The 121,652-nt window shown below is 36.8% G+C and overlaps 12 protein-coding genes and 1 pseudogene across 13 annotated transcripts; 7 read left to right on the top strand and 6 right to left on the bottom strand.

Annotated features, from left to right (window-relative positions):
- The first annotated feature begins 12,727 nt into the window (after nucleotides 1-12,727).
- On the top strand, nucleotides 12,728-14,839 carry LOC132902967 (uncharacterized; annotated as a pseudogene).
- On the bottom strand, nucleotides 13,081-15,114 carry LOC106138691 (uncharacterized). Its single transcript, XM_013339924.2, has 2 exons — nucleotides 14,822-15,114; nucleotides 13,081-13,976 (listed from the first exon to the last, which is right to left on the bottom strand). Exons 1-2 carry the CDS (start codon nucleotides 15,112-15,114, stop codon nucleotides 13,094-13,096), a joined length of 1,176 nt encoding a protein of 391 aa, XP_013195378.1. The 3' UTR covers nucleotides 13,081-13,093.
- A 168-nt stretch (nucleotides 15,115-15,282) lies between these two features.
- LOC132902968 (uncharacterized) lies at nucleotides 15,283-19,690 on the top strand. The gene is made up of 2 exons (XM_060950069.1): nucleotides 15,283-15,635; nucleotides 19,360-19,690. The coding sequence occupies exons 1-2, from the start codon at nucleotides 15,458-15,460 to the stop codon at nucleotides 19,620-19,622; spliced, it is 441 nt and encodes a 146-aa protein (XP_060806052.1). The 5' UTR covers nucleotides 15,283-15,457; the 3' UTR covers nucleotides 19,623-19,690.
- Nucleotides 16,944-22,617, bottom strand: LOC106140749 (uncharacterized). Its single transcript, XM_013342381.2, has 2 exons — nucleotides 20,060-22,617; nucleotides 16,944-19,130 (listed from the first exon to the last, which is right to left on the bottom strand). The coding sequence occupies exons 1-2, from the start codon at nucleotides 20,350-20,352 to the stop codon at nucleotides 18,380-18,382; spliced, it is 1,044 nt and encodes a 347-aa protein (XP_013197835.2). The 5' UTR covers nucleotides 20,353-22,617; the 3' UTR covers nucleotides 16,944-18,379.
- A 9,773-nt stretch (nucleotides 22,618-32,390) lies between these two features.
- LOC106138443 (uncharacterized) lies at nucleotides 32,391-34,418 on the top strand. The gene is made up of 3 exons (XM_060950112.1): nucleotides 32,391-32,456; nucleotides 33,750-33,958; nucleotides 34,061-34,418. The coding sequence occupies exons 1-3, from the start codon at nucleotides 32,391-32,393 to the stop codon at nucleotides 34,416-34,418; spliced, it is 633 nt and encodes a 210-aa protein (XP_060806095.1).
- Nucleotides 34,419-34,482: 64 nt separating this feature from the next.
- LOC132902937 (transcription factor Adf-1-like) lies at nucleotides 34,483-37,139 on the top strand. Its single transcript, XM_060949945.1, has 2 exons — nucleotides 34,483-34,972; nucleotides 36,273-37,139. The coding sequence occupies exons 1-2, from the start codon at nucleotides 34,625-34,627 to the stop codon at nucleotides 36,816-36,818; spliced, it is 894 nt and encodes a 297-aa protein (XP_060805928.1). The 5' UTR covers nucleotides 34,483-34,624; the 3' UTR covers nucleotides 36,819-37,139.
- Nucleotides 35,277-37,447, bottom strand: LOC132902936 (uncharacterized). The gene is made up of 2 exons (XM_060949944.1): nucleotides 36,920-37,447; nucleotides 35,277-36,120 (listed from the first exon to the last, which is right to left on the bottom strand). The coding sequence occupies exons 1-2, from the start codon at nucleotides 37,445-37,447 to the stop codon at nucleotides 35,302-35,304; spliced, it is 1,347 nt and encodes a 448-aa protein (XP_060805927.1). The 3' UTR covers nucleotides 35,277-35,301.
- An 830-nt stretch (nucleotides 37,448-38,277) lies between these two features.
- Nucleotides 38,278-41,170, top strand: LOC132902961 (uncharacterized). The gene is made up of 2 exons (XM_060950045.1): nucleotides 38,278-38,563; nucleotides 38,878-41,170. The coding sequence occupies exons 1-2, from the start codon at nucleotides 38,545-38,547 to the stop codon at nucleotides 40,923-40,925; spliced, it is 2,067 nt and encodes a 688-aa protein (XP_060806028.1). The 5' UTR covers nucleotides 38,278-38,544; the 3' UTR covers nucleotides 40,926-41,170.
- Nucleotides 41,171-52,255: 11,085 nt separating this feature from the next.
- Nucleotides 52,256-61,288, bottom strand: LOC106138452 (pseudouridylate synthase 1 homolog). Of its 2 annotated transcripts, none has more exons than XM_060950036.1 (7): nucleotides 61,180-61,288; nucleotides 60,670-60,925; nucleotides 59,957-60,123; nucleotides 57,728-58,001; nucleotides 56,473-56,572; nucleotides 54,891-55,046; nucleotides 52,256-53,769 (listed from the first exon to the last, which is right to left on the bottom strand). In XM_060950036.1, exons 2-7 carry the CDS (start codon nucleotides 60,897-60,899, stop codon nucleotides 53,431-53,433), a joined length of 1,266 nt encoding a protein of 421 aa, XP_060806019.1. In that variant the 5' UTR covers nucleotides 60,900-60,925; nucleotides 61,180-61,288; the 3' UTR covers nucleotides 52,256-53,430. The 2 variants fall into 2 exon arrangements, with proteins under 2 accessions (XP_060806019.1, XP_013195058.2); XM_013339604.2 differs by having other exon boundaries at nucleotides 61,105-61,282.
- Nucleotides 61,289-62,691: 1,403 nt separating this feature from the next.
- LOC106138451 (protein tipE) lies at nucleotides 62,692-64,755 on the top strand. The gene is made up of 2 exons (XM_013339603.2): nucleotides 62,692-63,260; nucleotides 64,544-64,755. The coding sequence occupies exons 1-2, from the start codon at nucleotides 62,776-62,778 to the stop codon at nucleotides 64,737-64,739; spliced, it is 681 nt and encodes a 226-aa protein (XP_013195057.1). The 5' UTR covers nucleotides 62,692-62,775; the 3' UTR covers nucleotides 64,740-64,755.
- Nucleotides 64,756-68,337: 3,582 nt separating this feature from the next.
- LOC106138450 (cyclin-J) lies at nucleotides 68,338-80,960 on the bottom strand. Its single transcript, XM_013339602.2, has 7 exons — nucleotides 80,564-80,960; nucleotides 79,631-79,738; nucleotides 75,210-75,381; nucleotides 73,978-74,104; nucleotides 72,737-72,891; nucleotides 71,519-71,675; nucleotides 68,338-70,914 (listed from the first exon to the last, which is right to left on the bottom strand). The coding sequence occupies exons 1-7, from the start codon at nucleotides 80,669-80,671 to the stop codon at nucleotides 70,587-70,589; spliced, it is 1,155 nt and encodes a 384-aa protein (XP_013195056.2). The 5' UTR covers nucleotides 80,672-80,960; the 3' UTR covers nucleotides 68,338-70,586.
- Nucleotides 80,961-83,101: 2,141 nt separating this feature from the next.
- LOC106138453 (actin-interacting protein 1) lies at nucleotides 83,102-107,820 on the top strand. Its single transcript, XM_013339605.2, has 13 exons — nucleotides 83,102-83,269; nucleotides 83,403-83,615; nucleotides 96,155-96,302; nucleotides 96,772-96,952; nucleotides 97,290-97,409; nucleotides 98,356-98,520; nucleotides 99,367-99,574; nucleotides 101,251-101,379; nucleotides 102,409-102,515; nucleotides 102,873-102,975; nucleotides 103,414-103,586; nucleotides 104,713-104,863; nucleotides 105,544-107,820. The coding sequence occupies exons 1-13, from the start codon at nucleotides 83,254-83,256 to the stop codon at nucleotides 105,651-105,653; spliced, it is 1,824 nt and encodes a 607-aa protein (XP_013195059.2). The 5' UTR covers nucleotides 83,102-83,253; the 3' UTR covers nucleotides 105,654-107,820.
- A 1,650-nt stretch (nucleotides 107,821-109,470) lies between these two features.
- Nucleotides 109,471-116,709, bottom strand: LOC106138448 (broad-complex core protein isoforms 1/2/3/4/5). Its single transcript, XM_013339599.2, has 5 exons — nucleotides 116,662-116,709; nucleotides 114,500-114,640; nucleotides 112,641-112,817; nucleotides 111,910-112,165; nucleotides 109,471-111,138 (listed from the first exon to the last, which is right to left on the bottom strand). Exons 1-5 carry the CDS (start codon nucleotides 116,707-116,709, stop codon nucleotides 110,918-110,920), a joined length of 843 nt encoding a protein of 280 aa, XP_013195053.2. The 3' UTR covers nucleotides 109,471-110,917.
- Between the last annotated feature and the right edge of the window lie 4,943 nt (nucleotides 116,710-121,652).

The following is a 121,652-nucleotide window of genomic DNA, read 5'->3' as shown; positions in this document are numbered from 1 at the left end:
TTTGTGTTCATCGGTTTTATTCATATTCGTATTCTTATGTCATCATAATCAGTTCGGCCGGTTGGAGCGTGATTTACACAAACAGACAAATAATACAAACTTTTACTTTTGTATTAGGTAGGTCCACAGAGTTTTGAATACTTACTTTAAGTTTTATGTATTCTTTTATTTATATAAATACTTACTATTAAATTAAGAGAAAGACATACAAATTATAAATTAAACTAAATGATTTATTAAGTACATTTTACTTGCTTTACATTTACGCTAACATGGCTTGATATGGTTTTTACGACCTAAATGATTATTTAAATAACTTTTACACCCAAGCACTGATTGCAAAAAAAAATATGTTTAAATGTTTGCTGGTGTAAAACATTTAAACATAATTTTATTTTTAAAATCAGTTTTCAAACCCGGGGTTTCGCTTCCGCTATCTTTAAGTATTTTAAAAAAATATTTGGTTTTTCATTTTCAGGACCCAGGATATGAATATTAAGAGCACAAATAATTTGGAAGATACTAAAATAGATCAAAATCTTGAGTCAGAAATAGAATATATAAACAAGCTAGATAAAAAGAGGAAAGTAAGCCCTAAGTCTAACACAAGTAATGGAGGCAGCCAAAGCAATAGCACAAAAAGTGTATCAAACTTATCATTCAGTCCAATTCATACAAATGATAGCTTTACCACTTCAAAGAAAAAAATAAATATTTTGTCAGTTTATTCAAAATCTACGGATTGCGACACATTTACTTTTGTAAAATCGCATTCTGATTCCCCACTGATTACACCACAATTAAGTCTATGTACACGTGACGTTGATCCGTGTTCATCTTCAGGTCTTCCTCAGCATCCTTACCCTCCTATTGAAAGTACTATTGACCTGAGGATACCGTCAAGTCATCATACAATACCCACCGATTTCCCTATCGCACCCATCAAATCTCTGATGCCGACCCTCTTAATGGACCGTCATTGTGAAGACCCTACTACAGCAGACACTGACAAGCATACGTCTGATTTGTTATTCGCATCTAATACTTCACAGCCGAGTCCATCAAGTGAAGTTTCGTTACCAATATGGCCCACAGGAGATGATCAACCGACGATGCCCACTGAGCTAACTATTGTACCTCTGACAAAGTCGCCGGTCAAACCATCTGTAGACGGTCTGCAGTCTGAAGATCCTACTCCTGCCGATACTGACTTGTTGGTGTCTCCTACCGATTTGTTGGTCGTGCCAGTTACTGCTCTGCAACCAAGCTTATCAAGTGACGTCATAGTTCCGGTAGGTAACGCAAATCGACAACTGGCCGTACCTGTTAAACTACCACTTGTACACTTGAGTACGCTGCCTCCCAATTCACCTGTAGACGGTCTACAGTGTGAAGATGCTACTACTGCCGATACTGACCTGTCAACGTCTCCTACCAATTTGTTGAACGTACCAGTTACTGCTCCGCAAACAAGCACATCAAGTGACGTCATATTACACCTGAGTAGGCTGCCGCCCAATTCACCTGTAAGCGGTATACAGTGTGAAGATCCTATTTCTGCCGATACAGACCAGTTGATATCTCCTACCAATTTGTTAATTGAACCTGTGAATACTTTGCAACCAAGACTATCAAAAGACGCCGTTTTGCCTGGATGTTCCTTTGATGATAACCTAAAGCAAAAGCTTAAGAAAAGACGCAAAGTTTCCATAAAGTCGTATATGGACTTTCTACCTAGTGATGAAGAAAATCCATTTTCCGCTGGCAGTTCAGATAATTGGAGCCTAAATGAAAGCGAAAGTTCAAGTGACAATGATGGTAAGAAGAAAAAAAAACGATTTAAGAAAAAGAAACCCGTAGAAAACATCGTTAACGATTTTGCAGAAAGAAATGTTAAACCAGTTAATAAATATAAAAAGAATAAAAAGCTCAAAGATGCAGGATTATTGTATGAAAATAGAAAGGGAGAAATAAAAGAAAACAAGAGTTTAAAAGAAAATCCTTGTCATCCAGAAAAATGTAAAAGAAAATGCTTTGAAATTAATGAAGAAAAACGAAAATCAGTTTTTGAATTTTACTGGTCTCTCGATCCTCAGCGCAGAAAAGATTGGATTGTTCGGTGTGCACGTCCGACACCAATTAATAGAAAAAGGACTGACTCTGCTAATAGTAGAAGACAAATTACGTATGAATATTATATAAATGAAGGAGAAGGTAGTAGAAAAGTTTGTCAAAAATTTATATTAAATACATTGGACATAACACAAAAGTTTTTACTATATACACTCGCAAACTCGAAAGAAGGTATGGCGCAACTTGAAAAAAGAACAAGAAATTATTCAAAGTATTCAGAATCGGCTAAAAATTATGTGAAAGAATTTATTGATAAACTACCAGTTAGACCGTCACATTATGCTCGAAAAGATAGTAATCGTGTTTATTTATCAAAGGAAATAAAAAACGTTTCAAACCTTTATCAAATTTACTTAAAAGATTGCACTAAGGAAAAAAAAGAAAACGTTAGTGAAGGATTATTTAGGAACATATTTTCTGAGAATTACCCACACGTAGGCTTCCATATCCCTAAAAAAGACAAATGTGTTGTTTGTTTAAATGCAGAAAACCAGAAGGATTTACAAGATGAGGAAGATAAGAAAAAATTTGACGATCATGTCCTGGAAAAGAAAGCAAGTTACAGAAGATTTACAGCTCATCAAAAACTTCATGTCATTAGAAATGAAACAGTAACCGCTAGTTTCGACTTGCAAAAAGTTTTGAATACCCCTCACGGGGAAAGCATGCTATTATACTATTCCCGAAAATATGCTGTGTTTAATTTTACAGTTTATGAGAGTAGAACTCAAGATGGATATTGCTTTACATGGGGAGAATGTGACGGTAAAAAAGGCAGTGATGAAATCGCTACTTGTTTGTATAAGTATTTAAAAATTGCAGATGAAAAAGGCGTCCAAAATTTACTTTTTTATTGTGACTCATCTGGGGGTCAAAACAAAAACAAAACGGTTTTAGCAGCATTAAATTATTATTTAATGCATTCTAATAACTTAGAAGTAATTCAGGTAAATTTTTTACTTCCGGGACATACTTACATGCCAGCCGACTCGATGCATGCAGTTATAGAAAGAGAAGTGAAAAAACTTATAGTTTGGAGTCCATCTCAATGGCCTACATACTTCGAGTCAGCGCGAAAACGGCCGAAACCGTATATAGTCAATGTGATGGACCACACGGATTTCTTGGACTGGGGTGAAATTGCGTCAAACACTTTTACAAAAGAAACATTGAAAGATATAAAATGGAGGAATATCAGAATAGCAACTTTCAGAAAGTCAAATTTAAACCAAATGGAGCTTAAATATTCGATGAAAGAAGATGCTGTAACACATACGATAAACTTGTTTGAAGACATTAAGCGTAAAGGAAAGGGTAGAGGCAAAGCGAAGAATAAACCGAAAGAAAAGACAGACGAAGAAAAATATAAACAAGTAAGAGACTTGAAACCAAAAGCACTCTACACGAATAGACTACCCATTACAGCCGCAAAATATAAAGATCTTGTGCGACTGTGTGATCAAGGTACAATTAACAAACGATTTCATGCTGAATATAAGCAGCTGCCCTATCAGTCTCGAGATATTGTAGAAACTCTTCCTGAGACTGACGAGGAAGATGAGATTTCTAGTTAAATTAGTTATTAAAATGATGCCACTAATTACTTTAATCACCAGGGAGAAGATTGTGTTTTATTTTTCAGTTACCAAAGTAACTTCTGATAATATCGATTCTTTACGTTGTTTTGTTTTGTACTAAGTTTGTTTCTTTATCGTTCTAGTAAGATTTTTTTTTCTACTGATTTATTTTTTGACTCTTGATAAAAAAAAGTAAGGTCACAATTTAATTTGGTCTAAAACAATAAATAAATTAATTAATATAAATTATTTGTGTTTTATTTCATATTTTACATTAATATTAATTTAAAAATACCGCAAAATCTAAATGAAATTCATGATTTTTACGTAATGTTATTTTGAAATTTTAATGTTTACATCAACAGTTGATTTAATACGAGGTTTTTAACTCCAATTAATAGCTAACATTTTTAAAAATTGGTAAATACTTCTAATTTGTAGTAAACGCAGCAATAGATCTTGTTATATCGGAAGTCGTAAACACCGACTTTTAAAATTTTCTGGGGTGTATATCCAGTTTAACTTTTAAGATACAGGCTTGACATAGATATAAATAAAACGTTGCGAAAGATCATGAAAATTCATGTATTTCGTGTATACATCATTATTTTATAGGTTTTAAAATAAAGAAGATATTACGGAAAATATTTTTTTTCATTTGTTTTTAGCTTATTTCCAAAAGTGCCATTTTGGTTTTTACGACAATTGTTGTCGAAAGCATCGATATAGTGTTTTCAATTTTCTTCTCATCAATAAAGTAAATATATCGTTACCTTTGATTTATATTTTATTTATGACCTAATAATTTCTCGCTTGCGGCCCGGGATCCCATGACCGAAACGTTTTTTGGCCCTAGTAAAAAAAAGGTTGAGTATGGCTGCTCTAAGGGAAACAAAAGGTGCGCCTTTATATCATTGCGCACGTCCCGAACGACATTAAATTTATTCCAAAAACAAAGAACGAGATTAAGTCTATAAACTGGTTTCCTTATCTAATTTACCCTATAAAATGGGTATTCACCCGAATGGGTTCTCAATTGCTATGCCATTTTTGACGGAGACTAGAAGATGGGTTGCAGAAAAGTGTCAAAAATGTGTAAGCGGTAAAACCAAACGTGCAGCGTCAACATCAATGAGTCATCAAAGGTCACATAAAACAGCATTTTTTCTCGAAATGAGAAATATCCTTGAACACGATCATTCAATGAAATACAAAAATGTCGAAAATAAACAGGAGCCCTCATGGAGGAGTTAAATAAAAATAACTCTCTAAGGGAAACAAAAGGTGCGCCTTTATATCATTGCGCACGTCCCGAACGACATTAAATTTATTCCAAAAACAAAGAACGAGATTAAGTCTATAAACTGGTTTCCCTTATCTAATTTACCCTATAAACTGGGTATTCACCCGAATGGGTTCTCAATTGCTATGCCATTTTTGACGGAGACTAGAAGATGGGTTGCAGAAAAGTGTCAAAAATGTGTAAGCGGTAAAACCAAACGTGCAGCGTCAACATCAATGAGTCATCAAAGGTCACATAAAACAGCATTTTTTCTCGAAATGAGAAATATCCTTGAACACGATCATTCAATGAAATACAAAAATGACGAAAATAAACAGGAGCCCTCATGGAGGAGTTAAATAAAAATAACTCTCTAAGGGAAACAAAAGGTGCGCCTTTATATCATTGCGCACGTCCCGAACGACATTAAATTTATTCCAAAAACAAAGAACGAGATTAAGTCTATAAACTGGTTTCCCTTATCTAATTTACCCTATAAAATGGGTATTCACCCGAACGGGTTCTGAAACGCTATGCCTAGACTATGACTAGAAGATGGGTTGCCGAAAAGTGTCAAAAATGTGTAAGCGGTAAAACCAAACGTGCAGCGTCAACATCAATGAGTCATCAAAGGTCACATAAAATAGCATTTTTTCTCGAAATGAGAAATATCCTTGAACACAATCATTCAATGAAATACAAAAATGTCGAAAATAAACAGGAGCCCTCATGGAGGAGTTAAATAAAAATAATTCTCTACGAGGGGCTCTCTACGAATTGGGGATCTCTACGATTTGGGGCATATGCAAAGACAGAATTTGAATGAGATAGAAAACTGGAAGTGTTCTCACTCCCTGTTTATGGTCAGCGGCAGGAACAGTAGAAGATGTACAAATGGAGATCAAGAAGATCTCCCTTAACGTGCCTTTTTAAGGGTACGATCAGATGACAAGCGTTCAAGTTGAACGCGTTGTAAACGCGCGTTGAACGGTTCAACGCGCGTTTACAACTACATAACAACTATTCATGGCTGTACACATGTTAAAATACCGTTCCTTCACGAAATATGGAAAATGTAAGGTTTCTTTATGTTTCAATGACAAACGCAACTGTATTCTGGAATTTCATAAAGTTTAATTGTTAATGCATACGATCAATGATAACACTGGTCTACATCAAAATTGCCTTTTACATTGTTAGAATTATTTATTTTAACTTTGTTTTATTTTAAAATACTAGAGCTGTAACAGGGCCAATATGGCTCTGTTTTGTCTGAAATTAAACAATTCATTCATTATAGCTTAAATTTGACAAAGGAGGCAGAAACAGTTTATTGACTGATAGAGAAGACCTTAAGACATATTCGTTTGGAGAAGAAATTATTTATGTGCAATTAAAAATGCCCGAGAAGCTGGTAAAAAAATATATTATTTGGACGAAACCTGGCTGAATGAAGGTCACACAACTTCTAAAACTTGGAAGGATACAACCGTGACCAGCGCATGTGATGCTTTTATAAAAGGCTTATCTACTGGCTTAAAGAATCCCTCAGGTAAGTTTCATTGTAATTCATTCTTAAAAATTAATGATCTATTTGTGTATGAGTTAATGATCTATTTGCGTATGTTTGTCAATGAAAGTGTCGCCGCAGGTGGCTGGCCGTCGACTGTCATAAACAAGATAAAAACCATTGTATTTTTATTATCAGCAATGTGTTATTATTTTAACTTTGCCTACGCATGTTTTTAAATTTTTTATTCCTTTGTTACAGGCAAGGGGAAGCGATTAATTATTACCCACATCGGCAGCGAAGAAGGTTTCGTAGAAGGAGCATTGCATGTGTTCGAGTCAAAGAAGCAAGGCGACTATCAACAAGAAATGAATTCAGAAAATTTTGAAAATTGGTTCATTGAAACAATTGAAAAACTCCCCGAAAATGCGGTGATTGTCATGGATAACGCCTCATATCATTCAAGGAAGGTTGAAAGACTTCCAACTGCAAATAGTAAAAAACAAGAAATAATTGAGTGGTTAAAAGAAAAGAGAATACAATTTGAAGAAAATTTGCTAAATCGAGAACTACTCTTAATCATCAAGGAGCATAGAAAACGATATGAGGCGTGTGTAATTGATGAAATCGCAAAAAGAAAAAATAAAACGGCGATCCGCCTTCCGCCATATCACTGCGAACTTAACCCGATTGAGTTAATATGGGCTCAAATAAAAGGAGACGTTGCTTCAAATAACGTAACTTTAAAAATGAATGACGTAAAAAAATATTTCATGCTGCAGTTAAGAAAATTACTCCCGAGAAATGGAAAAAATGTGTCAGGTACGTGGAAGACGTTATAGAGCCCAAAATGAATCAAATAGATCATAACTTCGAAGGGTTAAATGAAAATTTAATTATAAACGTAGGAAATGACATTGATATGTCGGAGAGTGAAAGTGAATAAAATGTAACTAATTTTATTTTATAAGAAATATAGATAATCATCAATTATATTTTTATATTATATTAATTATTTCATTTCAGAGAATCCCTACACATCAGTTATTTTTAGTATATATACAAACCCTTATTCGAGGTCTCGTCATTTTAAGAAAGTAATTTGAAGGATTTCGAAAATTTCGCAACATACTAATAAATACTGTGTACATATTTCTCGTTTCTCACCAAAACGTTCGCAATATGAACGAGCCCTATTGTTTTTTACAGGACGCAAGCGCTTCTGGGCGGAGCTAGATAGTTTTCTGTCCTTGTCTATTTGTATACAAATGCCAGACAGAAAAAGCGCTTTGCTTGGTTCATTCTATGAATAGAGTACAGTAATGCTATACATACTATTGCAGAAATGGCAAACAGACGCACGCTAAACCAAATAGCAGCATTAGTGGAGTTCCTGGAGAGAAATCCAGGAATTGCTCGAGGCCTGCGAACGCAGCAGGCCAAACAAGAAACTCGAAAAAAGTGGCAGGAGTTCGCTGAGGCCACTAACGCCTTGGGTGGGGCTATCAGAGATGGGCAGGCTTGGGCTAAGGTAAGCTAGCATTAAAACAGATTGATTATATTAGTAACATGCATATATATTATATCATAATGATTTCCTTTTCATGCAGTTCAGTATTGGACTGAAAAAAATCGTCACTAAAAAAGGTCTGCCAAGGGCTCAATCCAGTAGGCGCACCGGAGGTGGCATGGATGTGGTGGCAGAGCTGTGCTTGCTGGAACAGCGACCAGTGGCAGTCATGGGTGGGGACTCATTTGCCACGGGCACAAGGGGAATAGCAGTAGACCCCTTTTCCCAAAGTAATGTAAGTAAAATAATATAAAAAGTTAAATAATAATTTGTTTATTCGGAAACCAAGAATTGACGTCAGTAATTTGCTTAATACTAAGTTTACTACCACTCCAAAGCGCAAGTGAAAAAGAGGCGGCGCAACAAACTTCACCGCTGCATTTTCTACAACGACGTCAATTAACTTACAAACATAGAACATGTGGACGAGCATACATTTATTGTACGCAACAACTTAAAAATAATATTTCAATTTCCGAACAGTACATGTCGCGCCATCTTTAAGCAAGTGACATAATACTTATTAGCGCACAAATACAGTAAAAGCACAGCAGACAGTAACGCCTTCTAGTCAATAGTGTCAAAACTACGACGTATCTTCAATTACATATTGACATGACATTGACGTATCGTCAATATTACTAAGTGATTTCGCTACTCCCTTCGAGATGTCTCCCTCAGGATTCAGCAACAATAAATACAGTTCGAAAATGCGAGATGGCTATATTTTTTTTTATTTTTTTTACTATGAGAACATAGTTTGCCTGAGGGGCATTTACTATTACAGCGGGACGCTTTTACGCGAGGGCTTGACGCTCCTCCTAACAGCCTTTTCGGCAAAAGCGCGCAAGGGGCTCCCAGTTGGGACGAACCTCGGCCTTGGACTTTGCCTTTGAGCAATGCGAGCAATGCAAACTCGCGAGCGGATGCAACGCTCAACCTTATGAGTTCTAATCTTGACTAGCCCTTGCTCATTTGGCAGCGAAGACCTATTGCCAAATCTCTTGCACTCAGCCGAGGCCGGCACATCGCACCGGGACTCGGTCTCCTATTGAACGGAAGCAAAACCACCATGCGTCGTAAAATCTACGACGCCTTACCAACGGTATCAGTGGGGGGTCAGCGGTGTCGGATAGTGCGGAGGAAGAACAAAACCATCGCACTGTTCGCCACTGACGACAACTCCACAGCCTTCCAGAAGGTATGCAGCGTGCTGAAGGACATAGGGAACTGGAGAACGGGAGACACTCACACTCCTAAAGTGCTAAGCGTGGACGTCATGGCAGTGTCTCACCACACGGGCGAAACCCGGGACCACCTGGGTGCCCTTACAGCCTCGCAACACCATGAGGTAGTGGCATACGAAAACAGAGGTCAAGATCTCGGTTTTCTTTTGAGACGCGGACAGGGCGAAAGCGAGGCCGCTGCGAATCGCGGGGGATTTCCGAGTCAATCTCGGGACTCCAGCGGATCGGAGAGGCTGCAACAAGCGCTCGAGGAGGAGAGTCGCCAGTCGAAGCGGATAGTCACCGACCAGGACGAAGATAGGAAGAAGTCCACGGTCACCTCGCTCCTAAACCGAATGGCCCAGGCGATCGCAGGCCCAGTGGGAGAGAAAAAGCATCTGTATTCGATCGGTTTGTCGAAACAGGAAGTGGCAAAGACACGTTGCATGATACTGTTGGAATTATTTATCAAAATATAGATTTCGATAATACACATTCATCACAATTATCAAATATACTCTCTGCAAATGATGGAGAAGCCTCAAGTACGAAGAAAAGAAGGCGAAGAACATTTGAGAGTATTGTTCCAGATGATGTTGCTTACCCGAAAAAACCAAAGATGACATGAGAATCTGCAGATAGCGGTCCATGAAGTTCAAAATTTGCAACCTGTTAACTTTAAATTATACAATACAATAGATGCCATTCTGATGATCAGCCATGCATTACAGATACCAAATGTTCCAATGTGGGTTGGCTTTAATAGCTTAATAAGTGACAAGGCTCATCCAAAACAAAAAATTAGTTACTTAACTCTAATTCATTCATCACCTACAAATAAATCAGTTGTACTGGAAACCATGAAACAAAGCCAAAAAAATTGTCAAGATTTACAACAAGCTTCAATTCAAGTTACGATCATGCGATTGCGAAAGTAGCTTTACAAATCCAAGCAACGGAAAAGCCAACATTCGATAATCTATTTATACATCTAGGGCCTTTCCATAGTATGATGGCTTATTTCAAAGTTTTGGGCAAATTTATTATAGATTGTGGACTACCTAATGTAAAGCGGTCTACACACCAAAGCCGCTGACCCGGCGGCACGGATCGCCGGCCCAACTCGCCGGCCTTATTTTGTACAATCATGCCGCCGGCTTGCGCCCGCGCGGGCAAGCCGGCGGGGCAGCATGCCGATGCCGACGGCATCCCTCTCCACTCACTCAGTCAGTTGCCCGCCGGCTTTCATAGAGTAGTGACGTATCACTTATTCATTCTCTGTTGTTGTGAAGTGTCGGCACTTTTATTTTTATCAACTAACCAATATGGAGTGGGACGATGCAACAGTTATAAAACTAATAGACCTCTATCATTTAAAAGAAATATTATGGAACCCAAAAAACCGTGACTACAAAAGCCGGCCAAAGCGTTACGACGCATTTAATGAAATTGCCAGTGAATTTGCTACTGATGTTCCGGAAATCGAGAGAAAGATAAAAAATTTAACTAGTCATTATTACCGAGAGAAAAAAAAAGAAGATAATTCAAATAAGTCTGGTGCGGGTACTGATGATATTTATCATAGTAAATGGTTTGCCTACAAATCACTAAATTTTCTGCGGAACAAAAATGTGCCTACTGGAACCACCGATACTGTAAGTAAAGATATATATTTTTTTTTATTTATAATCAGGCAACTAGGGCCCCATAGACATATAATTATAATATTAGTTTATTTATTAGTGTATCTTTGTATTTACATTTTAACCCTTTCCCGGGCATTGGCAAAATAGTTGCCACTCAGGTAAAAAAAATGTGTTTGAAAAAAAAGTAATTGAAATGTTGAAGACTTATTCAGTGCCTTTAATAAAATCCATAATAAAAAAATACACAATAAATGTTGATTTTGACTAGAGATACTTATTTATTTTTTATTAAATTAAAGTAAAACGGGCAGTCTTTTTCGTCTTTTTTCGCAGGACACACCGTCGACGAGCCACGATTCACAATCGAGACGAGAATCACAATCAAATCAAAATGATTTACCACAGATGTCACCAGGAGATTCACAATCAAATCATAATGATTTACCACAGATGTCGCCAGAAAATACAACTTGGCAACGAAATAAACGTCCTAAAATCAACCCTAATAAAGAGTTGATATCCGAAGCATTGAATATTATGAAGAATGTCTCCCAACGACCAAATGTGACAAAAGATGAGGATGGTTTATTTGGAGATTATATTGCGGGTCAGTTAAGACAAATGGATCGACAAATGAAAGCTATTGTGAGACATCGGATCAACAATATAATATTTGAAGCCGAAACTGGATATAGATCCGATACATTTACGGATTTTGCAAGACCAAGTAGTGTTTCTAGTTCACACAGTCATCCAGGATACTATACAGCATCTTCACTTCAACAGGCGGTTGTAAGCCCTTCTACAAATAACTTAACTTCTTCTGAATACTCTGCCCAAACAAACTCAGATCCACAAACAATTCAACCTTCGTCACTAGAAACATTTGCTGAAGAATACCTAGCTCTAAATCCTTCTGATAGTGTTATAAAGTAATCTTCAAAATATGTTATAAATATTTAATTTTCTTTTTGGTATAATAAAGGTAGCTATAGGTAGCCCCATTAAAGTTAAATTTAAAATTAGTGTTGACTATTCCCTTCACACGAGTAGAGCTTGACATATGTGCGTAAGGAATAGCAAGGTTTTAATTTTAGTTTAGTGACACTTCTACCAATAGTTAATATCATGTTATTGGTTTACAAAAACACATTTCTTATTTTGTTTAAAATTTTATTATACGAATCACAATAAAAGTGTATCTCACTGTGTAATTTACGATTTTAGATTTAATGGATAATACATGGAACTACTTTAATGATTAAAAGTAATATTGATTATATGAGTTGAGTTATTGGTTATATTGCCATTCTAATCCTTCGACACTAGAAAGAAAATAATGAGTCAACTCCACTCTTGTATCCTCAGCGGTCACTGTAGTATCCGAGGTTTGATTGTCTTCTCCTGACATATTATCTAAGCAACTGTCGTTTTCAAGATGTCTACGCCATTCACCGGGAAAGATTTCTCCTTGATTATTTTCAGTATCGTATTCATTTTGCTGAGTTGCAGCGGTTCGTTTGATATAATTAAATAAATGTATACACGCCAAAGTTACAGTAGTAGCTTTTTCTGGGATTAGCTGAATAGGTCTATGAAAAATCTTAAATTTGTGTGTTAACTGCCCAAACACGTTTTCAACTACTCTTCGCCCTCGATATACGCGATAGTTAAAAACCCTCTTAGATGATCCCATTGTGTGATTACCATCATAAGCCTTTATAATATGGGGTTGCAGAGGAAACGCGTCATCACCCAAAAAAAAATACGGTACTGGTAGGACCAGGCCACAACTGTGCGTTGCGGCGTCGCATCGCAAAAATCAACGACGCCGCACAACGCATCGTGGAAAATCCGATGCGCTGCGCAACGTACAAATCTGCGATGCGACAACGCGTTGCCGTTTAGTCGGTGTCCATACTTTGAACGACCTGCACGTGTTTTTTAAGCGATATGGCGGAGTACGATGTCGACCACCTGATATCTTTAATTTACGAACGTCCCGTCCTTTGGGACAAAACTATATCACAATTCAAAGACAAAAATTTAAAAACAGAAGCATGGAGGGAAGTGTGTACAAGTTTATATTCAAATTTTGAGGAGTTAAATACTGTTGAAAAATCAAAAATCGGTAAGTACTTATAAACATTTATATTTTCGTTAACTGCCAACTTAGAGCTCCAATGTTACTATTAAAATAATTACAAAATTCGTTTCTGATTATGTTAGCTTCCGTTCTACTTTCATGTGTTGTTTCGTGTAAAATTTGCAAAGAATCGTCAATAATCATTTCTTCAAACGTTTGTGCGCCATCTCGATTCAATACAAAGTTGTGTAATACACAGCATGCTTTTATAATGTCTATTGTGAAATCGTAAGAAACATTAATGGGTCGGTGAAATATGCGCCATTTATTTGCGAGAATGCCAAAAGCGCTCTCAACATATCGTCTGGCTCGGCTCAAACGATAATTAAAAACTCGTTTTTCTATCGATAAAAACTTCCCAGAATATGGGCGCATTATATTATTTGTCAGTGGTAATCCTTCATCCGCCACGAAGACAAAAGGAATTTCTTTTTGAAAGCCAGGTAACGGTTTTGGCGGAGGTATAGATAATTGACCTTTTTTTAATAAGTCGTATAGTTTTGAATTTTGAAAAACAGTGGAGTCACATTCCTTACCATATGCACCTATATCGACATATATAAATTTGTAATTCGTATCAACAAGTGCTAATAGAACAATGGAATTATAATTTTTATAATTGAAAAATAGGGATCCACTGTGATCCGGGCTCAATATACGAATGTGTTTTCCATCTAGCGCTCCTATACAATTAGGAAAGTTGGTCTTTTTTTCATACTCTTGAGCAATTTGTTCCATCAGCTCTGTTGTAATTTTTGGTAATTCCAACCTTTTAAGAATGTTCCATAAAATACGACAAACAAATTTTACTATTTCTGTTATTGTAGATTTTCCACGATAATATGTGAAATGCATATCTTTAAAAGTATTTCCCGTCGCCAGGTACCTGAAAAAAAAAAACAAAATAAATCATTATTCTTCATATTTTTTTAGGTAACGATGTCATAAAAAAATGGAGAGGAATCAAGGATAATTTTACAAAATACGAAAAAAAATTAAACGAGCAATGTAAATCCGGAGCTGGGGCCAAAAAAATTTAACAATATCATCTATACGACCAGCTCCTATTTCTGAAAAAGAATTTTCAAAATAAAACAACATCAAGTCTTGACGATGAAGAAATAAGACCAAGCACCTCAACCCAACAAAGCCAGCAACCTGTCATGCCACGTTACCAGCCTGCATCGCGTAAAAGAAAAATTGACGAAGACGAATTTGAGAAGAATATTATAGCTGCTTTAAAAACACCTGAAAGTAGACATTTATCTTTTTTTAAAGGAATTTTGCCATCATTGGAAAAATTGAATGATAATCAAACAATAATTTTCCAAAGTCGTGTCCTACAGATATTAACTGATTTACACCAACCATCATACTATCCCAGCCACTATCAAACTTCACAAACATCCGTCCAAGCAAACTATCAAACATCTCAAACAACTGTTCAGACTGGCTATCAAACAGCTCAAATGTCTATGCAGAGTGGCTACCAAACATCCATTCAACGCAGTGCCTTCCAAAGCGGATGCGAAACATCACCGGCGCCTATGCAATCGTCTCCACAAACGCCAAGGAATGATGATGTAAATGAGCCAGAACAAATTAATTTCGATGAGGAACTAACAAATTTGACGAATGACACACAATCGGATTACGAGTTTTGAATAACACTAAATTGTGAAAATGATTAAACAGTATGATTATAGTATAAATAGTTTATTTTTTTCTTACCTTATAGTTAATCCCAGCATCTCCAGAGGTTCGATGGGTTTTCTAAATATGTATTTCTTTTGTAAATGAGGCTTTATCAAACTAAGAAGCTCTTCAAAACTTCCTACACTCATCCTAAAGTAATCGAAAAATTTAACCTCGTCCACTTTTAGCGCCTCATATTTCCTTTTGAAGTGGTTTCCATCTTTATTCATAATTGTCAGTAATGGGTGCACCCAGTACTTTCTTTTCTGTTTCTTTTTCTTAATACGCCTTAACGCAAGCAGAAGTAGAACACGCGCAGTGCGATCCATGTCTCACTAGAAACTGAAACGTTGGTTAGCGTCTTTACGTACGATGTCGTATCCGATGAAATTTTTGCGTTGCGACATCGCATCGCATAGCTGTGCGATGTTGTTTTTACGATGCGACGCCGCAACGCACTGTTGTGGCCTGGCCCGTAGATTCCTTCCGGGGGCTTGTACACAAAACTGCGATGCGACGTCGCATCGCAAAAATCTGCGAGCTCCCTCTACGCATCGCAAGAACTTGCGAATTGATTCGCATCGCGCATTCCTGCGATGTTGCGTCACATTTTTTGACGCCATTTTATAGTTCGCTCAGGGACAGCGTGTGGGCAAGACGTGTACTTTAAAAATGACAGAATACGACGTTGATTTTTTAATATCACTGATTGAGGAGCGCCCTGTTCTTTGGGACACTAGTAATGAAGATTATAAAAACAAATTCATCAAACAAGATGCTTGGAAGGACGTGTGTAAAAGTTTATATCCAAATTTCGAGGAAAAAGAAAACAATGAAAAAACTAAACTTGGTAAGTACACAAATACATTTATTAAGTATAACTTTTTTACTTTTTACTACCTACAAATCAAACATTCTATTCATATAAGCACAAAAAATATTCTTTAAATTGTTTACGTGTTTAGGCGTCGACAGCGAGTTACTTTAATGTTTTACGATGTGATCCTTTTGTACCTGTTGTATTGATTTATTACCAAGAACGCGAGCAACAACGCAAGTCGTATTGTATATTCTTAAATTTTTTGTAGTTGCCAGCTTAATGCTCCAACTTCACTAGTAAAGTAATCCGAAAATTCGTTTCTAATTATATTTGCACTTACCACCTGACTACCTACATTCAACCCTTGTTGAAGTGGTTGTAGTTCGGAATCATCTATGATCATTTCATTAGTGGTGTCTAATTTATCACGGTTAATTACAAAGTTATGTAGTATGCAACAAGCCTTAACAATATCTATTGCAAAATCATATGAAACGTTAATGGGCCGGTTAACACTCTCATCGCAACGTGGTACGCCGGCCACCCACAAAACTTCGAGTGCAGCCGGCCATTGTAGTATTTTGATTTTGTTCGGGCAAGCCATGTGGGCGGCCGGCGCCCCACAACTTTCTCGCCAAATCACAGCCGAATTGTCTAAGAACTATTATTTTTATTACTTATTATGCACGCCATCAGTGTAATTAGGTCAGTTGGCCGCGCGCCGCCCACGTAGCCTGCAGGAAGAGAATTTCGCGCGCTTTTTTACCCCGCGCGCCGCGTTTTCAAAATGTCGGACTCGGAAAGTGATCCAGACTATCAACCATCGTATTCTTCGCAATCTGCATCATCTAGCGATGAAAGTTCGTCACATAGTGAAGAAGATGGGCGTCCAATTCAGCCGAGGGCTCCGACGCCGACGTCAAATTGGTATCAATCTGATGGATCTCGACAGAAGCAGTTCCCACTGGACATTCAACCAGGTATCAATGTTCCGAACGATTGTGATTCAGAATTGAGTATATACCGACTGTTTCTTACTGAAGACGTGATGGACCTCATGGTGAATATGACTAATTGTTATGCTAATAAAACTTTAACACTTAATCGTGTCACACGCAATATGAGGCTATCAAAATGGACAGACTGTACTCCAGAAGAAATGCTGAAATTCCTCGGCCTTCTGATTTACATGGGACTAAAGAAATTACCTAGAATTAGTGACTATTGGAGTAAAAACATTCTTTACGAAAGCAAAGTATGTCGCCAGGTGATGAGCAGAAATAGATTCGAGTTGTTGCTCAGGTGTTGGCACTTCGAAGACACCATTTTCCTTGGACCTAGTCATGCTGATCGCCTCATAAGGATAAGGCGGTTTCTGGAGCTGCTTACAAAAAATTTTCATAATGTGAAAACACCGGGTGAATATGTTACCATAGACGAAAGCATGGTAGCTTTTAGAGGACGTATATCATTTATGCAATACATTCCTGGCAAACGCCACAAATACGGAATAAAACTTTTTAAGCTGTGTGACGATGATGGTTATGCGCTCGACATCATTGTGTACGAAGGAAAAACGGCAAATAGACAGGACAGTGTAGCCACAGACGTAGTGATGAAGCTATGCCAACCTTATTTGGGAGTTGGCAGAAGTGTGGTCACAGATAACTTTTACACCAGCGTTGATCTAGCAAAAAAGCTTTTGGATAACAATACTCATCTGATTGGCACTCTTCGCAAGAATAGGAAAGGGTTGCCGAAGAAAGTTATTCAGGAAAAGTTGAAGAAGGGTGAAATGATTGCAATGGAAAATAGTGACGGAATTCTCGTTCTCAAATGGAAAGACAAACGTGAAGTTTTTGCTTTGTCGACGAAGCACTCCATTGGCTTTGTTAGTTGCAAAAGCAAGAGGAATCCCAACAAGACAGTGTTGAAACCTTCCACAATTGCTGACTATAATAAACACAAGTGTTCCATCGATTTATCTGATCAATTGGCGAGTTACTCTAGTCCAGCTAGAAGAAATATTCGTTGGTTTCAGAAACTTGCTGTTGATCTACTGTTTTCTACTGCTGTCACAAATGCTTACATCACCTATAAAAAACACAAGAATCTGCACAGCAAGACTTATACCATTACAAAATTTAGGGAGAACCTCTGTCTACAGATGCTGGGAATAAAGGACTCTAATCCAGCAGAGAGCTCACTTCGGCAGCCAGAACATAAGTTCAGCAAGTCACTGCTCACAGACCACAGAAGCAGATTAGTTCGTCGTCGGTGCATTCATTGCTATGAAAAGCATAGATCCGCTGGTTTCTCAGCACTAGAAGCTAGGAATAAAACAAAAAAAGTAAACACTGTCTGTCTTAAGTGTCCGTCCCAGCCAAGCGTTTGCGCTGAATGCTATGGAGAAATTCATACGCAAATTACGAAAAGAATGTAATTTTTAGAATAAGTAACTTTTTTCATAATTTCATAACAATTTCATTACAAATTTCCATTGATATGTGCTAAAATATATAAATATGTTTTTTGATTTGCACTTAATCTTGTTTCATTTCAAGTTTTTTAGTTTTCGTAAATAAAGCTCAAATTTCGCGGTTTTTTTTTTACTCATAAGTAATTAATCGATTTTCTTGAAAAAAACACTTTGGAGATCCTTATCACGCAAGCCAAAGGCAAAAAAAATATATGAAATCGTAGGGTCGCAGCGGACCACACGGCCTGTTGGTAAAGTTTATACCGTGTCCCGCCGGCGTACCACGTGGCGTGCCTCAAAAGATGCTTAAGATAGACCATGGCTTGGAGTATAAGACAGGACGTGGGGCGCGAGCAGCCCACGTGGCCAGGTAAAGTGGAAAAATTGTTTGTTTGGTGGCGATGAGAGTGTTAAATATTCGCCACTTATTGGCCAGTATCCCGAAAGTACACTCGACATATCTTCTTGCCCTACTCAAACGGTAGTTGAATACTCTTTGTTTAACAGACAAATGCTTGCCAGAATAAGGACGCATGACATTATTCGAAATAGAAAAAGCTTCGTCTCCGACAAAAACAAATGGAACCGGTTCTTGAAAGCCCGGTAACGGCCTTGATGTTGGTGTAGGCAAATCACCTCTCATCAGTAAGTCGTACAGTTTCGTGTTATGGAAAATAGTGGAATCACTTTCCTTTCCATATGCTGCTATGTCCACATAGATGAATCTGTATTTCGAGTCCACAATAGCCAACAAAACTATTGAATTGTAGCCCTTGTAATTAAAAAAAAGTGATCCACTTTTTGGGGGACTACGAATACGAATATGTTTCCCATCAACGGCTCCAATACAGTTAGGGAAGTTGGCTTTCTTGTCAAAGTCCGCAGCTATTTCTTCAAACAGCTGTTGTGTTATTTTTGGTATGTTTGCATTTAAACAAAATTTCCATATTGCATTACAAACTACTCGTATTATCTTAGCAACTGTACTTATTCCTCGATAATAATCTAAATGTATATTTCTGATTTCATTTCCGGTCGCTAGGAATCTGTAACATAAATAGAAAATAAAAGGATTAATTTACATAACAAACTGGAAAAATAAAGAACACCAACCTAAAACGACATAAACATACATAAATTATTTTAATTTAATTAATTGGTAAACAACGCTTCTCGCGTTAAGTTCGCCTATTGTTCTGTACAATTGGTATTTGATGAATAATAAAGATTAATAAATGAATGAATAAATTAAATATTGTCTATTTCTTTTTGCAGGTAATTCAGTAATACAAAGATGGAGGGGGATTAAGGATACCTTTAATAAATATGAAAAGAAACTCAAAGATGCAAGTAGGTCAGGGTCTGGATCCAAAAATATAAAAGAATACCATCTGTACAAACAATTACAATTTCTTAAGAAAAATTTGCAAAATGAGACCTCTACTAGTATAAATGAGTCAGAAAATGAGCAAGATAATCAAGAAGGTACATCTAAAACACGTTACCAAAGGCAGCCACCAAAAAGAAAAGATGGTTAATAATAATTTTGAAGATGATATTGTAAAGATTTTAAAGGAACCTGAGAATAGACACATATCTTTTTTTAAAGGTATTCTACCATCACTTGAAAGATTAGATGACAATAAAACACTAATCTTTCAGAGCAGAGTTCTTCAAATTTTAACAGAGTTGCATCAACCTCATGGCTACTACTATCCGAATAGCAACTACCAGAGTGGCTATCAAACTCAACATTTTGCGACATCTCAACAAACGCCACTGATACGTCCACAGTCATCTAACATACCAGATCAAATTAATTCACCCAGTAATGATTATTCTAACTCAAGCATATTAAGCACACTTTCAACTGAAGAAGACTTTGATTTTTCGTAAATTTTATGGATTGTAATATTTTAAAAACTCTTTTCTCAATAAAAACTTATGTAAACAATTATTGTTTTTCTTTACTTACCGGATAGTGAGGCCAATCATTTCCAGAGGCATAACAGGAATTCTCCCCTTGTACGATTGTTTCTGAAGATATGGTGATAATAAACTTAAAAGCTCTTCGAATGAAGATATGCTCATTCTAAAATACTCCAAAAATTTTTTTTCGTCGGTTTTCAAAGCTTTATATTTTAGAAGAAAATAGTTTCCATCGGGATTCATAATAGTAATAAATGGATGAACCCAAAATCTTCTTTGTTTCTTTTTCTTGTATCTCCTAAGCAATAATAAAAGTGCGCATTTTTTTTTACGATCCATGTCACGACCTAGTTTTCAATTCAAAATACGTTTAGTACGGTTAACGGTCGTCGAAGGAATGGTCACCCTGGGAGACGCCTTGCCGCACGAAATCGCATCGCAGCAATTCGTGTCGTAATTTTCTGCGTTGCGAATTCGCATCGCGTCGCATCGCAGTTTTGTGTACAAGCCGTTAAGCTCGCGGTCGTGAATAGTTCGTCACGTGACGCGCAAAATGGCGGCGACCGCGTGGACGAATGAGCAAGAACTTTCGAATTTATCGAGCAATACAAAAACAAACCATTACTATGGGATATTCTTCACAATAACTATCGTAATAAAATAAAACGATACTCTTCTCGAAATAGCAAACTCATTTGAAATCAGGAAGGAGGCAGTAGAAAAAAAGATAAAAAATTTACAAACAACATTTTCCAAAGAAAATAAAAAAGTAAAAGATTTTAAGAGTTTAAGAAGCGGTGCTGGACGAGATGAAATATACATTTCTAAATGGTATGCATTTCAAGCTATGATGTTCATACAAGAAAGGAATCGCCCACGATCTACCATGACCACAGAGCATCGGCCTCATTCGAGCATGTCAATTAATGTAAGTACTTACATACATTTATCTTTTTTAGGGCCAATATGGCTCTGTTTTGTCTGAAATTAAACAATTCATTCATTATAGCTTAAATTTGACAAAGGAGGCAGAAACAGTTTATTGACTGATAGAGAAGACCTTAAGACATATTCGTTTGGAGAAGAAATTATTTATGTGCAATTAAAAATGCCCGAGAAGCTGGTAAAAAAATATATTATTTGGACGAAACCTGGCTGAATGAAGGTCACACAACTTCTAAAACTTGGAAGGATACAACCGTGACCAGCGCATGTGATGCTTTTATAAAAGGCTTATCTACTGGCTTAAAGAATCCCTCAGGTAAGTTTCATTGTAATTCATTCTTAAAAATTAATGATCTATTTGTGTATGAGTTAATGATCTATTTGCGTATGTTTGTCAATGAAAGTGTCGCCGCAGGTGGCTGGCCGTCGACTGTCATAAACAAGATAAAAACCATTGTATTTTTATTATCAGCAATGTGTTATTATTTTAACTTTGCAAACGCATGTTTTTAAATTTTTTTATTCTTTGTTACAGGCAAGGGGAAGCGATTAATTATTACCCACATCGGCAGCGAAGAAGGTTTCGTAGAAGGAGCATTGCACGTGTTCGAGTCAAAGAAGCAAGGCGACTATCAACAAGAAATAAATTCAGAAAATTTTGAAAATTGGTTCATGGAAACAATTGAAAAACTCCCCGAAAATGCGGTGATTGTCATGGATAACGCCTCATATCATTCAAGGAAGGTTGAAAGACTTCCAACTGCAAATAGTAAAAAACAAGAAATAATTGAGTGGTTAAAAGAGAATACAATTTGAAGAAAATTGGCTAAATCGAGAACTACTCTTAATCATCAAGGAGCATAGAAAACGATATGAGGCGTGTGTAATAGATGAAATCGCAAAAAGAAAACACAAAACGGCGATCCGCCTTCCGCCATATCACTGCAAACTTAACCCGATTGAATTAATATGGGCTCAAATAAAAGGAGACGTTGCTTCAAATAACGTAACTTTTAAAATGAATGACGTAAAAAAATATTTCATGCTGCAGTTAAGAAAATTACTCCCGAGAAATGGAAAAAATGTGTCAAGTACGTGGAAGACGTTATAGAGCCCAAAATGAATCAAATAGATCATAACTTCGAAGGGTTAAGTGAAAATTTAATTATAAACGTAGGAAATGACATTGATATGTCGGAGAGTGAAAGTGAATAAAATGTAACTAATTTTATTTTAAAAGAAATATAGATAATCATCAATTATATTTTTATATTATATTATTTCATTTCAGAGAATCCCTACACATCAGTTATTTTTAGTATATATACAAACCCTTATTCGAGGTCTCGTCATTTTAAGAAAGCAATTTGAAGGATTTCGAAAATTTCGCAATATACAAAAAAATACTGTGTACATATTTCTCGTTTCTCACCAAAACGTTCGCAATATGAACGAGCCCTATTGTTTTTTACAGGGCGCAAGCGCTTCTGGGCGAAGCTAGATAGTTTTCTGTCCGTGTCTGTTTGTATACAAATGCCAGACAGAAAAAGCGCTTTGCTTGGTTCATTCGATGAATAGAGTACAGTAATGCTGTATCATACTATTGCAGAAATGGCAAACAGACGCACGCAAAACCAAATGGCAGCGTTAGTGGAGTTCCTGGAGAGAAATCCAGGAATTGCTCGAGGCCTGCGAACGCAGCAGGCCAAACAAGAAACTAGAAAAAAGTGGCAGGAGTTCGCTGAGGCCACTAACGCCTTGGGCAGGCTTGGGCTAAGGTAAGCTAGCATTAAAACAGATTGATTATATTAGTAACATGCATATATATTATATCATAATGATTTCCTTTTCATGCAGTTCAGTATTGGACTGAAAAAAAATCGTCACTAAAAAAGGTCTGCCAACAAAGGGCTCAATCCAGTAGGCGCACCGGAGGTGGCATGGATGTGGTGGCAGAGCTGTGCTTGCTGGAACAGCGACCAGTGGCAGTCATGGGTGGGGACTCATTTGCCACGGGCACAAAGGGAATAGCAGTAGACCCCTTTTCCCAAAGTAATGTAAGTAAAATAATATAAAAAGTTAAATAAAAATTTGTTTATTCGGAAACCAAGAATTGACGTCAGTAATTTGCTTAATACTAAGTTTACTACCACTCCAAAGCGCAAGTGAAAAAGAGGCGGCGCAACAAACTTCACCGCTGCATTTTCTACAATGACGTCAATTAACTTACAAACATAGAACATGTGGACGAGCATACATTTATTGTACGCGACAACTTAAAAATAATATTTCAATTTCCGAACAGTACATGTCGCGCCATCTTTAAGCAAGTGACATAATACTTATTAGCGCACAAATACAGTAAAAGCACAGCAGACAGTAACGCCTTCTAGTCAATAGTGTCAAAACTACGACGTATCTTCAATTACATATTGACATGACATTGACGTATCGTCAATATTACTAAGTGATTTCGCTACTCCCTTCGAGATGTCTCCCTCAGGATTCAGCAACAATAAATACAGTTCGAAAATGCGAGATGGCTCTATTTTTTTTTTTTTTTTTTACTATGAGAACATAGTTTGCCTGAGGGGCATTTACTATTACAGCGGGACGTTTTTAGGCGAGGGCTTGACGCTCCTCCTAACAGCCTTTTCGGCAAAAGCGCGCAAGGGGCTCCCAGTTGGGACGAACCTCGGCCTTGGACTTTGCCTTTGAGCAATACGAGCAATGCAAACTCGCGAGCGGATGCAACGCTCAACCTTATGAGTTCTAATCTTGACTAGCCCTTACTCATTTGGCAGCGAAGACCTATTGCCAAATCTCTTGCACTCAGCCGAGGCCGGCACATCTCACCGGGACTCGGTCTCCTATTGAACGGAAGCAAAACCACCATGCGTCGTAAAATCTACGACGCCTTACCAACGGTATCAGTGGGGGGTCAGCGGTGTCGGATAGTGCGGAGGAAGAACAAAACCATCGCACTGTTCGCCACTGACGACAACTCCACAGCCTTCCAGAAGGTATGCAGCGTGCTGAAGGACATAGGGAACTGGAGAACGGGAGACACTCACACTCCTAAAGTGCTAAGCGTGGACGTCATGGCAGTGTCTCACCACACGGGCGAAACCCGGGACCACCTGGGTGCCCTTACAGCCTCGCAACACCATGAGGTAGTGGCATACGAAAACAGAGGTCAAGATCTCGGTTTTCTTTTGAGACGCGGACAGGGCGAAAGCGAGGCCGCTGCGAATCGCGGGGGATTTCCGTGTCAATCTCGGGACTCCAGCGGATCGGAGAGGCTGCAACAAGCGCTCGAGGAGTCGACGTCCCGCCAAGAGGTTACGCAGACCACCCAGCGAACCAGAGCGGACATGGGACTTGTGACCCTGGCTGAAGCCGGCGAACGATCAGCTGGCCCATATGGAGAACGCTCTACGAGAGTTCATAGCGATAACGGTTGCCACGCGCAAAGTCAATGAAGATATCTGCAGTGCTATATTGCGGACTTACAAGCGTGGCAACATAAAATTGCTCGAAGTGAAGCTAGAGGAAGCGGAGGCTGCAGTTTACGACCTCGACGCACAACGTGTGATACACGGGAAGGCGTGGGGGGAGTACATGGCGGCATACTGCGCAACCGAGGGCTTCATAGAACTCGAAAAGAGCCAGCCGGAAGAGGAGGGCCACATTCGGGCCATAAATCCTCCAAAAGACCCGAAAGTTGTGGTCGCCAAGTGCACCAGAGTAATGCTGGAAGACAGAATCCTCGAAATGGCTAAAACCATCTTCGGGGACCTGACAGAAGGCAACAGGCTGGAATGCTTGGCGGTACCAACATTCACATGGGTGAACGGAGTGCCCGGATGTGGAAATGGTGGTCGTCCACCACATTAGTGTCAACATTGAGAGCGACCTCATGGGAAGCAGTCAAAGATCTCAGGGACAAACTGACACCGAAGATCGGGAAAGAACCAGCTAAACAGCGAGTTCGAACCATGGCTTCACTATTAGTGAACGGAATGAAGAAGGGTGAAACGTGCAACCGCCTCGTGGTAGACGAAGCCCTAATGAATCATTTCGGATCTATAGTAATGGCCATCAAGATCGCAGGAGCCAGCGAGACCATGCTGATCGGAGACCAAAACCAGCTTCCCTATATCGACCGACACAACCTGTTTCTTCTGAAATACTGCAGACCCCACAAAATCACGTCCGTCACGAAAGAATTGTTGTGTACGTACAGAAACCCGCAAGACGTGGCATAAGCCCTAGGAGAAATCTATAGCGGCATCTACTCGGCCAAAAATCTCACGCGCTCCCTGAAGCTGAAGGAGTATGGAGGGGCTGTTATCCCGAAGTTGAATGATACATTGTATCTTACACACCCAGGCTGAGAAGGAACTCCTAATTGGCCAGGAATACGGAACAAACTCGGGCTCTTGCACCCTTACTATACATGAAGCACAAGGTCGAACGTTCGAGACAGTGGTGATTGTACGTACAACAACAAAAAAATCCAATCTGCTTATGAGCGTCGCGCACGCGGTGGTTGCGGTCTCCAGACACACGAAGACCTGTGTGTACTACGTGGATAACACAAAGAACGACGCAGTAGCTCGTTTTATCCAACGTGCAGAGAGAGCAACCGACGCTTCCATCAGGGACTACAACCTCAAAATGGCGATCTGGAACGGTGACGACGTAACGAGGGACAGTATACTCGCTTTCGAAGCGGGGCTGGAGGAAGCCTAAAACATCCCCCTCAAAAAACAGACAGCAGCCACCGGCGGGGCCGGCGGCAATGATATGACAAGACAAAAAATGATGACAAAAAAAAAAAAAAAAAAAAAATTACAAAAAACAAAAAAAAAAGAAAAAAAAAAAAAACCTTATGTAAGAATACTCTTTAGTTTTTAGCTTTAAAATATTGTCGACGAAACTGTCACTATCACCGGACAGCAGATGTAAAACCAATAACATTAAACTGACAAAAAAACAATTAAACAAAAAAAAGTACAGGCCACGCGCCGTAGTCTTATTATTTATTATAAAAAAAAAAAAATCTTGACTAGCTTGCCTTAGGGGCCTAACGTGTCGGCGTGAAGCGCCCTGGTACATTGCGGTACCTGGAAAAAGAGCTACTGTTCCTACTTCTTCGCGCCCTGTTCCGGTGGGCGCGGTGGGGACGGTATCGATAACCTTGCCTCCTGGCGGGCGCAGGGTTATCGGGGGGGCGGTTGGCAACCGTGATGGGGTCGTCCGGATCGTGGAGGACATTCCTCGGGCGTCGGCGGCGCAACGGGGCATCTGGTCTTGGTGTGTAGTTTGCGGCCTGGACCACCAGAGGGTTGGGGTGGGTGGCAGCTTTTTCAAAATAGCGCTCCGACACGCCTTTGAGAAAGTCTGCTATTGTGGGGAGCTCCAAGTCCCTGTGCAGGTCGCGTGTTCGAAGACCCAGGGGCGAACCCGTGGCTCTCCGCGCGAACCTGTTTTGGATACGTTGGAGTTTCTCGATGTGGGAGGGAGCTGCGTGTGCGAATACGACGCTAGCGTAGGTCAGGACGGGGAAGAGATGGCTCTAGAATGCGAATACTAGAAAAAGAGGGACTATTCTGGAACAGGTTGATTCCGTATATATAGACGAAATGTTGGCTCCGCGAGTTTAGTTCTGGCTTAACTTCGAGATCAAACAGTACGAGGAAATAATGGTGCGAGCGAAATATAGTAAATATGTAATGAATAATAGACAGTGCCTAAAATATAGTTTACAGTGATATAATAGATTCAGTATTAGTTCACTTTTAACATCGAATAGTACGGAAATATAATAGTGCAGTGCGGGCAAATTATAGTGAACAGTCCTAAGAGTGTAATAGTTCGTTTATAGTGTACAGTAACAGTGTTGGAGATTATCTTTATAGTAAACGAGTTCTATTCGAACTATTTTCATAGCGTGCGAGTTTTATTCGAAAAGTACAGAATAAGTGTCATTTTAAGTTAAGGGAATAGTTAAACAGTTTAATATTATACATACTGACATAGACTAGAGTAATGTTAGACAACAGTCTATGGAGGGACTATATATGGAGGGGCTATACTGTAACAACAGTATAGCCCCTCCATCTTGCCATCCACGTCTGATGCAGTTTTACCCATGGTAGACCTGCCATCAACATTTGTTGCAGGTTTACCTATGGTAGAGCTGCCTTCCACCTCTGCCGCTGTTGTACCCGAAGCTCTGGAACAAGAAATTTAAAATCCAGATTTTCCCATGGAAGCAGAGCATCAGGTGGAACATGGTGAGCAGCCAGGCGAAACAAGTACTGCGCTTCCTTCAGGTAGGCATTATATTTTTATTTATTTTAAAACTAGATGTTGCTCCGCGGCTTCACCCGCGACCTTATGGATGATGTTGTTTGTTTTAAAATGAGACCTCCAAATGTGTAAAGTTGGTGTTAACGCCATCTATGTCGGAATTGCCGCAACTCGTAGTAGAGTAAGATCCCAGAGCCCCCAGACCTACGTCATTTTAGCAAAGCTGAAATTTTGAGGATTTTAGTATAATGTGTTATTAAGAGGTACGCGTACCCGCGTACCTTGAAAGCGGGGCCGTTTCTCAGGTAGCACGAAGTACAGGTACATAAAAAATTAAGTTACCTACGTTAGAGTAGCAAAGATCGTTTTCAAATATGTTTTTGAGTATATTATATAGAATTAAAATTGACTATTGCCAGACACTTTTCGTGGGCCATTACTGCTACCAGACGTCTTGAATATTATTTAAAAATTTAGTAAACTACGTTATAGTAGCAAGGCTAAATTTTATATGTCATTTTAGGTATAATTTTAAGACCCTTTGAATACGGACAGACCAAACCGAAGGGCCATTCGTCCCCCCAGACGCCATTAAACTTTCCCTGTAAGTGCGAGAGTGATGGCATTATTCATACGCATGAATGTGAATAAGAACACTATATTGTTCCAACAGACTATACACTTATGCTCTTATTTAAGAAGCTTTTCCCGTTCGTTCCACTTCTCTCACATGCTGTGCTAATACTAATTTTTTCCCTTTTTGCTCAGTTTGAGGTTGGAAATGTATTTTATGCCTAATAGATTCAAATCCCGTACGTATTATAATATCCATTTTTTTCAATTTCGTTGAAAAACTTGTCGAAAATCAATATCACAAAAATATCTCTTCATCTAGTTAACATGATTTGACAGATTACAAGTCCTGAATAGTTGTGGCCACTAGGGGCGCTGTCATCGCGCACACAACGAATATACGACAGTGCAGCTGCTGTGATATCGTTGACAACGTGAGCTACCAATATAACGTGAAAATCGAAATATTATTTAAGTGTGAATATTTGAAGTGTTTGTGAAGGTGTAATGGCTTCGACGTATCGACGTCGAAGTATCGACGACGAATCATTCGAAATATTAAAAAATGAAGACATTTTACAAAAAGCTGCATTGTTATTAAGACAATCAGTGAGGCAAATTCCTATTAAATAATTACCAGAAAATATAACTGTACAAAATTTAAAGGAAGGAAAAGCATCTGTACCACAAACTCTATCAGATTTCTATTTTACTCTCATCTCAGGCAATAACAACAAGCGAAAAAGAAGCCAAAAATCCATTCGTCAAGTGCAATCTTTTTGTGAAGATGTAATGTAGGTAATCTATAGTATACACAACGGCAAAATAAAAACATCGAAGCATATTGTTCTGGGGTTAACATTAAAAAGTGAAACAAGTAGTCGAAAAGTTATAGACATCATCCATCGATACGGACATTGCATCAGCTATTCAGGAATCGAAGAACTAGAACGACACGAAGAACAGAAGCAACATACGCATCAATAAAAAAATCAAGTTTATGCCCTGAGATAATAAATAAAAATCCACATCTTTGTACCGGTGTCGCCTATGATAATTTCGACAATTGTCGAAACAGGAAGTGGCAAAGACACGTTGCATGATACTGTTGGAATTATTTATCAAAATATAGATTTCGATAATACACATTCATCACAATTATCAAATGTACTCTCTGCAAATGATGGAGAAGCCTCAAGTACGAAGAAAAGAAGGCGAAGAACATTTGAGAGTATTGTTCCAGATGATGTTTCTTAAAAAAACCGAAAAAACCAAAGATGACATGAGAATCTGCAGATAGCGGTCCATGAAGTTCAAAATTTGCAACCTGTTAACTTTAAATTATACAATACAATAGATGCCATTCTGATGATCAGCCATGCATTACAGATACCAAATGTTCCAATGTGGGTTGGCTTTAATAGCTTAATAAGTGACAATGCTCATCCAAAACAAAAAATTAGTTCCTTAACTCTAATTAATTCATCACCTACAAATAAATCAGTTGTACTGGAAACCATGAAACAAAGCCAAAAAAATTGTCAAGATTTACAACAAGCTTCAATTCAAGTTACTTACGATCATGCGATTGCGAAAGTAGCTTTACAAATCCAAGCAACGGAAAAGCCAACATTCGATAATCTATTTATACGTCTAGGGCCTTTCCATATTATGATGGCTTATTTCAAAGTTTTGGGCAAATTTATTATAGATTGTGGACTACCTAATGTTATGGTGCAAAGTAATTTACTAGGGATGGGGTCATTAAATTTTCTTCTTTGGGATTTCTTGAAGGAAAACACTTCAACAGATGTAAAAACCTTCATCCTCTGATGGAAATGGGATTGGAAATTTTACATTTTAAATCATTTTTAGAGATGAAAAATATTTCAATAACTGACGAAGTGGTACAGGAAGTTACTCGTCTGGGAAGTTGCCCCATATCATCATTTACAATAGACAACGAAGAACTGGATGAGCTATTGAATGATTACAATATTTACCAAGCACAAACCCTTAACGGCGAGTTTGGCAAAACAGCACAGTTTTATTTAATCTACATCAATCTTGTCCATTATTATTTAATGCTGTCAAGAAGCATCCGCGTAGGAGATTTTATTCTTTAAATGTAATCAGCAAAACTATGCTCGATGGGGAGTTAAGTACCATTCCAATTTACTGAATGTTGCAACAACTCATCCTGATATATTTGAGGAATTCAAAAAAGGTTGCTTTGGCGTCAAAAGGACAGATAAATCATTCTCAAGACAGCCCATTGACTTGGTGTTGGAACAAACAATAAATGCAGATGCTGCCAGGAGACTGACAGGTATTTTTACAATTACATTATTTCCTTAATAACTTATTGTAATATACTGATTTAATTGTTTTAACTTTAAATAAGTTTATAAATATTAGTAATGTTCGCGCAAATGTATAGATTTTAGTAACATTGACAACTTTATATTACCTAATTTCAGGTATAACATAATTCACTAATTCTATCTCAGCACGTCAGCGATGGGCTCGAAGCCATGACTTAAGATAAACAATAATTAGTTACGTATATGAAGATTTGGGCTTACAAAGAGAACAGGATGTTACAGCTGACTTAAATAGACATAATATCACAAATAGTCGTACCCAATTAAAAAAAATCATGCAAACCTTTCAACAATTTATTAATCCATTCGATGTAAATGTACCAAAAAATCTATTAATCAACATATCATCTGGTAAAGCAGCATCAGATGAGGTTGAAGAATTTCTTCTTAATATTGAGAAAAATGGAGATACTTTACGTAAAACGTTCATTGCAGAATATGAAGTAGATATCAGTAGATTTGAGAAGAGTATTAAAAGGTCACCATTGAAAAACTTTTCTCAAGATTATTAAAAAAGGAACGAACAAAAATTGGTGGGAAGGTGCAAGAAGTGCGTCTTCAAAGAGACTTATTTGGGCGTATGCTTGGTATATCAATTGATATTGCAAAGATATTATCTTATCCAATCACTCACGTGCCTTTATCTATGTGTCACTTTTATGGTGCAATTTGCAAAACGCCAAAATCTACTTTGGGGAAAGCTCTGGAGAAAGGTATTGAGCATTCTGCACCACCATACATTGATATTTTTATAATTGATGGTTTTTTTTATTCTCCACGCAATGAAGGATGTTCCGAAATCATTTGGAAATATTTCAAAAAAAATGTTAACACAATTCAATGCTGCAAGAATCGACGTTATTTTTGATCAATATTTCCACCCATAAAGGATTATGAAAGATCGATACGAGAAGAATCTACCCAACTCAATTTCACCATTACTGGACCAGATCAAGTTCGACCTGCTGACTTTGGAAAAGAGCTCAAAAATTCACACTTTAAAGAGGCACTCATAAATTTCTTCATTTCACATTGGGCTACAGATGAGATGGCACCTTTTATTGGCAATAAATTAATTAAAGTAAATTTCATAGAATGCCGTTCTTTTAATGTTATTAACAATAAAGTTGTATCCACCAATCCACCATGTTGTGTTGTATTTGTATTAAAATAAGACCTCCAAATGAGTAAAGTTGGACTATATTCTTTATTCTTTTCAGAAATTCGCCGCGCGCCTCGACTCACTCAACGAAATCGCCAGCACTCGATCACTCGATCCACTCCATCCATATCATGGAGTGGGCCGGTTGAAGTCCACCCGCCACCACCATCCTGCTAGCTAGACGGTAAGCAGTAGGACGCCGCCCAAATTGCGCTGGAGTCAAGAGACCTCATGGTCTTCATCTGACTCGAACGAGTACGTAGAAATGAAATCCACCTTAAATAGAGGGGGTGCCAGCAAAGTCACCAAATACCCAAAAATAATGAGTGATGTATTAGAAACAGTAGAAACGGATGAATTGGATCCTGAAAATAATCTATAACCTATTACCGATTGGTTGGTTGGCTGATCTTACTTAAGCATACAATTATTTTAATATTCCAATTATAAGAACAATGGCGGCGTTCAATTCATATTGTGTTGATTCAAATTAAAGAAATTGTTGTCGTAGCTCAAATTTCTATAAACAATTTAAGGGCCTTCAGCTGGAAATTGAAATTGGATCAAAGATAGGACAATTTAAATTTAAGTGTACGAAAATTTTGTGGATGCGATGGAGAAATCGGTGCGAGACACCCCCATGGCCACTGCGCCACCGACGATGGCGGTCACTCGATCCACTCCATCCATATCGTGGAGCGGGTCGGTTGAAGTCTACCCGCCACCACCGTCCTGCTAGACGGTAAGCAGCAAGACGCCGCCCAAACTGCGTCGGAAGCGAGAAGCCTCATGGTCTTCATCTGACTCGAACGAATACGTAGAAATGAAACCCACCTTAAATAGAGGGGGTGCCAGCAGGGTCACCAAATACCCCAAAAATAAGCCCGGTAGGATTTTACCGGCTCCACCGGTGTGGTTGCGAATTCGGTTAAGGAGAAAATTATAGTTCATCATTATCATCGTCATCAAAATCATTGGATGCCACTTCTGCGGCGATGAAAGAGTCCATATCGTCAGGCGGATCGATGCAGGCTCTTCCACCTTCATCGACCTGTTCTACAGTAAGTAGCAGAACGCCGTCCACGCCGCCAGCAAGGAAGATTTATGACTTTCCTATCATTCTGGCTATTCTATTGAGCATGAATAGAATGTCTGAATGAAGGTCTTGCACAACAAAATTACAACTTTTGTCTGATGAATGACTTTTATCACGTGATGTGTACTGATTTGATGTCACTGATTCTAAAAATACCCTCATTTTTTTTGTAACAGCTCTTGTTTACTTGTTATAGCTTTCACTTAAAATGTGCTGTTTTATAGTGTTAATTTGCTGATAATTATTTTTTTTTAAGTTTTCTCAGTGTAATTTGATATGGCATCGTCAAAACGAAGTTGTGTGAATAATCCGAATCATTTTTGTTTCATTTGCGGAGAATATATATTTAAATAATACCGTTTAAACGCGACAGCGTTCGTAAAAAAAAGCTTACATGAACTACTTTGGTCACCCACTGGATATGAAAAATAAGCCTTGGGTTCCACAAAAGGTATGTAAAATATGTGTTGATTTAAAAATGGTGAACTTTCTCTTAGGCCAACAAGGTGGATACACAAAGAATCCCTGTTTTCTTTGCTCGTGGGATAGTAGAGCTAAAAATCAACATTGGATCAAAAAAGATTGGCCCGCTCGAGAAGGTCTAATTCCAGGACAACAGAATGTGATAAACCCGCCTTTAGTATCAAGGGATCGTATAATTTTGCCCCAGTTACATATAAAACTTGGCCTTATAAAACAATTTGTCAAAGGTCTTGACAAAAATGGAAATTGTTTTCTTTTTCTTTCAAAAAAGTTTCCAAAACTGAGTGCCGAAAAGATAAAAGCAGGCATTTTTGACGGGCCACAGATAAGATCGTTACTAAAGGACTCAAATTTTAGAGACAATATGACAGAGACAATAGACAATATTTTTTTTGTTAATGATATAATTTAGTGTAACTCTTAGTTATAAGTTTTAATGTTTAGTTTTTTATTTTGTTTTTTTAGTATGGTCCTCGCAGAAAACCAGCGTCATGGCTCTGCCATGACACGTGCTGAGCGAGGGCCATTTTTGGTGCATGCATGTAATTTAACAATTCACTAATTCTAATTTATATTTTGTTAATGTACCAAATAAACGATTTTTCTTTCTTTCTTTCAGAGATTGAGAAAAAGGCATGGGATGAGTTTGTTTGGCTTGTTAAAATTTTTTTGGGGAATAAAAAAAGTTCTGACTATCCTCAACACGTCGAACAACTAATGAGTCACTTTCAAGAAATTGGATGTAACATGAGCATTTGGCTTTGGCATTTGAAAGGCTTTGCTGGAGCTTATAGAAGCTAGCAAAATAATAACTTGCAAAACCACCAATGCCACCAATAATAAATTAAAAAATGAGGAGTGGAATCGTATAGCAGTGCGATTCAATGCCTCAGTGACAGTTTGTCGTCGTACAACGCAGCAACTGCGTTTAAAGTGGGAGAATTTAAAGAAGAACGCACGTAAACGCAGCACAAATGAAATAAAATAAGAATGAATAGCATTAAGGTAATTGTATATTTTGTAACCAAAGTTATCCAGGCACCTTTGCATTGCCTGTACCTGTCAAGCTACATTCCACCTTTACACTCTTTCATATTTTCCTGGAGGACCTGGTGACTATATTCCTCCAGATGAGATATTGGACCGGGTCACCAGTTTGCTAGGAAGCACAGCCACTGGGTTTGAAGTGCCCTTTGGTGGTGATAGAGATATGGATTGTGGCGATGATGGTGGTTGTAATGAAGGTGATAGTAGTCGTGAGGGTGGTGTTGGTGGTGAAGCCCAAATAATAGATATATATTTTGACCCAAAGCCGGGTACATCCACTGATATCAATAATGAAACCCCGGTGCTCAATCGCAAGGTCTATGCGGTGGAGGAAGACATTCCAATTTCCAAACCAAGAAAGGTTTTATTCAGCACACTAAAGCCCCGGATACACTAGGGAACATTTTGTCCCGCAACATGACGCGCAACACAAAATATACGTGACGCTGCAACGTTGCATAGTGTCCCACAACATGACCCACAACATTGTACGTGACGCGGGGCATGTTGCTTGCTCCCGCCTCGTGAGCGAGCGCATGTGTCCCGCGTCAGTGTTGCGGCATTTGTCACCGAGTATAGTCGCGTACGCAACGTGCCTTTAAAATGTCTGTTGTGTGGGGAAATGATACCGTGCTTTTGCTTATTGAGCTTTACGAAAGTCGTGACTTGTTATGGGATACTTCACACCGTGACTATCGAAATAAAATAAAGAAAAATGATGCATGGGAGGATATTGCCAAGGCGCTTAAATTGCCTAGAAAAGAAATAGAAGCCAAAGTACATACCCTGCGTTCGCAATTTGTCCGAGAAAGGAAGAAAGTGAAATCGTCAAAAACTACTGGCAGTGGACGAGAGGACGTGAAGTCCAGTGCATGGTTTGCGTATGATGCAATGAAATTTTTGCTAAAGGGAGCCACAACGTCTGGAAGCTTGGACACTTTGGACACAAACGTAAGTTATGCTTTTTTATTTCTAATTTATTTATATTTACTAGCGGCCCGCCCCGGCTTCGCACGGGTAGCTAAATTTATACATACTTAATTTATTAATTTAAACTTTCTTCTATTTCTATTTCCTTTTTTCTGCCCATATGATGCTGTATTTTTTTATCTTATCACTTATTTTATTATTATTTCACCTTATCACTACTAATATAATATGTATTATTTACATTAACTAAGATTTGTACACACCTCACCCACAAGACTTCACTTCTAAAAGGATTGACGTTGTTCAATAACATTAAAAGAAAAAATATAGTACAATACTAGTTTATTCATTTAAAAATTATTCTGCCAGGGAACACGTCCTTCTTCACTCATGAAATATTCAGCAAATTTGTTTCTTATTTCCATAGCAGATTCAGGGTAGCGTCGTCCCATAGCATTTAAATTCGACATATTAACAGAGCCAGCTTCTCTGCGCCAAGATCCTTCTAAAATATCGTGATCCACATTTTCAGAATCAAAAGTTCCATGTGGGTTGTACAGTGATCTCGATTGACTATTTCGCCTTAAAAAATTATGGAGGTATATGCACGCCATTACAACAAGTTCAGCATTACAGGGTAGGATGGTTATGGGAGTTCGGAATATACGAAATACAACACCTAAGATACCGAACACATTTTCGACAATTCTTCTAGCTCTTGACAGTCGATAGTTGAAAATGCGTCTTGTTGTACCCACGTCATGATTACCGGGATATGGCTTCATCATGTTTTCTGTCAGTGCAAAGGCGCTGTCTCCTACAAGTACGTAAGGCATATTCGGCCCATCTTGTCGTATTGGGTCTGGAGTCGGCCAGTTGAGTTGGTTATCAGCCAAAGCTTTATAAAAAGCAGTCTCTTGGAATACTCCACTGTCAGAAGATTTTCCTTTAGCACCACAATTTGCATAGATAAAATTGTAATTTGCATCGACAATACCCAATAGGACAATACTAAATTGTTCTTTATAGTTAAAATAGTCACTTCCAGAATTCGAAGGAGCTTGGATCAAAACGTGTTTACCGTCTATAGATCCAACGCAATGCGGAAAATTCCATATATTTTCAAAGCTTCTAGCCTTGGCTTTCCATTCATTTGCAGTAGCTGGGACCTGTAAAGAAATTATTAAACATTAAATACTATTTTTACGTACTAATAATTAAGGATTCATGTCTAACAGATGTTTGAAATAATACAATACGTGTTTTATAGTCTATCCTTATTATAATAATTGATTTAATATTTATATCATTAATTTTTCAGAGTCCACAAAGCCAAAACACGATTTCGTCTCCGGATGAAGATGTCGTTCTACAGTCTCAATCTACCGTTCCAGAATTTCAATCTCCTCATCAACTAGAATCGCAATCTACCATTGATCAAGCAGAGCAACCTACAACCCCTGCACCAACACCTTCATCGTCGCGACCAACTCGCAAGAGGAGCCACCCCAATGAAGATAGATTAGAGGAGGCTTATGAAGTTCTGCATGCTGCTAAAAACAGAATGATGTCCCGAGATGAATTCGATGTTTATGGACAGTACGTAGGAACTGAGTTACGTGCATTAAATGACGAACACAGTGTAATTATGGCTAAATATTATATTAATAATATTTTATTAGATGCACGCTTAGGAAAATACCGTACAATTTATAATAATCAAAGCCAGCCAGTTGTTCAACAGGGCTATAGCACTGCATCCAGTGATATTAGCCCCGAGCCTTCTGAAGAGCATATTATACAAGATATACTTGAAACTATGGATTCCTCGAACACTAATAGCATTGATGGCACTAATACTAATTAATTTACGTTGGTCGCTATATCCATCTCGTACTCTTTAAAATTTATTTTACTGAAGATTAAAATACAATTATAAATAAAATATATGCGTTTTCTTTAACTTACCTTTACACATATCTTCAATTTATTTATCAGTTCTTTACAAACTTCTGGTACTATTTTACGTATCAGTTGTTTTGACACTCGAAAAGTGTACGACAAAGAAGCATAAGAATCTCCAGTCGACAAGTACCTCAATGTAATGGCAAGTCTGATATGAGGACTAATAGCGTTTCGTAATATTGTATCCTGTTTGGCTATGGAAGATGCGATCATTTGCAACAAAGTTTCAAAATCAGATGATGACATGCGAGTAAAATTCACAAACGATCCGTCAGACATTCGGAGATCACTTAGAATATTTACTCTTCTTTCTCGTTGTAATAAGAAATTCCGCATCCACCACCTTCTCTTTCTCTTACGTTTCAACACACTCGATATAATTACTATGTACGCAGCACTAATAGCCACAACCTCCTCGGGCGACATTTCTATAAACACTGAGAAGTGTGGTCGACAAAATGTTCCGCGACATGTATCTCGGCACATTCCACGTAGTTGTTGAGCAACATGTTCCGCAACATGTTGCTCCATTTGTCCCCTAGTGTATCCGTGGCTTAAGAATGGGTATGGTTTTTTTTTTTATTTTAATTAAATAAAGAAGCTGTGTTAATTGGTATCAAGTAACTTAGTTTAAGATTCAACAGTTGTAAATATCCCATTAACATCATAAATGTAAAAGTTTGTATTTTTGAATATTTGTAGATCAATCTTGTTCAACTGCTTGCTTGATCAACTGCTAAACAGATTTTGATAAAATTTAAAATACAGATTGCGTACCTGTATCCTTAATTCGGTGGGAAGTAATTTTTGTGTATTGTGTGAATACAAAGTCTGTATTACCAACCCTATTTAATTACATTTATTTAATAATATTTTACAGGAAAGTTAGAGGCAGGCTGATCCTCATGCAAGCAAAATTGCCAAAGACAATGCCATCGGTGAGTATTATAATTTTAAAAAAAGTGTTTAATGGAAGAAAATGGAATTCTATAAACTAAATAATGAAAAATTAAAATTAGAAAATGAAAAACTTAGATTAGAATTAGAATATGTGAAACATAAAGTTTAAAGTACAGTTAGTTTTAAAATAAATACATCCAAATATACTATTAAATGTTTTATTAAACCTTCTAATTATTAAAATAGTTATTTATAAGGTTGGTTCTCTGAGTAATGTCTAACTCTTCACTTTGCCACCTTTCCTCTTCATTTTCCACAGATGGTAGTGCTGGCACCTCGACTTCTGGGGGGACTTCTTGCAGGTTGAAATTCCTACAAATATTGTGAAGCACTGCTGTAGCTATTATCACTGCATTAATGTTTGGCAGTGACAAACGTAAAGTTAAACTAATAACAGGAAAGCGACGCACAGTGGGGCCGCTACCCTCAAACTGTACCGATATTTCAATAAAATAAAGTGATTACAGAGTACCCTTATTATATCACTTATTAAGATAACTAACCGAGGTATCAATCGACAGTATTGAAACGTCTCATTACGAACTTAGTTTGTTATAAAAGAGAAGTAAACATCCGTATATTGTCGATAAGATATTTAGCGCTCGTAATTTACGTGCAATTAAGTGCGATTTCTCACTAAATTGAATTATTTTTGGTGTTATTTAGACATGGAACCTTCATCCTCAGGTATGTAACAGTGATTTAGTCATTCTTTTTTTTTCATTGCGTAAATACTTCCTAGTAGCCGAGATAAATAAAGTTTTATAATCGAATTACGAGAAATTTTATAAACATTCGATGTTTTGTTTGAGTTCAAAGCAATATTAAGCTATGGTTGTTATACGAAAATATTCTTTACTTTATAGGTTTTTAGAAATAAGTTTCAAATTTTGCCACTTTTTGCCACTATACGAAGTATGTCAATTTTTAGTTCATGACTCACAGAAAACATTTTTTATCATATTTGACTTTCGCATTTAGAACTATTTATTTTCTTTCAGGAACGTCTAATAAATTGTTATTTATTACAAGAAAAGAACTTATAAGCATAATGAATAGTTCTGGGGAGAATAGTTTAGAACAACGATACATGCATTTAATTAAAGAGCTTGAAAAACGAATTGGTTGTGACTTCGAGTATATGAAAAAGAAATTGAGTGCTTTCAAGTCTCAATACAAATCAAGATGGGCAAAAGCGAGTAGAACTGAAAACAAATTTAGTATTAATAACAAAGAATGGCTTGAGACATCAATTTCTTTTCCACGCACTAAGTCCACACTTAAACGCGGCCGACCCGTTACCTCTTTTGAGAATTCTTCGGATAACAGCAAACGTGCTAAAACCAAGCAGTTGCGTGAATCAATGACATCCAAAGAATTAGTTTATGCTGCTTGTATGAGTTTAAGATCTGAAGGTCAAGTGCAAGCTTCAAAAGTTATTAAAGATATTTCTAAACATCCAGAACAAGCCAAGGCTTATAAAGAAGCTTATCAGAAATCCTTGAAGCCGCAAGAGTTAGTGTCAGCTGAAGATGCTTTATCTGATATGATAGAAGCAAAGCTTTCCCGTGAGGCGTACAATGTGATTCGACGAAGAGCTCCGGAAAAATTCCCTTCATATAAATTAGTTCAGGCTGCTAAAAAGCTATGTTACCCTCATGACATTACCGTAACTGAAACTAGTGCTTCTGTCAAGCTACAATCTCTTTTAGATCACACTTCTATGCGATTATGTCAAACATTGATTCCTGTCATCAATACCCTGAATGACGACCTCGACCGGTGCAATGAAATATGTCTAGTATCTAAATGGGGATTTGACGGGTCTTCCGGTCATAGCTCTTATAAGCAAGCATTTCAAGACTCTGCAGCTACCGATTCAGCTGTATTTATTACATGTCTGGTACCGCTAAGATTGGTAGCTAATGATATCGTCATATGGCAAAACCCAAGTCCTGCGTCAACAAGATATTGTAGGCCAATAAAAATTGAATTTCAGAAGGAATCTGTTGATGTGTCTATTCAAGAAAACCGTGAAATAGAAAACCAAATATCAAATCTTCGTGAAAGTACTGTAAATATTGAGAACAAAACATTAAAAATTCGTTACGAATTAATTTTATCTATGGTGGACGGGAAGGTGTGTAATGCCCTGACAGAAACCACATCAACCATGAAATGCTTTTTATGCGGTGCAACATCAAAACTTTTCAATAACATAGATGAAATGGTTAAAAGGGATGTGAATACCGATAATTTGAGATTTGGTCTTTCTATTTTGCACGGTTGGATTCGATGCTTCGAATGTCTACTACATTTAGCATACAAGCTGCCCATAGCAAGATGGCAAGCTCGTGGGAAGGACGACAAGCAAATCGTTTCAGAAAATAAAACTCGCATACAAACAGAGTTTAGAAAAAAGTGTGGCCTTATTGTAGACAAACCCAAACCTGGTTTTGGAAATAGCAACGATGGCAATACAGCCAGGCGTTTTTTTCAAAATCCAGAGCTATCCGCAGAAATTACTCATATAGACATTGACTTAATTAAAAAGATGCACATAATTTTGATCACTATATCAAGTGGATTTGACATAGATAGTGAAAAGTACAGGTTGTTTGCGCTTAATACTGCCAGATATTTCGTATCTTTATACCCATGGTACAACATGCCACCTACCTTACATAAGTATTTAATTCATGGGCCAGAAATAATATCATTTGCGACATTGCCCATAGGACAATTGACAGAAGAGTCACAGGAGGCAAGAAATAAGGACTTTAAGCGCTATAGGGAGCACCATTCTAGGAAATGTAGTAGGCAGCAATCGAACAGGGATATTTTTAACTTTTTTTTACTAAGTTCTGATCCCGTTATCACAAGTAAACAAAAACCGGTCAAAAACAAAGTTAAAAATATCCCTCAAGAAGCACTGTTCATGTTAAAAGCTCCATCTCCAAATAAATCAGTTGATAAAGGTGCTGATTATGATTATGATGATGATGACGATGATGACGATGACGATGACGGTGCCTTAACATATCTTTAATAATAACCCAATATTGTTCATAACTACGAATTTTGGAGGATTTAAATTTATTTAGTTTATTGAAATAATAATATGATGTACCTTTTTAAATAAATAAAAAATATTATCACCAAAATTGAGTTAATTTGAGTTTATTTCTAGAAGAAGACACGTCTTTGATAACATCCGATCCATTTTAGAAGGTCTAACTGGTTTAGTTGATTTGATGGTACGAATGAGGGTCTATTGCCCCACCGTGCGACGCTTCCAAACTCCCAAATGTCCCAAAATAAAATAATTATCAATTAACTATCTGTGATAGTTACATACAGTTAGTAGCATATATTAACAATAAAGCAAAAAAAAATATTACCGCTCAATGGTATTCCTAGTTTTAATATGTGCTTCATTATATCTATTCTCAGCCACTGTACTTGGATTTAGTATAGGTGTTAATAAATATGGTCTGTTTAGATAGGCACTGTCTCCAAGCATCCAGCGGTTACCATATTGACCAGCATCACACTGAGCTAAAACGTAAAATAACTTTAATTGGGTAAAAAAATTATAGGTAATGTAATAAGACTTATTATGGCTGGAGCTTTTAATAATTAAGTAATTAATACATTGCATACCTCTTAGCATTGAATTATTGAAGATAGTAGCATCATGCGCAGACCCTGGCCACCGAGCCACAACATTCATGAGTCTCAAGTCTGCATCACAGACTCCTTGTATGTAATTTTCCCGTGTAAAAATATGTCTGATGCTTTAATGAGAGGAGCTCCAGTCGGTTCTATAGGCAAAGCACATCCACCGGGATGGATCCAAAGCCATTTTTTTACGCAATGTTTCCAACACTTCGTAGAATACGTGAAACCAACAGAATCATCCCCTATGCTCTTGATACTTATTGGTCAGTACAGTCACACTAAGAACATAGAGCTGACAGATCTAGCAAAACAGCATTACGTGACAATCCTGTCACTACCACCTCATTGTACGCAAAAAATTCAACCGCTGGACCGCACTTTCATGGGACCCCTAAAATCATACTACAGTGAAGAAGTAAGTGTGTTTCTCAGAGAAGCTAATAGACCCTTAACACCATATGGTCAGGCCCCTCTTCCCCACTGGGCACTATGGGCACGTGCCCAGGGTCCCGCGATCGAATGGGCCCCCCTAGTTCCTACCAGATTACCAAATGATAATCGATATTTAGGTATTAACGAAAAACATTAATTTTGAAAAATCTGATGATAATGACTTACAACAATACCTTATTAGCTTTAGTTTGCCGTTTGTCTGTATTGTGTAAGCGAATATTTTCGTTATAAAATCAATTAAATACTGAATTAGGATGTATGTAACAATCAACTAATAAATGTTCCACATGATGAGTCAATTCAATCACAATTTGCAGGAATTTCTAAACCTTCATGTTCTAATTTTGAAAAATAGATTGAATCAGAAAGCGACTATCCTACGACGAAAGTGCAACAACTTCAGTGACTTCACTAAAACCGACAACTGTGTCAATTGAACAGCAGTTTTCCAACACAGAAGAATTATAATCAATCATCGACCCCGCCGATTATTTTCACGAAATTTTTATTGAAATAAATCGCGAAATTTCAATTCGTAAGGGACCAGTATATTTTCAAAATAAAGATTCTGACTTTTCCGATGCATCTAGAACCTACAAAGATGGTAATAAATTAGTAACGAGATATTTCAACAAAGCATTATTTATTTACAAATTAAAGAACAATGAAAGCGCCGAAAGAAAATGGTTTCTGTATTCGCCTTTCAAATGCTCTGGGGGCCAACCACAAGCTTTTGTAAAACAATCTTATTTCAAAGAAGTCTTATTATAAGCTTGTAATAACATTACTCATATTCGTACCATGACCTCTATCACGCAATCTTATTTTATTCCTGCTTAGTGTTTCGAAAGAACGAATGATTTATTGACTTTGTCTATTCCCTGCTAAAGGATAAAAAGAAACAGCGCTATATATAATACATAACGCCATCCCCTTCAATCGCTTTCAATTGTCGTTCCGTATAACGCATTAAGTGCGATGATAAAAATTTATAATAATATAAGTATAAAAGTTGCAGTAAATTATTTAAAAGTGTTTATTTACAAAAAATAAGGATATTTACGTAACTTATTATGTAATATAAACTAATATCTCAAACATTTGATTTAAAATGTTGATAAATAAGTATAAAACCTAATCTTTATGACGAGGTGAATCGTTAACGGAACGCAAGGTCGCACGCTGTCATAGGCGAAAAAAAAATTTGAAATGTAAACAAACCCAACTCAAGTGTTTCAAACTTTAAATAAGATTTATGTTAGTTTTAAGTGGTAAATAAAAAACTTTCTTCGACTGAGCATGACATAATAGGTGAGGCCTATTTTAATCTTATGGCTCATTTTCATATTGGTCTCTTCAGCGTCACCATGGAAATAAAGTGAGTTTTGTTCAAAACCAATTTCATGAATAAAACTTCAGTTATGTGAAACTCCGCCATTATCACTTTCTCTATTAAATTACGAACAATCCGCAGATATGGTCGCTCAACCAGGAGCTATCAATAGTTCATTAGTCCCTATAATTGAAAATCAGGCAACTGTAACTACACCACCCAGACACCACAGCAGCATTAATATTCAGGAAACTTTTCCGAAACCCAGTACAAGAGCTCAAACAATTTCTTCTATTATTCCCGCTGTATTTTCACCGGAAACAATACGACCATTTCCGAAAGCTGCTCCAAGGAAAAATAATAATAAAGGGCGCAAAATCAGGAAGTCTACTATTTACACTGACACCTCAGAGAAAGAAGAGATAAGAAAAGAGCATGAAATAAGATTGAAACAAACAAGAGTTAAACAAGTGAAGAAACAATTGGATGGAGGAAAAAAGAAGCAATTGAATAGAGGAAAAAATAAGCAACTTGATGGAGGAAAAAATAAAAGAAACACCACAGAAAGTGGTCTTAGTTATATTTGTCAGAATTGCGACTCTGATTGATCTTTAATTTTGGCTTATCCTTATTGGACTAATGAAAGTCAAAAATTGTTTTCTTTCAAACTTTTTTTAAAAATAATATTGTTTAGTTTGCTATGTTTAAAAAACAAACAGTTGATTTTGGTTTAATTTACGTAAATTTTATATCAATGTTAAGTAATTTGTAGTTACTTAGTTTTTTGATGATTGATAATATATATTTTAAATATATATGGTTAATGTGCAGGTACTGATCTTGAGAAAATGACTTGATGACACATACATGGCTTGCATGTCTGGGTTGCAGAATTTAATTGTATTAACCACATGTATATTTAATACGGTGGTATAGAATCCGGTCAGTTCTAAACGATATTGTCAATGGCAAAATTAAATTATGAAGCTAAATTATTTGTCATAATTTTTTTTTTATTTTTGTGCTTATTCGCTATTCCTTCCACTTTCGTATTTAAAAGCAGGTTGACATTAGTACACATTAAAATAAATTTTGAAATAATGGGCTCGACTCATCTTAAAATCGTCTTTTTCATCTGTTGAATTACACTGATGCCAATCTAAGGTCTGCCGCGCCGATGGATGCATGGCTAGGGGCGAGCCTAGTCTCAAGCGTGCCACTTCCGCCATGGGGTTGGGCGACCCCCAGGTAATGGCTAGCCTTACCCTGGCATGCGGGGCTCTGCTGGGGCGGACAAAATTTTTCCCTTGCGTCTCGTGGGAATCGCATGGATGCAAATTTTTTGAAAGAGCACCTAAATGGCGGCGATGGTGTCCGCACCCCATCACGTCTCGTTCCCGGCGGGAGCGGTATGCGGTCTGCTGAAAGCCGCTTTGCGACGATGAATGTAAGAGGAGGAATGAAGGATAAAATTGAGGAAGTATGTCAGATGATGGGTGAAAGACGGTTGGATGTGTTGTGCGTGAATGAAACGAAGCGGAAAGGAAGCGACGCGACGCAGCACGGCCCTTACACGGCGTATTGGTCTGGAATTTCCAGTACCAGCCGAGGCTGTCAAGGGGTCGGTCTAATTCTTTCTGCACGAATGGCTGAGTGTGTGAGTGAGTATGAGTGTGTCAGCCCTCGTCTTCTATGGATTAGGCTGAAAGTTGGAATCACTCGGATCTTCGTTCTAGGTGTTTATGCACCGTGGGATGTGGGTTCGAGGGGTACAACATCAGCAAAAAGCGAAAACGAGGAGTTCTGGAATAGTGTAAGAGAAGTATTGAAAGTTACCAAGCCGAATGAGAAGATTATTATGTTAGGTGATTTTAATGGATGGGTGGGTGTAAAGCGTGATAGATATGAAAAGGTGCTTGGTGCGTTTGGTGACGAAAAGGTGAATGATAATGGAAGAAGTGTATTAGAAATTTGTCAAGAGTGGGATCTTTTTGTGTCGAACTCAATGTTTCAACATAAAGAGATCCACACCTACACAAGAGTGGAAGGTATTTTAAAAAGTATGATAGACTTTGTGATTGTAGATGAAAGATTGAAGAACAAAGTGCTGGATACCCGTGCATATCGCGGTGCTGGCATTGACTCGGGACCATTTACTGGTTATATCCCGGATAAGGGGTATCTTCAATCGCTGGCGGCACAGGGTAAGGGAGCAAACCAGCGCTTTGGAAAGAGTGAAAGTAGAAAATTTGCAAGATATGGATGTAGGTAAGAAGTATATTAATAGACTGAAGGATGAATTTGAAGATTTAGATGAGAGGAGCAATATTGAAGATGGATGGAAGGAATTTAAAGAAAGAATTGTGAAAGTAGCTGTTGAAGTGTGTGGTGTAAGTAGAAGAAGGAAGGGGAAAATCACAAAAATGCGTGGATGAGTAAAGATGTGCAAGAACTTGTGCGATTAAAGAAGAAAGCATGGCTGGATTTGTTAGCAGCAAAAGCTAACTTAAGAATGCAAGAGGTTATAGATGAATATGTAAATGAAGCACGTAAGGAATATAAAAAAATGAAGGATTTGGTTAAGAAAGCTGTGATTAGAAAGAAAGAAGAGTATAAAGAGGATTTTGATAAAAGGCTATCAGAAGACTTTCAGTCAAATCTGAAAGTATTCTGGAAATCCGTAAGGTCAGCCCGAGGAAAAACTATAACCAGAGAGCTGACTAGGATCAGATGCCAGGATGGTAGCGTTGTGAAAGGAGAAGAATGTGTGCTAAAGATATGGAAGGACTATTTTGAGAGTTTATTTGTAAAAAAGGAAGAAAATAAGAAAGAGTTCTGCTATAGCGAAGAAAAAGAGAATGAGATGGAAGGCGAAATTGAAATGTTTGAAATTGTGGAAGCACTTAAGAGTATGAAAGCGGGTAAGGCTGCTGGGTATGATAGAGTGTCGGTCGAGATGCTAAAAGCAGGAAAAGGCGTCGTAGCTAGACAGTTGTACTGCCTTTTCAATTTGTGTTGGAGAAGCGGCCGAGTACCAAAAGATTGGTGTAAGGCTGTTATCGTGCCACTTTACAAAGGAAAAGGGTCACAGCTGGACTGCAAAAATTATCGTGGTATAAGCCTGCTTAGCGTCGTCGGCAAATTGTATGCTAAGGTATTGATTAATAGAGTCAGGAATGAAACTGATGACAAAATATGGGATGCTCAAGCGGGATTTCGAAAGGGAATGGGATGTACTGATCAGGTCTTTTCTTTGCGGTGCATAGCCGAAAAGTTTTTGGCCAAGAGTCAAAAAGTCTATTGCACATTCGTGGATTTGGAAAAGCCCCACATTGCTGACTTGAAAAGGATAACTCTGGTGTTTCTACCTCCAAACACGACATCAGTATTGCAACCCATGGATCAAGGGATTATTCGAGCTTTGAAAGCACATTTTCGTAAGAACCTTGTCCTGAAAATGATCCAGCTTCTAGATGGCTGCGGAAGCTGTAGTATTGAGTACCCAAAGATGTTCTTGATGCTATTCTAATGACTCAAGATGCCTGGACCCAACTCAAGCAAGGAACAATTTTTAACTGTTCCAAACACGCTGGTTTTGTCCGAAGCGGTGTAGAATGTAACACAGTAGTAACTTCAAATACAGCGGATTTTAACGAAGAAGACGACGTACCACTGACCGTTTGGGCAAGGGCTATTGTTAAGCATCAGTTACCCATAGGGTAAGGGAGCAAACCAGCGCTTTGGAAAGAGTAAAAGTAGAAAATTTGCAAGATATGGATGTAGGTAAGAAGTATATTAATAGACTGAAGGATGAATTTGAAGATTTAGAGGAAATGAGCGATATTGAAGATGGATGGAAGGAATTTAAAGAAAGAATTGTGAAAGTAGCTGTTGAAGTGTGTGGTGTAAGTAGAAGAAGGAAAGGAAAAAATCACAAAAATGCGTGGATGAGTAAAGATGTGCAAGAACTTGTGCGATTAAAGAAGAAAGCATGGCTGGATTTGTTAGCAGCAAAAGCTAACTTAAGAATGCAAGAGGTTATAGATGAAGATGTGAATGAAGCACGTAAGGAATATAAGAAAATGAAAGATTTGGTTAAGAAAGCTGTGATTAGAAAGAAAGAAGAGTATAAAGAGGATTTTGATAAAAGGCTATCAGAAGACTTTCAGTCAAATCTGAAAGTATTCTGGAAATCCGTAAGGTCAGCCCGAGGAAATACTATAACCAGAGAGCTGACTAGGATCAGATGCCAGGATGGTAGCGTTGTGAAAGGAGAAGAATGTGTACTAAAGATATGGAAGGACTATTTTGAAAGTTTATTTGAAAAAAAGGAAGGAAATAAGAAAGATTTCTGCTATAGCGAAGAAAAAGAGAATGAGATGGAAGGCGAAATTGAAATGTTCGAAATTGTGGAAGCACTTAAGAGTATGAAAGCGGGAAAGGCTGCTGGGTGTGATAGAGTGTCGGTCGAGATGCTTAAAGCAGGAAAAGGCGTAGTAGCTAGTCAGTTGTACTGCCTTTTCAATTTGTGTTGGAGAAGCGGCCGAGTACAAAAAGATTGGTGTAAGGCTGTTATCGTGCCACTTTACAAAGGAAAAGGGTCACAGCTGGACTGCAAAAATTATCGTGGTATAAGCCTGCTTAGCGTCGTCGGCAAATTGTATGCTAAGGTATTGATTAATAGAGTCAGGAATGAAACTGATGACAAAATATGGGATGCTCAAGCGGGATTTCGAAAGGGAATGGGATGTACTGATCAGGTCTTTTCCTTGCGGTGCATAGCCGAAAAGTTTTTGGCCAAGAGTCAAAAAGTCTATTGCACATTCGTAGATCTGGAAAAGGCCTATGACAGAGTTGAGAGGAATGAATTGTGGTCAGCACTTTCTATGCATGGGGTGAGCAGTCTCTTAATACGAGCACTGAAATCCTTATATGAGGATTCGAGTGCTTGTGTCAGGATAAACGGAGCGCACACTGAGTGGTTTAAGATTGAGAAAGGCGTTAGGCAAGGATGTGTTGCGTCACCGTGGCTGTTCAACCTATTTATGGATTAGCTGTTTGACAGATTTGAAAGAGTCTAAAAGTGGATTAAGGATGAATGAGTTACTCGTCAAATGTCTGCTCTATGCCGACGATCAGGTTATACTGGCGTCATCAGCGGAGGAGTTACAGGAGATGGTAAACTGTATGCATGAAGCTTTAAAAGAGAAAGGAATGAAAGTGAACGTAAGTAAAACTAAAACACTGGTTTTTGAAATGGAGAAAGAAATGACAGCATGTAATATTTTGATTGGAGGAGAAAAAGTGGAGCAAGTGAAAGAGTTTGTATATCTAGGATCAAAGTTTACATCAGATGGCAAGTATGATAGTGATATTGAAAGGAGAGTGAACGCGGGGAACATGGTGAATGGAGCTTTGCATGCCTTTATGAGCAGTCAGAAACTATCCAAAAAGGCTCGACTGGCTGTGCACAGGGGCGTGTTGGTCCCGACATTAATGTATGGGAGTGAAAGTTGGGTATGGCAAAAGAAGCATGAAAGCAGAATAAATGCAGTGGAAATGAGAGCGTTAAGGAGTATGATGGGTGTGAAATTGAGTGACAGGATAAGGAACAGCGTGATAAGGGAATGTTGTGATGTGAAAGAAGATGTAGTTACAGGAATAGAAAAGGGTATGTTAAGATGGTTCGGTCATGTGGAGAGGATGAATGAAAGCAGGTTGACTAAGCAGATATACAAGGAGAGTGTGGAGGGAAAGGTCGGAGTGGGAAGACCTAGACGAACGTATCTTGATCAAATTAAGGACGTCCTGGTAAAGGGTCAGGTCAAAAGTACCCGAAACCGCCGAGCTTGTATGAAGAGAGTTATGAATGTGGACGAAGCGAAAGAAGTATGCAGAGATCGTGGCAAGTGGAAAGAGGTAGTCTCTGCCTACCCCTCCGGGAAAGAGGCGTGATTTTATGTATGTGTATGTATGTATGTTACCCATAACAAACGAGGACTCTGAACAATTCACCTGTGTCGATGATGCTGTCGCCACGTGCGAAGAGCCGTGTGATGAAAACATCGTGGAAAATATCATTGCCAGCGACGCGAATAGCCAAGAAAGCGACGGCGATGATGACGAACCAGAGGAGACTCATCCAACATTGAGTGTATCTGATGCTCTGAAGGCTGCAGAAACGCTCAATGTGTTTGTTCAGACTAACTTTGATGATGATATTATGAAAACGATGATGTCACGAATCCACAATGCCGTACGAAGCTCTTATTACCGAACAAAAGTTTGTCAAAAACAAACTCAAATAACAGACTTTCTACGTTAGTTGCTACACAGAACTTTTTCGTGTATTGCTCGTGTATTGAATTCATACATTATTGTATTACAGTACATTAAATTATGTACCTTATGTAACAACGACTGCAATTTAAAATGTTTAAGAACTAGCACCAGAAACTACACAAAAACTAAACTGTTCACATAAAAAAAATCTACAACGTGCTAGTTTGACAAAGAACGATATTATGAATATCCACCGTTCTTTTTACTCCTCATATAAATAGAGTGCACAAGATGCTATGATTCTTAATTGTTGTAAAATACAGAAGGTACAGAGAAGGCGCCCTACTAAAACATGAGACTTGGTAGAGATTTTAATATTAAGTATAGCGTTTTAAAAGCTGGTAGTAATACTGTTCCTGTATTACTACGAGATTTAAAACGCTATACCTGCGTTTTAAAAGCTCTTAGCTTTCCTGAAACCAACCAACTGGCAGAGCTGACCGCCGGATACGATCCCGAAGACATCTTTAACGCCGATGAAACTGGACTTCTATAAATGTTTACCTGACAAAACCTTATCATTCAAAGGCGATGAATGTAATGGCTGGACCAAGGCATCATCAGACGATTTATTACTGATGATGAACGCCAACTACAATTGACGTTTTACAAGCCATGCGGATGATCGCCAAAGTGGCTCGTTCCCACTAGTTCAATTGGTCAGTTCAATCGTTGAACTAGTGAGACTTTTTTTTCTCAGTAGTTCAACTTTCGGGAGAATTGTACTAAGTTGAACTACTGAGAAAAAAAAGTCTCACTAGTTCAACGATTGAACTGACCAATTGAACTAGTGGGAACTAGCCGCCAAAGCTTGAAATCTAGTCACTAAAAGGACCATTGCAAACTGATCATTGTCATTGCGTTTAGGGCAAAACCATACGGGGTAATATCGGGTGGTACCCGGTTTTGTACAACTTCGCCGTCATATTTATTTTTCCATTTATTTTCATTTTATCTGTATATTTGTTATAGTTTTCAAACGACAAATCGACAATCTTGGAGTGAGGATTATATGAGAAATGCTATTTTAGAAGTAACAGAAAGAAGGAGTGGATATAGTCTCACGTCTCGAAAATTCTCGGTTCCGCAATCGACATTGGCAGATAGAGTAAAAAAGTATCGATTAAATAGTACTGTCAAAGATGCGTCAAAAAAAGGTTTGGGTCGTTTTAAGACTGTATTTACGAAAGAGCAAAAAGATTTAATGTGCCAGCATATAAAAGACCATGAAGCTCAACTATTTGGACTGACATACAGGGATTTTCGACATCTTGGTTCATCATCCTCAGTTCAACGAATTACTTGATATATCGAATATTTTTTTTGTAATATCGAGGTTGCACTGTAGAACTCATTCCTTTTAGACGAAAAAATTGAAGTAAGACTTAAGACCAAGTTGTTAAACCATACGACAATTATTAAGCGATATAATAATATCCTATAATAATGAATAAAAAAATTTGAATTTTGAAGACAACGCACCACGCTATCGTGATCTTAGCTAATTCTGCAAAAGCTAATGTTCATTAGTATGTCGATAGTCTCAACGGTTTTTAACATTTGGTATTCAATTTTATTTAGTAAAAAACACCAAATGCTAAAAACTATTTCGCTAAAACTCTACCCACACACTAATTATTATATTTAATTTTTGAAGAATCAACGACCATCCCTCTTATTCGAAATTGAAGCCTTATATTTTCTCTTTTTACCAGTCCAGTTAACCTCAAAGCTAGAAAGAGAAAGGAGATAAGACAACTTTCCTTCCAACGCTCTTATTCTCCAGACCCCGTAGTATGGCACGCGCGACACCATTTTATTGCGCGAGAAACTATAGCTGTCTGGTTTCACGTCATAATAAAAAGTGAAGCAGCGTGCCATGCCATGGGGGCAGCCCCTTTATTCTTATCCTCTCTGCGGCCCCCTTTCTGTCTTTAGATAACTGCAGAGTAAGAGAAAATTGTCCTTAAAATGTTCATGCATCGACCACAAAACTTCCTAAATCATTCCCCTGACGAAATCTACATTTGTGGGTTCAAATAATTCACAACCATTAACTGAAACGACAATGAATGAAAAACGTGCCAAGACTTCCCATAATATTATCATCAGAATTAATTTACATAACCGCGTTTAGGGTAATCGTCATATTTTTTCGTATGATAGTCAAAATCCTGCTGAAAATGTATCCGAACCAAACATAGGCGACCGTCCGTCCATTCGAAAATGGATCTTAAAGTATTACAATAATGCTCACAATCTGAATTTGACATTTTAGGATTGTGTGCGTTTTTGCGATGAATTCGATCCATTTTTGAAAGGTAAACATAGTTAAAATGGCGGTTACAAGGTTCGGAAGTTTTTTGTTTGAATTAAGACTTTTTTGTTTGAAGAGACTATGCCATTGACGTACATATAGTTTTTTTTTTAATTCCTATTCCACCATTTTCCCCCCCAATATTTGTTTTTATGATATATAATAAAATATACAGACACACTTTCCTTCTACTTTTTTATATCATGTATATTTGCTCCATATAAGAGGGGCATACAAAATAAAAAAAAATGTGCAAATTAAACCTACGGGTTTAAGATTGAAGCTTTATTAATTTTCTTATAAATATTTTTAATAGGTATCAAGATAATTTTACCTTAATCTAATGTCAAGATAATTCCTATATATTTCAAGTGCACTTTAATCTGATTGCATACATATCATTTATTAAAACTGAAAAGGCATGATGAAGGCACGGTCTCGCAATTCGCTAAGTTAACTTTTTTGGTTTTGTTTTTAAATTCTTGCACATAACCAAAACTAAAAAGATATTGTACTTAGTCAAACTCATGCCAGATGAATTATTTGTGATCATTCATTAATCTAAAAAATATATTTTTGCCAGCAAAGGAGAAATATTATAAAACATAAATAAGGAAAAAGTTAACTTAGCTAATTATAGCCTAATTATAATTTTTGATAAAATAAAACTTACATAAGTACTAGCTGTAGCGGCGTTATTTTTTCTCCAGTCATTATCTTTTTTTATATACATATATTATAGTTTACCAAAGGTAATAAAAAAATTGGATGACAATAGTAAGTAAATAAATATATATGGGACAAATTACATAGATTGAGTTAGCCCCGAAGTTAGTGCGAGACTTGTGTAACGAGATACTAACTCAACAATATTATATTTTATAATAAATACTTATATAGATAAACATCCAAGACCCAGGCCAATCAGAAAAAGTTCTTTTCTCATCATGCCCTGACCGGGATTCGAACCCGGTACCCCTGTCACAGACAAGCGTACTGCCACTGCGCCACAATGGCCGTCCTAATTGTAATAAAGTAATCCTTCTATAATGTTCTAAACGCATTACTAATGCAAATTTACTAAGACTTGATGCAAACATATTTCGTCATGTATTATTCCCGGTTTGAGTCCTCAATTCTCTGGAGACTAGCTCGGGGTCCGAGAGACCGATGAGACCATGAAACTGGATTGGGTGAGTCAGGTTTTACACGACGACACGACCTTCTTAACCGCAAGGGATCCTAAAACATTGCATTAGGTTCCCTAGGGAGCCTTATTATTTTTTAACGGCGCATTAAACTCTAGGGCTTTTTCAATCAGATTTCTTGAATCGAGTTCCTCGCATGTTCTTTCAGTTAACTAATTATCATTTTAATTCATACTTTAGAAGGGAACTAGATTAATCTATGTCAATGCTAAATCTGTAACTATACAAACTCTTTCTTTTCACTGTTCTCCACCCCATTTAGTTCTTTCTCCGCTTCATCATCGATCTCTTCTTTTTCCTCACAATCGTCATCATCGTCTGCTATCTCTTTCTCGGCATCTTCCGTCGCTTTCTCGTCTGTGACGTCATCGGACGGCTCATAAGAATGCGTTTTGAGTTTTTCCAGCCACGCACCCATGGAATTCCCCTCAATTTCTCCTTTGACTATATTAGGATATATGTATTCGTGTTTGAATTTTTGTATTGTGTCCTCTAGCGGTTCCCATGTCAGACTTTCGTGGCTCACTTTAAATTTAGCATCGTACCTGTCATAGTGTACCTAAAAATGTAATAATTTGTATGATATCACTAATTTTAATAACAAATCTTTTAGCTTTTCCGTTGAATAACAGGGACAAACGGAACGATAAAAAAAAACATACATACATTATAATCACGTATACCTTGCGAGGTAGACAGAGCAGAAAGTCTTGAAAGCATATCACTTAGAAGGAGATGAGTGGTCCTATTCTTTTTTTTAATGGTGCCGGGTATCGTACGACCATGACTTGCCGTTTTTAAAATAATTATCTAGTTCCTTTATTGTTTGCCGGTTGACTGGAAGAGATCCCTTCATGGGATAAGTACGTTAACGCAAGTGATTTGTTTCTTTTATAACTATGTAATATTTCTTGTTACTGTTTTAATTTCTACGCAGTAAAGATATTACAAACAAACAAAAAGAACAATGTTGTAGTACAATGGGCGGTCTTATCGCTTATAGCGATACTTTGTTTATACGAATGTAACTTAAAACATTACATAAAATCACGCCTCTTTCCCAGGCAGAGACTACATCTTTCCACTTGCCACGATCTCTGCATACTTCCTTCGCTTCATCCACATTCATAACTCTCTTCATACAAGCTCGGCGGTTTCGGGTACTATTGACCTGACCCTTTACCAGGACGTCCTTGATTTGTTCAAGATATGTTCGTCTAGGTCTTCCCACTCCGACCTTTCCCTCCACACTCTCCATGTATATCTGCTTAGTCAACCTGTTTTCATTCATCCTCTCCACATGACCGAACCATCTCAACATACCCTTTTCTATTCCTGTAACTACATCTTCTTTCACATCACAACATTCCCTTATCACGCTGTTCCTTATCCGGTCACTCAATTTCACACCCAACATACTCCTTAACGCTCTCATAAAACATAACATTACATAAAATCACGCCTCTTTCCCGGAGGGGTAGGCAGAGACTACATCTTTCCACTAGCCACGATCACTGCATACCTACTTCCTTCGCTTCATCCACATTCATAACTCTCTTCATACAAGCTCGGCGGTTTCGGGTACTATTGACCTGACCCTTTACCAGGACGTCCTTGATTTGATCAAGATACGTTCGTCTAGGTCTTCCCACTCCGACCTAACTAATGAATGTAACTCACCATATCCAAAACCAACCCCAATCCTGGTGCAGTCGGTATCATGACCTTATCTTTTCCGAAGGCCTTCTCCATAACACCCTCGTCTGCGTGACCTCTGACCACTGCGATCATCAGGCCCACCATCTTTCTGATTTGGTGCAACATGAAGCTTTGACCCTGGTGAAAAGGATAACTATATATATATAAAAAAGTTATATATATATATATTCTTAGTGTTATATATACAGTGGAATCCGGTTATAACGACGGTCAAGGGACCAGTGATATTACGTCGTAATAACCGGAAGTCGTACTAAACAATCATTTTTTTTTTTTTAATAATCATATACAAAATTTATGTACATACGTATTAATACGTATTAAGGTGACTAACAGACAAAAAAAAACATTGAATTAAAAATATTTATTTATTTCACATATAATAATATGCATACATATACGGTACAGAAGTGTACTAAGAAGGAAAAGAAATGAGATTAATCAATAAGTAATTTAAAACAACGCAACACCTACTGCAAAAAGTCGGTAATTTTTGATTGTTTTTGTTTTTTATTTTTATAGTAAGAAGTACGGACTGCATTATGCAATTGTAAAAACGTTGTAAAATAAAACTTTTTTCTTCAATAGAGAAACTTTTTCGCTTAGCCATTTTAGTACGCGCACTCACTTGTCACCCGCAAATTAGGAAATGTAACATAAACAAAACAGACAGTCCGCGATGCATGGGCTAGGTAGGTGCGCGGGGCGGGGATAGCTTCTATTATGTACCTATAACTTAGATTTGTTTGTAAACACGTCGACGCACGTCGTTATAACCGGACAATGTGCGTTGAATTCCGTCGTTAAAAGCGGTCGGTCGTTATAAGCGGAGTCGTAATAAACGAATGTACTTTCATAGTGGCTCGATACGAAACCAAACATATGTCTATAGTTGCGTCGCTAAAAACGGTTGGTTGTTATATGCGAAGTCGTACTAAACGGATTCTACTGTATATATATATATATATATATATATATATATATATATATATATATATATATATATATATATATATATATATATATATATATACTTAGTGTTATATATATATATATACTTAGTGTTACGGAGTGACTGACTGACAGACAAAGCTCAGCCCACAATGGAGTCGTAGAGATTTGACATGAGTCATGTAAGTTCATTCTGTGGTCGTGGTATGCACCACGAGAGGATTTTCTGAAGTTCCTGTAGCAACAAGACTTTCGTTTTACGCGGACGGATCCGTAAGCTTAAAGTTATGAATTTTTCCCGTAAGGGGTGGACAGAGTCTCACAAAGACTGAAAGGCCACATTCAACTGTATGGCTTCAAGATAGAATTGAAATTCATATAGTGAAATTGACATGACAGTTGATAGCCCATTGCCTAAAAGAAGAATCTGAAGTTAAATTAGAGTATCCCTTAATAGCCTTTTACGACATCTATGGCAAAAAAAAATGAAGTGGTCCTATTCTTAAGTGCCGCAACTACCGCACGGCGTAACCACCTTTTCTCCATAGGAGCTAAGCCCCCTTAGAAGCAAAAGCTATTAAGAATGACTTACCTTAACTAATAAAACGGCGAATTCCATATCAGATTCAACAAACACTTTCTCTATGCTGAAACCCATCATGTACCGCGACGCTGAGGGGTCGGTGTGATGCCTAAAAATTAATTTTAATTAATTATGAAGAATAACACGGTAGATGAGCGTCGGCGGATAAGGTGCCCGGTTAAAATGTGTGATACGTATAAAGACACAAAGTCAAATCCCGTTCAAATCCCACTTCGGCCATGTGCCAATGACTCTTTTTTAAAGTTGTAACTAAATGGACATAATGTAAGTATAAAGTATAAGTGTGCCGTGTGGTTCCCGGGTGCCGTGTGGTTCCCGGCACCAGTACAAAAAAGAATAGGACCACTCCATCTCTTTCCCATGGATGTCGTAAAAGGCGACTAAGGGATAGGCTTACAAACTTGGATTCTTTATTTTAGGCGATGGGCTAGCAACCTGTCACTATTTGAATCTCAATTCTATCATTAAGCCAAATAGCTGAGCGTGGCCTATCAGTCTTTTCAAGACTGTTGGCTCTGTCTACCCCACAAGGGATATAGACGTGACCATATGTATGTATGTATATGTTCTTCCTCCTGGCTTTAGTCCCGGTTGCATCCTCACCACTCTGGTGAGGATGCTCAGGGTAAGCCTTTATCCATGTTTCTAGATTGGGTTAGTCAGGTTTTAACATGAAGCGTCTCCCACCTGACCTCCACAACCTTTGCAGGGGAACCTAACCCGTATTGGATCATATGGTTGCACACCCAGTTGCCAGAATGTGCAGGTTTCCTCGCGATGTTTCCTCACCGTACGGAGCATCGGTTAGTATTCAAACTAATGTACATAAATAATATAAATATAAATATATACGGGACAAATTACACAGATTGAGTTAGCCTCGAAGTAAGTTCGAGACTTGTGTTACGAGATACTAACTCAACGATACTATATTGTATAATAATATACTTATATATAATAGATAAACATCCAAGACCCAGGCCAATCGGAAAAAGTTCTTTTCTCATCATGCCCTGGCCGGGATTCGAACCCGGGACCTCCGGTGTCGCAGACAAGCGTACTACCGCTGCGCCACAGAGGCCGTAACACATAACTTCGAAAATTGTCGTTGGTACATTGGTCGCGGTGGGATCCGAACTGATGACCTTTGGAAAACATTCGTTTTAACCGGACACCTTACCGATTCGACCACGGACGCTCTAAATGTATGTGCAAATATATGTATGAATAAATAATATCTTACTTTTTCTCCGTAAAATTGTGATAACTTTTAGTTCCATTATAAACACTTAAAACTTTATTAACTTGTTCTAGTTTCTCTTTTGATATCCTATATCCCTTTCTCTCTTCCTCAGTATCGAGACTGGGCTCAAACGCGTATGTTGGAAGAGTATAGCTATATGTTCGAGCGTTGCACTTCACTTTTGAGTTGAATCTGTTTGTGACCCTTTTTAGGCCAAATATTCTTATACATTCTGGCAATCTCTTATTTATTTCTTCAATATCTGCTTCTAAGGCTGTAAGATAAAAATATTTTTATGTTTATCATCACCTCATCACATTTTTATTTCATTACTAGCTGTCGCCCTCAACTCCATCAGTGTAAAATCTCCTTGTGGCCTTCTCTGTACTCTACTCTAGAACAGATATTGACGAGATTATTTGTTTTTAATGAATGTGGATGAAGCAAAGGAAGTATGCAGGGATCGTGGCAAGTGGAAAGAGGTAGTCTCTGCCAACCCCTCCGGGAAAGAGGCGTGAGTTTATGTATGTATGTATGTATGTATATAATTATATATTACATACATACATATAGTCACGTCTATATCCCTCGCGGGGAAGACAGAGCCAACAGTCCCAAAAAGACTGATAGGCCACGTTCAGCTTTTTGGCTCGCTGACAGAATTGAGACCCAAATAGTGACAGGTTGCTAGCCCATCGCCTAAAAGAAGAATCCCAAGTTTTAAAGCCTATCCCTTAGTCGCCTTTTACGACATCCATGGGACAGAGATGGAGTGGTCCTATTCTATTTTTTTTATTGGTGCCGGGAATCACACGGCTAATAAAGATAAGAGTGAAGAAAATGAATTTTTAAAGACATTGCAATATGTTGTTACTTTTGAAGGAGATTGTTCACAAGTTCAACAACATTATTTTCATTTCTCTTATTGCCCAAAAAACCATGAACGACTATGAACGACTGCTCTAAAAGATTCCCATGCTTCTTTTCAAAGCCAGGGCTTTTTAAAACTGAATCAAAGTTTTGGTCCTTTAGAATCTCTCTCATTTGAGGCCCGATTAAGATTCCTTCTTTAATTTTGGCGTCGCTTATACATGGAAATTTAATTCCAAGGTATTTGAATGCTGGTACATCCTTGTTGAGAGCCTTCAGTTTTTCATTTGTCCCAGTTTGATAAGTAAAGGTGGTAAAAGATTTTTTTTTGGAATTAACTAGAGGAAGGTGCTTGACGTTCTTTTCTCCAGGATTCAGGCTTAGTCTACGATTTCAATCCTTTTTTATGTAATGTAAAGATCTAGCCCGACTATCACCACTCGCACAAAAAACAACAGTACTGGGTATAGCAAATTTGTAAACACATTTACGCGACATAACGAAAACTGTAGATTTTTCACTAAAAATGACAAAAAAAAAACGGTAACAATTTCACGTTTTAACTGTTGAACAAAACACAGTCAGCGTTAAATGCAACAAACAGAGGTGAAAAAAAAATAATCCGCGGGTAATTAATCACTAAACGTCGCGCTACCCGCTATTATATTTATGACATAAATGCACATTAAGAGCTAACTATGAATTTTAACTTGTATATTTATGTTCAGCAAGTGAAATACAATCAATATAGTGTATTTTCATGTAAAAGGCAATTTTGATGTAGACCAGTTATAAAGAGAAAGGTTTGCATTATTGTTAATATTTCAAAACTACTTGACCAATTTTGAATAATGAGACATCATAAGTAACACAGACTTCTTCAATTTAGTTGGGAGTTTGGCCCCTTTAACCTTTTGAACGCCGCAAGTAAAATTATGATTCTTCCCCGTGGCCATGACTAAAGTTTTTGTCCATTTGAGCAACTTCAATGATAGACATAGATGTTTATGAAACAGAGTTACTAACGATTTTTGTGTTTTAAAATTGTTACTTTACTAAGGCACCATAAGGTGATGTTGGCATCTTGGCCAAATTTCTAATAGGCGCCTAAAAGTGTCCATGACTTTCAAAGGGTTAACAAAGATAAAATTTATTTACCCTCACAGTATAATTATTATGGAAGCGCAGCAGCATCTTGGCCAAATTTCTAATAGGCGCCTAAAAGTGTCCATGGCTTTCAAAGGGTTTACAAAGATAGGATTTATTTACCCTCACAGTATAATTATTACGGAAGCGCAGCCTATCTATAGTTAATCATTATTCATCATAAACAGTAAGCATAAAAAAAGAAATACTAACGTAGCTTTAAAGACACAACCTGTCTAGCTGCCGAGACTCCTTTGTCTGTCCGTGAGCTCCGTTGAAACTGTATGTTCTGTTGGCTCTTGAAGTCATCTTCCGTGATATATTTTGCATCTAGGAGAGCCTTGAACAAGTCTTCTTCAATTGTTTGCACTCCAGGATTCCTGTGAACAAAGCATTGTTATATTGTGCTGATCTCACTCCGGGCTATAGTGCGAGTTACATCCACATCGCTGTGGAGAGCCTGGAGGTAAGCCATTTATCATGGATCTTTGATTGGGCAAGTCATGTCTTAAACAAAGCATCTCCCATTTGACCATCACAAACTTTGTAGTGGAACCTAAACCCTTATTGAATCGTTGTTTTACACATCCAGTTGCCGGAAAGTGCAGGTACCCTCACATTCAACTGTTATAATGTGCTATTATTTTTATTCACTTATATTTCTTCAATTTTATTGGATCATAGGCGACTCCAATGTCTTTTCCAAGTGAGTGTTTTGACAGGACTAGAGCTGGGGCATAGATAATGTTTGTTTTTTATATTCAATCATGATATTTAACATTGAAATAATGTAGGTATTCAGCAATACAATTAAATATGGCCTCTCATTTTTTTCGAGAATGTTCGGTGATAAATACGTGGTATGTATGTATATAGGGTGATGGTAGAAAATAGTCTGTTTATACAAAAATAGGTCAAATATCTACCTTTGCATGCCAAAGTAGTCCACTCCACAATAGCCAAGTAATAAAGCTACTTTTTTCCTTTTAATCCTTTCACAAGATTTCTTCTCAGCTGATTCCCCTTCTTCTTTGCTCGTCGCCAAATCCTCCCATTGTCTTTTCATATAACGCCTTTTATATCTTGTCATGTTTTTATTACTGACTATATCTCTATTTTTATCTTTTGGAGTCGTATCAATGGCTACCGCGTCCATAGCTGTTGTAAAACGAAGTTGGAGACCTAAACAACACATAAATACCCACATAAGCAGTATCGTCACAAAATTTTTAGGTTATGAAATTCAAAATGACTGGATCCTGCGTCAGGCGTGAATTTTACGAATACAAGTGAAACTTAAAAGTAACATTTATATAAAAATGAAAATAACATGAGAAATATGCACGATAATATTAAAGTACCTGGTTTAATAGGATGTCTGGGCAGGTTATTTCTCAATGTACTAACAAATAATTGCAATAATTTAAGTGACATACCTAAAATTCACAAATTAAAGTTTTAAAACATATATGCACTGCAATTAAAATGTTTTCCGCCGTAAATAAAGTAAATCCCAATCCCAAAGTTATCACGCTTTAAGTTTTTTTTTTACACTAGTAGGGTTGCAAGCAAAGAATTTGCAACGGTATCGATATATAGAAAATCCAATAGAATCGATAATGTCGCAGCTAAAATATCGATAGCTACATAAATACACAATTTCACAATCACGTCATGATAATGTCGCTATAATTTGAAGAAAATATTTTTATGCATAATAATATGGGCTAGTATATAAAGAAAGTTTATAAAAAAGGGAATATTAGCAGCGATGACTGTTATGGTCATTTCATAGGTTTTCAGATAAGGAATTAAAGATTCGGAAGTGCCTTTTTTCAAAAATCAAAATCAGAAAATTCAATTTCAATAAATTAAATTTAAGTTATATAAAGTATTTGTCAAAAAGCTACCAATTACAAACAACCTAAGCACTTAATTAGGCTTGCTAGGCTAGGTCCCTTTCAAAGAAGAGAACGGAACGTTCTTCAAAACGGACACAGAGCAGGGTAAAATTATAGAAATTAGGTCATCCAACTGTGGTCCGACCTAAATTATTAATGAAACTTGGTCATTGTTACACTGCCCATTGAGAGACCTGCAGGAGACCCCACTATACCCACCCCATGCGCAACCTTGCCAGCGGCGTATTTTTCAAGGTCAGTCAGTTTCGGCCCTAGTGCAGCTAAATAAAGGGACGCCCTTAAGTGATAATCCCTACTTTCCTTCTAAACTCTGTATGTCTGTCTGTTAGTTCACACCTAAACCACTAAACGGATTTTGATAAAAGTACAGAGATATAGTTGACTCTGTTGAAACGTGTCCTTTAATACCTTTTTACTGCGTAAAAAGGACAGAAGTCAAAAACAAAAGCTTGTTCTAAATACGTAGTAGGTACCTACATCAACCTAACACAATTTATCGACGCCGACGTCACGTTACTAATATATTTTTGCCAGTGTTGACGAAGCAGAAAAAAAACTGATAATCCGATATCTCATTAATAGGAATGTCTTTCTTGCATAGACGGCAGTATGTTCAATAAAGAATTGACTTGAATTCAAATTTTGTTACATAATTAATATAGCTTTTGCCTTCGCTTGGATTACTGCGAATAATATTTGGAAGACTCGATTCAGAAGCCTAACTTCTTACGTAAGTTAGGCTTCTGAATCGAGTTCTCTCCAGCTTGAAACTAAGCAAGATAAATTTGTCAAAGTTTAATGAAAGTACCTAAAGTTTTGCAATACTTATACCTTAATATTATGTATTATTGAAAGTGTAGATTTAATTCAATACAATTTCTTCCAGATTCAATTGCAGCTACTCAATTAGTTGAACACTAAATTAGCAACAGCCAACCTACTTTTAATGTGAATTTTCAACGCTAGGTCGAGGGGCGTCTAATTCAACACTGCCCTGGGCTGCGTACTTTCTCCATCAACTTCGACAGCGCAGGTCCAACAACAGCGCATGCGCGTCTGACCACTGCATATTCAGGCCAAAGTATTCATCATGGGGTGACGCATTGCAAAATGAGAGGTGGAAGTGAAGAACGCCTGGTCGTGAGGCCCCCACGGCGCCGAGGGGAGACGAGGGCCAAACTAACGCGGTACATCACCGTTACGCTCGCTGCTTTACTGGGAGGAGGTGGCTCAGCCCTATTATTCCTCGTACCACTATACGCGGACCCAGCACTGAGCGCCCTCGCAGCAGACTTCGATCCATTACCAGCGGAATGTATAACAGAAAGAAGAGACGATCGCCTCGGCTTGGATAACTGCACATGGGCGTCGTGTCGCGAAGGCTGCACTAGTGACGCCTACAAATGCATACAGTTGCATGTGAAATACAAAGCGAGCATGCACGAGTGGAGGCCGGCGGTTTTGTACGTGAATATCAAGGGGTGCGGGTACCCTCCGACGGTGGACTGCGAGAACTTCACGACGAGTTATGGATACGTTGGGGCGAAATACCCTTGCTACTGGTCGCGGGCCGACACCAGTGTGGTGATTCCGAGGTAATTATTTTTAATTTTGTATTTAAGAAAGAAAAGTCGAAGGAATAATTAATGGAAAGAGAGAGAAAAGGACGAATACCAAAAACTAAATTATAATAGGAGAAGTAGTAGGTATAAATATAGCAGTGAATAAAAAAAATAACAGAGAAAACAAATAAAACCGACAAGAACTGGTACCTAACTCTTAAATACTAGTCGCTCGCTGCGAACTTTTACAAAACCTTTTTTTTTTACAAAATTATAAATCTCAAAAACTACTTGTAGGGTATGTATATCAAAATCGAACATAAACATTCTATTGCTAGATCTAACATACATTTAAATGTTCATGAAAAGCTTCAAGTAATCTTTTTAAATCTGTGTCAAAATAAAACCAACTGATCTGAGGAAGGTTTATATTATAATTTATATTAAATCATCATCCGTATCATCAATCTATCTGTATTCTCTATATTCTCTTTGGTCATCCTAATTAATAGACTTGAATATATTATATACCTTGACCATAATGAGGTATCTTGTTAGTGTTAGTGAAAAAGGGGGGCCTCTCGGTAGGTTAGGTCTTATAACCGGAATGTCCATTTCTAATGCTCAGATGAATATCCTTAGTCGTTTTTGATCCCCTGTCTCTTCAATGGCGCGGTTTTGTATCCCACCGCTGCCACCATGAAATATCATTAATAACACCATGTCTGAATAACAACTGCTTTATTTAAAAAATAAAAATCTATAGATTTTTATTGTTTTGGCGCTATATATCTAACAAAGATAGTGGTAACGGAATTTATAATTTTGTAGATAAATAATGTAAATGCAACGGTATTGTCTGACACCAACTAATGATCAATATTGACGTGGTATTCAAATTAAAAGTTGCAGGAATAAAAGCACGCCAAGGCAATTAATTTTGAATAACATCACGGCTTTTTCCCGGAAGCAGACTAGGTACAACTTTCGAGGATCCCTGCATACTTCTTTCGCTTCATGCATTACCTAAGATTTTATAATACTCTCACACCCGAAATGATAGAGGTATTTCGTGACCAGAGAGCTGGAAATTATCTGGCTCAGAGAATCATGTTGATGCTATGCAGGGACTGTACAATTAGTAAATTAAATTTTAGTTTGTAATCATCTTTTGTCTTTCTTTTTTATAAGTAGTTTTTATTTGATTTAAATAATTTTAACTTGTAACTCTAACGTGTCAACAAATAAGTTCAAAATTTAATTTCTCAAAAAAAAAACACAAACTGATTAAAGCCTCTTTTAATATGTCTTCACAGGTGGTCAAGAGGGGAGCAGGTTGCTACTGTGACACGTACCTTGGCGTTACCATTGTTCCTGTCGGGCTGCGCTGGAATAGGACTCTGCGCTTTACACTGCGAGTGCCGGCCGAGACGACGCCGCCGGCCCCCTCGTCGACCTCCACGATTACCAACCCTGTCTCCAGATGAAACTTCGGTGTATAGACTCGCTTGAGGTCCAAGTGTTGTAAATAAAGGTGTATATATATATTAGTGTATTCGGCGTTTTATTACATACATATGATCACGTCTGTATCCCTTGCGGGGTGGATAGAGACAACAGTCTTGAAAACAGTTGAGATTAAATATAAATAGTGACAGGTTACTAGCCCATCGTTTTAAAGAAGAATCCCAAGTTTATAAGCCTATCCCTTAATTGCCTTTTACGACATCCATGGGAACAAAATGGAGTGGTCCCATTCTTTTTTTGTTTATTGGTGCCGGTAACCACGCGGCATTGTCGTTTTATTATACCAATATAGTTTATTTCTTAGGTTGTCAATTCGGGTTAGGTAAGTTTTTCACCTTCATATAATCGCGTCATTGTGCCGCGTGGTTCCCGACATTTTAGAATAGAACCACTCCATATTTTCTCATAATGTCATTTAAGGCGATGCGAAAGGCATCAATAAACGTAGAACTTTTCGTGTAGACTATGGGCTAGCAACCTATCACTATTTGAATTAATTCCATTAATCATGAATTCGTTACACCAGAACGTGGCTTTTAAGGCTTCGAGACTGTTGGCTCCTAGGGGGGGATACAGTAAAGTCTTGAAGACTAAAATATGCAAGGGATGATGACAGACAGAGATGATAGACGCGATGGCATATTTTAACTATATCTTTATTTTATGACTACGGGGTAGACAGAGTTAATTGACAGAAAAGACTGAAAGGCAACATTTAGTTTTATGGCACAATAACAGCATTGAGATTGCCTTATTACCTCTGCAAGAAACTTATATTTTTCTCTTTCATAAAAAATAAAAAAAAATTGGGTAAAGTAAGAAATAAAATTAAACCATTATCAAATAAGTATTTATTTCAAGGTTTATAATGCGTCTTTAGAGTACAAAAATTATCAATCAGTCCAGTACCAATCTTAGGTCCTCAAATACTATTCCTAAGTATTAATATGGATCTTTACTTATTGCTGTAAGTATCAAGATAGCAGTAATTCACAAACTAGAGTAAATTTAAATAAACCCATCCGCACTTTTAAACATCATTTTACAGATATACAACATTCAAAAATGGATCTTAACGTATTGCAATAAAGCACACGATTCTTCAAAGATAAAAAGATAAATTCGACTCGTGGTTATGCAGTTTTGTATTTTCGACGATTGTGTGCGTTATTGTAACACCTTAAGATCTATTTTCGAACTTACGAACGAATTCGTTGGATTCGACCACTTTTTCAACGGGATTGTGGGTCTAAGATACGTCGATATACTTCGTCTTTTGCGGCCAAAGTTTTATATAGCGACATTTCATGAAACAATTTTGTTGACAATTGAAAATCTCAAAACCCATATTAATACTTTAAAATGTCAATTTAAAAAAGCCTATCTATACCTCAGTCTTCATTCGTACATATATTTGTTACGTTTAACAGTACAATATAATGATTTGCTTAGCTTTCCAACATTAATAATATTTACAATATCTGTGTGTGTGTTAATGGCATGTTTTAAATGCCTAAACATTGACCGTTAATGAGCATAATTAACTATGTTTAATAGAGTAGTATTAAATTTCGTTTTAAACCACACTATTGAATTTGAAACTTGATTAGATTTGAAAATAATGTTTCTTTAACTGTGATCTGTACTGTAAGTCATCTAAAATCTATGAAGTTTTTAATCGACTTGCGTAAATTTTACGGCAAGTTCCTTTATATCGGTTGCAATAACCAAAACGGTCTGACATAATTTAATCACCCTGTATATTTAACATCGCATTTATCCCATGAAGAGTTCAGCCTAATCCCGAACAAAGGCGCATCGTCTTATCTTCTCTCTCTTTCTAACACTCCAGTTAACTTTAAGATAGAAATAGACAGACGATAAGACATTGCATTTCAACATTCCACTATATCTTCACAAGCAATAACATAAAACAGATAACTCCATAAGAGGGTAGTTATGTAACATGTCATGCAAATAACGATTTTTTTAAACGTAGAACATTGTTTTCAAATCTAATATGTAGTTATAGCGCCCTCTAACGGTAGTTTAACAATTAATATGTTCGTAGACATCACGCAGGAAGCACAATATAATGCGTCGTTTATAAACATGGCAGTATATATTTAGTGTACAATCGTTTATATCACAAACTAATTACATAAGTCATTTTCATTTTGATGTTTCAAATACGATATATGCCTATAGGATCTCAATTGAATACTAGCATTTTAAATAATTAAGATAGGATTAAACATTTAGAACCGCAAATTCGTATCATTAACGTTATGTTTAATAAAATTAATAAATTATAAAAAAAAAAAACCTAATTTAGGCAGATAAGTACAAATTTAACAAACAAAACGGACATATATAATTATTGGTAACTTATGATTGAGTAAAATACGGACGCATCAAATCAACCTTCAAATAAGAATTTAAAAAAATAATCGATAAAAAAATAAAGAAAATACCCAGAACAGAGGGATTATTAAAAAAAAAAAGATTGAAATAGGAACGGAATCATAACTAGCTACTTTTAACATGAGCAATATCGATAATAAAGATTCTGTTCTATAGTCGTGGATAAACACGGTCAATCAGTCAGATTTCTAATGTTATCTAAAGTTTTAATGTTTCTAAAGTTATCTGTTCAAGTAATCCATTAGAACAATGATATTAAGGCTGTTATTACGCACAGATTATCCGCAATAGTTAATAAATAATAATTCCACATGCATAGGCGCCCGAGGTCACTACGCATTAATGATTTATCACAGATAATTCGTTAGTATATTAGTGATGGCACCCCATTCAATTTGAAGGAAGTAAATTAAATCGATATTTTACGACTTATTAATAAATTTAAATTGAGGATTTTAACTATGTAATCAACCGATTTGAAAAATTGAGACCTGTACGTATATTTGTATGATTGTCTACTTGTTTTATGATGTGATACTTATATTAAATGACTTATTCTTCTCAACATATACAGAGCTTAGCAATAAATTCCAAATTTAGCCTGCTCCTCTAAAAATGTCAAAATTTACGATAATCAAGTCACATAACTATTTGGACTTTCTTTATTTATTTGATAACAAACATAAGATTGAGTTGTGAACTTCTTCCTTTTTGAAAGTCAGTTATAAATATGTGCGATTAGTAACATTATTGCTTGTTTGATAATACTAAAAAGATTAAGAATAATCGATAAAATTTTGGTATGTTCATTCAATGACATAACATCACTAGCTATCGCTCCCGATCCCGCACTTATGATCAATCTATTGGGGGTAATCTGTGTTAGAACGTAATTATGATGCGAATTAAAAATCAGACTTCACTTTCAGCATACGATCTAGTCGAAGGCTAATAATGTAACTAAAACTTTGTCTTTACCCCATATGGGAAGACAGAGCGGATCATCTTTTTGAGGAACTCCACTATTGATAAATGATTTAAGAAATCGACTAAATACTTGTTTAAGATTGACGACTATATATTTAGCGTAACACCTTTAATTTGGTAGGCAATAAACAATACGAATGTATTGTTTATTGCCTACCAAAATATGCCTCAAAAGACTAAAACTAAACTTGACTAAACACGAAACTGAGTTGCTAACAAGATAATAAATTAAAACAATAGATCATAATCACAACCGCGCTCCATCCAAAACACTCCTCAATAAACAACATAAAACTATTTGTCCTATACATTACGCTATTTTGGACATAGTTAAAAACATTATTCTAGTTTACAGTACGGGCATTCTATTCGATTTGACAGCTGTCTAACACAACGCCATCTAGTTTCAAATTGTGGCGTTAAAAATGCGCTTTTAACAAGAGGTAGGTAGGTAGAAACGACAGAGACGTTAAATTTCAGAATTTTACTCCAATAAATAAGAAGTCTTAGAACGCCGTATAGTTAGTGTGACATTACTACATGTCACAATTATTTGATTTCTTTATCATCTTAAGATAAAATATTAATACAAATGACTGACAATTACTTTGGCAATCATATTTTAATTACATACATTTACTAGTAACAAAATTGTGTAACAGATCCTAAATATAAACATGATTTTTAGAGATAAAATGTAAGTTATGTAAAAAAGGGGTAGGTTATTATTATTACACGGAGCGATTTATGTCTGACCACCGTGAATTTTATCAACAATGGTACCGCCCTATGTGGTCATTGCTTTCTCTAAAGGCAAACTTATGAAGGTTCAGAACTTTAGAAAGGTTTTTATATAAAAGTGGGCCAAATAACAAGAAATATTATAATAGAAATATATAATATGATGGCAGTTGAAAGATCCATTAATCAGTTTCGTTACATCGATGTACGTAATTAAGAAAAGTCGTAACACCATCTTAAAAAACAGCCCCTAATTTCGGCCAATAAAAAATAAAGTAAAAAATCTATTAAGCGATTTCAAGATGGCGTTACTAGCATTTCATAAATTCCTAACTAATGGTTTTGCTTTACGATGAAGCAATTTATAACCTCGTAATTATATTATTGCTACTTCAACAGTATTAAAAGGAACCTTGTTATTTTACAGAATCTAGAATACGGAAAAAGTGATCGGTGGAATAAGCTTAAAAAAATATATTGTATGTCAATGTCAAAAACGGTAAATAATTTTACCTTGAACTTTTTAATTTTATTCTATTTATTAGGCCAGTGTCAGTTTCATAAACTGAAGATATTTTACTGTATTTACAATATGCTTTGCGTTAACTGTAAGACCTACACCAGGGATTCATTTCAAATGTTAATAAAAATAAAATTCATTTCATTTCATTTATTGATGGAATTTAAATTAAATGTTATCGGTATTGTTATTGGTACACCAGGGATTCCCGAAATGACTCCGAAGGCAGATCAACCGCCATATTTTTTTAATTATCACATATCAAGGTCCCTTAGTACTGGAAGGGAAAGCTAAGTAATAAATTAATTTACACCAAACATTTGGAATACAAGAAATTATACTAATTCAATCGATTTATATTCGTTCGATCGATTATTCGGGTCCATATTCATGAATGAGATGAAAATACTAGGATAAAGGGCAACATATTAAACTGAAAAGGACCATATGACCTATAACATTAGGACTAATATTACTATCACGTCTTTATCACATACAGGGTAGACAGAGAGCCAGCATCTCTGTATGAACCTAAGTCCCTTTCAGTTCAATATGTTTTTACTTCAAACCCGTCTAGAAAATTCAACTATGTATTTGTATTCCTTTGTCGTGTAACTGCAGTCTTTTATATAACATAGCTTTCATGAATATGGATTAATGGTGGATAGAATAGTCAATTAAGATATTATTTGAGAAATCTCTTGTTGAAACTTTGTCTCTTTTATGTTAATAGCCAACTGTCTCAGTTACAAATTGTGAATTTAAATAACTTTTGATAACAGCGAAAATTCAATAAAATTGTAAGATTTTAATGATAAAATTGATTTTTACTAATAGGCGAATTGCATTATTACAAATAAGGATTGCTGGTAAAAAAAATGTACGCGTTAATTTGTAATTGAAGTTTTTAAAATTCAAGCTTGGAAATATAATCACAATTTCTTCTTTTTCTTAATCATGCTCTTCATTACTGAAGGTCATGAAACACTTAAGACGTATTCGCTAACAAACTGTTTCCAGGCTGTTCTGTCTTCGGCATTTTCCAGGGCAGTGGCTATAGCAAGTACCGTTACATGTTTCACTTGGTCAGGCCAACGGGCAGGAGATCTCCTCGTGGTCTTAACAATTCCTATCCACCATTAAACAGAGACTAGTACCAATCAGAGAACCACTTGGGACATTTGTGCGGACAAGCGATACCTCTTACGCTCTATTTCTATATCATTATTATTGACACTACGTCTCACAGCCACACTAGTGCTGGGTTGCACCGCTACATTAGGATCTAATAATCTATTCACTCTCATATACCTTTCCAGTCCGGTCAGCCTGCAATATTCCGGATTGGACAGATCTAATACGGTGTAATCTGTCGTTTCGTTGAGGTAGTTGCGTGTTGTTGTTGATGTGACTTGTTGCGAGGAACATACGGGGCAATCCGTATTTGAATTGTCCGGATTGTCTTTGGATTTCATCGCTTCCATCATTCTGAAATGAAATTGAACGATTAATGTGGATGTGGTTAATTTTTTTTTTTTTTATTATGTTGATGATTCTGTCAGATATTCGCTTCTGTGGTATAACCAATGAGGGATATCGACCTATTGGGATATCAACCTTCACTTTTTCAAGCGTCTTTTCGGCCTTTGATCATCATTCAGATTTTTTTGTTCTTAATGAGTTTAGACTGATGAGGATGTAGAAGAAGCTCGTTAATGATACGATTGAACGTTTTAGTAAAGAGAGTTATGAATGTAAAATAGGACCACTCCATCTCTTTCCCATGGATGTCGTAAAAGGCGACGAAGGGATAGGCTTACAAACTTGGGGTTTTTTTTAGGCGACGGGCTAACAACCTGGCCATTCAGTCTTTTCCAGACTGATGACGTGACGTATGTATTTATGTATGTATATAAAGCGAAAGAAGTATGCAGGGATCGTGGCAAGTGGAAACATGTGGTCTTCTTTCAACAAACCTCCCTTAACACTGCGCATTTAATCCCTGTATTATTTATGTATAAATAAATAGTATATAATTCAACGCGACAAGTTTAAAGTCACTTATACATATAATATATATGTAACAACTCACTTGTGCAACAGCTTCGCGACGGGCAGGATGTCGGCCGGGCGGCGGCCCGCCAGCGCCGCCAGCCAGCCCGGCCAGCCCGCCAGCCCGAGCGCGGCGCGCGCGCACGCGACGCACGCGCAGCCCACGTCCACCGACTCGATGGCCTTGAGCCGCACGTCTGTCGGGAAAACATTGCCATTGTTTAGTCAGTCTGTACGTACGTACGTAAATGCTGCCCATATATGTATAACTAAAATGCCGTTATCTGCCGAATCCTTGTTTCAAGTAAAACGTCAAAAATGCGGTAAAAATTTTAACCGATGCCATTCATCAATGAGAACGCCTGTTTATGACTTAAAGGTACCAAAAAGTCGTATATACAGATCGAAAGAGATTTTTTTTCTTATTCTATTGGTAAAAAGTAGAAAATCGCCCTGATGTCAGATAACGGCATTTTAGTTATACCACGGCAGAATGACGAATAAATAAATAAAATAATTAAAATCCTACTAATATTATAAATGCGAAAGTTTGTATGTCACGATGTCAGTATAGATGTTTGTTACTCTTTCAATGTAAAAACTACTGAACCGATTACGATGAAATTTGGTATGTAGGGTAGCTGAAGACCCAGAATAACATATGGGCTACTTTTTATTCCGGAATTCGCGCGGGATTATTCGTTTTTTTTTTTACATTTTCTATTATTTCTTAACTCCTAATAGTTGAAGCGTGATGTTATATACCTCCTCGATAACTAGTCTATTCAACACAAAAGTAATTATTCAATTTGAACTAGTGGTTCCTGAGATAAGGTCGTTCAAACAAACAAACAAACAGACTCTTCGGCTTTATAATATTAGTACAGATAATATGTTATCTGGTTATGCCGTGCGATACCCGCGGCATATAAGAATTGGACCACTTAATTTTTTTTTGCCATGGAAGTTGTAAAAGGCGCCTAAGGGATAGGCTAATAAAAAGGTAACTTCAGATTTTTCTTTTAGACGATGTGCTAGCGACCTGTCACTATAAGTCGTGGGCTAATTTAACTACAGATTTTTTGTATACCGTCCATTTTTGTAACTTCGTGTCTCTTCTAACCATGACATTGGCAGAATCACAGAAAGTCCGGTGGAAGCCATAATATAGAAAAGAAAGAAAAAGTACTACAGATTTTTCTTTTTGGCGTAAGTAAGTCGTGATAATATGTATGTACATATGTTATCTAAAACTTACCAGACAGAGTTAAATCCAAATAAGAGTCGAGCAGTTTAGCTCCGTCCCGTTTGAACCTCCTCACAAATTTGGGATGTCTCGTGGTCAAATCAGCGTCTGTGACCACGTACTTTGCCAACAGAGCCGCGAAGGTCACAGCCGTTGGCGATAGCAGCCTAGAATTGAAAACGGATTTTGTTATTAACGCAATTCGACATATTTTTGCTGTCTTTTGATTTAATTTGAAATAAATTTTTCTGAATTACTACGCAGCAATTTATTTTATTTATTTACTAGCGACCGATGATGATTATGCTCCAGGAAAAATTATTGATCACTAGAGGCCGCCCGCGACTTCGTCCGCATGGAAACCCTATCAATCCCGCGGGAACTCTGGGATAAAAAGTAGCCTATGTGTTATTCTGGGTCTTCAGCTAACTACATACCAAATTTCATGGTAATCGGTTCAGTAGTTTTTGCGTGAAAGAGTAACAAACATCCATACATCCATACAAACTTTCGCCTTTATAATAGTAGTAGGATTTATATAATTGACTGACTAAACTCCACAACATGTGCTGTCATCATAATACATACATAAAATCACGCCTCTTTCCCGGAGGGGTAGGCAGAGACTACCTCTTTCCACTTGCCACGATCTCTGCATACTTCCTTCGCTTCATCCACATTCATAACTCTCTTCATGCAAGCTCGGTTTCGGGTACTTTTGACCTGACCCTTTTCCAGGACGTCCTTAATTTGATCAAGATATGTTCGTCTAGGTCTTCCCACTCTGACCTTTCCCTCCACACTCTCCATGTATATCTGCTTAGTCAACCTGTTTTCATTCATCCTCTCCACATGACCGAACCATCACAACATACCCTATACATCATAATATTGTTAAACAAAAAAAAATACGCTATATGCTTCAGGAAAGAGGACTCATCATATAATAATACTAGCTGTGCCCGCGACTTCGTCCACGTGGAATAGTTATTTTGGGCATCATTGAAGCCCTCAAGGATGAATAATTTTCCCCGTTTTTCTTCACATTCTCCATTATTTCTTCGCTCCTAATAGTCGCAGCGTGATCTTATATAGCCTAAAGCCTTCCTCGATATATGGTCTATTCAATACAAAAATATTTTTTTAATTCGAACCATTAGTTCCTGAGATTAGCGCGTTCAAACAAACAAACAAACAAACAAACTCATCAGCTTTATAATATTAGTATAGATATGATTGACTGATTAACTGACCTCCACCGCATGTGCTGCCCGACCATCCACTCTAGCTGCCTGAAGGTCTTCCCGCATAGCTCCATATCACTTATCATCTCCAACGCGCTCAGTGTGGGCGCCTGACTGAATTTTTCTTCACTTTTAGCTGTAACAAAACATATTTGAATGATGAGAAAAAAATAATGAATGAAAAGTATGTATGTAGCGATCGTGACAAGTGGAAAGATGTAATCTCTGCCTACCCCTCCGTGATTTTATGTAATATTAGCCGTGCCCGCGACTTCGTCCGCGTGGAATAGTTATTTTGGGTATGATTGAAACCCTCAAGGGTATTCAGCCCTTGAGGGCTTAAAAAAACGGGGAAAATTATTCAATTTTCACCGTTTTTTTTTTCACATATTCCATTATTTATTTGCTCCTTATAGTTGAAGCGTGATGTTATATAGCCTAAAGCCTTCCTCGATAAATGGTCTATGCAACGCAAAAAGAATTTTTCAATTCGAACCATTAGTACCTGAGATTAGCGCGTTCAAACAAACAAACTCTTCAGCTTTATTATATTAGTATAGATAGATGTAAATAAATATAAATATATACGGGACAACTTACAGATTGAGTTAGCCTTGAAGTAAGTTCGAAACTTGTGTTACGAGATATTAACTCAACGATACTATATTTTATAATAAATACTTATATAGACAAACATCCAAGACCCAGGCCAATCAGAGAAAGTTCGTTTCTCATCATGCCCTGGCCGGGATTCGAACCCGGGACCTCCGGTGACACAGACAAGCGCACTACCGCTGCGCCACAGAGGCCGTTGTATGCCGCCACAGAGATCACTACATAGTATAAAACAAAATCGCTATTTTAGTCTGTTTGTCTGTATGCTTAAATCTTTAAAATTACGCAACGGATTTTGATGCGGTTTTTTGTAACAGGTAGAGTGATTCAATAGGAAGGTTTTTATGTATAACTAGAGGCCGCCCGCGACTTCGTCCGCATGGAAACCCTATCAATCCCGCGGGAACTCTGGGATAAAAAGTAGCCTATGTGTTATTCTGGTTCTAGGTCTACCTACATACCAAATTTCATGGTAATCGGTTCAGTAGTTTTTGCGTGAAAGAGTAACAAACATCCATACAAACTTTCGCCTTTATAATAGTAGTAGGATAACAAAATTTTGCAACCGTGCGAAGCCGGGGCGGGTCGCTAGTGTATGAATATATTACAGGTATGTTAGTACTTACCAGCTAAGCTGAGACAAGCCAGGGCCACATGCGTCAGCCTATCAGATCTCAGTCTGTATGCGTCCATGAAACGGTCCAAAAAAGCGACAGCCGAATGGAGGGTGGCTATGTTCAGTTGAAGCTTTTTGGTGACGTCACGCAACTGCTGGACCAGGGCACCTCTGAACTCCAACTGGAGACAAGAAAAATATATTTGTCAACTAGAGGCCGCCCGCGACTTCGTCCGCATGGAAACCCTATCAATCCCGCGGGAACTCTGGGATAAAAAGTAGCCTATGTGTTATTCTGGGTCTTCAGCTACCTACATACCAAATTTCATGGAAATCGGTTCAGTAGTTTTTGCGTGAAAGAGTAACAAACATCCATACAAACTTTCGCCTTTATAATAGTAGTAGGATAAACACGGCAAGAGGAAAAATGTAGTTGGTTAATTAAGAGGCGTGAAAGTCATAGGTGTTTTTATCGAAATTAATATCGAGATAAGAAATATTACTTATTCTTTTACCGAAACCAATTACGAAGGTAGAAATAATATTCTTATTTCGAAACTAGTTTCCAAATTTCGATCGTAGCCGAAGGGGATTTTCTGTATTTTAACAAATATTAAAAATAAGAGAAAGTAAGTAAGTTTGTATGTAAGTTTCTCACGCGTTATCTACTAATCCAAATCTTCTTGAAATTTCGCATAAGACACATAACTGAGTCTGGAGCATATAAGGGTAAGTACTTACCTTTCATCCAGGCAAATAATATAATTCCCGTGGGATTTGCAAAAAAATCTACTATATTACGCTTAATTCGCAGGTAAAATACTAATATATGCATATATACTAGTTTTTACCTATTACATACAAACATACATATGGTCACGTCTATGTCCCTTGCGGGGTAGACAGAGCCAACAGTCTTAAAAAGACTGAATGGCCACGTTCAGCTATTTGGCTTAATGATAGAATTAAGATTCAAATAGTGACAGGTTGCTAGCCCATCGCCTAAAAAGGAATCCCAAGTTTGTAAGCCTTTCCCTTAGTCGCCTTTTACGACTTTCATGGGAAAGAGATGGAGTGGTCCTATTCTTTTTTGTATTGGTGCCGGGAACCACACGGCACCTACCTTTTTACCTATTTATTGTAGATATTATAATATTTTAACAATTATTTCAATAATCTCGATTGTTGACTCTGTCTACTTCGTAGGGGATACAGACATATAAACATGTATGTATGTATTTTAATTTTAACCGTTTAAATCACTAAGCGAAGTTCACACTAATATTATAAAGAGAGAAAATATGTTCTTTTTTTGTTTGTAATGGATAAACTCAAAATATACTGGACGTGTGCCGTGTGGTTTCGGCATTTAAGAATAAGACTACTCCATATATATAATCTGTAGTCTAATGAACTTGGGATTCTCATTGTAGGCGAACTAATTACTATTTAAATAGTAAATATCATCATAAAGCCATGCAGCTGAATGTGGGCTTTCAGGCTTTATAACCTGTTTGGCTTTAAATCTTATTTAAATAAAAAAGAAGAATCCCAATTTTATCCCTTAGTCGCCTCAGCACTCTGGAGGAGCTCGGGGTATGCCTTTGACCATCAATCCTGTAGCTTCGTGTAAAAACCTAACTCACCCAAATATCTTTGATTGTAATAATAATAATGTAGTTACTTAATTGTAGCTATTAAGATAAGACCCTATAATTAACCTTTATTCTAAGTTTGGATAATTGTGAAGTTGACGTTATTGAAGAAAATTCTGCAATACAGTTTGTTATCGCTTCTTCAGTATTGACGCTTTGGATGCCGCACTAAACTTAGTTTTAAGTAAATCATATGACGTCAACCAATGTTGTGAAACAGACAAAAGATTTGACACAATTATCAGGTGATGTTTGAAATGTAAGAGTACCTATCATAAAAATTTATAAAAAATAGTAATTTTTAAAAACCCATTATTGAAAATTTTAATTATTTTTTAAGTTCGAAAGGACAGGAAATAACTTGATTTTGCCCAAAACTAATGAGCCCAATAAAAGGTCTTAGATAAATTCTTATCTGTTAGTATTTATAGTAACAATGGCGGAAAGTACAATAATAGCAGGTAGGAACTAAATGTTCCCTACCTGTTCTTTGGTCTATGATAAATGAGGTAGGTATATTACTCATACCCGTGTTTATTATCAAAAAAGGATTATTACCCAAAGAGTAGATACTTAAAGAAATTGCGTTTATGAGTAATTTTAAAATTCTACTTCCGCCCGATTTTAGTCCCGGTTGCTATAATAAGAAAATCTGGAATTAATGGTGCCGTGTGGTTCCCGGCACTAATGAAAAAAGAATTGGACCACTCCATCTCGTTCCCATGGATGTCGACTAAGGGATAGGCTAGCAACCTGTCATAAAGCCAAACAGCTGAACGTGGCCTATCAGTCTTTTCAAGACTGTTGGCTGTCACCCCGCAAGGGATATAAACGTGATTACATGTATGTATGTATGTATGGAATTAATTAAATAAAAATACTACTAACAGATTACACTAGAAAAAGAAAAATACAGAAAAATGTTAAAAAATATCTTCTTCCTCCTGGCTTTAGTCCCGGTTGCATCCTCACCACTCTGGAGAGGAGCCCGGGGTATGCCTTTGACCGTGGATTGGGTGAATCAGGTTTTTACACGAAGCGGCTCCCGTCTGATCTCCGCAACCTTTGCACGGGAACCTAACCCGTATTGGATCGATCATGGTTACACATCCAATTGCCTGAATGTGCAGGTTTCCTCACGATGTTTTCCCTCACCGTAAGAGCATCGGTTAGTATTTAAACTAATGTACGTAACTTAAATAATATTTTTAAAAATGTAAGGTACTAAACCGAAATGACAGGTATTTAATGACGATTTTTAGAAAAGGGTATTAATTTTTCCAAAGGCTGTTTCCGCTACCTTTACCGGGAAACGAAACCCTAGTTTATTAGCAAAAAAAAAGGTGTCAGTTATTTTCTTATCATAAGTCGTTAAAATTATTGTTTGTGTAATAGTGGTAAGTACTTACAATGGGACAAGTAAGGACGTGTTTCGTGCCCTTAGTAGGTAAGAAAAAGATACCAATTTTTTTTACTAACATTAGAAGTTAAAAATTATTGTATAGAATAACAATAGTTAAGCCTTGATACTTTCTTTTTTTTTGAAGAGTACAGCTTTGCGACCGTATTGTAAAAACTAAAAGGAAATATTACATACATACATATTTATAGTCACGTCTATATTGCGGGGTAGACAAAGCCTTGAAAAGCCATGTTGAGCTGTACCTATACTGTATGTAATACTTATAAATAATTATAGCATTTCTTTCCGAAAAAAAAAACACTACTAATATTATAAATGCGAGAGTAACTCTATGTGTCTGTTACGCTTTCTCGACTTAACCACTGAACCGATTTAGGTGAAATATGGTACAGGCATAGATTTTTTATTTTATTGCGAAAAAAGAAACCACAAGGACATTGTTAGGAGTAAAAGCAAGTAAACATATACATTTACTATCATTGGGTGTTCAAAATATTAATTACATTACATTGTAGTGTGCCGTGTGGTTCCCGGCACCATACAAAAAAGAATAAGACCACTCCATCTCTTTCCCATGGATATCGTAAAAGGCGACTAAGGGATAGGCTTACAAACTTGGGATTCTTTTTTAGGCGATGGGCTAGCAACCTGTCACTATTTGAATCTCAATTCTATCATTGAGCCAGATAGCTGAATGTGGCCATTCAGCCTTTTCAAAACTGTTGGCTCTGTCTACGACGCAAGGGATGTGGACGTGACCATATGTATGTATGTATTAAATTAAAAATCAAATAAATATCTTTTATGGCATTACTTGACAAATAAATCGACTAGTAAAAAAATTTCAAAAAGAGATTTTTTTTTATTTACATACATACGTAGACAGAGCCAACAGTCTTGAATAGACTGACAGGCCACGTTCAGCTGTTTGGCTTAATGATAGAATTGAGATTCAAATAGTGACAGGTTGCTAGTCCATCGCCTAAAAGAAGAATGCCAAGTTTATAAGCATATCCCTAAGTCGCCTTTTAAGACATCCATGGGAAAGAGATGGATTGGTCATATTCTTTTTTTTATTTATTTATTTTAAAAGAGTAATGAGTATGGAGGAAGCAGGAGAGGTCTGTAAGGATCATAAGAAGTGAAAATCCATAGTCTCTGCCTACCCCAATGGGAGACAGGCACGATAATGTGTATGTCTTTCGACAAAATAAATCTTTAGTTAAACTTATCTGTCAAGTTTTCAGGACTGAACAGCTACAATCATTTTAATGAAATATACATATTTCAGTAAACAGGAATGGCAAATAGCTTTCAGCCGAGCTGCGAACAAAAGTCAGTTATTAAAATTACCTGCGGCGACTGGAGATGTATCCGTGGCTTTTCAGCGTCCTGTTCCAGCAAACTCTTCCATATGTCTTCTGTGTATTCGCAATGGTAATCATCAGGTTCGTACATCGGCTGAAAAGATATCACATCTTTACTAATCATTACCAGTCATTTAGTTAGACCGTGTCTGCACTTAAATTTTTTTAACAAAATTGAGAATATCTCAAAAAGTACATGACCGTTTTAGATGCAATACAAATTTTAAAATTCTATTGAAAAATCCTATATATATTTAATATTTTATCAGAATTAGACCAGGGATTCAGAAGTGTAATCTTTAGTGTGATGCCACAACTGTTTAAAGATCACTAGCTCATGTTACAAATATACAAACAAAAAATGAATGTTTTCACTATATTATATATATATAATATATTATATATGTTGCAAATGTATTTGCTTACTTATATCAAAACTTACTAACTATTGCATACAGGCTTACCCAATATTGCATATTATTATGCAAAATAAATATTAACCATTTTAACAGGATTGTGTATGTATTTCAACTCTATTTTTCGATTAGTGGATTAATTTTGCTATTTTTATAGAAAATACAATTTCCTAAATTATTTTCAGACCTACATTACTAAGCATTTTTAAGTTAAATGTTTAGTTACTATTCTTCACAAATATTGCTTAATACTTGTAAAAATCAAAAGAATCAATTTGGTAATATAATTAAGCAATTAGTAATAATTATATTGCATTATTAATTAGAAACTGAACAAAGAGGGCTCCTAAACTGAACTTTAACTCAGCAAAGGTATATAGAAAGCATTACCTACTGAATTTATAGAGAAATTTGTAAAAATGTAACTGCAGAAAAATGGGCCCTATTTTATTCATAATATAGCTATTGACACTGATACACAGATAGAGCTGGTAGATACTTACACCGAGTTCCACCCTGGCCTCTGATGGAATATCCTTCGTGGCTTTTTCTTTTGATGTATGGCTCCTCACACTCGACAGGTTGAGCGCCGACATGTTCAAGGACTCCATTTCGAAGTAAAACGCGGTCGAGTACTACACGGAGAGGTATTTACACGTCGACTGATTATGACGTTCTGACGACTTCTGTTCTGAAGAACACCTCACCACGTGGAAATTAACGTCAAATAAAACCGTCATAAGAAACGATTTTAATGATGTCAGGGTTAAATTTTATTCTGTCAGGGATCATAACTTTAATGAAGTTAGCATATCACACTATAAATGAAATAGATATTAACTCGTAAAATTATGAGACCACAATGACGCTCGGTACAAAACTTCAATCGAGACTGTTCAGTTCGTTCAAGCCATTTTTATGAATGAATGATGAAGTCGAGTTGAAATTGAATGAACGCTATTGCCAACTTGTAAGCGCCAAATTGCTAAAAACAAGCTTTATAATCTTCATATTTCACTGTCAATTATTATTGTTTGTTTGTTTGTAAACTCTTTATTGCACATAAAAATAAATAAAACAAATTATTCATTTCAATTGATCATTAATTTCCTTTTTATTAAAAAATAATCAAAACTAAAACAACTTATAAAAAAGAATGAAAAAAAAATATTATAACAAACTAATATAAAATTTACAAATTGCTTACAAATTTACAAATTGTCCCTGCATAGCACCAACTTGCGGGAGTATGCCCAGAAGCAGAAAGAAAGCATTACGATTTTTAATGGCAATGTTGATTCTCTGAGCCAGATAATTTCCTGCCCTTCGGTCACGAGATACCTCAATCATCTTTTTCGACAATTGTCGGAGAAGCTGGTGGGAAGATGGGCCCCAAGGTCCCAGAGTTTCTATACTCCAAAAGGTACAAATATATAGGTATTATTAATACCTATTATGATTTTCTGCCTTATTTGCAGCAGCCTTAGATTTGGTAACCTGAAGATAAACGGCGCAAATGTGTGTCGACGCAAGTAGCTTCCCACACCAAAGGCCACCCCAATCTCCAGGGCACCAAAGTCATACCATCCGGTCTCTTGCCATCATCCCGAGCCAGACCGTGTGGTTTTAGAACAGCTGGAACATGAATGGTGGCAAACGCATGGAGGATAATATTATTTTTAATTTAAATTTTATTTAACTTTCTTATTATACAGAACAAACATAATATAGATAGCAGTTGCATAGCATATAGAAGCAGTTGTTTAAAACTATCTAAATTATAATACATAACTACCTAATTTACAAGTGATTTTTAAATTCTTGCAATTATCAGATGATTGAAAGCAAAGCCGTAAGCAACAGTTAATAATGTGTCATATTTGAAATGACATGTGTGCTAAGAAATGCTAAGAAAGCTATAGCTTTACATTTAATACCCCATACGAAACCGTATTTTTTTTTTGTTTAAGTTTACCCATTTAGTCCCATTGAGGGCACTGTAATCATGTACTCTATAATTAGTAATCAATAAGCTTGAATTAATGAATGAAAATGATAAAAAGTTTATAAGCATCACACAAATATATCTTACATTAAAGTACTTAGTCAAAAACAAACAGGTGCCTAAATTGTAAACCTAATTCGACGTCCACTCAGCTTGTGTCGAGGCATTTTACAACACCCCGGCGCTGGCCTTCAGGCTTCTAGCGACTTCTTTCTAATGGTTTCTAATGACACCTTATTTATCTAGTTATGACAACAAGTTTAGAAGTTATGAGGCAACAGATGAACATTCCCACATACATACAGGTCAAAACTCATGACCCCTCTTTTTGCTTGTCAAGAAAGATGATTTTATTCTGAGGACATTGTAAATAGGATCTGATGCAAACGCTAGATTTATCGCTAATAGCGCTAAGTTGGAAACACTGTGTTGAAATGAGTCAAAATGTATGAACCGAATGAACAATACAAAACAGTGACCGAATGAAAGAAATGAAATAAGACCGAATGAGACATATGATTTTGACACTGACATAAAAATAAATGTTGACGTTTGTTGAAATGACATTATTACTATTTTTTTTTACTAAGTGTTGCTCTAAAATAACATCAGTTTATATCGATATACAGAGACCGTACCTACATCGATTTCAGAGACCAAAATCGATTCGCAGATTTCATTTCGTTTCGGGAAAATCTAATGGTTATGTAGTAGGTATATTTATTTAGACGGAGTTAGGTAAAATTTTAGAAAAAGATTTTTAGTAGGTGGTAGTAATTTGGTATATGGTAAGCGTATGTTTTTTGTGGTTGTAAACTATGAAGCCAGGAAACCTCACAGAGAAAATTCACTAAAGTACGTTTTATCGAATTTTTTGTATGTACCTTGTTTACAGATTCTTTGGTTGCTTTCAGAGTTAAGTTCATTAAAAAACAATATTTAATCGATTATCTGGATGAACCTAAAACTCGAGTTCTAGAAAGCAGTCCATATATGGAAATTCTTTCTTTCTATAATGCTTCGCTGCCAACATTACGAATAAAAGTCAAATACGTCACTTTTTGGGAGGCTATGAATTGGAAGTCGTAGCGGCTGTATGTGTTTTTCTAAATAAATCGAAAAGTACTCAACATACTATAGTTTTTAGTTAGTTTCTAAAGTGTAAATTTCATAAAGTGTAAGATCAAAATGTCGTATTCCAACAGTAAGTTTAACTTGTGATTGTTTTTCCTGAAGCATGGTGTGAAGATTTTTTAAGTGGATTCGTTGCTATAAATTGCTTTTTTAGTTATTTTATGATTGAACAAGGAAGTGATTAAGTGTTTGTGCTTCCACAGAATATACTTTTGCGGCTTTGCCAAGGACCCAGCGTGGCACTCCATTGGTATTAGGCGGGGACCCTAAAGGCCGTACCTTTTTGTACACGAATGGAAATTCTGTAATAATCAGGGATATAGAGAACCCGGCTATTGCAGACGTCTATACGGAACACTCTTGTCAAGTGAATGTTGCTAAATATTCACCGAGTGGATTCTATATTGCATCAGGAGGTAAGCAGTGTTTTAATATTTGCAATGTCTAATAATTATTCCCATAGAGATTGAGTGTGGAAATTTTAAAAACTTAATAAGTGATTCATGCTAATTTTTTGTAGATACATAATAATTTGTGACATATTTAAGTATTGTTATGAAAAGTAGCAAGTAATTTCTTGATATCAGGAAACCATATTTAACTGTTGAATGTAATGTTTATAAATTAGACGAAAAATCCAGATAGATTAAAATTTATGTAATGTAAAAACTTCAGTATAAATAAACAATAACATTGAACACTGAAAAAGTGGAAGAACTGAAAGTTACATTCTGATTTGAGTAGATAAAGTGGAACAAGTGAAAAATTCTTAAACCTGTATCATAACAGCACCAAAAACATTCAAACTTGCAAAAAATAATTAATGAAGCAGTAAGAAGCAGTCTCTACCTACCCCTCCAGGAAGGTGTAATCATACATGATTTTTGGAATGGTAGTAAAGTCAGATTACAATAATGATAGCGCAAACATACTCTGACACAATTTGTATAAGAAAAACAAAAAATACATAATTATTCAGTGCACTAGTTACATGCTTCAACGCCCATACAAGCTGGTTTGTGAATAACTGAGGTTTTATATTTTTACATTCATATAATCATATCTTTATCCTTTACAAAACCAACAGTTTTAAAATGTCTGAAAGGCAATATTCGGCTTTATGGCTTAACAATGGAATTGAGGTTAAAATAGTTGGGTTTTTAGTATATTACCTAAAAGATGACAGAGAAGAGGTGAGAGTCTCAAAAAGACTAAAAGGCCATATTTGGCTATGTTATTCATCTGTTACTCATGATTGTAAGTAGAATCACAAGGTTTGGGTAGGTGTAAATCTGTGGGTATCTTACTTCATTTATATTTCACTAGCTGTAGCCCATGACTTTGTACGCTTAGAAGAGTTTATCATGGTTATTCTACATTGTACTATGCTACATAAGGTGTTATCATAAGTGTATTTTTGTACAAACTTTTTACTGTACTGTTTTTTTTTCAATTCATAAAACACCCAATTAAATATTTTCCAGACCTGTTGTTGTTAAATACGTAATGAGCGAAGCCAGCTCGCATACCAATGTAGAGATAAGTGCTAAGTTAATTCTATCCATTGTTAGATTATAATTTATTTGCTTCACCCTTGATTGACTCCTACAATCTGAATGGGAAGAGAAGCAAGTGGCACACACTATGTTTTTTCTACCGGACAAGCTTTGAAGCTTGGAATTTAACCAATATTGGATCACTAGCTGTGCTCGCAATTTCGTCCGCATGGAATAGTTATATTGGGCATTATTTTTCAAAAAAAATTATAATTGAACCCCTCAAAGATATATACATATAATTTTCCCCGTTTTTTTTTATATCTTCCAATTTTTCTTAGCTCCTTATAGTTGCAGCGTGATGTTATATGTATAGCCTAAAGCCTTCCTCGATAAATGGTCTTTTCAATGCAAAAATATATTTTCAATTGGAACCAGAAGTTCCTGAGAGTAGCGCGTTCAAACAAACAAACAAACTCTTCAGCTTTATAATATTAGTATAGATAATTTGCCTCTTTATACAACATGTTAATGTGCATGAATTACCTGAGGGATTTATGGTAAAACTTTCAGTTTCCTGAATATTCTTATTGCCTTTCAATTCACTGTCTTCTATCATATTTGTTATTGTATATTTTTGACATGACTCATGTTTTTATCTTTTTTATTTACCTTCAATTATCTTTTTGATAATGAATAGCAAAGCCGCACCTCAATTTGCTAAGTTAACTCTCTGTGAAGTGAAGTAAGAATTTTCTGTTGTTTTTCTCTTGGGTTTCAAAGACAAAATCTTTCCAAAATTTAAAATATATAGATATATAGTTTTATATATATAGATAGTTTTATAGATTTTTTTATTTATAAATTAATATTAATAAAAGTAAAAATAGTAGTGCTCTTGTTGTTCTTACACTATAAATTGTTATTACTAGATATATAATGATAAAGTGGGTCATGAAAATTAAACTTTTACAAAGTACTGAAAATAATTGTTGTTGTCAACTATATTATTGAGACAAACGTTTTCATTGAGGCAGATGCATAAAAATCATAAGTAACAAAAAGTTAACTTAGAGAATAGTTTTGAATACATTTTGTAACTATTTTTCATTGACAAAACTATTACCTAAATAAATTCATTCATTCATTCATATAATCACGTCTATATCCCTTGCCGGGTAGACAGAGCCGTTAGGCTTAATGTTAACCTAATTTAATTATAGAAATGTAATTAATCGTTTGTAATTGGAAGAGTAGTTAAGTCAGCGATGTTTAACGATGATATAACGCATAGCACAAGAACCTGTTTCAATATGATGTCATTCATGACGCGAAAACTAAATGATTCTTCTTCCTCCTGGCTTAAGTCCCGGTTGCATCCTCACTACCCTGGAGACGAGCCCGGGGTATGCCTTTGACCATGGTTCCTGGATTGGGTGAGTCAGGTTTTTATTTGAAGCGACTTTAACTTGCCCACTGCAACGAGAGTACGTAAGAGCATTTGTTACTATTCAAACTAATGTACATATGCTTTTGCAGGGGAACCTAACCGTATTGGATTAATCATGATTATATATCTAGTTGCCCCAATGTGCAGGTTTCATGATGTTTTCCCTCCCTTTAAAGAAAAAGAGTCATTGGTACATGGCCTAGGTGGGATTTGAACCTGTGCCTATCTGCGCATCACGCATTTTAACCGGGCACCTTACCGACTCAACCTCCGACTCTTTAAGTAAACGTTAGCGTTAAGTGGTTAGTATTCAAACTAAAGTAAAGATCAATGAAAACTAAATGATTCTCAAGAGAAAAACAAACAAAGTGTGCAAAACAATTTTTTAAAACTTTTTATGGTGAAAGTCAATTGCAGTCATGTTTAAGTAAGCGTATCCAAAACGCACTGATTCTGTCGTTGTCATGATTATATAGAACTAGCTACTCCATTAAAACATAAAAAATAGTAGAATAAAAAAAAATTGAATCATAAACATGAAACAAGAGCAATCAAGTAATCTATGTAGTCCTCATAAAAAGTACAGTGTGCGGAAGCCCTTAGAAATTTAACCGACCTAGTTTCTAGTCACTGCATAGTATAAAACAAAGTCGCTTTCTTTGTCCCTATGTCCCTTTGTATGCTTAAATCTTTAAAACTACGCACCGGATTTTGATGCGGTTTTTTTAAATAGAAAGAGTGATTCAAGAGGAAGGTTTATATGTATAATAAAATCCATTGAATAGTGGAGAAATACTGTTATTTTTGAAGTTTCTAATGTGATGTCGTTAATTATCATATTTTTTTTCCGCTTACATTGCAAACGCAGGTTGAACCCTACGAGATTTATCAAAATTATGTATGTACTAATTATTTGTACACATTGAAAAGGTCTACAGAAAACTCCGCGATGGTATATTGTTCTGTCTTATGGATATCCCACAATAACATTTTTTTTTCATTTACTTTTTACGACAATCAGCATTGCACCCGTGAGAAACCGGGGCGGATCGCTAGTATCCTATAATATTCATTCCAATGTACTAAAAAAATCATCTCAACTAATATTTCAAATTCGAAAGTAAGTTTATTTGTTTGTTAGTTTGTTACTTCTTCACGGTTTGCCTACTGAATTAATTTTCTTGATTAGCCGATAGGAGGTTGCATTGCATTGCATCCCGCCTGGAGAGAAAAAAAGAATTTTCATTTATAAAATATTTATATACATAAATACATATAATCACGTCCATAACCTTTCCGGGGCAGGCAGAGCCAACAGTCTGACTGATAGGCCACTTTCGGCTGTTTGGCTTAATGATAGAATTGAGATTCAAATAGTGATAGTTTGCTAGCTCATCGCCTAAAAGAAGAATCCCAAGTTCGTAAGCCTATCCCTAAGTCGCCTATTAACGTCATCCATGGGAAAGAGATGGAGCGGTCCTATTCTATTTTCTATTAGTGCCGGAAACCACACGGCACTATTCTATTGTGGGCGGCGCTAAATTCGTCGCTTATTGTAGATGCGCAAAATTCACGCGGGCGAAGTTGCGGGTTTGAGCTAGTAAACTATATTGATGCTATTTACAGAGGATGTAAAAGTACTCGTATCTATTAGTTATCTAACTTTTAAGAAAAACTAACTGTCACACCATTACCTATTGCTGTACCAACCTTCAGGTCAAACGAGCTGAATTATGAAACGTCTGCGATGTTGTCTTTTAGGATGTCAAGAAAGGGTGCGCTTTTAGGCAGCATACTCCTAGACTAATCAGAAAAAAGTTATTTTTTCATCACGCCCTGCCCTGGATTCGAACCCAGAACTTACGAATCAATAAAACTGTTTAATTTATTATTAGCTTTTGTGCGGTGCTTCGCTCCGGTGGGAAAATTCAAGAAAAAAGTACTTAAAGCCTGACTTAGTTCCGAAGGTCAATTCTATATCTGTGGCAAATTTCGTGACAATCAGTCCAGTAGTTTTTGAGTTTATTTATTACAAACATACAAAAATACAAATCTTTTCTCTCTATTATTATTGTGGATGTATCCGATTGTGGGGCTTTAATACTGTAATCTTGAGAAAATTATGCGCCAATTCGGTCACCCATCCAAGTGGGGACTGCACCCAGGGTTGCTTAACATGTGTGTTGATATTCACTATCAGTGAGACGTCCGTTGACCGCTCACACTTCCCTCCAGGACGTAATTATTAGTTACATTACATCGCCGGTTTAATTCTGGAGATATTCGCTCCATCTGGCACTGAGCCAGCTTTCTATGCCGAATATTTATACACAAACGCAATATAATGTAACACTCGTCTAACTTGCTATGATAAATGGTGTTTTGACAGATTAGGTGCGTGCGTTTTTAACCGACTTTTTTAAAAGAAGAAGCATTAAGTCCGCCAATTGTGCTAAACATTTGTAGGTATTTTATGCTGTGAAGTTTAAATAAATAAATAAAATTAAAAGAGGGTTTTTATTTAAGTTGTGTTGTATGTTAAATAGAGTAGTAAAATGTATTTTGCTTTAATGGTTTAGAGGCCGTATTCTCATTGACCGATGACAAAACATATTTTCACCCGACTATAGGCGGTAATCTTGTCAATAAAATAGAATTTAAAGTTAATGAAATAACGACTTTATCTATACTAATATTATAAAGCTGAAGAGTTTGTTTTGTTTGTTTGTTTGTTTGTTTGTTTGTTTGTTTGTTTGTTTAAACGCGCTAATCTCAGAAACTACTGAACCGATTTGAATAATTCTTTCACTGTTAGATAGTCTATTTATCGAGGAAGGCTATAGGCTACATTTTATCCCGGATTTCCTACGGGAAACGTCAACAATGCAGGTGAAAGTTGAATGAGTCGGCCATCTGCGAGCTTTCCACGCGAACGCTGCGCAAACCAACAAAGATATAGTAAAACAATGTACTAAAGATGTGAAGTACTCATTTTTTGCCACAAAAAAGTCCGCGAGAGCATATATCTATCTCTTAAGGTTTACTTACAATAACCACTTTTATGTTCATTTTTTAAGATTATTTTTTCATTATAAACATAAGTTATTTTGAAACCAATTTTCTTTAATTCAGTATTAATCCTTATCCAAATAAATATGTTTATTACTTTCGGCTTTTCATGTAGACTAAAATTGCCATTTACAGTATATAAATCAGACAAATAGGTTTTGAGATATAGTCGTTATAAGCAATTTGCAGCGAAACATTTAATACGGCGAACCTGAGTTCTTTCTAATACGCGTGACCGCCTGACCGAGGAGGATGTTAACAAAAATAATATGATGCCCAAAATAACTATTCCACGCGGACGAAGTCGCGGGCACAGCTAGTTACAAATACATTAAATCTAAAACCGAAACAAAAAATGTCTTCTGTTCAGTTCGCGGGTTAATTTAAATGGCGCGCTCTGCTGCCCAGTATAACTAAAATGCCGTTATCTGCAAAATCCTTGTTTTAAGTAAAACGTCAAAAATGCGGTAAAAATTTAAACTGATGCCATTCATCAATGAGAACGCCTATTTATGACTTAAAGGTACCAAAAAATCGTATATACAGATCGAAAGATATTTTTTTTCTTATTCTACTGGTAAAAAAGATGAAAATCCTGATGTCAGATAACGGCATTTTAGTTATACCACGGCAGCTGATTGGCCCAACCGCTCGAATATTTTCGCGCCGTACAAAAATTTTGGTATAAATTTTAAAAAGAGGTAAATTAAGTCGGATTTTACACAAAGGGATTTCCGTCTGTGACCGTGCAGGGAAACTTAGCTCAGCCCCCTTAGCTTGACACGCGCGATGTCGTTTTTATCGCGCGAAAATCTATCGCTGTTTAGCTTTTTATTATGACGTGAAAAATGATCGCGATAATTTTTCTCGCCTAAAAAATGGCGTCGCGCGTACCGTACGTACGCGGGCAGGTTGTGTTATGATAACATATTCAATTACCTGAATGTGCAGGTATCATTACGTTGTTTTTTCTGTAAGATCTTTGGTTAGCAATCAAACTAAGAAACACTTTTAAAAATAGTTTATTTTACACGATAATCTCTGAAACTATAATCCTCGTATTTACGTGCAATACCTAAATATTTTTTAATATAATTCTTCCATCTGGCTTTAGTCCCGGTTGCATCCTGTCCTTTCTTTGAGGAGCCCGGTGTATGCCTTTGACCATGGATCCTGGATTGGGTGAGTCAGGTTTTTACACGAAGCGACTCCCACCTGACCTTCGCAACCTTTGCCAGTAAATCCGTATTGGATCCATGCTTACACATCCAGTTGCCTGAATGTTCAGGATGTTTTCCCTAAATAAATAAATAAATAAATAAATAAATTCTTTATTTAGCCATTATGACATAGAACACATTACATAGTACACAAAGGGAGTAAGTACATGTTTATATAATTGTATTATAAAGTCCCCTGCCCCAACCAGACACAATCAATCTCTGAACTAGACGTTAGTCTGTATCTCAGAGACCGTTGCCCCGGGGTGGCAGGGAAATTTATAGAGTTTAGTGCTTATGGCAATAAGAACAGAGTAATGATCTAGGTTTCCCAAACTAGACTAGTCTGTTATTTTTGGGAAACCTTATTTAAAAGTTACTAAAGAAATGAAGCCTTAGCTAGAAACTTAACTAAATTGATTTGCTGGGTACAAAAGGTGGCATGTGTGAAGTGTGTATGTGTTTGTGTGTGTGTGTGGGTTGTGTGAAAATAAATGTGTGTTTGTTAGGAAATTGAAAGCAGGATTTGGATACAGAATGGAAGACAGTTAGAGTAACAGGTTTTCGGTTTCGTCGTAATTTAATGAATGTAGAAATTTTTGCACACGTTTTTTGCAAACAAATTTTGAGCATGAGTAAATATTGCTTTCTTTGTTTAATTTATTATAAAGTTTTGCGCCTAATACACTGAAGTTTCTGGCTGCTGTTGATGTTCTGTGTTGTGGTATTATGCAAACCTTATACTGAAGATGTCGTCGTCGGTTAGCGTTGAGGTTTGGGTCAAACTTTAGCAGAGAGTGTTTTTTAAGTACCGTCTGTAACACAAAGAGCTGCCTCACTGCCAACACTTTTACGTCGGTGTAAAGCTGAGAGGTTGGGTAACGGTATGGTTTACGTGTCATCACTTTAAGGACAGCCCTCTGTGCCCTTTCCAATGGCAGTAAGTTTGTTTTTGCTGCTGACCCCCAGACCCGAACACCATACATTAGAATAGACTGACATAGGGCAAAATAGGTATTTTTCAGTGTATCAGAATCCGCCACGTTTCTAAGATTTTTAAAGACAAATATCATTTTCCGCACGCGAGAAATAAGCGACTTAATTTGTAGTAGCCATTTTAATTTTTGGTCTAGAATAATACCAAGATATTTGACGTTAGTTACTTGGGGGATAACTGAACAAGTGCAATTCGGGGTCAGGTTTTGGCATATATGGGCTTTGATTACAAAATTGTGATGTGAAGGAAGTGTTGTCGAATTAAGTCCAAATGGCAAACAATTAGTTTTTGATAAATTAAGCGAGAGTAGGTTATCAGATAACCAAGACATAACAACGGCCAAGGCTGATTCTGCATGTATTTGGGCTTCTTCCCATGAGCGACCGGATACTAATAAAGCTGTGTCATCAGCATAAGTATATATGTTACAAAAAGGAATTGTTAGTTTGCACAAATCATTGATATATATAATGAAAAGTGTGGGGCCAAGGACACTTCCCTGCGGGACTCCAGTTGTTATGTACTCCTCTTCACTTGTGTATTCTTCAATTTTTACTTTTTGTGTCCGATTAGACAGGTAACTTCTAAAAAGATCCAAAGCCACACCACGAATACCGACAGCCTCCAACTTTAAAAGAAGTTTGGGGATAGAGACGGCGTCGAAGGCTTTTGATAGATCTAGGAATAATCCTAGTCCTTTTCTCTGTTTTTCAAAGCAGTCAACTATGTCATCAACCAGTGCAGATACTGCATCCTCCGTCGATCTACCCGCTCTGAAACCATACTGATTATTTGAGATTATATTATTAGCATTAAGGTATCTGAGTAGCCGAGAATTAATAATTTTTTCCAATAATTTTGACATTGCAGTAAGCACAGATATCGGACGATAGTTGGTGACATCGTCTCCATCACCACCCTTATAAATTGGATGAATGATGGCTTTCTTAAATGCATCTGGGAAAACTCCACTTGTGAGTGATAGTTGAAAGATATGTCTTAGTAATGGGACAAAAATTTCACGTGATGATTGCAGAATACGGGATGAAATGTTGTCCCACCCAGTAGCGCAATCTCTTCTTAAATTCATTATGTGGTCATTAATTTCGTCATTAGTGACATTAAAAAGAGCAAAGGAGTTTCGAGGGGATGAAACTGGTGCTGTGGGAGGTACAAATGAAGTTTTATTAGTTTGCCCTATTGTATTAGCTAAGTTTCTCCCAACATTTACAAAGTAGTTATTAACCTCATTCACAGATTTGGTAGGATCATGTGTAGACTTTAGGAGGGCTTTAGAACTAACGCGTGATGGTGAAATATTTGTGATTTCTTTGATCGCCTTCCATTTTAATTTGGGATCATTTTTCGTCCTCATTAGAGCCTGCCTATTGTATTCTTTCTTCAATTTCTTCAAAAGTTTATTGATATAATTTCTGTATCTTGAATAAGTAATCGCAAGCGTGACGTTATTGTGTTGTTTTTTTAATTGTTTGTGCATTCGGTCTCGATTTCGTATGCAGCGTAGAAGGCCTGGAGTAATCCAAGGCTTCAGATTTCTCTTACTACGGGGGGGTGTGTACCTAACGGTGTTTTTGTTTATTATATCACTGACTGATGAAACCAAAAGATCTGTAGCAGAATTTACGTTTTGATGCTGTTTTATTTGCGAAAAATCAAAAGAAGCTAGGTCAATTTTTATTTGTTCATAGTTTATTTTAGTACGTGTTATGGATTTAACAGATTTTTCTCGTGTCAACTGAAGCGACAGCAATGTTGGATAGTGATCGGTGATAGAAGATTCGAGAACTATTGCAGTGGAATTTTTATCAGTTTTTAATAAAATATGATCAATACATTTTTGCAGTCGAGTGGGATAGGTATACGTCGGAAGCAAACCGTGTGCTGCCATCAGGTTGAGGTAATTGTCAGAACGGTTATCGCTGTCACAAGTGTGTATATCTATATTAAGATCTCCCATTAAACCAACTGTTTTATAGGATTTTAGGGTCAATAGAAGATCGTTGATAGAATTTAAGAATATGTCTGTGTTTTTATATGATGGTGATCTATAAACAGCTATGAAAGCGAACTCCGTTCCAAGTGTACAAACTAGACAATCAGCTTCCTTTATAATTTTAGGTTCGAAGACATTACAATCCAAGGTGTTTCTAATGTATATAACGACGCCTGCATTTTGATTGCCATCATCTATCGTTTGATATGATGTAAAGTTATTCAATTTAGGGAGATATGGCGTAACTGATAACCAACATTCTGTTAAGATAATAATATCACATTGTATGTTTAAAGTTGAAAGAAGTGTTTGGAATTGGTCAAAGTTGCAGTTTATGCTACAAATATTCAAATGAATAACAGTCAGAGATTTTTTATTACAATTTATATATTTGAAACATTGATCCGGTGCACATAAATAACTTTGTGATACATTAAGCGCCTCCAACTCATTGAAATAAGAGCTGATATCTGTCATATTATTTTTAATAATAAATTTATTGTATTATTATTTTTTAAATAGAGTCGGAATTGCGCACCGTACCACAAAAAGAAGGTCATTAAGTATAGACAATTATGCTTATCAAGATACGTATTCATATTTTGTGTTGTGTATAACGAATTAAGTATAAGTGTTATAATATATGTATATGGTTTGTGTGATATAAGTGATGTATGTAGATTATATAATATGAAACTTTTATATTCCCAGCAAATGTTATTAAACAGATAAATTTGTAAATAAGGATAGGCTAAGTAAATGCAAAAACACATATTGTAAGAAATTTTCATAATAAAAGGCTCAAACAATACAGACAAATGGTTTGTACTGACATATAGTCATTGTTTTGTTAGGAGAGAGTTCAGCGTGATTTCAGAGTCTACGCGAATCGCTTTCGATTGCTCATCCTTCTTCATGTAAATATTTCCGTTTCCGGTCCAGCAAAACTTGTAATTGTTGGCTTTAGCGTATTCTCGGGCCTCGTAGAACAGCTTCCTGTTGCTTCCTGCAAGGTACTCGGATATGTATATGGGGGTGGGGTCCCCTGCAAGGCCAATATTGGAAGTGTTGAGTCGTTGGTCTCCACTGTGATCTTTATTATATTTGCGTGCCGCTGCCAAAACTTTATTCTTCAGGTGCACAGATTGAAATTCGGCAACGATTATTTTATTCTTTCCTATGCGGTAAGTGTCACGTATATCCGAGGGTTGGATTTCCACATGTAGTGCTTGTCCTATATTTTGTAGGTGGGCCGTCAGGTCCGTAAACGATTCTTCCTGGACCGCTGGAACATTTCGTATTTCAACATTGGATGGACGAGAAGTCTGCTGCATGTTCTCTATTTTCTTCTCTAGGCTGACTATATAGTTTTGTTGATCAAAGCGCTCTTTTTCAAGAAGCTGTATTCTTTTCAACATATTTTCATTACTATTTTTTAGGCTTTCCAAGGTATTTTCAATTTGCACGTTAGATTTTTGGATTTTAATATTTTGTTTTTTGATCTCAGCGACCTCTTCTATTAGTTTATTCATCATTTTTTGTTGATTAATAGATGATGTGTGGAGTGCCTCCATCATTTCCCTCAAATCACTGCTAAATTGATTCACTTGGGTAGGTTATGAGGAGCCCTGACGCGGCCTTTTATGTCGTGTGGTAATATTGTGAAGGAGGTCCTCAGAACTTATTTCGGTGCGAGGGATTGACAAATCAGTGTCTGATTTTGACATATTTGGTGTTGTTGGTGGAGTACGTTTTAATGGCATGGAAAAGCTTTATTTTCGGGAATCGTTAGTATCACCCGCTTTACGGCGCCGTAGTCAAATGAAAAAGATAGGCTGACAAATAGTAGAAAGTGAAAATGCGTAGGCACACAGCTGATTCACCTTTCTGGACTGGATAGATATAAGTTGCAAGTAATCCTTTTGTTGTAATTATTATTTTGCTTCGAAACTCTGGCCAGGCTATAAATTATTAAACTTTTTGTTATTACTTAGCTATAATAGGCAACAGTATTATTATTGTGATATAATGAACAGGTTTATAATTATTTGGTATGATTTCTTCTGTGATATAATCGCAAGCGCCGGTAGCTTAATTTTAAATCATTCACTTGCACTGTTTCACTTCACTTAACTTAGAATAGCATAGGTGCGAGAAGGAGCTACAGAGTGTCCACTTCTTTGTAAATGTAGAAACCATTCGTGCGAGACACTGAGCGCCCGGGTTAAGCGCCGTAGGCCGGAGGTCTTGTGGATTGGTCTTGTTGGTACGTCTGCGTCCAACGACCGTAGACTCGGTGACACGGTGTTAAGGGTCGTAAGAGTGAGGTCTAGATCACTGGTTTTGCTCGGAATGGCTCATAGAAACGTGCGCATGCGGTGGCTGCGAGAACCGTACTCCGATAATAAAATAGTTTAATAAGTTCATATTGCACGAGCATTTTTCGCCTCTCCCTCGCCGTAAGAGCATCGGTTAGTATTCAAACTAATGTACATAACTTCAATGTTAAATGTTCTTCAATTATATAATGTATTCTAGTCTTTTCAAGACTATTCTGTGGCTGTGGCTCTGTCTACCCCGCAAGGGATATAGACGTGACCATATACGTATGTACGTGGATACATACGACAAAGGAGAGGTGCTGTGTGGTTCCCGGCACCAATACAAAAAAAGAATAGGACCACCAAAAGACTAAGATTTAATTTTCAGACGCGTCCGGCAAGGTCCGCATCTGGGATACGGTGAACAAGGAGCATATTCTCAAGAACGAGTTCCAGCCAATAGGCGGGCCGATCAAGGATATAGCGTGGAGCGCCGACAGCCAGCGCATGGTCGTCGTAGGAGAGGGCCGGGAGAGGTGAAATTCTATTTCAATTTTGTTCAATTCCTTTATCGTATACACATACATATGTACATACGTATATTTTTTACACTTTGAGCCAGTTTCAAACGGTAGGTAATAACATCGTCTGAAATCTTTTGTATACAAAAGTAAATAAAATATTAGGCGATGGGCTTGCAGACTGTCACTTTTTGATTCTTACATACATAGATACATATAGTCACCTCTATATCCCTTGCGGGGTAGACAGAGCCAACAGTCTTGAATAGACTGAATGGCCACGTTCAGCTATTTGGCTTAATGATAGAATTGAGATTCATATAGTGACAGGTTGCTAGCCCATCGCTTAAAAAAGAATCCCAAGTTTGTAAGCCTATCCTTAGTACACATTTCTCTTCCGAGTGGGGATTACAAAATTGCTTATGACTTGCAAAGTCCACTCTTTTTTTTTTTTTATAAATTGCGTCTGTTTAATTTATATCAGATTCGGCCACGTTTTCATGTCGGAGACTGGCACATCGGTGGGCGAGATCAGCGGCCAGTCCAAGCCGATCAACTCCGTGGACTTCCGACCCTCGAGGCCGTTCAGGATCGTGACCGCCTCTGAGGACAACACGATCGCTGTGTTCGAGGGGCCACCGTTCAAGTTCAAGTGCACCAAGCAGGTGAGACGATTTAAGGGATAAATTGAGCGGAATAATGATGTGAACGAATGAAATGAACGAATGAAACGAACGAATGAAATGAACGAATGAAATGAACAAAAAAATGGACGAATGAAATGAACTCATGAAATGAACGGATGAAATGAAAGGATGAAATGAACGAATGAAATGAACTAATGAAATGAACGAATGAGGCGAACGAATGAAATGAACGAATGGTAACGACAGACTTTAAAGCCAAATTGGTGCATATTTTAAGTAAATATTTAAAATGATAAGTTTGTTTACACTACAGTCTTACATTGATAAAAACTTTAAAAAAATACTTCCTTTTCAGGAACACACTCGTTTCGCCCAAGCCGTGAGGTACAGTCCGGACGGAAGTCTCTTCGCGTCGGCAGGCTTCGACGGCAAGATCTACCTGTATGATGGTGCTACTTCAGAGCTCAAGGGAGAGGTTAGTTAATCAATATACAAACGACATAATAAATATCTTATATGTATTTTAAATTCTCGTGTCACAATGTTCGTTCCTGTACTCCTCTGAAACGGCTTGACCAATTCTGATGAAATTTTGTGAGTATATCGAGAATGTTTGAAATTGTCTGAGAATCGGCTAACATCTATTTTTCATATCCTTTAGTGATAAGGGTTGTCCACCCTTAATATTTTTAAAAAAATAGAAATTACTTAATAATATTTGTATGGCAAAACAACGTTTGCCGGGACAGTTAGTATATATATATATATTGTTGTTGCTGTTGACCGCTTCTCAGACCTATTCAATATGCTCACAAAATTTCACGAGAATCGGTAAAGCCGTTTCGAAGGTGTACCTACGGGAACGAACATTGTGACAAGAGAATTTTATATATACCTACCTAAGATTTATTAAACACATGATGATGTTTTTCAGTGATTGTTGTTCGGTCATGTGGAGAGGATGAATGAAAGCAGGTTGACTAAGCAGATATACAAGGAGAGTGTGGAGGGTAAGGTCGGGGTGGGAAGACCTAGACGAACGTATCTTGATCAAATCAAGGACGTCCTGGTAAAGGGTCAGGTCAAAAGTACCCGAAACCGCCGAGCTTGCATGAAGAGAGTTATGAATGTGGATGAAGCGATGGAAGTATGCAGAGATCGTGGCAAGTGGAAAGAGGTAGTCTCTGCCTACCCCTCCGGGAAAGAGGCGTGATTTTATCTATCTATACTAATATTATAAAGCTGAAGAGTTTGTTTGTTTGAACGCGCTAATCTCAAAAACTACTGGTTCGAATTGAAAAATTATTTTTGTGTTAAATAGACCATTTATCGAGGAAGGCTTTAGGCTATATAACATCACGCTTCCACGCAGACGAAGTCGCGGGCACAGCTAGTGTATGTATGTATGTGATGTTTTTCAGGTCGGTTCACCAGCTCACAAGGGCGGCGTTTACGGCATCGCCTGGTCTCCGGATGGCAAACAACTCCTGTCTTGTTCCGGTGACAAGACGTGCGCTATATGGGACGTGGAGACTATGCAACGTTCCGTTTTGTTCAACATGGGTGCCGCTATTGAGGATCAACAGGTACTTACATACATACATATGGTCACGTCTATATCCCTTGCGGGGTAGACAGAGCCAACAGTCTTGAAAAGACTGAATGGCCACGTTCAGCTATTTTGCTTAACGAAAGAATTGAGATCCAACTAGTGACAGGTTGCTAGCCCATCGCCTAAAAAGAATCCCAAGTTTGTAAGCCTATCCCTTAGTCGCTTTTTACGACATACATGGGAAAGAGATACAAAATATATCTATATGTACTATATAATATTATAAAGCTGAAGAGTTTGTTTGTTTGTTTGTTTAAACGCGCTTATCTCAGGTACTACTGGTTCGAATTGAAATATTTATTTTTGTGTTGAATAGATCATTTATCGAGAAAGGCTTTAGGCTATATAACATCGCGCTGCAATTGTGAGAAGTAATGGAAAACATGAAAAAAATGGGATAAATTATTCATCCTTGAGGGCCTTCAATGATGCCCAAAATAACTATTCCACGCGGACGAAGTCGCGGGCACAGCTAGTACTATATAATTGCGGGGTAGGCAGAGCCAACAGTTTTGAAATGACTGATAGGCCACGTTCAGCTATTTGGCTTTAAGATAGAATTGAGATTCAAATAGTGACAGGTTGCTAGCCCATCGCCTATAAGAAGATTCCCAAGTTTATTAGCCTATCCCTTAGTCGCCTTTTACGACATCCATGGTAAAGAGATGAAGTGGTCCTATTATTTTTCTATTGGTGCCGGGAACCACTTTATAATAAGTAAATTATTTACTTTCTCTCTTCAAATTACTTTCAGGCTCGCTCAATCTGTTTTGTCCATATAATATATATTGTTGTTTATATTTCCATGAATTCTGTCCAGGTATCGTGCCTGTGGCAAGGTCAGCACCTCCTATCGGTGTCACTGTCCGGGGTGATCAACTATTTGGACGTGGAGAATCCGGACAAGCCGAGACAGGTGCTGATGGGCCACAACAAGCCCATCACCTGCCTGGCGCCGCGCGATGACTCTTTGGCCGTGTACACAGCCAGCCATGATGGATGTGTCACTCAGTGGGATGTTAACACTGGTCAGATATTTTTTTTAAATATACGGGTGACATTTAAAACAACTGCATCCTTTTAAACATAGGCTATACCCATGCTTCTGAGCCGTTTGAGCCTATTTTTATTTAAATTAAACGTCATCATTTGCACATTTAAAAACCCTCAAAACTACGTCACACGCTTAATTAAAGACCAATACTACAAAAAGAAAAACTAAACATGTAAATTGACCTCTGAATCTTACGCGTCGCTTTACCGCCTGCCGGGGTGATATGACGTATTTAGGATCGTGGATTTTGATACTTTTATTTTTTTTCGTACTTTCTGAAATATGAACCGATATTTTTCTTTTAACGTTTTTAAATATTCTTTAGATGAGTACACTTAACAGTTAAATTTATGCAGTTGAATTAAAAGTCACCCTGTATAACTTGTCCAGCTTAAGTCTGGGTTGCGTTTTTGACCTCTCTGGAGAGGAGCCCGGGGTATGCCTTTGAACATGGATCCTGGATTGGGTGACTTGTCTCTCCTGGTTTAAGTCTGGGTTGCATTTTCACCTCTCAGGAGAGGAGCCCGGGGTATGCCTGTAACCATGATTCTGGATCAAGTGAGTCAGGTTTTTATTTTATATGAAGCAACTCCCATCTGATCTCAAGTTTTCACCCCTCTGGAGAGTGACATGTTCAAAGGCATACCCCAGTATGCCTTTGAACATGGATCCTGGATTGGATGAGTTACGTTTTTGTACGAAGCGACTTCCGTCTACGCAACCTTTGCAGGGGAACCTAACTCGTATTGGAACAATCATGGTTACGCAACCAGTTTTCTGAATTTGCAGGTTTTATCACGATGTTTTCCCTCACCTCGGTTAGTATTTAAATTAATGTAAATCTTTGCTCTGTCTATTTTTCCAACTTTATTTTTAATATAACATATTAGTTTAATTTAGGTTTACTGTCTGAAACCTCCGTGACATTAAAGCAACTCTGCTACTGTCTGACCTCCGTGACATTAAAGCAACTCTGCTACTGTCCGACCTTCGTGACATTAAAGCAACTCTGCTACTGTCTGACCTCCGTGACATTAAAGCAACTCTGCTACTGTCCGACCTTCGTGACATTAAAGCAACTCTGCTACTGTCTGACCTCCGTGACATTAAAGCAACTCCGCTCCCGTCTGACCTCCATGACATTAAAGCAACTCCGCTCCCGTCTGACCTCCATGACATTAAAGCAACTCCGCTCCTGTCTGACCTCCATGACATTAAAGCAACTCCGCTCCTGTCTGACCTCCATGACATTAAAGCAACTCCGCTCCTGTCTGACCTCCATGACATAAAAGCAACTCTGCTACTGTCTGACCTCCATGACATTAAAGCAACTCCGCTCCTGTCTGACCTCCATGACATTAAAGCGACTCTGCTACTGTCTGACCTTCGTGACATTATAACTACTCCTCTTTGACCTACTTGACCTCTAATTAAAGTAACCGACTCGTATATTAATACTAGGGCATTAGGAGCTTTTCTGAATAATTACGTGCAATAAGTTTCTTTCACTTTATTTTAAAATTATGTTTTCGTCTTTTCAAAACTGTTTGCTCTGCCTACCCCGCAAGGGATATAGACGTGATTTATATTAATGCATGTAATATGTAACTAACTAAGTATAGTATATTTGTACGTATGTGTTCGTGACAGGCGAAGGTCGTCACATCCGGGGTCAAGGTCACGGGAACCAGGTCAACGGCATGAGCGCGGGCCGCGGCGGCGCCCTGCTCAGCTGCGGCATCGACGACAGCCTGCGCCGCGCGCTGCCCGCCGCGGAAGGTAATTGTTGCTCGCGAGGGTGGAGGGTGCAGTGCAGTTTGTTACCGCTTCTTCTGCACTGACGCCTTGGAAGCGGCAGTAAACTTAGTTTTTAAGTAATTTATTTGACGTCAACCAAGTTGTTAAACCATACGACAATTATTAAGCGATATAATAGTATCCTATAATAATGAATAAAATAATTTTGAATTTTGAATTTCTTTTTTTGGTGCGCACGCGCATCTAACCGTGTAAATACTTGAAAAAATAATCTTGTTAATAAGCTTGTTGACTCCTTTTTTTTCAGGTTGGTCGTAAATATAATAGTTCATATTTGTTATTTTGAATAAAAAAAATAATATATATAATATTTTTTTTAATTAATAGGTTCTCAAAAATTAAGTTTTACAACAGAAGTCTGTACTTACCTATATTCACCTATGTGGAGAGAAAATAAACAAATTTTTAATTTAATTTAATTTAATAATTAAAAAAAAATACGGAATCGCTGTACATACATATAATCACGTCTATATCCCTTGCGGGGTGGACATAGCCAATTGTCTTGAACTTGGAATTGAGATTCAAATAGTGACAGGTTGCTAGCCCATCGCCTTAAAAAAGAATCCCATATTTATAAGTCTATCTATGGGAATGAGACGGACTGGTCCTATTTTTTTTCTTTGTTATTGGTGCCGGGAACCACTCGGCCTACACTTAAATAGTTATAAATAACATTTGTATTCTTTTTCCGTTAATGAACATAAATCTATACTAATATTATAAAGCTGAAGGGTTTGTTTGTTTGAACGCGCTAATCTCAGGAACTACTGGTTCGAATTGAAAAATTCTTGTTGTGTTTAATAGACCATCATCACGCTGCAACTATTGCAGAGCGCAGAAATAATGGAAAATGTGAAAAAAAAAACAAAAACGGGGAAAATTATTCCTCCTTGAGGGCTTCAATGATGCCCAAAATAACTATACCACGCGGACGAAGTCGCGGGCACAGCTATAAATAAATAATAAAATATATAAATTTGTTTCCAGGTGAAGTCCCGACGTACACGGATGTTGTTATACCATTGGGTTCCCAGCCGCGCGGCATGGACCACATCATCGATGATGACACCACAATCATTGCCACTGTCAAAGAGGTAGTACTATTGTTTTATATTAAGTTTAAATACATACATATCTATATATATACGCGTGAATTATATAATATTTATATATAATTATTAATATATTAATATTATATATATATATATATATATATTAAGATGCAACTAAAGAATAAATAAAGTGTGGTTTTCGGCATGTTAGCTGAGAACCACTCCATATCTTTTCCATCGATGTTATAAAAGGCGACTAAGGGATAGGCTTATAAACTTGGGAATCTCAATTTCACCATTGAGCCAAACATCTGGAAGTCATCAGCATTTTCAACACGGTTGGCTCTGTCTGCCCGCAAGAGATAAAGACGTGACTATATATATATATCTTAATTTCAGTTGGTCGTCGTGATCGGCAATAGTAAGCAGTCGTCTCTGCCGCTCAACTACGAGCCGACTTGTGTCAGCATCGACACCAAGTCGAGACATGTTGCTGTTGGAGGTAATTACATACATACATACATATGGTCACGTCTATATCCCTTGCGGGGCAGACAGAGTCAACAGTCTTGAAAAGACTGAATGGCCACGTTTATTTGGCTTAATGATGGAATTGAGATTCAAATAGTGACAGGTTGCTAGCCAATCGCTTAAAGAAAGAATCCCAAGTTTGTAAGCCTATCCCTTAGTCGCCTTTTACGATATCCATGGGAAAGAGATGGAGAGGTCCTATTCTTTTACGGCACCAATACCGGGAGCCACACGGATGGTAATTAATTACATTTAGTTAGTTACATACATTCATATAAATCATGTCTATATCCTTTATCAATTCCATCATTAAGCCTTACAGCTGAACATGGCCAATCAGTATTTTCAAGACTGCTGGCTCTGTCTACCCCGCAAGGGTTGTAGACGTGATTATATATTGTGTTGGCAGGCGCGGACAACAAAGTCCACATATACACGCTGGACGTGCGCACCCTGCACCAGAGCGTGGAGCTGCAGCACCTGGGCCCCGTGACCGGCGCGCGGTTCAGCGCCGACGGCCGCCACCTGGCCGCCTGCGACGCCAACAGGAAGGTCGTGTTGTACTCCACCGACGAGTATAAGGTGAGTTTTGTTATGATTGCGTGTGTGTATGTTATTTGAAGGTATTACAGAGACACATCTCTGCATCATCATCTCTCTACAGCCACAGCTGTGTGATTCACTATTAAAGTTGTGTGTGAAGACGAGCGTGCCTCGCTAGTAAGTTGGTGAGGTTAGCAAATTTAGCTTAATCTGTCATTCGTTCATTCATATAATCAAGCCAACAGTCTTGAAAAGGTAATGATGAGAAACGAACTTTCTCTGATTGGCCTGGGTCTTGGATGTTTATCTATAATAAGTATTTATCATAAAATATAGTATCGTTGAGTTGGTATCTCGTAACACAAGTCTCGAACTTACTTCGTCGCTAACTCGATCTGTGTAATTTGTCCCGTATATATTTATTTTTTTATTTATATATAATGTTATGAATTTGGTGAAATAACAAACCGTTGTTGTGATGCTCTAAAAAGAGAATTTTATTATTGAAAGATACAACACTAGAACAAAACAACTTAAAAGTTAGAGATAGATCTTAATATAAAAGGTTAGAATATTAACCTTTTATAATAAGATCTATCTTCGAACAGCCATATTTGAAGACTTTCAGCGGTATTGTCAATCTACATATTGGCGGCCTCTGTGGCGCAGCGGTAATACGCTTGTCTGTGACACCGGAGGTCCCGGGTTCTAATCCCGGCCAGGGCATGATGAGAAACGACCTCTCTCTGATTGGCCTGGGTCTTGGATGTTTATCTATAATAAGTGTTTATCATAAAATATCATAGTATCGTTAAGTTAGTATCTCGTAACACAAGTCTCGAACTTACTTTGAGGCTAACTCGATCTGTGTAATTTGTCCCGTATATATTTATTTATTTATATATAATGTTATGAATTTGGTGAAATAACAAACCGTTGTTGTGATGCTCTAAAAAGAGAATTTTATTATTGAAAGATACAACACTAGAACAAAACAACTTAAAAGTTAGAGATAGATCTTATTATAAAAGGTTAGAATATTAACTTTTTATAATAAGATCTATCTCCAAACAGTCATATTTGAAGACTTTCAGCGGTATTGTCAATCTATATATAGATGGCACGTGTCTATGGTAATACGCAAATATATTACATCCGTTTCCAGTTGGCACACAACAAAGAATGGGGCTTCCACACGGCCAAAGTGAACTGCGTGGCGTGGAGCCCCGACTCGCTGCGCGTGGCGTCGGGCTCCCTCGACACCAACATCATAATATGGAGCGTCGCAGCGCCCGGCAAACACGTCATTATAAAGAGTGAGTGTTTTTACAAGAAATACATATATATCTATACTAGCTGTCCCGGCAAACGTTGTTTTGCCATATAAATAATTTTAAGGGTAAAAAATGTTGAGGGTAGGCAACCCTTATCATTAAGGGGTAGGAAAAATAGATGTTAGCCGATTCTCAGACCTACTGAATATGCATGCAAAATTTGGTTAAAATCGGTAAAGCCGTTTCGGAGGAGAACGGAGACAAACATTGTGACACGAGAATTTTATATATAAGATATAGAAGAGTTTGTTTGTTTGAACGCGCTAATCTCAGGAACTACTGAGATCTACTATTGGTTCCAATTGAATTGAATTGATATATATATATATATATATATATATATATATATCATTAGATATATATATCTATCAATGACCAATGACTCCTTTCTAAGTTATATACTGCAATGTTTTGGTATAACGTCGCAGTTACGAATGATGAGAGTTAATTTAAGAATCCATAGAATAACTACAACTTTTCAGGTTTCCCCATGACGTTTTCCCTCACCGTAAGAGCATCGGTTAGTGTTTAAACTAATGTATAAAACTTTGAAAATAGTCATTATTGTTACGCGTCTGAGGGATTCGAACCAGTGCCTTTATTTTCACCTTACCAACGCTCTGAAAGAAACAAAATTTTTAATATTGTGTTATTATTTTCAGATGCGCACCCGCAAAGTCAGATCACGGGAATAACGTGGCTGGACGACGAGACTGTAGTGTCGGTGGGCCAGGACGCCAATACGCGCGTGTGGAACGTGCCTAAGGCTTGAACTGACTAAACACGGTCTTTATATTGCGAGCTGTCTGTGAGCAATTCGATAAGTTAACTTTTTTTTTTAATAATTTTTGTTTTTATACATACATACATAAAATCACGCCTCTTTCCCGGAGGGGTAGGCAGAGACTACCTCTTACCACTTGCCACGATCTCTGCATATTTCCTTCGCTTCATCCACATTCATAACTCTCTTCATGCAAGCTCGGCGGTTTCGGGTACTTTTGACCTGACCCTTTACCAGGACGTCCTTAATTTGATCAAGATATGTTTTGTTTTTATGATGAGTTAAATCCGAGTTTTTTTTTGTAACACATATGTATCAGATATATATAATAGAGTTAGAACTACTTTTAGTATATTGCAATTGTCATATTGATACGAAAGAATAGTTAGTACGGCCCCTGTTGGAATTTGTAATTTTTTAAATATTCAATTCATGAAAATTTTGATAACATGGAAAAAAGTTGACTCATTGAATTTATTTCAAAATATAGGACTCCAAAGTATTTTATAAATGAATTGTTGGTAGCGAACCTATTTTCAAATGTTTTATCAATAAATTTTAAATTTTATAGGTATGCAACATATAAATACAAATCGAATTTTGCTATCACGACAGACATATAATTGCTAACAGATAGCTCTCATATAAAGCTTTTTCATATAATATACATAGAAATGCCTAATTAAGGGACTATGTTAGCAGACGATGCATACATTGATTTCTATCGACCCTGCACACCGTTGTATTTGAGATTTAAATCTCGAGTGACGTTTTAAACTGCCTGAGATTTTATATAAGCATTTAAAATGTAAAATAGATTTTGTATAATTATACTGAGAATTGAGAACCTCTCTTTTTGTAGTCGAAAATGCATGTAGCGTATGCTAAATAGTATTGTATGGTTGGATACATTTTTTATAATGCTAAGAACTGATATTTTAACGTGTCCAGTATAAACTATGAAACTTAATTTATATTTACTACATCTACGCTATATTTCTACTTTTATATATAACGATCCAAATTTACGAAGCTAGCCCAGAAATATTAACATGTTATTGGAATGTGACCTTTATATTAAGTAAATTAAGGTAGAAATTGTAATATTATAAATGTGCTATGCACCAAATCTAATATATTGAAAACGCGACTATATGCAACAGGATATAAAGATCATATTCCAATGAAATATGTACTCGAGTATTTTTTTATGAACGAAGTTCCTGATTTCTCCAACTATATCCCATATAAGGCGACTATTTTAAAAAAGAGTATAATTCGTTTATAAGTAAACATGAAATGCTAACATATTTATTTCGCTTGTATTTTAGTTGTAATATTTAATGCTCAGTTAGACGTTGTAACTTATTTTTTGGTACTAACAGAGAGATTACACATTTTTTTGTATGGGACTGACATATTTGATCTCTTGTACGTTATACGGTAAGATGTAAATGGTACGGAAAGTAGTTAATATAACCGTTAGGCTTCTGTACACTCGGAAGATTTTTGTTTATTTTTTTTAAAGATTTTGCGATATTAATTTGAAAAATATTCATTTTCTTTAAAATAACACAAAAATGTGGTGGAAAAAATGCTGCAAATAATGCCTGGTGGCTAAATTGTAATAAAAATACCTGTCATCTATAATAAAAAAATGTATTCTCGACAAATCGATGTAGTCAGTCCCCAAAGAAAGATTTTCTGGCGAGAAATTGTGATTTTTTTTAATGAAGTTGTGATCTGAAAGATCTAACGTAACTAACGTGTGCAAGCATTTAAAATTGACATTTAGCGCGCTGTTCAGAAATGTATAATGGGTCTATAGTTTTTGCTAAGATTAATTTTGCTTTTAGGTTAAAGCGTTTATGAAGACTATAGCTCTAAATGTTAAAATTCTATCGTTCTATAAAGTCTCACTTAAGAGCAGGACGGAAATATTTTAGAGTGAATGAAAAAAAATCACAAAAATATTCCTATTTGACAGCTGTCAAATGAGACATTGTTGAATGGTCGTATTATACGTTTCTGAATATAATTAAGTTTTTTTTTACAGTATTTTAATACTAATTTCTTATTATATATTTTTTCTTTGTTTTATACGTGGTCTACTACTAAAATGTATGTAAGATGAAATAAAATGTATACACTTGTATATTTGGTATTTTATTTTTCTGTTGAAACTCTTTTAAAGGGCGTTAAGATCCTAGCTAGATAAAAGAAAATATATTACCGTTGTCTGTGTGTATGTCAGACGCTTAACTCTGGAACTACTGGACGGATTTTGTTTTATAGCTGTTGATTTTGGTAAGGTACATTTCGTATTGGTAACGAGGAATTATGATGTAGATAGGAATATGATATCTAGCATGTAAGATAGATTTTTACGTGCGTAATATAGGAGCAACGGCTATTATATATAAATATTTTTATATCGTGTCGACCGGAAGATTTTTGAGACTATAATGAATTATTTTGGGGTCGTCATTCAAATCGGTAATTCGGTGGTTAAAATAAAACAAAATATTAATAAATTAATTATTTAATTAATCATAATTATAATTGTCTTTCCTATAATGTCTTTTGTTTCGTTAAACTATACTATGAAAATAAAATAATCAAACATGAAATAAATTTTGACTATGTTGAAGATAATTTTTCACCACAATAGATTCAAATACTTAAATCGTCAAGAAATAAGAAGTTCGCCTTAAAATCTTGTTTTAAAGTGTGGTTTTATAATCGACGTAGTCAAAACTCTTATAAACAAATGACTAGAATAAATTGAACAAAACAAAATGATGTTTCATCGACTTCGCACAAAATTTGACTTTCATATAAGTAGCCTTTATATATTGTATATAATCTAGTAGACTTTATGAAAGTGAAACATTTCTCTATGATGCATACTGTCTTAATAAAAAAATACTGACTGTAAAGTTAAAAACAATTGAAAATTAAATTAACAATAAATCATACCTTGGCGATTAGTGGGTTGGTTTCTTACCTACTAAAATCAATTTCTTGAGCTGTTTTAGTGAGTACACATATAATTTTGGTAGATATTATTCGTAATTAAGGCACTCTCTATTTTTAAATAAAAAATTCCAACTGTGAATTGATATCTTTCAAATATTAAATTCATGAAGTCGATGAAACATCTAAAGGTGAGTCCAGACTATGTAGGTTACTTATAACAACACACGTGTTTGACATGTTATTAAGCCACACTACATGTTGCCATTCAAATATAAAGTGATGATATTTATAAACGGTGGTAGAACCGGTAAGGTGAGAATGCGTGTGGCGAAAAAAGGCACAGGTTCGAATCCCCACCACGGCCATGTACCAACCAAAGACAATTTTCAAAGTTATGTACATTCGTTTAAATACTAACCGATGCTCTTAAGGTGACGGAAAACATCGTGAGGAAACCTGCACAGTCTGGCAACTGGATGTGGAACCATGGTCGATCCAATACGGGTTAGATTACCCAGCAAAGGTTGCGGAGGTCAGATGGGAGTCGCTTCGTATACAAAATCTGACTCACCCAATCCAGAATCGATAGTCAAAGGTATACCCCATGCTCCTCTAGAGTGGTGAGGATGCAATTGGGACTAAAGCCAGGGGTAGAAGACATGTTGCCTTTGTCACTAATGGAAAACTTTTTATTTAAATTTAACATCCTATTTAAAAGCAGAACGATATACTACTGATTCAATTTCCAAAAATCGTTAGGACGCCATGACAAATTTCAGTGAAATCTATTTATCATAAATATTTTATCTTTAAATAAGTTTTTCAGATTTTCAGTCACCTTTTTCATTAAGTGTACCTATAAACAGGTATTCACTTATTATAACTTACATAGTCTGGACTCGCCCTAAGGTAAATATCACAGAATAAATTGTAAACAAACAATATTGATATAAATAACATACTGATCAACATAAAAAAACATTGAGTTGAATAAATAAAGATTCCTACAACAGTCCTACAGTATTGTCTTTACAAAAAAGGGTAATTATATGAAATAAATAACTTATAGTTAAATAAACATAACTAAATAAAATATAGTCGTGGCGAAAAATTACAAATATGTCTTTGAGAAGTATTAATTTTTTATCGTTACTTAAAATAGTTTATTTTTCTTTCGTTTTAAAAACGATTATTTCTTGTTATAATAGGCATTGTCTTTGATACTTTAAATTGGTCTAATAACTCTTTGATTTCATCGATAACCATAATTATGGCCTTTGTGTAACGTCTATGGAAGACAAGTTATTTTTGTATGACGTGTCTTTTGTTAAGATTACGATAAAATTCTCAAGAGCAACTACTTTCGGTGGGTAATGTTAATAAGGAAGGTATAATTTTGTCTTTTGTGTTTATACAATTGTACGCGACACGATGACCAAAAGGTAGATAGTCTAAAGGGTTTATAAGAACGATAGTGAGTTTGATTATATTTTTTTTTTGTAATTAAGGTATGAGAGTGTGTAGTCTATATAATATTTTGGTGTCTTAAGCTGATCAATGCAATGTGTGTTGGTCCACATTTTTTCAATGCCAATGTGGTTTTTCAGTATTTTATTTATTCTTTAATATTTCATAATTTTGCTAGTGAAAAATGTGTTTAAATACATCTTTCTGGTCATGCATCCGTTCTCTTATGTTGCGTTACGTGTCTGTAAGCAACGTGTTTTTCCCAGCGCGTCTTTCCATCGCGACACGTTACTACACGTCCGACACGCGTGTCTCACTAAGTGAAGAAGTTCACTTTTTTGCATAATTGTGAGCAAGTCTTCATTATCTGTACGGAACCTTTTATGCGGTTTTTAGTAGTTTGGGTGTCTAAAAACTAAGGAATATTTTAACATTCATTAAGTTTTAAAGTGTTGACATACATACATATATATGATCACGTCTTTATCCCTTACGGGGTAGACAGAGCCAACAGTCTTGAAAATACTGATAGGCCACGTTCAGCTGTTTGGCTTAATGATAGAATTGAGATTCAAATAGTGACGGGTTGCTAGCCCATCGCCTAAAAGAAGAATCCCAAATTTATAAGCCTATCCCTTAGTCGCCTTTTACGACATCCATGGGAACAAGATGGAGTGGTCCTTTTCTTTTTTTTATTGGTGCCGGGAACCACACGGCACGACGTGTCGACGTGGTATTTAACAACATTCTAGATTATACATCTGCAATTGGGTTCAAAAAATGTACCGACACACGCATATTTCTCGTCACGCATCCGTCCTGTCATGTTGGGTCGCGTGCCTGTAGGCGACGTGTTTCCTCAGCGCGTCCCTCGAGCGTGACACGTGGCTACACGACCGACACGCGTGCCGCCGTCCGGCGTGCGTTTCCATGTGCACGCGCAGGTTATATTGGTTACTGAGCCGCTTGTTGCAAATTGTACACACTGAGCTGTTGATCCGCCATTTTCTGTCGTAGTCTGTTTGTTCTGGTGTTAAATATAAATAAGGGTAAGTCGCGAATGAAATTTGATTGAGGAATCTAATCTCATTCTATGATTCAGTGATCTAACATGCTGGGACCGTGGTAGAAAGATGTAGTTTCTTCCTACCTCTTCAGAGAGAGAGATACCTATATACAGGGTGACTTTTAATTCAACTGCATAAATTTAACTGTTAAGTGTCCTCATCTAAAGGATATTTAAAAACGTTAATAGAAAAATATCAGTTCATATTTCAGAAGGTACGAAAAAAAATAAAAGTATCAAAATCCACGATCCTAAATACGTCATATCACCCCGGCCGGCGGAAAAGCGACGCGTAAGATTCAGAGGTCAACGACACAATTCATTCAGCTGAGCGATCTCGACAACTCTGTACTTTACTTAATCTTGATACTAGAAAAATAATTTATTTTTCAGACATTTATTTATGTTTAGTTTTAATTCCTTTTTGTAGTATTGGTTTTTAATAAAGCGTGTGACGTAGTTTTTGAGGGTTTTTTAAATGTGGAAATGATGACGTTTAATTTAAATAAAAATAGGCTCAGACGGCTCAGAAGCATGGGTATAGTCTATGTTTAAAAGGATGCAGTTGTTTGAAATGTCACCCTGTATATATACTCTGTATATATTTCTTTGTCTCTCTTTCTCGCAGAAGCAAATTTAACTATTTGTTGTATTTCTTCCCATCCAAAAACAATAAAAATACGGGTATTTCGCTTAACTTTAAATACCTAATGTTAGGTCAAAATGTCTTACCTATGCTAGCCACAGGCGCAGTAATCGGTGTGACACTAGGACTCCCAATCTTGTGCGTGCTATACAAATTCTGTACAATCTGGTCCAACTTGCTCAGTCTGTCTCTCTCACGCACGAAGTCGTGTTCTTTCGGCTCGTCGTCGTGTTTCGAATTGCTGTCGGACGTGTCCAAGATGGCGTCGTTTTTATGTTCCAAATTAATGGGCGAGGTTTCGTGTTCCAATGGTTCAGAGTCTGTCGGTGTGACGGCGGTATTCTGAAAACATAGAACTAACTACATACATACATACATATGGTCACGTCTATATCCCTTGCGGGGTAGACAGAGCCAACAGTCTTGAAAAGATTGAATGGCCACGTTCAGCTATTCGGCTTAACGATAGAATTGAGATTCAACTAGTGACAGGTTGCTAGCCCATCGCCTAAAAAAGAATCCCAAGTTTGTAAGCCTATCCCTTAGTCGCCTTTTACGACATTTTCATAAGAACTAACTAATGAACTATGTATAAAGCTTATGCTTTGGAAAATTCGTCGTTTGCGCATACTACGTCATTACTGCGGTACTGGTTCGCCCGTGAGTTTAAATGCACTTAAGTACATGCTGTTTTTAGTCATCGAGACTTCTTCTTCCGAAGGGAGGAGAGAGAGGGGTATGCCTTTGACCATAGACCCTGATTGAGCCGGGACTATAGCCAGGAGGAAGAAGTGATATTTGTTGTAAAGAAACTTACCGTATCGGCATCAGTTAGGCCAGACACCTTCAAGGTTTGAGCTAATCTTAGCAATGAAGGTAGGATCTTCTTAGAAGCAGTCACCTCGCCCGTGTACATGAAGGTGAGGAGGAGACGCAACTCCGCAGCATCACAGCCAAGAACTACCACTAATGTGTTGTTTTCTGTCTCTAGGTCCTGGAAAGAAGTCATAAAAGGCTTCAATATCAGTGTCCAGCAGATAAAAATTACACAAATATAAGTATATCACATTCTTTTTTCTATTGGTGCCGTGTGGTTCCCGGCATCAATAGAAAAAAGAGTAGGACCACTTCATATTTTACCCAAGGATGTCGTAAAAGGCGAGTAAGTGATAAGCGCTAGCAATCTGTCACTACTTGAATCTCAATTCTATCATTAAGCCAAACAGCTGAACGTGTAGTAAGTTTTTCAAGACTTACTGTTGGTTCTGTCTTCCCCATAAGGGATAAAGACGTGACTATATGTATGTTTGTATGTCTATCCGTTACGGAGAAGACAGCCATCAGTCTCGAAACAATAAAAGCCATGTTCAGCTGTATGCCTTTATGATAGAATTGAAATTCAAATAGTGACATGTAGCAACCTGTCCATCGTCCAAAAGAAGAATCCCAATGTTATTAACCTTTGAATTTTACAATGTGCACGGGTAGAGAAAACATACATCACGTCCTTATCCTTAACGGGTTATATAGAGCCAGTTTCGGTCAGAAATAAAGACAGTACGTATGGTTAATTACTGTAATTGAAATTCAGTAGAGATAGTGATAGACAGAGACTAAAAGAAAAATCTCAAGAATATAAGGCCACTGTAAAATTGCATTCATTTTTTACGCCATTTTTTCTGATCTCCTTTTCATACAAACGTATTCCCAATGTTCCAAATGATAATTGGTTTTCAATGGAATCCCGCCAAAGTACACAAAGTCACATATTTGGTCTTATAATTGGTTTTTAAAGTATGAAGCATTTACTTAGTCACATTTTAAAATTAAGGTATGTTCCATGAAAATCACGTCGGGGTCACCCTGTAGCGGGAGGGATGATTATGCTCGACCTCCACCAAAGGGAAGATCTCCCGCCAGGCTAGGTGTGATACCTGGGGAACCGCGCGACAGACGATGTTGAGTCGGAGGTTGTATTAAAAAATGTAAGTATACGGGACAAATTACACAGATTGAGTTAACCTCGAAGTAAGTTCGAGACTTGTGTTACGAGATACTAACTCAACGGTAATATATTTTATAATATATACTTACAAAGATAAATATCCAAGACCCAGGCCAAACAGAAAAAGTTCTTTTCTCATCATGCCCTGACCGGGATTCGAACCCGGGACCTCCGGTGTCACAGAGAAGCGTACTACCGCTGTGCCACAGAGGCCGTCGAATTTATATATCAATCCGTGAAATCTTTGTTTTTCATCCGTGAAATTTGTATGTTTACCTACCTACATAGTTACTTCATACGTATAGTCACGATTATAGCCCTTGCGGGGTAGACAGAGCCAACAGTCTTGAAAGGACTGATAGGCCACGTTCAGTTTTTTTGCTTGATGATAGAATTAACATTCAAATAGTGACAGGTTGCTTGCCCGTCGTCTAAAAGAAGAATTCCAAGTTTATAAGCCTATCCCTTAGTTTCTGATTTTATATGGGCTAGGTTGTTGAAGTAGGTAATATCTGACTAACCTAATCCAGGATCACACGCACCTTGGAATCTTCTTTATAGAGGAACATACTAACACTAGAAGGATGGAACTTCATAATACGACATGAATTAAGTAAATCTTTTTGTATCGGAAACTTAGTTTTTTAAATTACTTAAAAACTTAGATATACCTTAAAAAGTTGTGCAAAGTACTGACTGCATGAGGCAAGTACTATTTTATGGGCCTTCAGCGTGGTCCCGTTAGCGCTCAGAGTGACGTCAGCCAGGGCTCCAGTGGTCAGCATGCGGCTTAGGGCTCCGATTATACTGTTCTGTTGAATACAGTGATGCAATTTAGTGGAAATTTAAACTGCCCTGTATGTTAATTTTCTTATAAACGTAATTTCGCTTTCATCGAAGTACATTAGATATTATACTTATTTTATTTTATTTTTTTGTACTTTGTTACTTAGGTGGACTTAAGGCATTATCTATCATTCGAAATTGTGAATGTTTTACTAACATAGGTATATCATGTGATTATCCCTTACGGGGTAGACAGACTCGACAATATCGAAAAGACGAGAAGGTCATATTCAACTGAATGGCTTAAATGATAGAATTTATATTCCGATAGTGACAGGATGCTTCGCCTAAAAAAAGAATCACACGTTTATTTTTACCTTGATCCTTATATACCTCGACTTTTACAAATAGCATTGAAAGAAAATATTTTTTTTTTTTAGGAAATATATGAAAGCGAAAGTACATAATAATAACATTTATAGCAAAACAGCTACGTTACAGGGTCAGGAAAGCTTAACAGTTACAAGTAACAGACATAGAAAGCATAATTTAAATGATTATTATTTAAGTTTTCAGAGTATTTATTTTTTATTTTGCGAAAAGTTATAAAGCTGTAATATTGAAAGAAATAATATATAATACTTGTTATATATGTAAGCTTAGAAAAGTTAAAACGACAATGAAAGCTTTGTTTATTTTACGAAGCAACTGTACCACGAGAGAAGAAAATATAATGGAAAACTTGTTTAACTTTCTGATCCATACTAAGCAAACAAAGATTTGTATTTGTAATTTGTTACGTTTTTACTCATAAACGACAAGGTCTATTTTGAGGAAATTTTACGCAGAGAGAAGCACCTTCTGGAGTTACATAAAGAATTTTTCATCCTGGAAATTTTGCGGGTTCCACGTGAAATACGGAAAAACAAACATACTTTAACATTTGTTGTATGGATGAACTATATTGCTATACGTGCATAGAACGCTGAAAGCATTGAGGAGATGCCTGGCGAATACTTATTAAACTTACATAGAAATGTTCTTATGATAGATGCAGTTATGATGAATGAAAGCAGGTTGACTAAGCAGATAGGTATACAAGGAGAGTGTGGAGGGAAAGGTCGGAGTGGAAAGACCTAGACGAACGTATCTTGATCAAATTAAGGACGTCCTGGTAAAGGGTCAGGTCAAAAGTACCCGAAACCGCCGAGCTTGCATGAAGAGAGTTATGAATGTGGATGAAGCGAAGGAAGTATGCAGAGTTTTCGTTGTATAGTATCGCTGAGTTAGTATTCCATCCGCGGCAGCCATCATGTCCGTGACATAGCAGATAAATGCTAGAGCGCCACCTGCGTTGGTACAACCATGTCCTGCAGACTATCTGGGGAACAAATGTCTGGCCATGCACCCTCTGACGGGTCCAGGTAGTAGAGGGAGACCGAAGAAATCCTAGCTTGTCGCCGCGAAACCTATGCGTGCCAATGGTTTTAGAGCTGATGACGCGATAGGCTGAAAGAAGTGGAAAGAGAGGAGTTGGAAAGCGGACCATAGCATATACCCCGAGGCTTAATGGCATAGGGTGCAACTGGGAACACGCCAAGGTGAGAAAGAGAGTTTTCCATAACACCAGTCTCGGAATAACTTTGAGGCTAGCTCAATTTGTGTGATTTGTCCTGTATTATATTAAAAAGGTTGATGCAGCGATCTTTAAGTACATTGTAGCTTTTTGTACAAAAGTAGAAACTCACTGACTGATCAAAACAAACCGAAATTAAGTCATAGAAAGCTGAAACCTGTTACAGATTTTTAGAGAATTCCCTAAATTTAAATCGCGACTTCTAATCTATAAAGTGTAATTAACCGCCATCTACTAACACTTTCGATAACGCTAACGAAGTCTCAGGTGATGGTAATCACAAAACTCCCCTAAAAAATATTTCAAGAATTTAATTTTCTTTCGAAGCTATGTACAAGGCGTTATAGTAATAAAACAATGTTTGTGTGTGTACCTGAGGCTGTGTCGACATAAAATAAACTACTTACCTACCTGATGGTTATGCCAGCGTAAAGAAAACTGTTGCATATCATCATCCATAGCTCACAATAAAAAAATAAATAAAAAAAAGAGGGAAGCGAAAGCGTCACTCACTATCGAACGTGGCACGCACTCGAAGACAATAATATAATTGTTAACCGAATCCAGGCGACTTTATTTTCGGCTATACGCCTGGAAAACCTGTAGCTACCTATTTCTGGAGCTGAACTGTATTTATAAATCGAATGACATTCAGTCAGTGACGCGCCACACATACCAAATCCCATCCAAAAACAGTTTTAGTACAATGATTGGCATCATTGTTCGTTAATTGTCGATTGGAGCGATTTGCGATTCAAATTCCGAATTCGTAATTCATATTTTTTTTTTATTGGATATCGTTTGAATATTATTTTGGCTAGTGCCTCCAATATACATAATTATTTACGATTCACACATTTTTTTTTATAAAAATTAGACACATTTATACACTCTACAAATTTTTTAATTGGACAAATGTATGTTTATGCAAGTTTCTTTTTAATGTTGTAAAAAATTGTGTCCGCTATACTTGGATGACTCGTTCAAATTGTAATTTTAAAAGGTACGCCTTTCCGCTATTTTATTTGGAATGGTGACAAAAATGTAATTTATTCTTTGATCATGATATTTTGTAAACATGCTTGTATGTTTTTATTTGTTTGATAACGGAATATTCAGAATTTTAATACTTTTTTTCAAAATCTTTATAATATTTTAAAAAAGACAGTTAATTAAGTATTTATTCAGCAAGGCAAAGAGAAATGTATAAAAGTAATTATTTAAATCGTTAATAGGAGCAAATCGGTTTCAGAATAATTACATCATTTGGTCAATTTTACGAATTTGAAACTACATAAAGTTTTTTAAGGTAAGAGTTATAACATATGTTTTTGCCTTAAAAATTATATCCATCCTAAGGCACAGTAAAATTAGAATTAACAAGGCTGCATGGTTTTTAATCTGTGCCAGGCCATAACGTGTTCTGAAAAAGAAGTGAATTGAGGCGGGGAAAAAATATTCACTCAGTCAGTTTTCTAGAAATAATTTAAACCTAACAAAAAATAATGGAAGGAATGGAACTTTCTGAAAATATTAACGATCCAGATTTTTTCTCTAAAACAAAAATGGCTATTGAAAAAGAACTCTCCAATATAAAACAGATGGTTGACAACATTAATCAAATGCGAGGTATGATAATATAGTCAGTCATCGTTTATATTCCGTGCCGTTCCGTGTGGTTCCCGGCACCAATAAAATATAGAATAGAACCACTTCATCTCGTTTCCGTAAGAGGCGACTAAGGGATAGGCTTATAAACTTGGGATTCTTTAAGGCTATGGGTAAATAAATAAATAATAAAAAAACATATTCAATTCTATCATTAAACCAAACATCAGTCTTTTCAAGACTATTGGCTCTGTCTACTCCGCAAGGGATATAGACGTGACCATATGTATGTATGTATTGTTAATTAATTTTCCTAGTGTTACTTTGACTAGACGCAAACATTAATGATGGCACATATACATAATATGTATATATCAGTGCAACGTACGCGGGCAAGTTAGTAATACCTATTCTAAATGTGTAAAGGGTACTCAGAAAAGGACTTACAACATGCGAGTAGGTTTCCCAAGTTTACTACATCGGAGAACTTAAGTCTGTAGTGCCGGCCCTAGCATGAAATAAAATTTATTGCTACATTTTCTTTTTTAATAGGTACGTCCAAGATATTTTTATTTATAAATTTGTAACAAGATGGTAAAAGTAATATTAAACTATGAATTAACAAAAAATATATAAATATGAAATTTTGTAAAAAAGTGTTCGCGAGGTATTTATTAGTTCGCGGCAATAGACTAATAATATCATATTCGCAAGTTGCAATTTATGGTATATATATTGATATATATATAGGGAAGCACTTTAGTAGAGAGGATGTACCAAAATATGCACTGGGATAGGATTTAATGAGATTATGTATTTATTGAATGTGGGCTGAACTACGAGCATAAAAAAATTAATTTGTATTTTAAAGTTCTTTATTGTTGTTAAAAAGTAAAGGGGCGCTACAAAAGCAGGTCGCTTTTACATAAGGCTCTGCTACGGCCGGCCTAAATAGCTTCTGGTCAAGTGTATGGTGTATGGAAATACGATGTTTCAGAGCTTCCCTATACAGAACATTCGATTACTACGAACATTATTACGACTTAATTTGTTCAAAGTGAAACAGTTTAAATAACTTACAATTTGATTTGATAGATATTTTATTTATACCATACACAAAATATAAAAGGCACTCACGTCACCTTTATTTCACTTACGGGGTAGACAAAGCCAATTGTAAAACTGCCATAAGCTTGTGAAAGTGAGATTGAGAAAGAGTGCAAAGTTGCTAGCTAAGTGTCTAAAAGATAAATAAAAAAAATAAGCCTTTTCCTTGAGTTTCATATTTGCGCGTGAAGGGAACCAGCTAGTACAGTTTGCTACAGAGAAAAAATACACCTCGGTTACATAAAAACCATAGTGGCCAAGATTCTCTGCCGGTGATAGTACACACTATGTTTATTCTTCGCTACTAGACATGAAAGAAAGTGATTAAGACTTCTTCATCTTGGCTTTAGACCCGGTTATATACTCTATTTTGTAATGTAAAGGAAATTATTTTTACGGACTACCCCTCGGATCTTCACCCGGGGGAGTCTGGGACTCCTGGCACCTACCGCACTAAAACCTCTCCGGCGCTGCTTTCCTACCATTTTGAAGGCATCATGGGATCTATGGGACTATGCATTCTACCATGATGCCTTTTGGCTCCCTGGGGCTTTTTGAGGAGGACCCTGGGTTAGTAAGGTTTTGAACACGAAGCGACTTCCGTGTCCACAACCTTTGCAGAGGCCTCACTCATTGGATCATGGTATATCTGCACAAGATGAATGTGTCTTTTCCCTTATTCGTATTTACGACATACATGATAAATAGATATGTAGTGGTTCTATTCTAATGTGCCGGGAACCACACGGCACAAGGAAACCATAGAGTGTATCTATTTTTTTTACAGTAGAAGCAGCATATCTGGAGTCTGACCTGATGATGGCCATAGACGCTTCGACGTGGCAAGATATAACTGAACTGATCGGCCTCACGTCTTTGAAGAAAAAATTAGATGATAATATTTTATAAAACGAATAAATAAGAATTTATCATTGTACCTATCATATTTGTTTAATTTCTGATCAAGTTGAAATGAATCCTGTCACTATTTGAATCTTAATTCCATCATAAAGCTATACAGCTGATCGTGGAATTCGGTCTTTCAAGACTGATGGCTCTGTCTACCCACCAAGGGATATAGACGTGACTCTATGTATTTAAGTTTGGAAAGAAAAGTCTAGGGGGCCTAATTACTTAGTTACATAAACCACTATATCTATACCTACTTATCTATACCTACTTTGTTTCCATCTCTTTGTTTATCCAGAGCAGGTACCTCTATGACCCTGACTCTGAAATGAGTACCTAAGCTAAGTAATAATGTAGTAAAAACATGGGTACCTATATCCCATATATGACCTTCGGAACTACAGGAGTCAGGAAAAACTAACCCAGTTTGGATCATGGTTACACATCTAGCTGCCTGAAAGTGAAGGTTCCTTCATGATGTTTTCCCTCACTGTGGGAGCATCGGTTTTCAAACAAACAAATTTATTTTAGCCGTGGTGGAATTTGAAAATATTTAGTTTTATGGATTCGAACATATACAAGTTGGAACGGACACGCAGGCACTTATCAATCGATTACTGAATATTAAACTAACGAACGTAGTCAAAATTGTACAATCGAAGTTTAATCAATAAATTTGTATTTTTTTTTTTAATCAATTTATTTCTCTATGGACTTGCTAGAATTATTTAAAACTATATCGTTCATTGTGACAACAACACACTTTTGTTCTAACCAATGGCCCGCTACAATTTACATTCAAATAAAGAACGCGACCATCAAATTCAATTTTAGTTGCTTTTCCAATTGAAAGAAATTCCATTGCCCGCCATCGTAAAACAGTGACGCCGGCGCCCCTACCGGTGTCGTTCGGAACTACAAAACCCTTTGAACCGAATAATTCAGGACTGGCCGTGACAAGTTTTCTATTTGCTGCTATTGTAAGCGATATTACCAAGTGGTACGACTCATTTTACAATCGACAGCTGTTTACCTTTTGGCATGTGGAGCCTTCGCAAAGCGGCCACATAGAAAATGCTTTTTAAAAGAACTAAGCTGCACGAGACGTAGGAAATTGAAAATATATACCTATAAAAAACTCATTTTATTTACTGAAGTGATATTTATATTGTGGAGGTGAAATTGCTGTTAAGAATCCTACTAATATTATAAATGCGAAAGTTTGTATGTCAGTATGGATGTTTGTTACTCTTTTACGCAAAAACTACTGAACCGATTACGATGAAATTAGGTATGTAGGTAGCTGAAGACCCAGAATAACATTTAGGCTACTTTTTATCCCGGAGTTCCCGCGGGATTGATAGGGTTTTCATGCTGACGAAGTCGCGAGCGGCCTCTAGTTATTTATAAGTATATGCGGTTGTTAGTAAGAAAAAGTTAATATACTTCGGCTTATAAGGTATCATTCCTCTTATATGTACCGAAATCGATGATACGCGTAAAAAGTTCAATTTTCACGTTAAAATAGGTTAATATGAATTGATGAAACTTAATATTAATTTAAAAGGACCTTTGTAACGAATAAAATTACATAATTTTGTTGCTAAATTCTTTAGAAGACAAAGTCGCGGGCACAAGCAAGTAGTATTATTATGCCATTTAAGATTATTTCTATTTTCCGTACTGCGTGGGAGTTGGGCTAACAAACGCCTTCATAAATAAAAAAAAACAAAGTCAACTTTTTAATTTTCTTAAAAATTTATATAAACAGTTCTTTT

Source organism: Amyelois transitella, chromosome 20 (genome assembly GCF_032362555.1).
Source record: "Amyelois transitella isolate CPQ chromosome 20, ilAmyTran1.1, whole genome shotgun sequence".
Taxonomy (NCBI): Eukaryota; Metazoa; Arthropoda; class Insecta; order Lepidoptera; family Pyralidae; genus Amyelois; species Amyelois transitella.
The sequence above is the reverse complement of the archived record's forward strand: the minus strand, read 5'-3'. Positions and strand labels throughout refer to the sequence as shown.

Coding starts and splice junctions, on each gene's coding strand:
- LOC132902936 (XM_060949944.1), bottom strand. CDS start 37,447: ATGGAGCAACATGTTGCGGAACATGTTGCTCAACAACTACGTGGAATG. Junction 36,121..36,919: donor AATTGAAGATATGTGTAAAG/GTAAGTTAAAGA, acceptor ATTTCTTTACAG/GTCCCAGCTACTGCAAATGA.
- LOC106138452 (XM_013339604.2), bottom strand. CDS start 61,177: ATGTCACTTAAATTATTGCAATTATTTGTTAGTACATTGAGAAATAAC. Junction 60,124..60,669: donor GACTACTTTGGCATGCAAAG/GTAGATATTTGA, acceptor CTTTGTTCACAG/GAATCCTGGAGTGCAAACAA. Junction 56,573..57,727: donor CACAATTTTACGGAGAAAAA/GTAAGATATTAT, acceptor ATTAATTTTTAG/GCATCACACCGACCCCTCAG.
- LOC106138453 (XM_013339605.2), top strand. Junction 98,521..99,366: donor CCGCTATTGAGGATCAACAG/GTACTTACATAC, acceptor AATTCTGTCCAG/GTATCGTGCCTGTGGCAAGG. Junction 104,864..105,543: donor CAAACACGTCATTATAAAGA/GTGAGTGTTTTT, acceptor TATTATTTTCAG/ATGCGCACCCGCAAAGTCAG.
- LOC132902968 (XM_060950069.1), top strand. CDS start 15,458: ATGACAGAATACGACGTTGATTTTTTAATATCACTGATTGAGGAGCGC. Junction 15,636..19,359: donor CAATGAAAAAACTAAACTTG/GTAAGTACACAA, acceptor TTCTTTTTGCAG/GTAATTCAGTAATACAAAGA.
- LOC106138448 (XM_013339599.2), bottom strand. CDS start 116,709: ATGGATGATGATATGCAACAGTTTTCTTTACGCTGGCATAACCATCAG. Junction 112,166..112,640: donor GCCTAACTGATGCCGATACG/GTAAGTTTCTTT, acceptor CTATGTTTTCAG/AATACCGCCGTCACACCGAC. Junction 111,139..111,909: donor TGCGCCTGTGGCTAGCATAG/GTAAGACATTTT, acceptor ATTTAACACCAG/AACAAACAGACTACGACAGA.
- LOC106138443 (XM_060950112.1), top strand. CDS start 32,391: ATGAAAGAGTCCATATCGTCAGGCGGATCGATGCAGGCTCTTCCACCT. Junction 32,457..33,749: donor CTTCATCGACCTGTTCTACA/GTAAGTAGCAGA, acceptor GGCATTTGAAAG/GCTTTGCTGGAGCTTATAGA. Junction 33,959..34,060: donor CGCAGCACAAATGAAATAAA/ATAAGAATGAAT, acceptor CCACCTTTACAC/TCTTTCATATTTTCCTGGAG.
- LOC132902937 (XM_060949945.1), top strand. CDS start 34,625: ATGTCTGTTGTGTGGGGAAATGATACCGTGCTTTTGCTTATTGAGCTT. Junction 34,973..36,272: donor TGGACACTTTGGACACAAAC/GTAAGTTATGCT, acceptor TTAATTTTTCAG/AGTCCACAAAGCCAAAACAC.
- LOC106140749 (XM_013342381.2), bottom strand. CDS start 20,352: ATGGATCGTAAAAAAAAATGCGCACTTTTATTATTGCTTAGGAGATAC. Junction 19,131..20,059: donor ATGATTGGCCTCACTATCCG/GTAAGTAAAGAA, acceptor TTTATGTTACAG/ATTCCTAGCGACCGGAAATG.
- LOC106138691 (XM_013339924.2), bottom strand. CDS start 15,114: ATGGATCGCACTGCGCGTGTTCTACTTCTGCTTGCGTTAAGGCGTATT. Junction 13,977..14,821: donor ATGCTGGGATTAACTATAAG/GTAAGAAAAAAA, acceptor TTTTTTTTTCAG/GTACCTGGCGACGGGAAATA.
- LOC106138450 (XM_013339602.2), bottom strand. CDS start 80,671: ATGGAGTCCTTGAACATGTCGGCGCTCAACCTGTCGAGTGTGAGGAGC. Junction 75,382..79,630: donor TACATCTCCAGTCGCCGCAG/GTAATTTTAATA, acceptor TCTTGTCTCCAG/TTGGAGTTCAGAGGTGCCCT. Junction 72,892..73,977: donor GGGCAGCACATGCGGTGGAG/GTCAGTTAATCA, acceptor TTTCAATTCTAG/GCTGCTATCGCCAACGGCTG.
- LOC106138451 (XM_013339603.2), top strand. CDS start 62,776: ATGAGAGGTGGAAGTGAAGAACGCCTGGTCGTGAGGCCCCCACGGCGC. Junction 63,261..64,543: donor ACCAGTGTGGTGATTCCGAG/GTAATTATTTTT, acceptor ATGTCTTCACAG/GTGGTCAAGAGGGGAGCAGG.